Source organism: Chanos chanos, chromosome 15 (assembly GCF_902362185.1).
Source record: "Chanos chanos chromosome 15, fChaCha1.1, whole genome shotgun sequence".
Lineage (NCBI taxonomy): Eukaryota > Metazoa > Chordata > Actinopteri > Gonorynchiformes > Chanidae > Chanos > Chanos chanos.
In genome coordinates this window covers 10,083,975-10,228,153 of record NC_044509.1, presented here as the reverse complement: position 1 = coordinate 10,228,153, position 144,179 = coordinate 10,083,975, and the positions used below count along the sequence as shown (strand labels likewise).

Below are 144,179 nucleotides of genomic sequence, written 5' to 3'. Positions count from 1 at the left end.
TGATGAACTGAACTTTTTTTTTTTTTATTATTTTTATTATTATTTTAAATAGGTGTTCATTTTTTAGAAAAACACACTCATCCCATCCAGGGTTAAGTAAGGCTAATTGCGCGAAGCTTTACGCTGGTTGTGGGTCACAGACACAGGGCTAGTGCTGTGTTTGGGCTGGATTTCCAGAGCCATAAGCTCAAAATGCCTTCCACATGTTGGAGTAATGATGAATTCTATGTAGAGTAGACATATTGTGGGCCTACCTTCTACTGCTTTCCTAAGATAATCATTGTGTGTTTTTTCTCAAAATGATTTAGTAAAATGGTTGATTTTTCATAATCATTGTAAGAGAGATTGTGAAATGATAAGGATAGTTGATCCTGTTGCTGTGATTTAGATCAGAATGTAATAGGAGCTGTCTGTTCAACAATCGGTACCAACAGAACCGAGCGAACAGTATCCTGTGAGAAAAAGAACAGAACCTCAAGTGGTTATGGGCAACGGTTATGGAGTCCCGCAGGACCGCTGGCCGAATACAAACCCCCTGTACATACCCCAATTTGGGGAAAAAACCCGACCCAGCAAGGGACTGGCCGCAGTTACCTGCCAAAAACAGTTAACACTCATTGCAGGTTTGGAGACAGAAAACCCATGAAAGACTTCTAATGTATGACAGGTGCAAAGCCTGACATGCTGTGCCAGTCAGTTTTGCATCTTTTTTCCTCTGGACAATTAATGACCAAATTAATGACATGCAGCAAGAGAAAACACACTCTGGAAAATAAGTGATTGGTCACTAGTCACGAATGCACACTTTGCCACATTTAAGTAAACTACTTAGGGCTTCATTTAAATGACCCTAAATGACCATTTTGAAAACAAACCTAGGCTGCTACTAAGGCTCCACAAACATGCAATGGAAGACCTGATTCCAGAGCCAGTGGAAGAAAATTCACACTCCATTAGAGACTCATTAGAATTAACAGATGGCTAAATGTGTGTGATTAAGTAGTGATTAGCTTAACCACTTTGCCGAGTTATGTTAGGTTTATTTTATACCCTGCACACCACAGATACGGTCCAGAGATTTAACAAAGCCAGTAAAAAATCTCACTAGAAGAAAGTATAGCATCCTGCTTAACAAAATAAGACATTTAGTAGTCCTTAAACTGACAAATACAAACTAGGTTACGGTTGTCTTTAACAAACTCTGATTTTAAAAAGTAGAGTCACAGCAAAAGTCCATGTCTCCAGTGTAATATGAAAATGCTACTGAGACAGGAGGCTTAGTTTAGGCCTTTATTTAAACACCAAAATGGAGCGGCAAGGAAAAAGGATGAGTTCTGTCTGATGTGGGTCAGCTGACTATCTCATCACTAGGGGGCGCACTTGTGTGGAGGAAGAAAATAACTGAAGCGGTAAAAAACGAGAGAGTCAAAGAATATTTGTAAGATTGTGTTGAAATGTAGTCATCGATTTAAATGCATTTGTAGATAGCTATTCTTTGTGATAGAATGTAATAATTTGATTCTCAGTTTTATTTCACTTTATTTCATTTTATTCATTCCCTATTAAATGATGTCTTCATTAGACTGGGGAATAAGCAGCAGCTGTGGCTCGTTTGCTCAACAAATCTGAGAGCAGAGGACATTTGACAGCTGACAAATCTCCGATTTTTTTTTCAGATATCAAAAGTAGCTGCAGGACACTCACCCTGAACAAGTTCATCCTCCGAATCGTTCATCCTCCGAATCTTTTGAAAGAGATGCATAGGTGAGTGTATACTTCAGAGAGTGAGTGAGTAGTTCTGCACAATAACCAGAAATTACTTTAATTAAATACAGCATCATCATCATCATCATCATTATCAGTAAGTTAAATTATTATTATTATTATTATTATTATTATTATTATTATTATTATTATTATGCTGAATAAGGGAGATGAATAAAGTTTTATGGTATATTACTTTACAATATCTGATGAACTCGACAGTATGCTAGACAATAATCTATGCCGTAAAGATGCCTTAACACTGAGGAGAAAACTGTAGGCAAATTTAGTCGAACGTTTCTCGTTTTAGGTTTAGGCAAAGCTATCGGCAGAAAGAAGCAGTGACGCTTTTAACAAATTGTCGCGTGTTGCACTGTTTTTTCAACGACAGTTCACGTAGGGTTACTGTTAGTGCTTGCACTGGTATTTATACTAGAATGCGCATGACTTGGGACTGCGGTTCGAGTCTACTTCACAAAGGGTGGGGGGACATGACAAACTTTTCCCATTCCAGTTCTGCAGTAGACCTTGATAGTTGTGCTGCGAAAATACACCTTCATGACCAGACTACATTGCATGTTCGTGGCGCAAATTAGACAGGGGCAAACGCTGTGTGAACATTTATTAATACATGTAAGCGCTAATCATCCCTTTTAATATTTCGGTTCACAGAAACGCGGAGTGAGCCCTAAAATTGCTGGCAGCTCTCCACTGAAAATTATAGCATATGTTGAGTCAGAGACAAAGCGCAGTCCTTATGGTCTCTTAGCACACTGAAGCAATAACCTGAAACAAGATATGAATTATCATCGTCTAAAACGGAAAATATGCTCTTTAAAGCAAAGTACTGTTTCCCTCACGAGCTGTCATTTGGATCTAAGGTTACAGTTGTGAAGAGTCACTCTTAAATCATTCTTAAGTCACTCTTTAATCCACTCTTTAACGAGTAAATGGTGCCACTTTGCAGAGAGCGACATAGCCACAGACTTGACATAGATGTAATTTAATATGTTTTATTTCATGGATAATAAAATACAATGGCCATCTGCAACAACAACAACAACAGCGACAAATTACCTCAACACAGGGACATAGATAAATTAGACTTTAGCATTAAAATAAATGAGAATCTTTCACAGATGTGGGGCACTAATAAATCAGCTCGCTTCGTCATACACATTACAGAGAGACCACATGTTGAATATTCAGATCTTTATAGGCATCACTGAAGTTTTGACTAAATCACTAGTGTAAAAACTGCAAAACTAAAAGTTTTAAAGTAGAATGGACAATTGAAAATTGAATTTTATAAATAAATCAGACTTTCTCTGCATCTGAGGGTCACAGAGTATATCCCGACAGCGGCGTATGATTTTGTCACACATTATTCAAGCAAACTACTCACAGGCTCATCTACGCATCTGTACACCTCGGCACTACAAGTGTATAACTGTTCTTCACCAGTACATACAGTCAGCTCTGTTGCTAGGCATTTGTACCCACCAGTGAGCTGGCACCTCATTGTGAGAAACAGGCTCTGACAGAGGGTATGCCTTGTGATTTGAACCTCTTTGGATTCTGGTTTTCTCTCTTCCTGCCAGTCTGCTGATTCACAAGCATACTTTAGACTACAGCCTTTATGGTGTGCGTCTTGAAGAATTTTCCACAGCAGCAGCGCTGGGTAAGAGGGATGTGTCGCGTGCAAAGGGAGACAGCCCTGGTTCTTTCGTCATCTGATTGAGCGGTTGAGCTTCCTCTGGGAAGCTTGACACAGACAGGCAGCTATTCAACCCACAGTATAATAATGTGCTGCTGATACATGCCACACACACACACACACACACACACACACACACACAGGGAAGAGTACCAGCCAAACATTAATGCTCTCAGAGAATCTTTGTCAAAAACAAAATCCACGTGAAGCAGAGAGTTCATAATACTTCAATAATGGAGTTAAGATGTTGAATGTAATTTGCCTATATCTTAACCACCGTCGTAAGAAAATGCATTCTCTTCGTCCTAAACTAGTGGACTGGAGCCTATCTGTGTTCCTGTTTCACTCTGACTGTTAAAATACATAAATTAGGTTTTAAATCAAGAAAAGCTACTTTGTTCTGCTCCCTTAATTTTTCTCTTAAAACGTTGATGGCTTTTACAAGGTTAGGTTGCCCTTTTGGAGGAACCATCTACCTCATGTGTCGCCCATCAAACATCGGTGGTTATTCTCAACAGACATTCCCATACTATGGAAAAGAACCATGAGCCAAAATTCAAAGTGTCTATGAAAAATGGAGAAGACAGACCCTCTGTAACCATGGACTCAATACTGCGTAATCGTTTTTATACAAATATAGAAAAAAAAATGACATGACCAGACTCTGTGACATTCCAAGCCATAAACATTTTTCATTAAGCGTAATCAGTGGTATTGGATGGAGCAATTGTTTGAAGTCTTAAAAGTTCATTTCTTCTGCTGATTTCCTTAAAGCTAGCTTTTTTTTTTTTTAATACGCAATAAATAAGTAAGCTTCGAACTTGAAAAGCTCGTGGTGTTTTCTCATTTCGTGAGTTTCTAAAACCAGACAATACGTTGCATTCGAAACAAAACTGAAAACCCAATGTTATACAAATGGCTTCAGCGAGTAGCCAGCCAAGTCATGACAAAACATGCGTGTAGGTCTGCTCACTGGAGCATTCAAAAGAATAAAAACACAGTGCAATGAATCCCCAGACCATCTGTTTTTAAAATCAGATGAGTGTCCAAGCTAAGATGCTGTATTTTATTATTTTGATAGGTAAGGAATTCTTAAAACGCTCTGTAGTTGTACCTTTCTCTGTTTTTTTCTTTTTTTTTTTTTTTTTGGTTTCTATTCAAACGATCCCTAGTCTAATTACAGACAGTAAGCAAATGTTTCCTTGTATTTGTAGACATTCCAGGGATTCATTAATTACTGTTATATTTTGACAAGGGGGGGAAAAACATTCAAAAATGTGTCAAGTGCAAATCCAAAAACCTTGGGTCAGGGTCAAATCGTTATGTAAAAGATTCCTCTGCTTGTCAGCTTGTCCCTCACAAATTAGGCATGTTGTCATGCAAACTTTTTTTGAAATATTATGAGCACAGATTTCGCTAATCTGTACTTTTGTCATAGCGATATGTGGTGGATGGACTAAGAATGTTTGAATATGAATGGTGAGGGAGGTCGGGTTGTTCAACAGCACACAAATACAGTTCCAGCCAAAACTTCAGGATGTCTGGTGAATCTTAATAATGCGCCACTGATTTAAAATTACCTCTCCAAAAAAAACCACAACAGTGCAGAATGTAATTACTTCAGTTTGGTCATGTGGCTCTCCAGATGTTAATTTGGGAATTAAATCCAGTCATGTCCCATTAATCATCTTCCCTGACGTCTTATATGTTTTTCCTTTTTCACAGACACATTTTCTAAGTGCCTTTCGGACTCTCGTTTCGCTGGGCATGTAGATTACCCATTTATCTGCTTTTCTATTGATGCAAACTCTTTTACTGTATTGGGCTTACGGATAAAGATGTATCTATTTCGCCTATGAAAAAGTACATACAAGCAATATTTATACTTATTAATCTGTCATCAGCAGAAGTTTTAGCTTTGGTTTGAGGGGAAAATAGTAGTTATAGGATCTGTAAAGAATTTCCATTAAAATGAAGCTTGTCTGAAACATCTCCCCAGAGACTTGTGATCACGCTTTCCAGAGCTGGATTCCCACTCTTAAGCAAAACACAGTTCTATAGTTCTACTCAGTGCCAGGCCAAGCCATGAGATGGCAGGAAAATGTTCCACACAAATAACATTTACTTTCAGTTTTGACCTCTACTCATATCATTTCTCATCTGTTTGTTCATGCTTTTTGCTGTTTAATCTCAAAATATATTTTTCGTCTCTGGATTAATACCGGGATTATAAGTATGAAAACTATCTGTGAACGCATGGAAATCCTATTCAAAATTTTAAACGACTCTGATGCCAAAATAAATAAGTAAATGCAAAAAAAAAAGAAGAAAAAATTAAAGTTTGATATGTGATCAAAGACAGTTAATGGTGTACAGATGAAATGAAGGAGAATATTACCATTTTATCGAAGGAGCTGAAGATGGGACTGATATGTATCCATGAGATGTTTGTTTGAATATGGACTCTGAAGTTCTTATACAGTGGAATGGTGAGATGTCTTCATCTCTGCTTCAGAAAGCAAAAGAAGCTCTCAGCGGTGTGTAATTGGACAATGTGACCCGGCGACTGGAGGCGCCGTGACCTTGGAGAATGCAGCGCACCTGGTAATATGAAAGTTAAATTAGTTGGATCTGTTAACAGAGGTTAATAAGAGGTTAAGCTATTTCACTGCCTCTGGTCCATTTCACTTATGATCCATCTTTCTCTCTCTCTCTCTCTCTCTCTCTCCCTCTCCCTCTCTCTCTTACTCACAAACATAAATATAAATAGAAACACATACATACTCTGAAATGTTAAGTGTTTGACTTTACAAGAGCCTTTTAGGGTCATGCAGAGAAATAATACCTGGGTACGATGACAGTTTGCAACATGTTTGTATCTTTGTTAAATCTGCAAAGTTGAGAGAAGTGGTCACTGGTGACATGGGAAGATTTATTCAAATGGCGGACAACTGGAAGAAACCATAGACTTTGGCAAGCACAGGAGCAGAACTCTGGTACTGACCTTTTCCATACTGGATTTTTTTACTGAGTTAATCCATCAGCAGTGACACCTGGGGAGAGGGCCGTATTCTGAGTATTTCGGCTCACGCTGGAACATAAATAAATGAACTGATTACGTTCTTAAATGCGGCCCACTCAGACTATGAAGCACTCACAGACTTTAAAAGGAAGAGCAATTATCCATCTCAAATATTTCATGTGTCCTGGGCAATGTAATAGTGTGTAAACCAAATTAAATTTTAAGCAAACTGAAGGCAAAATTTATTCCAGTACTCACACAGGTTTCATTAAACTGCAACCCATTCATTTTATTCTATGGCCCTTCTCTTTGGCCTGATGCTTTGTTGCGTCTCAGTTGTACAGTAACTGTGAAAAATATGAAATACTCCCTTCTTTTAAAACTGAGAACCTTACAAATGGTGAGGTATTACCACACAGGGAAAAAAAAACCACTTATTAATTCATTTAACAGACACCACAGACAATTCCTATTTCTGTATTTCTTTCTTTCTTTCTTTCTTTCTTTCTTTCTTTATTCATTATTTATATATTTATTGGCAGAAAAATAGAATGAAAATGCATGCGCTCTGCACTGTACTGTTTGGACCTCACGGGTGCATTGTACACTGAGGCAGAAATATAACAGTAATCGCCAGCAGCTGATTTTTGCCTGTCTGTGTATTTCCTACATATGAGTTAAATATCAGGAAACCTCCATTTAGCTGGAACAAAAAATACCATCAGTCATACATAATAAACATATGGCAAATATTAAATAAACCTTACGGAAATGTTCCATGAACAAGCGATACCATTTTTCTTAGTCTAAAATTCATTTACTGCACTTACTGTCCATTTTTGCCACTCATGTGACTATCCAAATTAATTATTGGGGTACCCTTTTGGTACTTAATATTCCATTTGCCAAGATATCTGTCTAGTCCTGACCTAATATGTCACAAGCTATCGCAAATATGTACTCATCATAGATGTCACAAGAAATCATGAAGAATTAGATATGAGCTACTTTGTTATTACTAATTCCTGTTGCTGCATACTATTGTCACTGTATACAACCATTGGATCACACCAAACCACTTAACCTGCTCATTTAAATTTGGTAAAACTGAGAAGACCGACAGAAAGAAAGAAAGAAAGAAAGAAAGAAAAGTAGTGATATTACAGCAGGCTTCTGTTATTGTTGTTGTTGTTTTTGTCATTTCTCTTGTTCTGATGGAATCTAAAGTTTAAGAAACGTTTTTTTCCCTTACAGTGGAGGAAAAACCGTGCCCAGCCTAATAGAGAGCCTAAAAGTGAAGCTTACATGATTCTTCACTGAAATGTAATTAATGGCCCGAGTTACAACTGTGACTCTAACAACACATTTATTTTAAGATCAAAATCTGATATGCAAAATAACGATCTGTGTAATATAACAATTTAGCTCTTTTGAGAAAGCTTTATTTTTCTCTTGAACCACATCTACTGCGTAATGCAACGAAAACGATACAAAGACATAAGACAAGATCGCGTTTTTAACTTGCAACTGTGACGGGTAGGACTTCACATGGTTTATGATGTATTTCTGAAAACAGCACCCACCTTACCGATGACCTTCACTTCTATGAATCTTAAAAAATCCCAACAATAAACCTAAGTTCATGAGAAATATTACTGAAATGTAATATTAATTTTGTTATACCGTCTTAACAAGGAAATTAACCATTGCGTAGTATATATTAGAGTAATTGTATGTCTGAGAAATCGAGTGATATTTTTTTTTTCAAAGAATCCCCATGTAAAAGATTTTATATAAATTGAAGATACATTGCCAAACATACATTTTCCTGTCAACATTTGACTAATGCTATTGTTATCTCAAACCGATGACAAACCTATGACAACTTTGGTCGGTTCGCAATTCATTTACACTTTTCCAGCAATTCACACGTCATGCGTGTTTACAAAACAGGTACAGGCCACCCGACTTCACATCTAGATGACATGTATCAACGATAGTACATGCCGTGAATTAATATCAAATAAGCCATAAAAAGTTGTTTGTGAATAAAGCGGCACTATACTGTTTTCGCAGCTTTATAGAACTATAATAGCTTGACATGCTTCGTCTGAGGTAACCGGGTCTTCGTGACGTAAGTGCTATGGATTCTGCCCCTTTATCCATGATCCGCCTTCTTCTCCCTGTGCTCACTTGGCTTTGTAAGAGATATTAGCGGGTGACGCTTTAGCATATCATTCCATCTTTTGGGATTATCGACCTTGGACAATTCAAAGACTACTTACCGCCCTCACAGTGGAAATGAGGGAATGCAATTACTGACACCGAGGGAAATTCATGCCATTTTTAACGATGCGCCAACGGAATGTAGCGGTTTGCCTGAATCTAGACCAGGTATGAGGAAATGGAGGATTGGAATTCAGAGATGTGCGTGAAACATGGTTGACTTTTTTGTTTTGCATAAGAAGAACACATTAGACATGTAATTATCCATTTTTACGTGTCATCATGGATTTGCTGCAAGTAATAACTGATATATCTTGAGTACTAATCAAATCTCAAGTCCAGCGTTCTAACGCTGCGCCAAAACGCATGTCACCAAACTCGGATTTGTCGAACCTACGTTTCTTTAAAAAGTATTTAAGCGAAATTCAGAGTGTCAATAGTGTCAGATGGGCTTAAACTCGAGATTTTTGTATTTTTGAAAGATTTTTCTAAACCTGGGCGGAAGAGATTCCAATTTTACGGTATCTATTGGTACCCTTCGTTTCAGTCCAGTCATCTGAAGGTCTGACTCCTTTGGAAAAGTATGCTTGTACTCAGTGTCACCGGTAAGCTCTGGTAGACACTTCACTATATGTACATCAGTCTAGATAACTTGAAAAAAGTGTTTGCACACAGGTGGATGCACACAAACGTTTCGTCTCTGAATGCCCGCGTGAACTATACCTCGAAAAAAACTGAAAGTTGCCAATGAATAAAGGCTGTGACGCACAACCCATTCTAATACCACAACTTTTTCAACAAGAAGAAATTTATTGTGGGTGATTTAAGAAGGTTAAGACAAGCCAAGGACGCTGTTTCAGCGTTTGCTCTTTAAAAACTCTGTGAATAGTGTAACGGACTACCAGAACAATGACAGTATTTTCAAAACGCAGGAATGTCAAGTCTACACAATTTAGTGACTGCATACGTTTACGTTTTTCCGAAAATGTTTGACCTGTAGTCATACACAAAGAATAAAATGTTTTGCACGTGGAATTTTATATCAGTGTATAACAGGGATAAAGGTGAAGTAGCAACATTTTGAAGCCGAAAGGCACACTGTTACGAAAGTTCTGCTGGTTGATTTTTTACCTGTCAGAAATGAAGGAAAAGTCCAAGAATGCAGCGAAAACTAGACGAGAAAAAGAAAATGGAGAGTTTTATGAACTGGCGAAATTATTGCCTCTGCCTTCGGCCATCACGTCTCAATTGGATAAGGCTTCCATTATTCGACTGACAACAAGTTACCTGAAGATGAGAGCTGTATTTCCAGATGGTGAGTTTGCGTTTTTTTTATTTATCATTAATGACTGTCCACTCAGAGTTTATAAAAGCAGGAACGTAAGATTCAATTCAGGTACATGCAGCCTCTAATATGATGCCACTGGAAAGAGCAAGGCAATCAGGGTTTCACTAACAAAGCTTTTTATGTGAACAGAGTTTTCAGAGAATAGAAGTCTGGAAAACTACAATATTCCACATCCACATCTGAGTGACACAGGGAATTATTGTAAAGGCAGTAGTGCCATGGAATGTCCTCCTGCTTGTTTGTGCTTATTAATTTATTTGTTTTAATGCTATTCAGACAAACTTTTCTCATTCAGTAATCAGCGTATAGTTGTATATTAGTAGCAGTATATTAGTATTGTGGTTCAGTCAACTGAAAGTCATGTATTGACTCCTAGTGAAACGAATCTTCGTATGAGTCAGGGACGTTACAGGAAAACAGACCTCTTCCCACAGCGAAATTGGTCTGTCATCTCCCATAATGTCACACTAACCTTATCCTACCTCAGGCTCAAAGGGTAATATGGGTTGTCCGTGTCAGTCCAGTTACAAACGTGGAGAAGAACAAGTAGCGTTTTTTGTCATTGGCGTTAAGTTAAAAAAAATCTTCATGGTGAAAATGTAATCAAAACAACTATCAAGCCTTTGCTTTTGCATACACTGCAACCCTAGTTGTGAAGGATGCCACCCTTTAAGGGTACCATGCCCGGACTGGCTCGATTAAAATGTTCGCTCGATTAAGATGTTGCGAGAATATCAGGTCAGTATTGGAAGTGAAGGCAATGATTTTCGCACAATAAAAAAGTGTTCTGATGTGATCTTTCAACATACGTTTCAAATAATTAAAGCCGAACAGGACTGAGGACAGTTTTTTATTTAATTAAATATTCGGAGTGTATAGCCGAGGTAGTGAACACAGCACATTTCAGATGGATAGGTTAATCTTCCACTTGGTTTTAGTAGGAAATTTTTCTTGTGCTCCATGGAACAAGGACTTTGGAAGTCCTTTGGGCCTACCTTAAAACACCTGACTACGATTCAGTCTGGTTAATGAGGTTGTACTTTATTTCAAAACAGGTCATAGTTGTAATACAACAGAAAACGCGATCTTTTAACTGTTCGCTTTCAAATGGCCTCATTAAAGAAACACTTAGCAAAATAATTTCAAAAATTAAATGAAATACGGAAAGTTGCGGCACAATTCTGTTAAGAATTCTTTCTTTCTTTCTTTCTTTTTTAGTTTGCATATGTGAACTATTGCTCACCTGTATTCCTTTGATTATTAGAGATTATTTTCGGTTACCGCCTTAACTTTTCCTTTTTGTAGTTGTCCGAATAGGTGACACATAATTTCACTTTGCCTCCAAAAATAAGATGGATTGACTGCTTGATTTTTTTAAATCCAAAATTCAATCAAATAATAGCCAATAGTCAAATATCAACAATACCCTGTTTTCTTTGTGGAGGGTCAAGACGACTGAGGCCAGCAAAGTATATAACTTAGAAATAACCCTTGTTCTCAGTCATATTTGGTATAAAGGAGGCTTTAATAACCAGACAGGCATTTCATTGTCAGATATTATATTTATTATAACCAATCGAAAATGTAATCTATGCTAATGTCCCTCTGGATTTCCTTAACATCCCTGAGATGTCTCAAATACATTTAACCAAAATTGATTACTGATGTCGTATTCGTTCCTCTGACGTATTTTAGTTTATCGGATATGTAGATCTTTACTTTTTAGACAAAGTGACGTAAAATCTGGAATTACTGGAACCGCTGCCAACCATATGGGCACTGAAGTGCCAGGTCATTTTCAGAATGAAGAAGGGATATTAATGAACACATTTGCTTTTACTAAATATGTATTTTTAAATATCAGTGTAGGTTAAATATGGATGTGTGCATTAGGCGAGCAAAGATTATCCTGTATTTTAAAAATTACAAATATATATATATAAAATATATACGCGTGCTGATCCGTGAATGTGTTTATTTCCTTTATTTCCTCTCCATATCACCAAGTCCAAAAAGATACGCATCAAATTGAGGACCCTTAAAGGAGTATTTTATTTTCTGTTTTGACCACTAAGACTGGCAAACGTGGATATCCAAAAGGGAAATTATTTGATAGTGACGATTAATGTGTCGACAACGAATTGAGAGGGGAAAATATTCTCTTATTTTTGTGTCAGTAAAAGTATTAATTAATTAATTTATTAATTTATTTATTTATTTATTTATTCGCTTCTTTGGTTGGTTGTGAATGAATGAATGAATGAATGAATGAATGAAACCTATTTTAATCAACATCCAAGAGAGAACGTTGTTTCACTGTTGCAGAACGGACTGACCTGAGAATTTCTTAATGACTCTACCAAAATCTTAATCTATCATCTTAATCCATAGACTGTATTCACTAGACAGTTGGATAATATAGGCCCAGTGTATAACAAGTTTATTTTCAAAAAGGCTTTGATGTGCAACCCATGAAAGCGTTAATTAAAAAGTCCATTTACGCTGAATTGTGGGCTCATGGAATATTCACTCGTGGATTATTTTTAAGATAAATACTTCTGACTTCTTAGTCTGAATTTGAACTCAGAGGCCTGTGGGACTTGAGCTGAATGTGAATCGAAAATCTATCGGAATTAAAATGACACTCAAATTCCGTCCTCGTGGTAATCGTTTGTTTTATGGTCGCTCATCATCTCACGTTTCCTTCCCAGTATCAAGAAGAATGTGAACTTTTGACATTTGAGCACCGTCGATGTCGTCCACGAACTCGTTTAGGCCTACTTACTTTGGCGCGTGAAATTTTCTTGCAGTTATTTCCTTGGATTTTACAGATTTTGATTAAAATTTAAATGCAAATTGACGGATTTCAGCTATTTTTTTAAAAAAAAAAAAAAATTGTTGTACAAGGTGAAATAACATTGAGAGTCTTTGTTACCATCAGTGGCGTGAAGAAGACAGCGGTCATTCAGAAAACCGCTATAAACAACAGAGGCGTTAAAATTTCTCTCGAGACATACCGGTCAAGGTTCAGCCTGAGCTGAACACAAACTAGAAGCCTGGAATGACACCGCGTTTTTGCAGTACCTCTGATGCATCCGCATGCAGTAGTAACAAAGAGAACAGACTGAAATTTTTGTTAGCAACTACAGTAAAAAGTGAAGGTTTCTGTATAAGCGTGTGGTGTGCGTGTGTGTGGTGTGTGTGTGTGTGTGTGTGTGTGTGTGTATCTTACGTGCTGTGACTGTATGTGCTTTTTTAAAGTTCACAATGATTATGGATTTCTCAAAGTAGCATTTTCATTTAACCTTTGATGAAAAGCAAATTCCTACTTCAACAAAAGGAAATAGTTTGTGTGATTCCATATGTTACATGTTGTCTATCGTTCAGTCCCCACACCCCCCTTTAAATAACATCTTGATCAGATTACAGTATCAGAACAATTTCACTTTGACTGATATAGCTTGGTTGAGATTTAGCAGAGCGTTGATTTGCAAGTAAATGCCAGTAATGTAAACCCAACGTGCAGGTGACTTAAATTTGCTTGTTGTCGAGTCAGGTGAAGCTCTGGTGAAATAGATGTGTGGGTGTGTTGAAATTCATTTCACTCAGTCCTTACAGACCGGCCGGACATTCTTCATGACAATCGTTAATAATATTATTGTATAGCTGACAAAATAAGTGTCGTGGGAGGGAGTTTTTTTTTCCCCCCATGGGGGGGAGTGTAAAGGGCTTTTGTAGTTGTTGTTTTTGTTGTTATTTTTTCACAGGCCTTGGAGAGGCATGGGGACAACCCTCTCGCATCAGCCCTTTAGACAGCATGGCCAAGGAGTTGGGCTCTCATCTACTTCAGGCAAGTACGCTAAAACAACCAGTACATAGAAGCTCCAGTATATGCACCACTGTAAGCACACTGTGGAGTTTAAATGGTGACAGTGCTGCGTAATTGGATTCAATTTAACTAGAAGTGCAATTCGCACATGTTAACTTATCTGAGGGGATGGAAGTTGCTGTTTATTAATGCAATTCCGCCCCCTCCCCTCTCTCTCTCTCTCTCTCTCTCTCTCTCTCTCTCTCTCTCTCTTAGACTCTGGACGGATTTGTGTTTGTTGTTGCTTCCGATGGCAAAATCATGTACATCTCCGAAACTGCCTCAGTTCATTTGGGCTTATCACAGGTAAGTCTGTCAGCTAAATCTGACAGAGTAAGGCAAATGGTTTTTTTGGTTTTTGCTTAATTACAAAAAAAAAGATTTATTTCAATTTGATTAGTAATATTTCCATACAACCAACATTCATGTCTCTGCAATTGTTACATATACTGATTACATATATGTGTAGATTCCATGTATCTGGCCTTCACAGTAATATCAAAAGTGGCAGATGAAATATGATATATTGTAGCTCACAGGGTGAAGTTAAATGTAAAAGGTTTTGAGCTGAGCGTAACGCTGGTTAGAAAAGTAAGTAGACACAAAATCAATTCAGTGCAGTCCAGGGGGACAAATATACCAAGTGCTCCAATAGCAATGATTACACTTGGAATTTTTGATATTTTCTCACCAATAACCAGTAAAACAATGTTATCTGGCATCTGAGGAATGTCATAGCTGAAACTCAGTTAGTTTATCAAATATTAACAAAAGGCAAAAGTGAATCAAATATGAATAATTATATTTCTGATGCTGATAAAAGGTGAACATAGAGATGTAGTAAATTATGGCAACATTCTCATTGACCTCGTAGGCCTACTTACAGTTTTAATCATATCTCAGCAGGCAGCTCACTTACAGGTTGTTTTCTCTCTCTCTCTCTCTCTCTCTCTCTCTCTCTCTCCCCATGTTTCTCATTCTGTGTGTATCAGATCAGCTAAAGATGCTCCACGTTATATGCTGTGTGTGCGCGTGTGTGTTATATGATGATGTTAAAACTAACTCCTTACTATAGAGTGTCTTCCACCTCATGGCTAATAGCCGGCATAAGGCACAGTGACATTTAAAAGCTGTGCTATCTGTCAGTCACCAGAAAAAAGCGGGAAAAGTACATGTGTTTTTATTATATTATGAATACTAAATATTAATTTAAAAAAAACAGTTGTGGGGTAAGGACATTTACTAATGTTGCCTTAAAAACTAATATTGTCACTGAGTCAAACAAACTGACAAGCTGCTCTCAGGAGGCATGGATGATACAGCTGTGGATATGTAAATGGAAATACAGCAGTACTCTGTAGCTTTGACTGTACTTAAGAAAGCACCAGTGTTAGGATTGACTCAAGGTAGTTTTTGCCTCGTCCTCCACTAAAGAACAAATTATTTAAACACTGCACAGACGCTGGCACATCAGAGATACCTTTTTTTTTTTCTTTTTAAATCACTCTTCCTAATCAGATGCATTAAAAGAAACCAGGGTCAGTTTTAGGGCGTTCTGATATGACTTTAAAAACATTTTTTTCCTGTAAAATTAAGCAAACATACAACAGTTCCGTGGTTTTGGTTTCGGAGACAAGCAAAAGGAGTGTGGGTTAGGCAAAGAATATTATCTAATGGTCAGTCTGTCTGCATGTTTGCAGGTCTCTATGTCCGTCCAGCTTTAAGGGCCATCACGCTGCTACAGTCCATTTGGTCTGATGCTGTAGATCCGTATAATGTGTGTGTGTGTGTGTGTGTGTGTGTGCAGTGTTTGCTTTGGGCTCTGGGAGATAGGGGTCATGTAAATGTTGAAGATCAGCTTTATTTTTTGGTCAGTTGGATGTTAGGGGAAAGGGAAAAAGTATCTCGGGAGACAATACGTGGAGATCATCTTAAAGCGCTAGCGGGTCTGTGAAAGAAGGTTAAAGACATTGCAGTTGTGCCTTTGCGTCTTTGAGACATCTGAGTTCAGTAAATTCATTTGAATAACTGCATGAATAAAAGTTCCTTTCTTTCAGGATCTTTAGCTATTATATTGCTTATTGAATGAATTTGGTGGAGTCAGAGAGTCCTTAGAAACAGTCTGTATCTCCTGTTTTTGACAGAGAACAGAATGAGCTGCTGAGTGAACAGAGGGCTCTGAAATGCTACACAAGACATGGAACATGACCTCTTTAATTCCAGACAAAAGACCTTTCAGCTATTCAAATTCACTTATATGACTAGATTATTTTATACTGTGCCAGAAATCAAACCAAAGATTTTTTTTTTAAATTTCTCATTTTTAACAAAAGACCAAAAAGGCATCGATGTCAATTCTGTGTAAATGAATATATCAGAAGAATAGAAAGTACATCGCTATACATTGTCTGTCATTTTTAAAATGGAGGCTAGCCATTCAAAATAACTTAGATAAAAAGACTTTTGTGTTTCAGTTAGATATGAAATTACGCTCTCCACTTTATACTGCAGAGAAAATATTTACCAAGTTCAAATTATCACAAAGGCACCGTCGCTATAATGATAGATTGGGGCTTTATTTAGCTACACAACAGAGGCAAAATCATAACAGCACTAAAGAATATGAGTAAAACAAAACTACATGGTTTTTAACACATGATCTGATCAAACTGCTGAATATTTGTAATAAAAAGTATTTTTTTCCCAGAAGGAGACAGTGAAGGTTCTCGATGAGTGGCTTAAGGGGGGCAGCACTCGTTACACACGGCATAACCAAAATATCATCCCCCAGAAGGAAATGCAAATGCAAATGCTTTTATTGTCGCACACATGGATAGAACACCTGCCTGAGCTTATCATTCAAATCTGCCTCACTCTCTTAGCTTAAATTAAAGTATGAACATGAGTAATTTTCTGTGTGTGCTTGTGTGTGTGTGTGTGTGTGTGTGTGTGTGTGTGTGTGTGTGTGATGTAGCACTGACATAATAGCTCAACCTCATGGGCAGTTAAAACTACCTTAGAAAGTAAAGCATCGGCACAGATTTATACATTCTTGGGGTATCAGACTTTTGACCAAAAAATTAAACCTATGTGCATTTACTACACAATAGCTTTGAGGGTATATGAATAGGTATATGGTATAAATTCCAGAATCGGACTTGTTAGTATGTATGAGTGTGCATACTGTGAATAGGTTGGGGTGTAATCTGTAATTGCATAAACTGAGTGTGTGTATGTGTGTGTGTGTGTGTGTGTGTGTGTGTGTGTGTGTTTGTATGTGTATGTTTAAATGAGCTAAAGGTTAGAGCCATTCTACGATTAACCCCAGGCAAAGACTTCTGTTAACAGAAAAAGTCACTCATTGTCAGGTCTAAGTTCTATAAGAACAGGATGATATCTGACAAGCTGAGGAAATTTCAGATCACAGCGCCGAAAAGTGATTCTGACTCCAGTTCCAGGGCGGGTTAAGCCACATGTTCCTCGGCCACAACTCTGTGTGGGGTTGTCTCCCTAAACCTTTTGCCTGCCCCCAAAGCACTGCAGCTCCCATGGCCACAATGCCGAGTGACTACAAAGCTTAGATTAAGCCACCCGCATAGCATCTGTGAAGAAACCAATTTGTAGTTGAAGTGTCGTGCAGCAAACCACTCAGTGTCTGATTCAAGCCACAAATTTGGGCATGAGAATAGATCAAAGTCCAGCCTGGTGTTTTTGTTTTCACATGCAAATGATTTTTTTTCTCTTCATAAATTAACCCTTCTGTTGGCTGATATCAAGCTCAATTCATCTTGTGACTAAATCTGGCTATTACACTGAAAGAGAAACAGATCGATTTCAGAGACTGGGGAGGCTTTTGCTGTACTCAAAGTGCCATGAACAATAGGCATTTCTGTGAGGTGATGTAATCCCCTCAAATGACCCAGAACATGCAAATCCCACTAAAAACCATGAAAAAACATCAGATACCATTCGTAACTTTTTCACTGGTGCTTATAATTGATTTTACGTCATAAGGAATGTTTCCTCACATGTCTTTTGAGAAACTGCTTCGCTCTGATTTGAATCAGCCCAAACAGGACATAGTTTCAAAGACCCAAAGCAAATTGGCAAGACGTCGTTGTAACTGAATAACTGAAATTTCTGGGTTATAATTTCACGTGGTGTTGTTGCAGGTGGAGCTGACTGGGAATAGTATATTTGAGTACATCCATCCATCCGACCACGACGAGATGACTGCAGTCCTGACTGCTCACCAACCTCTACACCCTCACTTCCTGCAAGGTGGAGCACTTCATACCACCCACATCCCCACAAAGTGGAGATGTGAAAACACACACACACACACACACACACACACAGAGTTGTCTCAACATCTAAATGATTATCCGGATACCTACAGACTTTCTGTTCCACAATAACATTTTCATGCATGCAAGCATTTGCGCAGTGCAGTTCCAAGAGAGGTCGCTAACGCTAGCTGCTAAGTTTCGTCCGCTTCTCCTCATCTCTGAAGTCACATTTTCATTACCTTCCATCTTAAACCTCAAACATTCCACAACAATAACTCTCGACCAGCTGCAGAGTGGCGCACCCTGAGAGAATGCAATAATAGGCAGTCCTGTGGGATTACTGAGGACCTGCTCCTCGCTAAGCCACAGACAACAGCATCGCGCAAACACAATAACACCTGGGAAAAGTGCACCAAGGCACTGAGGCTCATTCCAGGACATGAAACCACCCAGGGTTTTTAGAGAGAAGCCACAAGGACCTATTGAGTGTCACTCTGATCTCTCTCTCTCTCTCTCTCTCTCTCTCTCGTGGGTGTATGTGTGGGTTTCAGAATATGAGATGGAGCGTTCCTTCTTCTTGAGGATGAAGTGTGTGTTGGCCAAACGCAATGCAGGACTAACCTGTGGAGGCTATAAGGTAGGCTGGGAGAGAATAAAACTACTGCATTCTGATAACGAACATGCATCAGTTCAGAAATTGTGCATTGTAAAAATTTGTCCATTTTTAACACACAATAATAAATACCTTTGTCTTGCACTTGATGAAAAATACAAATATGTTGCTTGGGTTTTATTTTCAATTTTACATGTGTGGGGGACAGGCTTACTTGTGTGATAAATATAGTCACATGGATGACAGATGGTAAGTAGTATGATAGCTACCATTGCTCTGTAATTTGACTTGATATTTTAAGAGCATGCTTTGAGCTTGTGCTTTGCATTGCAAATAGCTGGATGAAAAACAGCCATGAGCAGCCTTACTGTAAATGTCAAAGTGCTTAGGTTTAAGTAAGCCTCTTTTCATAGAGACAAATTTGACTTCAAATCAGACAGCATTGTGTACAGTGCTCCAGAATGAGCCCCACACACACACACACACACACACACACACACACACACACACACAGAACACATGGTTTTTCCATTCTATAACTTTGTTACATGTAATAACATGTCACTCAGATTTGTTAAAATATACACACACACACACACACACACACACATATACATATATATATATATATATATATATATATATAAACTTCAGGTTTGGGTCTTTATGTGTCTTATAATGATATAATAAACTGTAAATCCACAGTATTAATATACACTTCCACCTCAGATCGGTTTTCCTGTGGTGTGTCTACCATTTTCCTCCTCAAGGTAGAGCTGCACATGATGGCGTTTAACAAATTTTCACTGTCGTCTCTCAGTCATAAATCACCCCACCAATTGCTTTGGAGATTTGTTTGAAATTTACATTGGAAATAAACAAGCTGCTTATGTTAAGTAGAGAATAAATCACCGTCTGAATCCTGGGGCCCCTATTGCATGTCCAGGCGTGTTGCACAAGTCAACAGGTTAGAAAGATAAATAGTGGTGAGTGGGTTGCCATTAGCACTTGTGTGTGTGTGAGTGTGTGTGTGTGTGTGTGTGTGTGTGTGTGTGCACGTGTGTGAGCATATGTATGTACTCAGGCCTCAAAACAGAGGTAGACTCAGAGAGGAAGGAGAATGCAGAGAGAAAGAGAGAGAGAGAGAGAGGGAGGGAGAGAGAGAGAGAGAGAGAGAAAGAGAGAACTCTTGTTGCCTGCAAAGAGCACACATCAGCAACCGCTGGAGCAGCAGCACTCAAACCACACACACTCTCCAGACCGGTAGAGGTGATTCTGAAGAGAGTGGATGATTAGAAAAAAGAAAGATAGGCTATGTGAAACCACATGTGAGATCTATCTCCACAATTCAAACCAGGTTAACTTCCACTGATTCTCTTTCATCCACATTTCGTCTTTCGTCCTTTTAAAGTCTGACTACCTGAAAACAGCAAACAAACAAATAAAAACAGTTAATTGACTTGAGCATCTCATTATCACGTTATTAATCTATTTATCTGTCATTCTTGCTTCTGTGCGATAGGTAATTCACTGCAGTGGATATCTGAAAATCAGGCAGTATGTAATGGACATGACACTGTACGACTCCTGCTATCAAATTGTGGGTTTGGTGGCGGTGGGTCACTCCCTCCCCCCCAGTGGCATCACCGAGATCAAACTCCACAGCAACATGTTCATGTTCCGAGCCAGCCTGGACCTCAAACTCATCTTTCTGGACAGCAGGTCAACTGCTCACCTTAAACATTCACACAGTTCCACATGCATGCAAATTATAAAGGTTCAGTTGAATTTTTTTTTTACTTATGTGGTGTTTCAAACAGTTCAGCGAAGCTCTTGTTCGTTGTTCTTTGTAGGGTCGCCGAGTTGACTGGTTATGAACCTCAGGATCTGATTGAGAAAACCCTTTACCACCACGTGCACGGTTGCGATGTGTTCCACCTGAGATATTCCCACCACCTCCGTGAGTCCGCTGCCCCCCCCCCCCCCCCCCCCCCCACACACACCCTAATATGACTTAATAACAACAACACGCATATTCCCAACCAAGTGAACTTAACTGGGCTGTTTCTGACTCCAGAGTTATGAGGCTTTGCTTTTACTGTGATGTCAAATACATAAAGCATTTAAATGTGTTTCATGGATGAATCATACCGAGCATCTCCAGCAGTAACTACCCACGACTATGTCTTGCAACAGGTTTCTCTGAAACAGTTTACTAAAAATGAATATGTTTATATTAGAAATGTCCATGCCGTTACCATGGTGACACATTTATTCAACCAGGATGTAAAAACTCAAAGTTGCAGAGGTTTTCCCTCTGAAGTCATCATAACACGGTTGTGTGCTGTGGGCGCTTTCTCTCTTTCTCTCTCTCTTTCTCTCACTCTGTTTCTGTTACCTCTTTCTTTGCAGTACTGGTGAAGGGCCAAGTCACCACGAAATACTACCGAATGCTATCCAAGCATGGAGGTTGGGTGTGGGTCCAGAGCTACGCTACCATAGTTCACAACAGTCGGTCCTCACGGCCTCACTGTATCGTCAGCGTTAACTACGTGCTCACGTGAGTTTTAAGAATTGAACCCAGGCGTCACCGTAATATTCACTGCATGCATGAGTCTAAATTCGGCTGGACCGAACACAGGTAGTCGTCCTGCTCTGGGAGGCTCAGGTGTCTTGCTAGTTTTTCGTCACGGTGATTAATGCTGAAACAGGCCGCTCTTGTCTGTTGGCTGACCGCCGTAGCGGCTGGCTGTGGCCGGTCGCGTGATTTGGTTGCTAACTCAAGTCCTTCCACTATGTGTGTGGGCCCCTGCAGGGAGATTGAGTACAAAGAGCTCCAGCTCTCTCAGGACCAGAACCGAGCCACCAAGCCAAGCCTGGCCTACAAGAACACACTCGCTTCCACTCAGGATTCCCGCAAACAACTCAAAACCAAAGGGACCAAGATCAAAGCCAGGCTCAAAATGTCTCCCTACCCTCAGGTGAGACTGTTAGAACCACAGTCCCCGGACTACCCTTAATTGTCCATTTAGTGGGAAATAAAGAACCACATCCACACAAACACAAATACGGCTCCTTTTCTGGTAAATAAATAGAATATCTTAAAATGGCGCAAACTCGCCGTAACACACAAATAAATACTATTTCCAGAAATCATGATTTTCCACCTGCTGAAGGTATTTATATTTGTAATTTTTTCCTGGTCAGTCTATCACAGACTCTTTTGACACTAGCTTTTACCAAACAGAGTGAGATGTTTTTTTCTTTCTTTTTCTTTCTCAGCCTTCCTTTCATACCGAAAAGCTAGAGTGCTCCGCTCAGACTAGCATGTGGAAAGAAAGTCCTCCATACAGCCTGACGTCCTGCCAGGAACAGAACTCCCTACCAGAGACGGGGGAGGTGCTGTGTACTCCTCCATATGGCTTACCTTTCCCTTATCCCTATGGACATCTCTCCCCCGATGGCCACACGCTGGCTGCGAGGAAGCTGCGACAGACCCAAGGCTCCCCCAGCCAGACCACTCGCCAGCTGCTGAACTCTCTGCAAGTTAGGGGAGAAAGCCACTGGAGCTGCTCCAGCCCCTGTTCAGCGCACCTTCCCAAAAACCCGCCCAACCACCATCCCCTGAGCCCTGCACCCACACCCTCCAACAACACGTACCCAGGTAGGGTATAGAGGAGGGTCAGACTGGATCGTATAGGAGAAAAGAACAATTTTTTTAATCTGTGATGTGTGATGATCTTTAAAAGAGAGAGTTGGACTTGTTTCTTCAAATTTGTCCTATTTGGAGAAACTACAGCTGGAGTCTCTTCTGAGTGGACTGTCTCACATCTCTCCAAGCATTCGAAATATATGAGCTGTCTTTTGGCAGAACTAACATGATTTCTAAGTAATAGATGGGTCTTCTGACAATGAAATGAAACGTTATACTCCTCTGCAACTGTGGCTAAAACCTGAATGATTTAAAGCTTGACTTACTAAATTCTTTATCACGTGAAGTACAAAGTTAAGCTCATGGAAAAGGAGGGACATTATGAATGACTGGTGAATGAATTTGTAATGCTCTAGCTGTTTGTTGGGGTATTGATTCGGCATGTACAAATAATGCTAATGTGTGCAAATGACATAAGTACATCTTGCCAATATGGAACAGTTATTAGCTGTTGGCTGAAGCTCAGTCAAAAACATGAGTGTTAAGCAAAACAAGTATCTGTCTTAGTAGTAAGAAAAAAAACTGAGGCAGGATTTGTCTGTGAGGAAGTGTGTGTTGTAGTGTGTGTCAATGAACCTGTGTATTTCCTGCGCTGGTAAGATCAAAATAGTTGACTATTACGGAGGGAGTGGAGCTTTGAGCAGTAGTGCAGATAGCTACTGTCTGCAGCATCAATCAGTGGATTCTTTCCTGTGATGTCACGAGTTACATCCTCCTTGGATTAATGTACCATTTCATCTCTGGTCTGTAGGTCCCACTGCAAGCAGAAGATACGTCCACGAACCCGTACATGAGGCCTTTTCCAGCTGCTCCACGTCCAGACCCAGCAGTGGGTTTAAAGAGGAGCCGTACGAACACGCCACGCTGGGCCAGGAGAGGACAGAGGGCCGACTGCATACCCCTCAACAGGTCACTAAAGAGGACAGCAAAATGCAGTTTATCCATGAGCACAGGGAAGTTCTGAACTGTGGGGAGAAGGCCGTGGCCCGTCCCGTGTTAAGCGGAGCCGTTCTGAGCAAAGGGAGCTGCGAGCGGCCCGTCCGGCCCTTCCATAACCTGGGCCAGCACTTCCCCATGCAGGTGGTGCTGGAACAAAGGCGGAGGCTGTGCATGATGGAGGCTCACCGGCCGGACCCGTCGGGCCAGGAGCAGACGGACAGCAACGGGGAGCGCGGGAGCCCGAAGCTGATGGAACAGGGAGGGGGTGCGGATGACAGGAGGATGTTTATGGGTATGGGTCTGCCTGGACAGGCCCCATATGTGTCTTTGAACTTCCACCACGTCCTGGCCAAGCACGGTTCCTTCCAGGGCCCGGCATACACGCTGGGTCATTTAACGGACAATTACAGCTACCGGGGGGAGGAAATCAACCCTTACCTCTACAAAAACCAAAGTCCCGCCTCCAGCTCCTCCCCAGAGAGCCACAGAGAGATCCCCCATTACATCGGCACGTCCGTCATTATAACAAACGAGAGATGACACGTCAGGGGTCGAGAGATTAAGGGGACGGTCATTCAGGCAGTCATGCTCTGGCAGATATGCTTGATCAATCCAGTGGTGCCAGAGAAATATGAACAGAGAAAGATGTTTGCACGAGAGACCTGGTTCACACATATTACAAACCTTTATGCATCTCGCAGCTCTGTATACACATATACTTACATCAGACTCCTCAAGGTGAAGTTCAGGTATTGAGTATATTCTATTTTTGCATACAAAATTTAACTGAAGGCATATGCAACGGATTGACATTGTTCAGAAGGTTGTATTTGTTTTTTGTTTTTGTTTTTTTTTTTCTGTAAAACAACGGACCATTATGCTAATGTCAGTGTTAAGGAAATGTCATAGATGGTTTGAAGAACAAATTACCTGCTGAACCTCCACAAATATGATGTCATTCAAAATGGACATGGCCTCTTCTTGCACATTAGATATGCAATATCTCTACAAATGTCAAAACAATGAAGCAACCTTTTGGAGCGAAAACTCTGAAAATTGACTTAATCATTAAACTTTATATTGGCCACAGGAACACATTTGTGACAGTGAACAACCCCTTCAGAGTCAATACAAAACAAAGTCTCTTAATTTCCTCTTAGACGGTGAACCACACAGAACAAATATGTAACTCTAATACCCAAAACTTTTGACAGTGTTTTAAACAGTCCACGGGGGGATAAAAAATAAACAGAGTGAGGAGAAGAAGACCGACGAAGTGACCTGAGATAAATCTTACATATTTGGCTGTGAAAATCAGGCCAGTTTAAAACGCTTAATATGGATGTTTGCTACTGTGATGGAGGTTGCATCAATTTGTAAGGTTCCGCTGCAGCTCTGTCGTTGCCTAACAACGATCCCTGCAACACTTAAACTTAACAGCCCTTCAATTGGTTATCCGGTTGTACCAGTTCATCTACCTTGCTTGACTACAAACGAGTAATGTATGTATTTATTCTTGTGAAACGCTTCGCAGCTTGCTTATTTATGACACGTAAGAAGCGTCTGGCAATGTATAAAAGAGAGAAAATTCAGTTACGATGACATGAGACGGGGACGAAAGAGGGTAGTTTGCTTTGAGTCTGAATAAAACACGTGAAATGACGTTTTAGCCTGAATTCTCTGGAAAGAAATTGTCTGTTTATTTTCCATCTAAGCCTGATTTTTTTTTTTTTTTTAAGATCCTGTGTGAGACATCTCTGCGTTTAGTGCTCAAATGCAGATCTTGTCCTTTGATGAATTGTTAGGTCCTCTTCAGTGCTTTGCCCTTTAATATTATCTCAAGGTTCTTAAAAATTGTCCAGATCTGAGAGTCCATGTGTTTGCAAGATGGGTGAGAAGCATTAGAGGGGTCTCCTTGGATGACATCCGCCCGATCACGTGACTCCTTTCTCCCAAGCGTTGAGCTGTTGACCATCTGTCTCCCACCCAGAGAAACACTGGAAAGCAACTTACCAGTAACATATTCCAGTTCCCCGTCTGCCTGAGGATACAAACACTGGTTAAACAATGCTCAAGCTATGTAAGCTTTGGCTGCTTTTAATTTAATTTTTTTTTTTTTTTAGTAATAAGCACATTCTGTTGGTCTGATATGTGTACAGATAATTGCGGTTTTAAAGCTTGTAAATATAATCAGAAAAAAAAGGTTCATGTGAGGTTTTTCAAGGAGAATGCAATGGATGTCTCCTTATTTTTCATCAGGTCTAAGGCCCTATATGCACGCTCACAAGCATTGCCTGCTTATGCTTGTTGTGCGAGCACTGGGTGCTTTGCTTCATCCTCAATTATCAATGCAGTAAGACCCTTCACTGCAGGATGCCTACACAAAGAAAATCTGTACCTCCCGCATTCTTTAAAATGATTAAATACACTATTTTTTTATGATTCATAATCTTAATATATAGCAAGAACCCTGTAGGGTCACCAGAGAGAGAATTGAAGGGTAGGGAGAGTTCGTCTGTTGTTTGTCTATAAATCCAAGCTTTTTTTTTTTTTTTCTCCCCAAGAAAATATATGATTTTGAAGATGAGCCAAAGAGCGTCTCTGTGCAATCCTGTCGGCCTCAGGGGAAAACAGATTGAGGTGTGGTATTATGCAGCCAATATTAAAGAAGATAGATTCCTTTTGACCTCACAGAGACCTTTCACAGAAATTGTTTAATAGGATATTGAGAAAGTGGCATTTATGGATCTGAGGTAAGCTATTTGCTTAATGAACTTTCCAACTGCTCTAAGGTTGAAGCTGCGCCCATATTGTTGCTTCTCTTATAAATCCCCCCACGATACTGAAATATGCCCGTCCATCAAAAATACCATATGGGCAGTGATTGGGTGTGACGGTAGGGGCCCAAGGCAACAATAATCAAAAATTGCAGAAAATAGCATTAATGGTATTGAAAATGTTATGAACATGGTATTAGCAGATCGTTGAGATACCCATTTTGTAAAAAGACTAACTACTTACAGGTCACAAACAGCGGAGTGTTGTTTGCGTGTCTTTATTGGACAGCGGATTTTGGGTAAATTCAGGTACGAGTCAAAGAGAATAAGCTTGTAATAAGTTAAAGGCCCTCAGATCGTTTGAGGAACTCTCTTGGCATATTTTCACTTCATATAGCCTTAAGATGAGCCAAAAATCTTAAGGCGCGAAAGACAAATGAGGTGTCCTCTTACGGGGCCGTGAGGAGCCCAAAGCAGGGCAGGAAACAGGCTCTGCTCCTGCTTTCTCCTCTTCTCCACTCCACCCAGACCCTCACTCAGCCCGTGTCCACCTGCACCGCAGCAATCTCCCGCACCTCATCACCCCGCAGGGCATAGAGAGAGAGAGAGAGAGAGAGAGAGCCAGTGAATGGGTTCAATACAGAGATGGCCCTTCATGTCGGGCACTCGTACACATAAGAGGCTAAAACAGGAACGTGGATTTTATTTGCAGGGACGTCTGAAGAAGCGCCATCCTCTTCGGAAAGGTAAGGAGACACGGAATGAGCTTTATATAACAAAATTGAAATGGATCTGAAATCCAGTTTTTTTTTTCCAAGAAAGCATCATAAAAACTTAACCTATGAGCTCACACACAAAATTAGATCAACTCATCAGGAAATCCAGGAGAGAATTCAACGATTCATTTTTATTTAAATATTTTATCTTTTTTAGTTGTAATAGTAAAAAATGAACAGAAATAAAGAGAGGCAAGAATGTGAAGAAGGCAAGAGGCAAGAATGTGATTCAGTTAACACATTTCTTTTATTCAATACTAAAAGAGAACTGTATGATATCTTAAACTGGAATGACTTGTTACAGAATATACATCTTATATCTGCATACAAACTGTCGATCATTACAAAACAGGGCGTAACTCCATAGTTAGACTCCAGAGTTCTGCATCATTGAGAGCCAAGTATTTTAAAATAAACCCCGACGTCTAACATCGCGAACAATAAAGATACACCATACAGGAGATTACTGAAAGACGGATAAGCCTACATTGTAACATGCCAGAGTATGGAGCGTAAAAATACCATTTTTCACAAAACATTGTAAATTTTACGGACAAACAATGCGTAAGGCTCGAGCACAAACAGAAAACGGTTTAAACAACTGCATTATCCCCGTATTACACAAGTAAAGTTATTCAAGTGCTGTGTTACAATGGAAAATAGGTGTCCTTGCCACTAATATCAAATACCACTGCATTTGAGAGCAACTTCAAATGCCCACTGCAACAAAACAAAGTTTCAAAGCAAATATGTTTCAGTGATATCATGTGTTCCCTCACATTTTCAGGCTTTCCTATCTACATTAAGAAAAACTACAAGGCGCCTGTTTACCAAAAACTTAGAAGACAGCTGGAGGCATTTAAAGCAATTAGAAGAATCTAACATCAATTTCCAGTCAGTATGGACAGTGGTATCAAGTCTAGCTTTTATAACAAAAAACAAAACATAACATAAATACGGTATTGATGACTATCAAGTCAAGCAATACAGTGCACTCAATGGACTCTCTCTTTGACTTTACCAGTCAAATTTCTGTTCAAATGTCTTCTCGGTGTCTTGTTTGTACTGGCATGGTCATTCTCATGCTCACGTCGCTAATGTGGATACAGTTCACCACAGAAAAGTGCTTAAGTGGAGAGAATTCATCTTATATCAATGTGATTTCAGTCAGTCAGCCAGTCAGTCAGTCAGTCTTCAACTCATTTGTTTTTTGTTTTCATTACAGATTTATTGCAAAATGTGTTTGAGAAACACAAGATCAATAGCTGCCATGATGGTAACGCCACACAGACTGATACGAGAGCATTTAAAAATAAATGCCTGCCTTCTTCTCCCACACCTTTGAATTAAACTGTTGATTTTTTTTTTGTCCTTGGAATCAAAATTAAAACTGAATTATAGTTTATGTTTAATGTGAGGTCTCACTCTTCTCAATATGTATCAAAAATTCCTATGAATTTCTGTCCTAGGTGCCAGTACATAGTTGAGACAAGTGTTGAATTTGATATGGATATAAAGCAAGCGCATACACTGAGTATGAGGGCAGCTGTACTGCTATAGTTCTAGCCAAAGCGCGTTGGGAGCACCGTGTAACAGCAGGGCTGGTTTGGAGAAGGTCTAACTGTGCTTGGTAACGACCAGGTTCCTCAGCATGTCAAAAGAGTTGCCGTCGGGCTGCACAGACACCACGCCTTGGTCCTGGGACTTCACCTGCAGGAAGCCGTTCTCATCTAGTCCCAACACGTCTGCCTCAGGTCCCGTCTTCACTCCACAGCCTCACACGGGTACCACTGAGAACAGGCAGAACACAGGTCAATACGTACGCACAGGGCAGAGGATACACACCTGCACGCGCACACACACACACACACACACACACACACACACACACACCCATACACACCCACACCCACGCGTGCGCACACGCATTTCCTTACATGTGCACAAACACAAAGGCACATAAATACAGTTCACACATACATAGACATAAGCACTCTCTCACAACCACACATACAAATGTACTTATATATTTACATACATACACAAACACAAAATCAAACAAATACAGTTCACATGTATGTAAATACAAGCCCTCTCTCACAACCACAGACACACACACACACACACCCACACACACACAGGGGTATTTACCCGTGGACCCATCTCTTGTAATAGATGGGGAGGACAGCTTGAGGGCCTTTTTGCTGGAAGTCTGAGATGTATTGTTCCAGCAGGGTGACAGCGCGTGCGATGAGCTGAGCCAGGCTCAGCAGCTCCAGACTGCTGCCCTGTTCCCTGTTCTGCTGCATCACCAGATCGTTGATGCAGATAGTGGGGTTACTGTTGCTTACGTTAAATCCGCAGCCTTTCGAAAAAAAACAAACAAAACAAGAAAAAACATTATTCACGCGGTAAAATTCGTACAAGGGTTTCAGTTTTGATGACAGCTACTGTTTTGATTCATTGAAGTGTTAATAAAGAAAACAGGTTGAGTACCGATAACGAGATAGAAGGTCGAGCCCATGACAGTTGAGTTGACGAGGACCCCGCCTAGTTTCATCTTGTCGCCATAGTAGATGTCATTGGGCCATTTCACTCTCAGGTCAATGTCCTAAGAACACACACACACACACACACACAGCATGTGAGAGTAACATCTCTCTATCTTTGAACCTACCTATTTCTCCAGTTTACTGAATAGGCTTCATTACACATGTACATTTCAAAAACATTCATCTAAAAAAAGAAGGAAAAATAACTTAAAAAAAACAAAAAACAAAACAAAACTGACAGTGTTAGTATTGATCTAGCTGACAGAATCAGCTGAACTTCCTGTGCTTTCATAGCACTTTTCTGGCTCATCTACAACATACAGACTGAAACCAAAATACAGCTCTTTTTATCTGTCACTCACGTGGACCTAAATATTCCGTATCTGAGGAACATTTCAATTACTCTTTCCTGGGGAGAACACACACATGCAAACACACACATACACACATAAACAAATTCCATCTCGACTTCTAATCATCTTGCTGAGAGAGCTGTTTATTCAAAGTGTTGCCTGTGATTTTTCTAACACCTTGTAATTCTTCCTGAATCCTACGCTGACACGTTCAGAACAAGCTTCGGTGGAGAGCAGCTATAAACACCAGCCTCTGCGAAAACCAAAATGTTTCTCATCAAAGAGCTCCAGAATGTACACAGACACACACACACACACACACACACACACGCACTTCCTTACAAATGAAGCTGACATACAGCCCTGGGACAGAAGCGGAGTGTGGTTTTAGCTGGTGTCTGGTGGCCACTGTGAGCTCTCATAGGCTTTGATGATGTTAGATTTGACAGGGCCTGATTAAGAAAACAGAGACAGCAGGCCAGTGGGCAGCACCTGCTGTTCAGAACCTCAGAGAGCCTGGAAGAAGTTTGAGAACCTCTTTGGTGAGAGGGAGGATGGAGAATTTTTCCAGGAGGTTTATGAGTGTGTATACGTGTGTGTATGTGTGTGTCCTTACCTCATATCCTGGCAGTGTGCACACAGATTCTACCACGGCGAGAGCGGCGAGATGTTGCAGGAAGGGGATACTCTGGCCCAGGCGAGAGCTGATGGGCACCTGTACGTGAAGACTAAACATAGCACACCCAGGTGGGCTCAGCCAGGCGTTCCCGCCCCGACCTGCAACATAACGCACACATATACCACCCATCAACTGTCATCTGTATCAACTGGTACAGTGCTCAGCACTCAACAGAGCATGAAGGGAAAACTTAAAAACTCTACAGAATCTAAAGGAGAGGAGACAAAACTCCATAAATACTATTCAGATGGACGTAGCATCCAAACATTTCTAACAGTCGGGCAACTGCTCTCCTCTGCCACTTACGTTTGCTGACAGAGTGAAAATTAAACCCATGGTGAGAGAGCGAACGCGCGCAGCAGAGAGTGTGGATGGAAGATCACTGACCTTTGCCCTTGGTTTGACGCGCGGCTATCGCTATTAAGCCCATTTCCTCTGGCAACTGGATCATGAGCCTGTGGGTTGTCCGGGAGGACGAAAAGACAACAGATAAAAATTCATTCCGGACATTTCCTCGACAGCAAATACCCAGGTCTCACAGTTCTCAAAGACTCAAAAGTCTTATTATTCCCCGCGTAGGTTTTCTGTCAAAAGAGAGAACTTTGAAGACACAGGACATCCTGAGATTAAACTGTTTGTCTTACTTTTACTTCATACCGAGTAAAACGAGTCAAAACATTTCAGATTCAATTTTTCAGCGACGCTGGCTACTCCTCCACCACACTGGCCTTTCGCGTCTCGATCGTTTCCCCCCCGGTCTGGTCCGCAGAGACGACTGACATGAAATCACTGGTGGTGCGCTGGACTGTAATTGAACCCTTGACCTCCCCATCACAGCACTTTCAACCCTATGCACCAGTCAAACAACACCCCCACTAAAGAAAACAAGTGTCCACTTGACCCCTGTGTCACCACGCGCACCCACACACACACACACTCACAATCTCTCAAGTCTAACCAGACTCCCTGAGTAAGGGGACACTAATGTTTCAATCACCAACATAACTACTGTACCAAACATGAAACAATTCCGACGGAACATGAGAAATAAAGGGAGCAAATTTTCATCAGCTGTGTTCAAAGATCCTAAGAGAAAGGGAGATTGAGAAAGATTTTTTTTTTTTTTTTTTACTTAAAGCCTATCTAAAAGGAAATTTCTATCAAACGTTTTCAAAATATCACTGGAGAAATCAAAGGAGACATTCAAGAAAGACTCTTTTTTTTTTTTTCTTGAAGCTGATTTAATGATTATAAAACGAGTCACTGGATTATCAGAAAGAGCCCCTCATTCTTCTGTGGAAAATGTGAATGACTACAGCACTGGCTTCAATATTAGAACAGAGCAGGCCACACAACTGAACTTTTTGATTTTGGCAACAATATACTTCATAGTTTGTCCACAAAAAAAGTGTTGACCGTCTAGAAACCACCTCTGACACAGAAAATCATCCATGGCAATGTAGTTAATCCAATTATACAAACTTAATGAAGGAGGGGGGGGGGGGGGCACAGAAGATAGTCAAAGTCACCCCACACTACGGTTAAATATTTTGAGCCTAAGCTTTCAGAAATACAGCCTTTTTTTCTTCAGGCTGATGAATCATTTTCACGTTCTAACTTCATCATTGTGAGAAATGTTCTGCGGTCGTCCTTCCAGTTAATATTTGTTTTGAAAAACCGCCAGGGGCTACATGTCTAAGCCCGGACTGGCAAAGAGTATTAATCAAGCGCAGGGTCGAATTTTAACTACCCATCCAATTGAGGTGTTAATCATAGAAATTCTATCTTGCCCCCAAACACATGCCTCCATAGGATTAGGACTTAGCCTGCCTTAAACGTCAACATTCAGTCATAGATGGAGTTCATTCCACATAGTGACACTGAGCGGAACCTGCTGCAGGAGGTGGTCCAGTCTTACCGATGTGAAAAGAGGCAGACAGTGAGACATTGGTTTATGGTGTTTTCACCAGTGAAAACAGTATTAGGGGAAAACACATGAAGCCAATAACCATTTATTCAAGGTTTATTTATTTGTTTGTAGTTGCATGTTTCTAGATTTTTCTTTTTTTTTTTTTTTTTTACCTTTTATATGTCTGTTTATATTTATATTGAAATTTGTATACTTATACGTGCCTTTTTGCAGTATTAGAAGCTTTCATATTGCATTTTACATACAAAGTAGTAAATGTATAGCTGTCTTGAACGATGCCAAGATATTATGTCTGTCAAAGACACTGTATTTTCAAGTACGCTGAACATTCTGATGATCTACATGGCAGGGAATTCTGGGATTGATCTTTGACCAATCTGTTATTCGGAGGTAAAATAAATTTACACAAAGGCTTACCCCGAAGGAGCTCAATCTATTTGGTGGTTAACAAAGATTTTGGAGGCTGGTAGCACACACAGCCAGAGAATTTTGTCTTTTATGATGCAAAAGGGACAGTGTCATTGAAGGCAGTTTAAATAGCTCATTATTAATCCCCCCCCACCCCCCCCAAAACCTCACTGGCCACACACCATTCTCTAAAACCTTTCACAGCCACTCCATTAAGGCAGGGGGGAAGATTCACCCCTCTATAAAATTCCAATATTACACCAGTGGTTACGGTAGGTTTTCTCATTTGAGTCACAGCGCTGTGATTTAATTATACTAACAAACTCAATGACAGTAAATAGAAAACCTATTAAATATAAGTCAAGCTTTGATTGCGTCTTTATTAAGTTCAATAAAAACATTCCAAAAAAAATAAAAAGAGGAAAAAATGATCTTTTTAAAAGAAAAAAAAAAAGATTTTATCAGCCGTGTACACAGCAGTATCACAGTGACAGATCACTTTATCCTGCTGTACCACGTTGTCAGGCCTTAATTATGATAAATATCAGGACAATGTTTGCTCGAATGTACTGGTGGCTGTAAGTGTAAAATAACCAAAAATAACCAAATGCTAATTTACAGACTGAAGAATTTGCTCTCAAACTGTTTTTAATTGAGTTGGACATACTGTAATGGTCCGACAGCCTAGAAACTTCCATCATGTGGCGAACCAGAGGTAAAAAGCAACAAAAACAGAAAACTTGGGCGGTTGCAGTGTCAAGAGCTTGAGCCATTCCTGGCACCCAGAAGGACAAAGAAATCCTTTAAACGTTTAAGCCATAACAGGACCGTGCACGGAGAGAAAACGCCCTACACCTGAGCTGGTATATAATGAACCAACGCTCATCGAGGACTACAAGAGCCTGCAACTAAATCGAATACTTAAAAATGATTTTAACCGAAAAAATACCCTGCATATTCTCACAAAGACGAATCCATGTGCGTGAAGAGCCCCAGGAAAGTACAAAGACACTTTAAAAATGTAAGACATATACAAACATATGCATGTGTACACACGCGCGTGCAGACACACACATTCTTTCTTATTTTTACACACACACACACACACACACACACACAGAGAAGGAGAAAGAGGGGGCCGTGGCAGGGGTGGCTGTCGGCTGGTTCTTGTCCCTGCCCGCAGGCGCGGTGACGCAGCCCACGGGAACATGACCTCCCCAGCGCTCGGGCAGGTTAAGCAGTCTGACTGAGCGCTGCGCTTAATTGAGAGCTTTTACTGTTTGGCAGGACCACCAGAGAACCCCGTGCACTTGTTCGTGACGACGGCCGCTCCTTTGCAAATCAAGGCCTGACGAGCTCAGACAGGAGGCCCAGCTGGCTCTCTGGAGTCCTTCAGCTAAATAAATGAACTTTTAATAGGACCATCAGCGCCTAACAAGGCAAGGAAAGCCAGTCATGACCTCTTCGTCAAACCGCTAGTGTTCTTGTGCTGTGACTAAATTGAGCACACCTAAGGGAGTGTATGATACAGCTGTGCCTGCCTCCACGTCTCTCTCTCTCTCTCTCTCTCTCTCTCTCTGTCACCATCACTGTTTTGAGTGAGTGGATGGCTGAGTGTATGTGTGTATTCTAATCCTTCACCAAAAAAAAGAAAAAAAAGAAAGAAAAACACAACAACAAGCATTTTCACTGGTTATGTTTATGCTTTGGAACTAACTTCACACCAACTGATGGACTTCCTGGAAAGCTTAATGAGGACATACCTGAGTGATATTGATTTTATAATAAAAATGTATTGAATTTATGAATTTATTCAACGGTTTGACCGTCTTCTCAATATTTCATTTTTTTTAAAAAAAAAATGATTTTCCATTTTATAACACCTTGAATTTTTTTAATATAGCTTTAAAATATAAAATATAAAATAAAAGATAAAAGATAAATGACAAAGGAAAGTACACTAAATGAAAGTATGAGGTATAAACACTCAGTCGTAGTACTGATCTACACGGGCGAGAACAGCTTAGATGAACGGCTCCAAAGTTAGAATTAAAGAAAGAAGTGGGGGGGGGGGGGGTATTGTGAGGGAGCTGAGAGGCAAAATGAGCCATTCTGGGTAAGATGGCTTTCTCCAAGTCTCTCCCTCCATGCCTCCCTCCCTCCCTCCCTTCCATCCCAAACGTCTCTTTTTTCAGTCGCTTTGTCCCACCTGAAACCAATCCTCTGTAGATTAGCATGCGCAGCGACATCAAATTAATTTCTGCAACACAAACATGAGATCAGCCTTGGATCACACTGAACATCTCAATCCTAAACACGGTAATGCTCTTATACGCTCTATAAGAAAGAGCCATCAATAAGAGAGAGAGAGAGAGAGAAAGAGAGAGAGAGGGAGAGGGGAGGGAGGACTGGGGGGGTGCAGGACAGGAGAGGAGAGAGGAGGAAGGGGGTGCGGGGGGGTGGGGGGGCTCCGCACAGCTCAAGTGAGTGATCTATAATAAGGACGGCTAAGCCAGTGCGGGGTTGCAAAGCTGGAGGCTAATGCATTCCTCTAGAAGTTAATCTCATTTTGAAAGCACATCCACTGAGCGGCACAGAGGTCGGCAGCGGCCGAGGAACCAAAAAATGCATTAAAAAAATTCTCAATAAAGATTCACAAAAGAAAAAAGGAGGAGGGAAGAAAAGGCCCACAATTAGCAATTAGACGCTAACAATGGCCGACTTTCACTACAAGTGCGACGAATCAAACATAGCCGTTTCAGCTGGTCAGTGCTCTCTCTCTCTCTGCCCCCCCCCCCCTCCCCCTCTCTGGCACAAAGCAGGGCCTGGACCAAGAGACCAAAAGCAAAGTGTTAATCCTCACTGTTTCAGTATGAGGCTCCCAGGAACCTATTCTGATCTGCCATACTGAAAATGAACTACCACATAACCCAGTGAGACTGAAGGGTGACTTAAAGAGAAAACGGACTGGGCAGGGATTCCAGCCTGCCTTGTCTCAATGGGCCTCTTTTCTCTTTTAAACATTCACAACAGAGATGTGTCTTAAGGACCCCGTCCATGCTGGGGGGTGGGGTAGAGTCAGGTGGGGGAGATTTCATCCAGGCTTTACGAACACGGTTTACAAGTCAGCCTTTAAGATTTGCATCACGGTACAAACTCTCATAGGACGTGATATGACAGAAGCTCTGCTCTCTAAAGAAAACTGTTGTATCTAATTAGGGTTAGACAATGCCATGGGTCCTGTAAAACACGGTGCTTTTGGTGATTTCTAATGTTCTGTGTACGGGAAGCTGATACTGGTCCACTACTGACATCTATGATGCCGACTCTCACCGCTGACGGCGTAGAGGGTTTGGACTGAAGGCTTTTATGAATCTGAAATGAAGAATTCTACTTTGTTACAAAAGTCGAGATTAAAAAACAGAACAAAAATAGGAGTGGTCTCAGTGGTATAGTACAGAGTACTTTTCAGCTCTGCAGGATTTGGAAACATCAGTCAAATATTCAAATACGAAAAATATGAAAGTTAAAAAGGTTTTAGTAAGAAGTAAAGACATAAAATATTTTGATTCAATTGTGACTCTGACGCTAGTTCGTATTTCAATTAAGTAAACAATTCAAATCAAAGTAATTTGTAAGAGCAAGTCTAAAATGCCCTCCCACTGAGTGGCAAATTGGGCGGGTGGGTGGGTAATACGCCCACAACTAATCAACGGCTCAAAAGGATCTAAACGCAAATGTGTAGAGAAAGGATATTCTTGTTCTCAATTATCCAGAGTAACACAAGAGCTGTTGAGTCAAATCACCAAATATTCTTTGGTCCGACTACCACCGAAAGAGCAACAGGCCCATCGGCAACAGCGGTGAGAAGACCACACCGCAATCCTGACCCGACCTTCCATTTCATCTTAACTAAACCAGTCTAGTATCAGGGTCTTGGTGGCAATTACAACAGGTACAGGACAAAGACATACAAAGTAGCACGTCTGTGGATGAAAGAACAGACCACATCACCCACAAGAAAAGCAGAGCTTTTAAGTCAAGAAAGCCCTTTGTTGGGGTTCTGGGAGGAGATACACCCTCAGTCGTGTTTCAATAGCCTTTGTTGGGGGCAGCTGAGCCAAAAAAGGGTCACTTACCCGAGACTAAAGGTCAGAGGATAAATGGACACCAGCCAAGTCATCTGTGTGACAAGTATACAGAAGCTGGTAACTCCTCACACCAAAGACTGGGAATTTTCTTCAGTGTGAGATTACGTCTTACCAGTAACCTTGTTTGGACATTGGCAACGAACAAGTTGACAAAAAGAGGATTTGTTTCCAAAGGTTACCCTTCACTACCACTCCCTCTGAAAGATGTACCCCTTTATTTCGTGTCAGTCAGAACTAAAATGAAGCTGTTTCCCAGCAGCGTCTGACTTGTAAAATGCTCTGAAAGGTAAGTGGCGGGTATCTGGTTACGATTTTCTAGGGCAACGTCAAGGCGATGCTTCTGACAGTAGCCAAACCGAAATACGAGAGTAAAAATTTTATTTTATGACATTCAGCTGTAACTTAAATCACCACAAAATCATCAGTCTGTCGATATGACAATTCAGAAATTGACAGAACCAGAAAAAAAAAAAAAAACCCACCATCAAATCCCACAATATGCCAAATGAAGCACTTTAACCAATGATTGTTGCCATCAATGCACATCTTTAAAACTGGATTTTGTCTTATTAGCATAAGCATATTTGTATTGATCACTCACAAGGCATAAGTGTGATGATCAATAAAGGACAACTAATCTGTAAATGTGATTAATTGAGCTAATCCTGTTTCCCAGAGAGCTCCGCAAATTATCATTTTCAAATAGCACCCTTGGCGGTGATCAATGAGAGCCATTCTCCATTACCCAAACAGCCAGGACGCGACCGCTCTCTCCACTGACACGGCCGGACCCGAGCTGCACTTGGCCTTTTATCTGTTTAGAGCCTCCGGTGAAAAAAAAACGGCTTGTCATCACAAACAGGACAGTCTGAGCAACCGACGCGTCTCATTCGAATCTGAGAGTTTTTCGGTCGCGCTTTTACTCTTTCACTCAGAAGTGAAACTAAACTTCGCACTTCATTTTTGAGTTTCGCTCTCTCTCTCTCTCTCTTTCCTCCATGCTGTAATTTTCTCCAGTTGTCTAGCTTGGGTCTGTGTGTGTGTGTGTGTGTGTGTGCGTGCGTGTCTGCTTTCCCGCCTCACTCAGTCTAAGGCGAACAGACTGGGCCTTCTCTGTGGCTACAGCCCTCACATTAACACTTTACATCAGACTGCCCTGCAGCAACCTGTCTTCCCAGCCTGACCCTGCCTTTAGCTTGTTAGCATGCAGCTCACTGGATATGTAAACTTTTATTTAAGCATGCTGGACCAGATGTTCCCAGAATATGAAATGAGGACCTGAGGCATCTGCTTACAATTTAAGATAATTGGCAGTAGAGCATGCAAGGTCAATTGGACCAATTTTCTTTTATGTACAAACCTGCAGCTTCAGTTATTAGAGCCCTTTTCCTTTCTTTTGTTTTTTTTTTTTCACTCCTCCCATACAAGGTTCATATTTTTCACAGGAAATAAGGCCTGGTTCTATACAGTGTCAGTTTTGATACCGGACTCTGTGTCAAAACAAACACCGATTGCGGAGTCTTTGGACCAACAACTGACACATTTTGAACAAGTGAAGCCCCCTTGTCTTGAGTGTTTGTCTTAATCATATTTCCCAAAAAAAGAAAGGTGTTATCCTTCCTTTAATAAAAAAACGGTCTTCAATATTGCTCTGCTTGTCTGAAAGTCTTGTTTAAAAGAATGTGTCAGGTATGTCCACCATGTATTCTCGCTCATACGAATGAAAGTGAGTACTGAGTTATGCTTCATTGTAAAGCCAAATATCTGAGAGAGATGACAATAAAATGTATTTTGAGGTGATTTGAATTGGAAATGACAAAGCGATTTTTGATGCATTAGCTCTGTGCATTTCTATAACCTTTAGACAAGTCAAGTGGCAGAAAAATAGCGGGTGGGAGTAAGTGAAAAGCAAGGAAAGAGAAATAGAGAGGGGGGGGGGTGTGAAAGAGAGAGAGAGAGGGGGGGGGGGGTGAGAGAGAGAGAGAGAGGCAAAGAGAGAGTTAGAGAGACTGACAAAAGGGAAGCAAAGCACTGCAGGCAGAGGGATCAGATTTACCAGAACAGGAAAAGCATCATTAAACTACTCTGGCTGCGGTATCGACCAAAAACACCACACTCTCATGCCGTCTGCTCCCATGTGCTTAGCAAATAAACACTTCCATGCAGTTAACAACAGCGCTGGCAGCCAACTGTCCTTAACAAAACACTCAACATTCAACCCTTTGTCTGATCAGCACTTGCCAAGCAGCCCCACAGAAGTCATCTATCCTGACCATTTGTTATCAATCAGTCTGGACGCTCAAAACACTCACAGGTTCTGACATCTCCCACAATCGCGCCTTATAAGTTACCAGTTATAATGTAAACACAAATATATAAAGAAAGGTGTTGACTGGAGCATCCATACAAAAGAGGCCAACAGTAGCTTTGTATAGGGACGGACAGCCGTTAGGCTTGAGAAGCAGGTACAAGAGAGGAATCTACTGAGCTCTACTGAGGTTTTTTTTTGGGGGGGGGGGGGGGGGGGGGTTGGACTGCCCAGTGGCCTTGTGGGGGCATTGGGATTCTAGAATGCTTGTGACCTTGTAAGAACACTATCCTCTGTCTCTGGCTGCCTATTATTAGTTGCTGCTGGTCAAACAAAGCGCTAATACTCTGGCCAAACAGACTGCCACCCCCCCCCCCCCCCCCAATCCTTCCAAGCTCAGCCCAGCCGTCAATATAACCTGGCCTCATTGGGTCCATAGCACATCGCTTACCAAAGCACTTTACACCCCAATTCAATGCTGCTTTTATTAATCTAAGCCACAAAAGCCAGCTTTTATCCTCAATAAGAGAAAAGCTTGCCATTGTCCACAGAAAATTGGCCTAGTAATTAATCAAACTATAACCGATGGCAATCTCAATGTGAATTGAACTGAAGATTTCATTTGGGGGAAAAAAAAATGATGATTTTTTATTTATTTTTTTTTACAAATAATCCTGATAAAGTGAACTGCGGGTGTAAAAAATGTGTACACAATAAACAACTATAAAATGCTATTCAAAAATGGAAGACACGGACATTTGAATTGGTTCTAAGGATCTGAATTATAACTAAATCGTAATGTTCTAATAAAACAACCTTTCCTGTGTTACACTGAAATGGTGTAAGCGGCTGATCTGAATCGAAATTTTGACTGAAAATCTGAAATTTGATCTTCAACTTAATACTCTCAGTTTGTAGAGGTATAATAATGGGCATTCATCGTTTAAGACATTCCATTTCAGAGAGCCTCTTTCAGGATATTTATCTAGAAAAGCAATTTCTCCAAGAAAATAAAAAGTGGAGACTGACTGCCTCTATAATTCTTTAAAAAGGAAAAATGTATTATGTGATGTAAAAATTGACCACAAATATTTATGGTCAATTATGTCTGTAATTTGCTAAGTATATATTCAGTATTGAATGCGTCTACTAAAGGAAAGGATCATTATTTTTCTTCATTCTCTCTGCCAGTGACTCCTCCCTCTGTTCCTGAACAGGAAATATTCCCTCTTGAATTAAATGAACATTTAATAATCAAGGAAATAGTTATTAAACTAGGTTTGCTGGTAAGTCTCCAAAGACAACTGAAAGCTATAACATGACATTCCTTAAACAGTATAGTCAGGTTCTCCCCTAGACTGACCAGCATCCACACCACGCCTTGTTCTTAAAGCACTGTATTTCTTCATAAATTTGTGTGTGTGTGTGTGTGTGTGTGTGTGTGTGTGTGTGTGTGTGTGTGTGTAGGGGGGTGGTGGAAAATCAGCTTAAGAGAAAATCTCTTACTAAGACTCATGCTGGGTTTGAGGCTCATTATCATCAATAAGGGGTCAAGAGGGAAAAACAGAGGTGTGAAGTGGATAAAACATATCTAGACAACACATTCTGCTAGAGAAAACTGGAGTGAGAGAGCTGTGAGCCTTCTTAGCAACCATGATTGTCTATTATTTACAGTCATTTATAGAGGCTAGAGCTTCATGTATAGAGTCAGTACTGGTGTAAAAATGAAGCAAGGGGAAAAAAAAAGGAAAGAAAAAATAGCTTCTTAATACAAGAATAATATCACTTAACCAGATTGTAACATTGGGACATCTGGAAATTAGACTCATCAGCAAGGGAGGGGAAATCAAACTCTCGACTTTTTTTTTCTTTTTTTAATTTTCTCTCCCTCAGTCCAGTCGTTCTCCCCTTTTTCAATACCTTACAACCTTAATGACAACACTGTCACTTCCAATCACTTCAGCGCAGGTCCAGAATCCATTTTTCAAACTTTATGACAGCTCTAATAGTTCCCACCTGTTTCTAGGATCCTGCCTGTTGACTGGCAAGTTCCCAGTGAGATGTGGAGATGTAGACAAAGGCCTCTATTAGGTGCAGCCTGCCTCTACCGCTGTGAGGTCATTCATGCATTAAATTAGTTCCAGCTCAGTGCTTGGTCGGTCACCCCCCCCCCCACCCCCCCCCCCCCCCCCCTTTACCCTCCCAGCACTGAGAACAGCTCTGTGCCCTATGCCTGAAACAGACTGCAATCAGCACGCTGATGGCTAACCCTACCGTCCATTTCAGGATGGCTTTTTTTGAGATAACTCTATAAGTTATATTCGGGGTGACTGAAAGAACAAGCTGCCACAAGACTCAGTCAGATAGAGGCAGGAAAAAAAAAAACCCATACAAATCTTTCCTTCCACTCTTTCAATAAGCAGCCCCTCTGAGACATGGTACGTTACCCTTCGAGCAGGTCCATTGTGGTGGGGATGACCTCAGTGTAGAGCACCGTGCGGCCCAGGCTTCGGCTCTGCAGGTGGAGGTTGTACGCCTGCAGGCTGAACTGCTCCAAGAGGTGCTGTGGAGGAGAGGAGGTGAGAAGGGCCAGAGCTCCCTGGGGCAGGTCTGTCTGGTGCTCACCAGATGGGAGCACTTTCAGATGGGCTTTGCCCGACTTCAGCGTACCCTCACCGTCCACCTGCGTTTCCAGCCACTTCAAGAAGCGTCCTCTCTGCTCCTGGTGGAACAAGACACGCTGGCATCAGCCTAATGCTCCAGCCAACTTCAACTTCAACCAGGTCTCCACGGCTCATTCAACACATTTATCAAAGTAATGGCACAGAGGCAGATATAACTCACGATGACCTGTAAAAATTCAGGTTAACTAATTCAAACATGATTCAGTCCACTGTCTTCGACAGGGTAACACAGATGATGTTTTTTTCTCAATCATGTAAGGTGATCAGGAACCACAAATAATCGATTACTGTAGATTTTGGCTTTGGTGCAAGTTTTTTCTCCCCTTGTGCAGCTGAATTTACGCATACCTCTGCCCTCTCGTCATATTCAATTAATCAAAGAGGTCACATGCTTAATTCAATGTATTATTCAATCAAGTTTGTCACATTTTTTTTTAAGCGCATGAACTAAATGCAATACTCAACCCTTAAAGAGGAACATCACATAATTTACTTTTTTTTTTTTTTTTTTTTATACATACGTTCAAACCGACCCGAAGAAACGGCCCATGAACTTTGGCAACAGACACGAAGTGTGGGTGGTAGTTTAATAAAAACAGCATAACAGAAATGAATACGCTCCAGCTTTTCATTTGCTTTTGTTTAACCAAACGCCGTTTAAAAATACACGCCAGAAAAACTTGATTATCCATGAGCGCCTCACATATCACTTGACAGGGAAATCAGATTATCTCATCTAATCAGAAAGAAAAATCATGTAGATGCAAAACATGACAAAATGATTATGATTTTCAATGAAGTGTAGAGACGCGAGCCGCATTCTCGCGGCGTTACACATGTGACATGGCACTGGACCAAATCTGAAACGACATAAATTATGGTCGTCATGGTGACACAGATGATTGTTCTCAGTTATTAAAAACTCCCATCTTTTACACAATAAACTGACATTGTGCAACTTGACAATTTTGACATTTTAACAAATTTAGTTTTAACATATGTTCTATTAAGCATTACAGTGGTAATTGAAATAATTGAAATAACAACATATTTTTAAAAAATATCATTTTTGACATGATCGTTTGTACGCAGTTCTTTTTTTTTTTTCTTTCGGCAGACGACTGGAGTAATGTGCGTTTGATTAATGGTTTTCAGATAGCTTGTAATTAATAGTACCTCAATGGCTCAATGCAAAGCCCTTTGTTTAGCTTTAGCACTAAAGCAAAGGCACCCAGTGGGATATATCAGGACAATTAACCCTATCAGATCACTGGAAGTCTATCACTGCCCCCCCCACCTATCCCTATACAAGAACATGTGCCAGTAAGCCAAGCACCTTACCTTCCTATTGTTTGAGGTAAAGTTTTTCTCCTTCACAGGAGTATTTAAGTATAAATGGGGACTGAGAAATGCCACAGCACTTTTTTCTTTTCTTTTTTTTTTAATATTCTCACAAAAAAACAAAACAAATAACTTAAATGGGAATTAACATTACTGGTGAGAAACATTCAGAATAAAACATTTCCTTTTCAGTTTTTTTTATATGAACTATTACGTGGTACGACTAATTTTTTTTAGAAATGGTATTATCTGGTGTGAGATCTGTAAATAAATTGTGTTTATGTCTTCCCGTTAAAGAAACAAAATGGGATAATCTTTAACAAGTTGGCATCTGGTGAAAAAAAAAAAAAAAAATCATGTGATTAGCACAAAAGAACTGACAGCTGACAGGGATGATGACCTAATTAGCTAAAATCCATATTTAGTGAATACAGTGATGTTTAATCAATTAGAATTGCTTATCAGCATGCCTCAAATCCGTGCTTTGTGCAAACTGAGGGGAGATGGTAATGGTTTGAGGAGGGGTGGTCCCCAGAGACCTGCTTGGCCATGGTTAACAAGCCTGGTCTTCACAGGATTTCCATCATCGAGACGGGGAGCAGTAAATAAGTCGCTTACCTCAGAGAATCAAATAGGAACAATAGGGACAATGCAGAGCAAAGCTGCAACCAAACACCAAATCAGAACCAATGGTTTACAACCAATGACCTTGAGTTGAATCTAATTTTTAAGATACTAAAAATGAAGAGGAAAAAAGTAGAGAGAATAAGAGATTTTTTTTTGTCTTCTCTCCGATATAATACAGTGAAGGAATTCACAATATCGAGCATTTCAGTATATACAATATGCAAAAAAAAAACAAAAAAGCGCGAGAGGAGGTTACGTTGACAATTTCGCTCAGTAAATGTCGCTCTTCATGGCATCCTAAGGCTTCTCTGTGATGCCTGTAGCCGTCGTGAGACAGGCGACTGACAGAGGCCGCGCGGAAAGCCGAGGAGATAAAGGCACGCTGTTAGCCCCAACGGCCCGGGCAGAGTCAAGAGCGGAGGATAAACAGGGCCTTGATGAATTAGCGGCACTGAGGAGTTTCCCTGAGTAAGTCCAGCCAGGGTGATGGGCCCTAAAAAGCACCAGGCCAACAGGCCCTCCACTCTTCAGTCCAGGCAAGGTGCACAGAGCACGCTCTATCCCTCTTCCCTCGGCAATTTCCAACACAATCTGGAAGCAATCCCGAAAGGCAGCTGCTTTCATCATCGCAGTGTTTGTTGTAACAAAGTGGCTGGGGCAGGGGTCAGATGTCACCCTCAAGTCCAAACAAACTCATAATAATAATACTACAGTTTGGTTTGCGGAAACACTATTCTGTGCGTCAGGCGGAGGGGCCAAATAGGGGTAAGTGGGTGCATAAATGACTAACTTAACTTGTCAAAGTCATTCAGACGGCACATCGTAAATGATCTCCTGGAAGGCATCGGGCCAGTGTAGTTAAGACTACCGGTGTCCAAGGTTCATTCACAAGAAAATGAATATAGCTTTCAGGTTGAACGAAAATCAGTTACCTATGTTACTCAGATGAAAGCTACTATTTACGAAAGATTAAACTTCTAAATCGTCTGTCAAATATCAACACTGCATCAAAAAGAGGGCTTTCGTGAACTGCTTAAAATCGCTGATACTCTCTCGAAACCATATGAGAGACTCAAATTGTCCACTTATACGCAGAGTGGAGATTGACTGCCACCTAGTGGAAGCTTGAGTAAATGCAACAAACAATCATTAGCTTGTCGTTGAAATTTCCAACAGTCCCAAAAGGTGGGGGTAGACTATAATGAATCTTGCCAGGACTTTCTGGAAGCAACAGGTGGAGAATGTAATCCTGAGGTCAGGCACTAAAAAAACCAGTCTGCTCTCATATCTCTGTCAAATTCGTTCACCTACAGGGCAGGCTTGAGACTTATCGGCCCAACATTCTGATCTTAATCATTTCCATGAAGAAACAATTCACAAGAAAGATGACTGATGCCTGGAGCATTCAATCAAACCTACAAAACTGACAAAACAGCTCAGTCATATGATTCTCTGAATTGCACGCTATCATTTACAAATATCGTGCCGTGTACTGATCAGGTATCAGTGATAAAAAACAATAATCATAAAGAAAAGCAAACATGCACTTCATTAGTTTCCCCTGTGCATTTTCACAATTGCACTGTTGTTTGACAGCAAAGTCAATGCTTAGGACAACACATTCTCACAAAAAAAAACAAAAAAACAAAAAAACAAAAACAAACATTAACTTGTGTGATCTGTCACAATTCTGATTAACTCAGAGATTGCATTGCCTACATACCACGGGCCTGAGCACGAGTTCAGAGATTACATTTGAATATCAATGACTGCCCCCCACACGCATAATACTGGAATCAAACACTGCACGCCCCCCCGGGGTCCTGGCCCCATTCACAGCTCTGCGTTTTAGCCTGCGCCAACGCTATGACAAGAATTCTAACCTTTAACCATTCCCCAAATTCTCTCTTTCTCGATCCGCTTCAAAATTATCCATGTAAATGCTTATTACGGAGCCTCAAAGGAGAACCAATATGGACAGTTTGTACATGTGGGAAACATTTGGGCTTTTTATGCATGTAAATGGAAAGCGGTTAAGCCCGGGGAGACCGTCGAATGCAGATTGAGCATGGACCGAGTAAAAAGACTTAACAGCGCAGCTGAAGAGACTTTTTTTTTTTTTTCCCAGATCATTCAAGTTTAACGGGACGGTGCAGATTGAAAGGAACTGTTAGGCTGCCGTGCGACATTCTGTTACGTCAATGGATTGAAAATCCTTCGATGAGGAAAAAACCCAAATGAAAAACTGGAGCACAGACAGTGATCTCATCGCCTGAATTCCGATCTAAAGGCATTTCCATAAAAAGCAGACACCTCAAGCAGGATGTCAGAAATATAACTAACTATGCCATTAATCTAAATCAAATGTTACATTTATCCTTTATTTCGACTCATAGATTATGCATGAAGGCAATCGCTACGTCTCGAAAAGAGAACAGGAGCTGGGTTCTGCTAGAGTGAGCTGGTGTGACTATTTGAATTTTCAAGCATTACAACAATGGAATTTTCCAGATTGGTTGAGGAAGACATGCTTTACGAAAATACTGAGGTGATGCCAGTAAGCCATGTGGAGCGGTACAGCACAGAACGCGTAACAACGGTTAAATACCACCAGGTATGGAAACCAGGGGTTGGTTCCTCAGATCGGGTTTGAGCCCAGTCCAGGACTGCTCTGTATTTTAAATGGAGACACTCCACTCAGTCCTTTTGTAGGGAACCAGCACTAAAAATGTCATATCACAGAACAGTATTATAACATTTCCTTTCATTCTCGGGACTTCTCACATCAGACATGCGACACGGTTTGAGGGGGCGTGTTTGGACGGTGAGATGAACACACCTGAGAGGTGGAGAGGACGTAGATGGGGCTGGGTGGAGGCACCTGGCTCAGCTCACAGCTCAGTCCCAGAGAGGTGAGTATCTCGGTCAGAACTTCATAGCGCCGAGCGTTGCTCATCTTCAGCTCGTCAAAATCCCCTGGCCTCCGCACATGTTGGGAGTCGGGCGCTGTTTCCAGACGCACCTACAGTGAGATAGAGACAGGTCTTAAAAACCTCCACAAAAAACAGGTTTTACATGAAACCTCTGCTAAGAAAGAGACCGTTGTGATGAATGGAAAACTAAACAGATTTGGTATTTAAATTTCTGAGGAATGAATGTAACAACTTGAAGTTCTCAAAAAGAATTCAAGCAGACCCAGTGATGTCACTCACAGAACATGTGCTTTACTCTGTACTACCTGACACAGGATGGCCTCCCCACTGTCTTCTCCATGCGTCACTCTAACAATGACCATGTCTTTATTATCTCCACACAGCTCCCCCCATAGCTCCACCTCTCCGGAGCCACTGTCCCTCACAAACGCGCTCCCGCTGGTCAGCACACTGAGCTCCAGCTCTGTGGAGTCTGACTTGGTGAAGCTCAGTCTGCAGATCTGGTTCTTTTGGGAATCCCTGGCTTCCAGTCTCAATCCCGCGGGACAGAGGGTGGAAGACAGCCCCAGGACTTTACCTCCCTGGCCCAGGTAAGTCAGGAAGCGTAGCTGGAGCTGCGGAGTGAGAGCCTCTTCCGTCGCCAGCACCAACAGCATGGCGCTCTCCAACCAGGGTTCGCTGAGAACCTGCTGGGGACGCAAAGAGTAGATGGTGTAGCTGTCCGTGTCGATGCACTCCGCTAGCACCGAGCGCACCTGCTCAAACTTCTCCTCACACCCCCCGGTGTACACCAGTATGTTGGGAGGTTTGCCGTTGATGTTGACCCTTTTGCTCTGGCCCGAGAAAGTTTCGTCTTCTTCCTCGCCCTCCTCACTGTCCACATAGGCATAGTCATCGGGGAGGTCGGGAATGTTCTCCACCGAGGCGTACTTCACCGAAAGGATGGTGCTGTTCTCCAGCTCCAGGCACTCGTGGCAGCTGGATAAATGCAGGTGGTGTCCCTCCATGTGATGGTGGTTTGCCACTGGATCGATCTCCTCGTCCTGATCGCGGGAGTTCCTGCGCTCCCCGGTGCCGCTCTCGGGCTCGAGAGGAGCCGACAGGAGCACGCTGCTTTTCCGGCGTGACCGGGGCACGTCTCCCTTTACCTGCTCGCAAGGCGAAGGCTCCGAGAGAACGATCTCCGTCGGAGCGCTCAGGGGTATGGACTCAAGCTGTTTCCCGCTGTCCGACTTTTGTTTTTCAAGAAGCTCTTTCAATGCGGATTCCTTTAGAGAGACAGCTGGAAGGAAAATGGAAGCGGTTAACACCTACTTGAACGAAACAGCTACGTAAACCCTCTCAGATCCTGTACCGACGCGCGACAGCTGAATAACGAATCAATAATGTAATCTGAAGGTCTTTTAAAATACAGATTGTACCGTGTTTCGTGTTTTCATTTAAAAAATGAGTGGTTGTGAACTCACAAACAATTTTTTCAGGGACGAGGCCATTTTCCATCTGCAGACGATCTTCCATGAAAGCCACGCCAAGCTGGCTGAAGTTATCAACACTGGCCTCAGCCACAGCTCTGTATGGCTGTCCAGGGCTATAGGCCAGAGGTAAACAGTAGTCTGACCACCTCAACACCTGGTCACCAAAGTGAAATACACATTCACAAACAATGGACAAAAAAAATAATGGTGTGTATACTTATGTGTGTATGTACATATATGCACAGACACTGGGTTGTGTTGGTTGTGTTAAAGCCATTTTGGCCAATCCTTTTAACTACTTCACGTAGTTAAAAACAACTGTATGGCCTACACAATGCATGCCAATTACAGCAGATTAACATGTATCTCAATGACATTTTTACAAGTACAGTAAAATTACTTTATTAAAACTTATGTTAATGTTAATGCTGCTCTCATAGTGAGGCAAAAAGATTAATGTTAATGTCATGCCTTTTAAAGTGAGTAAAATTGGTCTCCTGTCATCTAATCCAACACACAAATATTTATAAATAATGGACTGCTTAAATTGTCAACATAGTCTTCTTAGTTGTAAAACAAAACAACAACAACAAAAAACCCCCAGAAGTAATGGAAAACATCTGCAGATCATACTTTCTTATTCGAAGTGAGAGGGGTTTGTCCCACTCTTTGTCTTGACGTAGCTTCTATGATAAAAGCAACGTTTTCTATTCTTCGACCATAAGCCAGAGAAGACCCCAACAACAGAGTCCACTTGCTGAGGTCATCACAAGCCTACGAATAAAAACAAAGCATGTGTGGGCAGCTACCTATATGTTATAGACACGCAAATCACAGCCTTTACAACATGCAGTCAATACAGTTAGCGACTTCCACAAATGAATTACATAGAGCACTCCTAGCAGCATGACAGTCCTTGAACTTAGTCATTCATTCAGCATTCCGCGTGCACAGAAAAGGCCAAGGCCTAAAACTTTATGCGAAAAAGCACCGTTTTATCACCTGAGGCTCAGTTATGTAGATTGCTTTGTTGCCCAACTTGAGAAAAACTCTCTCTTCAAGCAAGGCAGGGCCACGCTGGTTGTTAAAAGTTTGCTCCCGAGTTTGGTGCCCTTTCTGAGGCGTCCCCTCCGGGTTAAGAGCACAGAAAGTGAAGCTACTCCTGGTGCCGCACAGTCTATGCAATGTGCTGCGTATAACCAGTGTGTAGCACTTTTGAAAGCGCACCCAGAGGTAGATGTAGCACAAGGTTATTAGCATTTTTATTACATCTGGCAAGCCGTTTCGGAGCCAGTTTGGCTTCACAGATGGTCGAAAAATCCACTATCGTATTTGCTTCCTTGTTGTTGACCTTACATCCCCGTCATCGGGCTGAGTGGTCACGTGACCAACACGCAGGCTCACTTTGTTGCACTCATACAGCGATTTGGTCAAGACCCCTAACTCACCACAGGGAGGCAGCAAAGTTACGCTTAAATGTAGTTTGAAACGGGTCCGAATGGATTTTCAGCTTTTATTTTCTTATTTCACTATGCCACATTTACCTGTAAACTGAAGTAACATCATTATTAGTTGAACGCCAGTTATCAACTTTACAGCCTAAGCATATTACATCACATTTATCTAGCCGCTCTTATCCAAAGAAGAGGAGAAACAATTTAAGCTACAGTACAGTGAGAGACCAATGAGTAGTACTACATGTATTCAATAGGGCAAAGTGCAAGCAATAGTGCCAGTTTTCTTTCAAGACAAAGGGCAGGAGATTAGGTAGAAAAAAATCACAGTAGGTGCGGGTTAGGCATGTAAGGTTGTTCGAGGTGTTAGATGTTGGGAGAGGAGGTGCTCTCGGAAGAGATGAGTCTTCAAAAGATTTTTGAAGATAGAGAGGGATGCGCCTGCTCTGATGGCAGTTGGTAGCTTGTTCCACAATCGGGAAACCATAAGCGAAAACAGTCTGGACTGAGATTGCCTTGTATGTAGGGATGGCAATGCCAGACGATGTTCCTTGGAGGAACGCAGAGGGTGAGAAGGGGCAAGAACCCGTATTAGCGAGTTCAGGTAGATAGGTAGTAGTAGTAATAGTATTAGTAGCAGTAGTAGTAGAAATAATAATAATAATAAAATATATAATAATAATAATAATTTAACAGGAGCTCGTCGTTCGTTTTTCAGTCACATTTTCTGTTGATCAAATTTTCAAAACTACTCTGCATAACCTAGTTATCTAACCTGGTCACTCCCCCTTTCTCTCAGTTTCGAGGACCCTTGTGGACAGCGCTGAAAGGATAAATACCTTGACGTACCTTTGCCCTCTCACTTCAGGAATTTGCGTTTGGGAGGGTCAGTCGCGGTTAGGATGCTACCGCTCTGCACTGATGTGCAGGCTGGACCTCACACGAGCAAGACTCAAGTACTGCGCCCGAATCATCACGCGGCAGGAGGACAGCCCACGGGCCAATTGATGGGGTAGGTTCTTCACGTAGAGCGTAGAAGTAATGATTCTTGTTTGACGTTTCACAACAAGTGATCTTATGTTTTTGTTTGTTTGTTTGTTTGTGTGTTTGTTTGTTTGTTTGTTTGTTTGCAGTTATTCGGATATATGGAGACCTTGGATTCTAACTATCAAAGACACTGGCTTGAAAAAAGTAAATAGTGCAGCTCTCCACACAAACTAAATACATGACACCACAGAACATGAATGTAATACATTATGTGCCATTTCCAGTGGTATTAAAGTGATTCTGATGCATTAAAGACTGTTTTAATATTTTATATATATATATGTGAATTTGGTCAAGGAACCTTAAAATTTTGTTTCCCTAAATAAGCCTGAAACTGGAGCTATGACATCTGTAAGCAGACAATCAAAAGATGCCCTTGGATTTCAGCATCCAGTGAGGTTAGTCTTGCCTACATGACACATTATTTTACAAAAATGGTTTTCTGAACAGAATAAGGGGTTACTTCTGCAAACATTTGTATATTAGATTCATAATTACACCAAAGCTTTTTTTTTTTTTTCTTTTTTCACATGCATATTTTTCAGAAAAATATTTTTTTCAGTGTTTTTCATTGCATGTTTGATCTAAACATCTGACCTTCTTTGCACAAAATGACCTTTTTGCCACTTAAAACTCATTGAACCCATAGGCTGTTCCTGCCTAAATCAAGGATTCAGGAGTATCTGTCTCATCTGGGAAAGAAAGTTCTGGCAAGCTTCCCTGTCCAAGCTACCCTTCACTTCTACAATGACGACTCCAGCTCTGAGGACAGTGAGGATGCAGAGGAGACAACTGGGAGAGAGAGAGCCGAACCGCTTTCTCGGGTTCCACGCGGCCTTGGATCAGGAAGCTAGATGCTATTTTGGAAACAAGCTAACTGAATGGACACAGGAGATGGAGCAACAGGTTTCAGGAAGCTTTGTTCATCCGTGTCCAAGATTCAGAGGACTATGGATTATCACCTTAAAGGAGAACCGGAAACTGAGAGGAGTCTGGGCAGATCCTGTATGCACTATGCAGAAGTGATACTGTTTACACAATCGGAGTGTAAACAGACCTTTAACCCAGAGATGACTAGTGCTGCACTGCAATATCCTGTTCTTTTAAAGCTTTATGGATATGTTATTTCAGTGTCTAAATGTAGATCTTATAGTAGCCACAAGAGAACTGAGTGGTTCTTTGTAGTTTTTATGGATATTATTTTAACAAGTACAGTAGTATAATGATTTATAATGATCTCTTATCTAGATTCATTAAAACGGTAGCCAACTCTTTGGTCCTAAGTTCATTTTAATGTAACACTGAAAAGACATGTTTACACTAAGCACTGAGTTATGTCTGATGCTGAATAAACCTTCAATTCATGTTTTGTTTTTTGAAAATGAAAAATAAAAGTTTGAGAAAATACATTTAAGTGTTTTATTTTCCTATTTTACTTTTTTTATTGACAGATGACTCATATCTGCTATCTTCCCCATAAAATATTTCTGTTCAAAGGATCTTTTTGTTAAAAGAGGAACATGCAGATAAGACTGAATGGATGAAGCAAAGGTCAAAGTAGCATCTCATTTTAAATCTTATTAAATTAAAATGTTTTTAAATGAGCTCAAATATTTATTTATTTATTTGCAAGGGATCATGTGCAGTTTCTAAAATTGCCATTAGGCTCATGATTCTGTGAATTGTTTTGGATTAAATAAAATGCTATACCATAATGGACAATTCCAGTTTACTTTAGAGGGAGCATGGAGGAAATTCCAGTTTTTAAAACAGCCCAGTTTTTGAATTGCGCACTTTGAATCCGTTATTTGCTAGGTTAAGCAGTCAAGGACCCTGTGTCACATCACATTTGGTGCGTCCTGTCATCTCATTTAAGACAGCCTCAGCAGGTCTCTGTACCAAGATTCTAAGAAGATTCAGTGATGACGTCACTGATTATGATACATATTTGTAATAAATTATCCAGAATGTCTCTTTCCAAAACAGCCCAGTGTGAAAGCAAGCTCCTTTCTAATAATAACTGCCTAATGAAGAGTAGATGCAGCATTGAAGGGGAACAGCATTGTGTCCAGAATTCATAGTAGTTACAATTTAGGCTGTGATCAAGGACCTGGTTAGAGGTGAGGCAGAGTGCAAGTTTAGTTCCTAGCCACAGGTGAGTCCACCTTTACTCTGTGTGAAACAGTAATGAGCTTTCCGTCATCAGACAGAGCTTGACTTACACAGAGGGCAGCGGGGTTAAGGTGGCACTCAGGAGGTCAAACACTGGCGAGCCATCTCAAATGACCTCTGTTTGTTTTTGATGGGTTATCTGCTGTTCTGGCTGCTGCGGACCCCTTACCTGTCTGGAAGAAAGGCGGTGACGAGACACAAGTCGGGGGAGGTGAGAGCTCTTCCAGGGGTGGTCAGACAGATTGAAGGGGTCCGGTGAAATCAGAAGATGAGGAGATAGCCGGTTGACCATTTCACTTCTGGTTTAATAAGTTCATAAGGTCATGCACACACTGAACCCATAAAGACACAGCAATTCCTCACTACAATCACACACTACAAATAAGTCAAGAGGCAGCTACACGGTAATACAGGAGAGAATGCTAAAAAATTTTCTGTAGTTGCGAAGACAGCTAAAACATTTTCTTTACAACCGCCCATAGAATATCATTTTTGCCATGTTCTCAAACATGTCTATATGAAATGTTTTACGCTCATAACACTCTACACTTTTTTTATTTGATATCCAACTCTCTGCTCAGTAGAGACAATGGTACTCTCCTTGCGGGGTCTTGTGCTTATGATAAGTGATGCTAGGGTTCATCTGAAAGTCAAATCTTTGCCTGTCAAAGAAGTGATGGAGAAGGTGCATCTAAAACCTCAGTAAACCCTCACAGCATGGAGTGATGACAACCATTTCTGCATTCCCTCCACACTGGTCCAAGGCATGTCCTAGCGGTTCCACATTCGTAGATTACACGTGAATTGAGGCTATCGCAGATTAAGTGAAGCAAATCTCTAAAACATATGCATTCACCTAAAAGCATTATGTTTGACTTCTGGACTGGATGGTCAATTGTCACCATAGACTGTAGTTTGGAATTTTTAGGCCCATTGAAAAAGGTTCTGAGGATCTTTAACATCTATTGAGGTTACACAAGAATGGAGAGGAGTTCATCAAAAGACCTTACTTTATTGTGCTTCATTCATTCATTCATTCATTCATTCATTCATATAATGTAACAATGAAGCCCATAATACTGACTTAGCTTTCACCAGTCTGTGACAACTGAAAATGTCTTACTTGAAGGCTTCGGCTCACTTCAAATTACAATTTAGACGTAACAAATGAATATGATAAAAGGTAGCATCGTTAACAAGGTTCACAATGTAATGAAATAAAAAGGCCACGGTCTTCTGTGCGTCAGTTACTTTACTGCGGATTCATCATGTGACAGGAAGAAATAGTGGTTCACTTCGCTTATAGACATGTCCTTTAATCTTGGAATTGCCCCATTTTGGTGGTCATCTGTTCGTTGGTTTTTAGCATAGTTATCTAATTAAAGGAGAAAATGTTATAGATGTTAGTAAAACGGTGTCATAACATCACTGAGTTGGTAATTAAATGTAGGAAAAGTACCATACATATCTGTATTCTCAAGCACACTTAATACAGAAAATCATAAACTTCACTGACTCATTATTACAGAACTGTAAAACAACAATGTCAATTCAATTTCACCTTGTGTAACAATATCAAAACATGCAAACCTGTCTGAGCAAATGCAACAATTAAATATGATTAAATTTTAATTTTAATTTGTGACTAGTGAAACCTCACCTGTAATGTTGTCTACCGAATTGAGCGGTGCTGTATTCATCATGTTCACTCCAAACAGTACAACAAGTGAAGTTGTTAATGCAACCAGAAGATAGATTGGCACAGCAAGTGCCCAGTACCTAGAACAAAGAGAAATTTTCCAAGACTGCAGGTTGGCACAAACAACACTCAAAACCATTTCATCATTACACTATACATACATAGTTTCCTGCTGCCTTCTTCCCACAAGGAAATTTATGGTACTTACTTTTGAGGCCAATAGGTTAATCCAACTGAATGGAGCCAAGATTCTGGGACATACGCCCACACCAAATACAAGACTGAGAAGGAGAGGAAAATAAGCATTCATTTCACACTGGACTGTACTTTTAGTTGATGTAAAATAGCCTTACTTTAATAATTTCTTCAGCATTCAAATGAAGATCACAGCAGGAGGAATTAGATGACATAAAAAGGTATTCTTTAGCATCCAGTGCAATATTCAGTTTAAAACAAACAAACAAACAAATAAATAAAAAATAAATAGGTCTAGACGCAAGTACATGTCACAAATGTTATATCCCTAATGCACGCCTCTCATACAATCCAAAAAAGGCAGAAAGAAATACTTCCAACCTCAAATACTATTGAATTCACTGGACACTTGCTAAAGTAGACCAACTCATAATGAGTGGTCTGAGATAGCCTATCTAACAGGGAGAAATAAGTTAGAAGTAAGATGTTGGTAGAAATGACCTTTAATCATTTTTATTCTCAGGCAAAAAAAAATTAAACTTACAAAAGCCAAACTGAGAGCCTAGGAAGAGAACAAATCCATAGATGGCCCTTTCTGGCACAGGTGATGGGGAGTTTTCAACCATGATCCTAAGAGGATACAAAAGAAAGTAGGTTCTCGTGTAAACATAAAAATGACACACGCGCTGATTTATAGAATCATTCTTACTTTGTGGGAACTATGGGTAAGGCGTGAAGTTCATACTGATTAACCTATGAATCCTCGTTCGTAACTGTTTTTGACTGATGCCCACAGCAAATGATGTAGCTCAGACATAAACTATTTAAAGATACGTGGCTGTGCTTCTCCATTTGTCGGTCTTTTATATCCAAATACCTTAAAACTGACTTCATTACACATTCAACCGATCAACGGTTAAAAGAACTCGATACTATTTTCTTTCATCTTGGCATAAGCTACAGCAGTAACTCCTCGCTTCAGCCACCTGCTCTGCTCCTGTTACAGGAGTTATCAAAAACACACGCTTACCAGTTACTGCTGCATCAGAGTGTATATTCTTTTTGTGCTTGATTTAAACCCGAAAGAGGTGCAATGAAAGGTACTAATGAAAACACATTACTCATATGTGAGTAGTCATGTTGGTTCTGAGGGGTTTGGTCCTAGCTTCTGTCTTTGAAGTATTTTGGATTTCGGCTAGTTCATAGTTTGATTCTGCGGCGTTAACTGGCAGGTTATCAACGTTGAAAGTTTGCTGCTGCCGTCTAATGGTCTGGAGTGTGTCACACAGGTTGCTGGGGACGAAAACCGATGAAGAACTGCTTTGATTTGTGGTCTGGTACTGTTTACTATACATTAATCAAATACAACAAGGAACTCAGAGACGTAAATTAATCATATTATTACTGATATCCCTGTTTACATTGGGAGTTTATACAAATTTACCTAAAGATAAACATATCGAAACAGAATTAACACTGCACTAGCAATTAATAAATTACAGTTAAATGAGCAAAACCCCCACTTCGATTTAACTGTGAAAAGACAATGAGTAATGCACATCAGAATGACATATCTTTCATTTCTGGATTTTAGTACTGATGACATGAGCAGGAGTTACTTCAGAATATGGATGACTGATATTCAAGTATGAATATTTTGGTGGAAAAAATCTTTGAGACATCAAAATCATGTAGTTGTATTGCTCATACTATGAAAAGTATTTAATAGTGATTTTTTTTCTATTTAACACAATTTTTTTTTTTTAATGATTTTAGGTTAAACCTAAATCTGTCATATAGTGTGAAGGATCATATATTCCATAAAAAATACAGAGGACATATTTTTCTAAAGAAAACACGGTCAGTTTCCAATGATTAATCTACTGAGATCAAGCCTTTGATCAAATGTATTTATTTCTGTATGTGCTGATTTTTTTCAGTTAGCCAACATGGAACGCATCAGCATCTTCCCTATCTGTCACAGTATTTTGGTTTGATTTTGACAGCCCAAATTATAAATAAAAGAACATTCTTACGACTCATCGTGACATCACTTCCAAGATATCCCATTAAAATTTTCATCATTTTCACTGTCAGAACATTTTGAATAGTACACCAAAAGATTTTGCACCAGAGTAAATTATAGCGACAAGACAGTTTACAGTAACAAAAGCGTCTAAATCCTTACATACATAAGCTTATACCTTCTAATGTCAAGCAGAAATAAAACATCTGAGATGTAAGCAAAGATGCTAATAATAACTAACATTCTGGAGTCTGAAAACAGCAAATAGGGAATAGGAAAAAATAAGCACAAAAGTAAAACACAAATACATAAAGAAATGGGGGGGGGGGGGGGGGGTGGCATATGGATAAGCACAAGAGTTATGTATAATCATAAGCGTTGACAAACTGTACAGAGAATATTAGACTGATAAAATTACTTAAATTACGCGAGGGTAAATTTTATGAGTGATTCCACCAAGTTCCTCTTTGCCACTAGGACGCGCTATTCTGCAAATACCACAGACTCCCGTTTAGTGCCGTTTTTCTCTCAAACCACAAAACTTAACAGCATTTCCTGTAACGTTCTTGTCGGGCCTCGGACTATGCGTGAGAACATAATACAAAACCTCGACGAAAATTAGAGAACCGAAGCGGGTTTGTAACGTAATAATTACACTTCTTACTGAACAACAAAATTGTGTATAAAATGTTTTTGAGGGTGCACGTGAGCATCGAGGAGAGAGAGCTAGTGGAATGTGCGCAAGTTTGCTAACTTAGCCATAGCTGTCAGTATGGCGGCTCACATTACACATGATACACAAACGATTTTACAGCATGCAAAACTGTGAGTAGCTACACAGATGCATTTTAAACCAAATACGATTAACTGCATTTTGTAAGCAGTATGGCGTGTAGTTAAAACAAAGAAAGGTTATCAGACTGTTAATTAGAGCCTGTCAACATTAAACTTCCTCTTAAAGGACAATGTTGAGACACGTAGCGTTAGCCAGATCATATTAATCTGGGGCGTGTGTCCAGATAGTACAGGACATTGGGTAAGTAACTTAGCTTTCTGATTAGTGATGTTTTGTTGTTATGAGTCTGTGACTTGTATCTCTCCTTGTTCGTGTATGCAGATGGATTTCTTGAAATATATTTGGAGATTAGATCGATCGATTGTGAGTCGAAAAGGTGATTTTGTAACTTACAAGTATTGCGAAAATACGCCAGTGCTGTTCGGTTTTTCCCCCTCAAACTTTATGAAATGAACTCAAGGAACGAAGGTTGTCACCCTTTTAACGCATTTTCTTGGTCGTGAAGTGTTCACTGCACAAGAGGAATGTTTTTATAGACGCACCTCTACTGTCTGATTTACAGATCTGTAAAATGTCAGACTCTGAAGATTCGGACCTCGATGAGGGTCCCAACGTTACTCGCTACCGCACTAAAATTGTGAGTATACTGGCTATCTCGGATTATCTACAGTGTAAACCATACTCAGTTGCCTAGCATTGTGTCTCTGTATGCCCCTAAATGTTAGTTACTGCTGAATATAAGCTTGTGTCATCTCGTCACATAAAGCTTCTCTTCTTGTATCACACATCTCTCCTGCAGGTTTATGAAAGTACATACCCATACGTACACCTGGAACCTCCTGGTAAGTTAAGTACTAATACTGTACCTATGTTTACATTGGGGTTTAGATGCAGGATACATCTCAGTAATCGCTCATGATGTACATTTTGTATAATTCTGGTAGCGGTTTCTCAGTAGTTTATGACAGTAGCCCCACCGAATGGTCTTTTAAAGCACTTCACCCAAGATAACTGAAGACTATGAATTTTCTTTAATTATATTTGACATTCAGAGTGTTTGAAAACATCAGAATGCTTCAAAATAATGTATGATTCAAATCATTGTCAGTACCTGGTTAGCAAGGCAAACCTATACCTTCCCAACGGTGTTGGTGTGAAGACTTACAATATGCATACATAAGATAATTTTGTCCAGATTAGACCATGGGTGACTATGATGTCCCTTGTAACCAGGGTTTGTGCTCCCAGGTTTTCAGCCATGTCTGTCTGTCTGTCTTTGTGATAAAGGAAATATTTGGGACAGCTTAACTTTCCCAGAGGGCAGTGTTGAGAGCACGTATGTGTAGGAACTGCTGACTAAAGCTTGCATGTACATTTTCCTTTGATGCTGTGATGAGTCATGCCGATGTAATTGAGTGGAAGGAAATGTAATACATTTTTGTGTGTGTGTGTCATCACTGATTAGACGTGATTTATGAACGCTGGGACAAAATTTCCGTCGAGGAGAAAAAGAAGATGGGTCACCTGTTGCATGTCGCTGTGTTTTGGTGGCATATTCTCATTCGACAACAGGACAATCACACGACCACCACTTGGGCCGTACAAATGGGATTCCTCGACTCAAAGTAAGCGGACTCCCATGATACGGCTGTGTGTAAGCTGATGTCTGTAACTTGAGTTGTTTTCAACCAAGACCAGATCTCTCCCTGTGGCGAAGAGTCTCTACCGAGGGGTTGAAGAGTGAAGATTACTGCCGGGATGGACTACGCGTCTGAGGATGCGGACTGAAACATTTCACCTTTAACTTTTTATGTCTGAAATAGACCTGTGTGAATACAGTATACTTTTATGAATTCGGAGAACATTTTATTATGTCTATCTAGACAAATCCCCACGGCGCCACCCTCCGCCTCTCAGTCGCTATCTTAATTACATTCACGACATATTCATAGCACACGGTTTCTCACACCCATCCATGACTCATCCCTGTCCTGTGAGCTGGCCACAGGTCAACGTGTCTCATAGTCCAGAGTTGGGTCATGTAGCACTAAATAGTTAATGTTAACCAGCACTCTGTATGCAGAAATTGTGTGAGGTCACTGGCAAGTTTCAAGTAGTTAACTTTGATTCAGACTTTATGACTGAGTAACTGAGTAATTCACACATTCAAATGAATTTCTGGGTTTTCTGATGAATTTTGGAATACGGCTGTTAAGGTGTGTGTATTAACAACTGTCTTTCCTTAGCTCAAGTGATGTTCAAAGCCTGTTCTTTATCGGCCATTCACAATCTAATGCACTTCCACTGCCTGACCTGGAGCTTTGCTTATGTTATTTCATGTATTTTCTTATACACGATAATGTCTCTGCTGTTATATCCACTTCATACCATACAGAATGGACAGGAACTGCTGAAATGACCTTAAGACTGAGGTGAAGGTGGTTTGTGACATCTGAGCTGGAAAGTTTGAAATGTCGGTCATGAGAGTGCATGTACATTATCCTACTGAACTATTTCATTATGGTTCTCTCTCTTTAGTTCCCAGTATGTTGAACTGAACGAGTTTTCGTTTTTAGGTTTGAGGAAATAAATGTGACCTTGGGGTCGCCTGCAGTTCATGTGATTTCTCCATTTGCATACGGCTTGATTTAGACTTCAGTATCCAGCACAAGGCCTTTAACAGTAGGACCAAGTGGCGGTATTTTGTTGATGCACAGCATCAGATATTCTTACTTCCATTTCCTCAAACTTGCTAATGGAAATGTACTTAAGTAACTTATGTTAAAGAGTGAGTTTGTTCTGCGCTGTAAAAAGGATTGGGTGTTGTCTGCTTTTGAAATACTGAACTTCATCCAGGCGGTCATTCCATTTGCCCTGTGTGTTGCTATAAAGGGTTTTTAACAATAACCATGACAATGTAAATGCTAAAGTTGTTTTCACTCGTTTTACACAAGTGAAATGTCATCTATTCTGCAGGAATAGAAATATTTGTAGTTGATACAAGAGAGTTTGGACACGCATGCTGTTTGTCCGCCTGCTACCACGATGGATATGAAACAAGCCCTAACAGTAACATGACAGCAAACTGTCTCGCTTTGCAAAAACAGAGTGTTTTTTTCAGTTTTATCCTGATTTACAGCTTTTATGGCTGTGATTGAGAAATACGGTTGGTGTTTTTTCGGTTGATGTTTTTCCTGTTATGACTCTTCTCAGTGTTTCCAATGACTTGAGCCTGAGGAGGTTGGATAAGATCGAAATCTTGGAGTCCATTCTCAGAGCCATGGAGAAAGGCATTGTATGTATAATATGCTCTGTTATTGTTAGTGCATCAAAACATAAATTGAATCACAAAACATTAAAAGTGTTCGTGTTTTTTAATTATGTCTTTTTTTTTTTTGCCCCTTTTTTTTTTTTTCCAATTCCCATCCAGTTACGACCAGACCTAACAAGACAATTGATATCAATAAGCACTTCTTTCAGTATGGTAATGTATTTTTACTTTACATTTACGCTGTGATTGATCTCAGATCAAGGTGCACTGCATTAAAAGTGGATGAAGCTGGGGAATCGTTTGTCTAAATGTTTTGTGTTGAATTTAATGTAAGTGAAATTATTTTTGGTTGTTGGTGCACTTAAGCATGCACACCAGCAAGCATTTATTGAACAAGTACAATGTGGTATTTATGTTGACACCGTTCTGTGACCAGCATGGTCCAGCACGTACATTTTGTAGGGGCCTTTTAAAGGTTGTATGATAGTTGACAATGCTTTTGTAAATGCACATTCACAGAATCGCGATTGTTTAGCTGATGCTATGCGTTGGCTGGAACAGGCAGAAGGACCGTATATTACTAGTCGTGTTCAAGAGCTTGGCCCGAGGGCGGTGTGTGTTGGCACCCTGGAGTTCATCTTCAATGAATGTAAGAACAGCACCCCCCCCCCCATGCTGTTAAACTGCTCATTACTTTGTTATTGCAAAAACAGAACAAAGCATTTTTTTTTCTCTCAACAGATTCCCATTATGTTAAAGTTATGGGGTGTAGTAGGAAGAGAATGAGGAAAGATCTTTGTGTTACACCAGAAAAGTGGCACATAGATGTAAGTATTATGTAATGTTTTATCATTTGGCTAGTGTGGCATATTTGCGTCTCTTAACTGAAAATGCCCCAAGCTATTTTTCGGCGAGTGTCATGATGGGCTGATACTGTTGTATTACATGTTGCGGGTAAAGGTGCAGTGCTCCACCCTGTTCATGGCTTGGTTTGTACCTTGGTTTCTGGACCACAGTTCAGTTTTTGTGATGTTATCGCTCGAAAGAGAACTGAACTAACTCAGAACTCTTATTTTTCATTCTTTTTTAATTTAAACGTATAAAAATTCAGCTCCGGAAGAACAGATTTAATACAAACACCAGCAATGTTCACTGGTGCTCTTCAGAGCAGTTTTCGGGTTTTGGTACAAAGCCATTACGCCTCTCATTAGGAGTAATAGGAGAATATTTCGTTAACCGAATGAACCGAATACCCATTTCTTTCTTTCCCTTTGAATAATGCATGAATGATTGGTCTGTTTGATTAGAAAAGTGAAGAGATGAAGAATAAGGGGAATGAGCTGTTCCAAAAGAAGAAATATGATGTTGCTGTAAAGTGGTACAGTAAAGCCATCAAATTTCAGTAAGTAACGTACAAAGACACAACAACCAGACCGCTGCAAGGCACTCCGCTCTGTATGTATGGTGACTGTGAAAATCAGTGATACAGAAGATCTCTTTTCAGTATAGTGGCTTCAGAAAGTACTCAGATCCCCTCAGTTTTTCCACACCTTTTTCTGTTACAGCTTTAATATACAATGGGTTAAATTGATCTGTGCGTCGATCGACGTATTATACCCCATAATGACAAAGTGACAACACATTTTTTAGAAAACATTTTAGAAATGTATTGAAAAATACAAAACTGAAATCTCGCATTTGCATAGGTATTCAGATCCTTTACTATGACGCTCCGACTTAAGTTTAAATGCGTCCTGTTTCTTTTGGTCATCCATGAGACGTCTCTAGAACATGACTGCAGTCAGCCTGGATCAGACTCACTGGACTGGACATGAGTTAGTAAGGCACACACCTGTATAACACTCTATAACACACCACAGTTCACAGCGTGTGGCAGAGCAAAAAAGCAAGCAGTGAGGTCTAAGGGATTCCTCTCAGAGCTCTGAGACAGGATTGGATCATTGCACAGATTTGAAATAGGGTAAAAAAAAAAAATAGTTTATGTGTTGAACTCCAGGAGCACAGTCCATCATTGTCAAAAGGAAGAAGTTTAGAACCATTAAGACTCTTAGAACAGCTAGCTGTTTGGCCAAATCTGGTATTTGGGCAAGAAGGGCCTTGGTCAGGGAGGTGACAAAGTGCCCAATGACCACTTTAAGAGAGCTTCAGTTCATGTGTAGAGAACCTGCCAGAAGGACAGCCGTCGCTGATGCACTCTGTCAGGTAGGTTTAGATAGAAGCCACTCCAGAGTGACAGGTATGTGACTGCCCACCTAGAGTTTGACAGATGGCACTTATAGGACTCCGAGAACACGGGGAGAAAAAAAAAAAAAAAAGATTCCCTAGTCTGATCAGACAGAAATTCAATTATTTGGCCTGAATCCCGAGTGCCATGTCTGGCAAAAACTGGTACAGCTCATCAGATCGACCTCGTGATGTGGTGGTGCTTCTCAGAGGCAGGGACTGGAAGACTGACCAGAATTTAGAGCAAGATGAACGGAGCCACATATTTTGAGGTTCTTGGAAAAAAAAAAAATAGACAAGAAAGAAGAACGTTTAGAGCGCACACAACCTTGGACGAGGGCGAAGATTCACCTTTCAGCAGGACAGTGGCCTGAAGTACACAGCTAAGAGACTGCCAGAGTGATGTCTCTGAATGTCCTTAAGCGCCCCTGCCAATGTCCAGTCTTGTGGGGCAGACCTGTGGTAGACCTGAAGGCTGCAGTTCATCGACGCTCCTCATTCAGTCTGACAGAATTAAGAGGATCTGCAAGAAACAATGGGAAATCCGCCCAAATCCAGGTATGCACAGCTGGTAGAGGCATACCCAGGAAGACTTGCAGCTGTGAACACTGCCAAAGGTGGTCCTCCAAAGTACCGAATAAGAGGTCTGAATACCTATGTAAATGAGTGACGTCAGTTTTTATATTTTGATTTTTTTTTTTTTTATATTTTGAAAAATGTCTTTTCACTTTCGTCGTTATGGTACACTTTGATGGCACAAAAATCATTTTAGTCCATTTTGAGTTAAGTCTATAATGCAAAAAAGAGTTGAAAAATGAGGGGATCTTAATGCTCTCTGAAGCTGCTGTGTCACTTACTGCATAGCATTTGTGTCTCAAGCCTGTGCGGCGTGAGTAATGATACTCTTACCAACATCTCGATCCTCTTTTAGGTACACAGTTTATTTATGTTGTTAGCAATGTGCTCTTTCATTGACATGGGCTTTTCGCCTTTAAAATTGAATGCATGTTTTAAATATAATGTGAGTGTGAGTATCTCACAAAACATATAATCCTGTAATCATTTTGCGTTTCAGTTCAGAAAATCACATACTCTATGGGAACAGAGCGCTTTGCTACCTTCGTTCTGAAAAATATTTGTAAGTTGATTTTTTTTTTTTCTTGTTCGTTTGACATGTATTTAACATATTTATTTGTTGTTGAGAAGATTACTACTGATGATTAGATACACTTTTTAAATGGTCTGAAATGGATTAATTTTTCAGGAAAGCTGTTGGTGATGGGAAGCGAGCCACTTTATTACAACCTCACTGGGCTAAGGTAAACTCTTCCCCTACTTTTCTTTTATCCAAAACTACAGCGTCAGACATATCTCATTCAAATTTGTAACGTGTGTTTCACGGAAGGACTCTCTTAAAAATAGTTCTGCACTGTCTCGCGATTTGTTTTTTCCACACAGATGACATTAGACCTACATAGATTAAACAACGCTACAAGGAGTAGCTGAGATGAAGAGAGCAAAATTCAATTTTAGTGGCATTTATGAATAAATCTGGCTCATGACAGCCATAATTCAGTTTGCGCTTAGAATGAATTCACAGCCTTTTCGCTGAACCGTTTCATTGGGCTTGTATGTGAAGATATGGACATATGTGCATGACACTTAAGTGTAAGACTCCAGTATGGGAATGTGACCCCTGATGAAGAAAAATCACTGTTGCTCTTAAAAAGCTTCGGATAAATGAATAGTTATAAATAGAAACAACCAAGAAAGGGTTGAATTAAGGGCAACCGGACTTGGTTGCAGATACTTCTAGATGTTTCACCCAGTGCCTGTCTTAGTGTGTTTCTGGGTTTGAAAAACACAGGGATGCGATGCTTGTTGAGGATCCTCCTGAGTTTCTCAGGTACTCCAGACTCGTACGGGATGACGATGTTGTTGCGGTTGTCCTTCCTTTTCCTCACCACCCGCAGTGTTGGTGTTCTTCCTGGATCTGGTGGCTGTTTTCACAAAGGTCCAGTTCGGGTATCCACACGCTCTGACTGCATCATTCAGGTGTTTGTGCTCCTTCTCTTGGGCCTGGGCATTTTCCGGCAAGTTATTAGCTCGGTGGCGCAAGGGCTCTGTTAACTCCTAGCTTATGTTCCGGTGGGTGGTGAGAGTCAAAGAGTAAGTGTTGGTCTGTGTATGTGCGGGTTTCCTGTATATTCTGATGTGGAGGCTCCTGTTGTCCTCAATGTGTATGGCACAGTCCAAGAAAGCCAAGCAACAGAGGAGGAGGTCTACCACACCACTTATCCCCCACCTACAATGTGGTCCTTTCATCCCTTCCCAGGAGAATTAACAACCATTCACACTTGGCCTCACGTAACTCTAACGACTGTCATTACAACAGCCAGGAGCACTAAAAAAAAATCAAGTGACATCAATGGTCTTCATAACGACCCCACAGAGGTTAAATACCTCAGAGTCTCCACCAGTCAGTCAGAACTGAAGAAGCCTCTTGGATGAGAGTTGAAACATCTTCAAGTATACCACAACCAAGTCCGGTTGCCCTTAATTCATCCATTCTCGGATAACCTGGATTATGACCTGGATGACTGAAAATCTTCACAGACAATAGCAACAACCCTTCCATCCTTCAAATGAACGAAACACCTACTTTCTGCCTCTTTCTGACAGGGTCACTATCGTTTCTGTGATGGCCTTTTTTATCTGGGAGAACATTCAAGAGCGCTGGAGGCGAATAGGATAGCCCAGGAGCTGTGCAGTGCGGATCCAGACGGGCTCAGAGACCTGCAGCAACAACATGGCAGATTCCTCTCAGAGATGAAGGAAATGAAGGGTAACACTTTTACCTTCAATCTCGCTCACTTCCTCTGTCATCGACCGTACGTTTTCCTGTTAATGGTGACTGAATATCGTGGCATTCTGAAAGAATGTTTTTGCTTTGAATACTACTGTTATTTTTTTGTAATTTCTGGAAATCTCACCGCTTCCTTTTTTTTTTTTTTAAATACGTTTAGCTGAAGTGAAGTTAAAGAAAAGTGAAGCAAAGAGGGTCCCAACCAAAAGGTATTTGAACTCTTCTGCTTATGATGATTTACCATTAAAAAAAAAAGAAAAGAAAAGAAAACTATTAATAATAACGCATCTGCCTCATAAAATGAATACAACAGTTTTGATTTCTGTTTCTGTGTAGACCAGAGAGTGTGAGTAGAGCAGAAGGATTGCAGCACTGTTCCGATTGCCCTGATAAAGGAACAGAGCAAAAAACCAACACCGGTGTCACAAAGAAGGTGAGAGGATGTGCTCTATACATAAATCAAAAGTCTATCAAAAACGCAAGAGCAAAAGTGTATGATTGGCATGTGATCATTCAAAGGCGTCTTATTTTACTTATGTTTAAGTTCATTTTAAATTAAAAAAAAAAAAAAAAATTGCAGTGGCTTGTGTAGACTGAGTAAAAGCGATCAGCGCCACACAGAGTTTCTTAGTTTGTCCTTTCATGATCCTGTAGCACCAGAACACCCGATTCGTTTCAACGCGGGTGCCTCGAGTGATTGATTGAGATGAGTTTTAGAACACGGGAGGTCCCTACCCCTCAGTTAATCAAAACAGATGTAAACTATGCAAGGAGAGGACTGCCTGAGATAATGTTAGTTACATGTTTGCATGTCCAAATGCAGGAAGCAGAGGAGAGGACAGAGGAGGGGGATGCTACAGGTGAGATGCGTTTGTTCTTGTCTGCGGTTGTGCTGTATGATCACGTGACACTGTGACAAAACTGACCAGACTGGAAAGGTTTTACTTGTTTTCTAAGGCTAATACATATGCCTGCTAGCAATGTCTTATACTCCAGCCTGAAGGTGTAATGTGAGCTCTGTGGGTATTTTCATTGTTTCATACGCAGTTCAATACACTTCATTTGCTGTGTTTTATTGTCTTGTTGAAGAATTAACTATCAGTTCTAAGGTGGACAAGCTTTAAAATCAGAATCTTATCATGATAGTTAATGCCTGTCACATGCTTTCTGTTCTAGAAATGTCTGTGCATGCACTGATGAGCAATCTGTAATAAATGTTGTCAGCCAAGTTCGGTTGCTTTGCATAGTGATATAATTTACCATACGAGGGGTGTGGCATTTCACTTGGTAGCATTGCTAGAATATTCTCTGTTCTTGGAGTATTCAAAACCTTTTCTACTCAGGAGAGGATTCAAAAACTGAGGAGGGCTCCAGAACCACCAAGGAGATGGTGAAAAGGTAAGTGTCCAGATTTACACAGTGTGAGTGAAAGAATAATTTAGCCTAATGTGTATCATTTTTTAAAAAAAAAAAACGATAAAACCTTTCAAAACAGGGATACATAAAATCAGGTGATCACATATGTACTGAGTGGACGCAGGAGGAGTAAACACTTTGTCATTTTAATATGTACAGGTCCAGCTTCATAATATAGTTAATGTTTTGTTTTGTTTTGTCTCCATTGCATTTCTGTGTGGTGACGTCGTAGTCTGCGTACGGAAACAACACAGTAGCTTTAGCTTCCTTTGAAATGTTGTTTTTGTTTGAGAAACAGGTTATTTATGTATTCAGTTAATCTTGTACTAAAGGATGTGACTTAAAGACAGTGCGTCAAATAGCAATAACCCTTTGGTATACACTTGAAAGTTAAGCTAGCCAAGTAACAAGAAGTCGGGATTTTGAGTTGTCATTTCCCGCCAGGTACTTTCCCTTCAGTTTTGTTTTCTCATGTTTATGAAAGTAAAAGCCGTACAAGTCGTATTGCTTTTGGAGCTAGTCCTTACAGAGCAGTTGCCAATACATTATGAAGAGCACTGGTGAAATACTGAGTTAATCGTTTAATGATTAAAGTCTTGTTTTCGTTCAAGCTGTTATGTCAAACCACTGTTTGCACAATTGAATAATCTAGACTGAAGGTTAAGCAGTTTCCTGTTTTGGATTTTTGTGCTGAACTGCTGAAGGTTTTTTGTTTTTTTTTTCCTCTCCTTCTTTTTTTTATTTTTTTTTTATTTTTCAATCTACGGAAGGTTTGTTCAGTGTTCGTGGCTCGTTCTCTACTTGAAGGCACAATATCGTTTAACTGAGTGACGTTGTAATCTTTGTTTTCTCGTTTGTAATGATATTTACAGCGAAATGGCAGATCGAAAGGCAAGGAGAGCGGAGCCTCACGCTTCAGAAAAACACGCGGTCAGAAACAAACACTCAGCACTCCCTGAAAAGGTACAAAGTCTGATTTTATGATTGGGTGAAGATATCAGTTTTGCTTGGTTAACATATGTTGGTGAATCAGTGGATTGACTTGCTGATATACTTCACTTAAAAAGACTCAAAACTGATTTGACTTAAAAACTGAAAAAAGGTTTACTGAAAACTGCATATAAATATTTTTGTGTGATCCTGAGTGCTGTTAAATAGACGTCTGTAACTTAGTTTACATTACATATTTGTCTTATGTCCAAAATGATTTTGTGTATCCTGCTTTTGGTCAGTTTTGTGATTTTTACTTATGTCTATGTTAAAAACAATCCAATCAGCAGCCTTAAGTTAAGACTCAGTCAGATTAAGTTGCACTAATTGTGAAACCACCATTGGATTGCCATCCCCAGTGCAGTGACTGACTAGTGAGCAATCGTTAAACCCTCCGGCGGAGCATTTGAGAGCATACTCTCTTAAACTGGGAGAACAGACGGTATCACAGAGATTTAAAGAAAAAAAAAAGAAAAAAAAGACATTGCCTTTGTTTGACATTACACCTCAGAGATGTGCTCTGTATAGCTTATAGTTTTTGAAGTGTATTTCAATCTGCTTGTTGTCACAGACAGCACCCCCCTGTGGAAAAGAACAGTTCATCTCCATAGTGCAGGATGCCCACACTGCACTGGCCGACCAGCGGTACAGGAACGCGGAGCAGGCCTTCGCTCAGGCTCTGACAGCAGTGACCTCCAGTGAGATTAAGGTACACAGCTTGTTTTCTCCTCTTTCATTAAGTTTACATTCCCGGTTTTTGGAGTGTTTGTAGTCTTGACACTACTTGTATCACACAATGAATTCCACTTGATATTTTTAAAGATGTTTAAAGATGTTCTGCATAGAGTGTTATAAAGTGAAAATGAAATGAATACATGGCAAGCTAGTTCGCACTAGTAGTTTGGGTAAAACACACAGAAGGCACTCATTATACATTGCAGCGATAGTTTTGAGGAATCAGTACATAGTTCAGCTTGTTTCTACCCCTTGCTTCTTCCTAAAGCTCAACACGAGTTGATATATCAGTTTAAAATCTAAATTTAAATTTGATAGATCAGTTTAAAAAGTTGTTGGGTAACATACTGTAAAAATGATCTTATTCGAAAGTATCATACAGTAATGTTTGGAGTACTTTGTATTTATGTGTGTGTGTGTGTGTGTGTGTGTGTGTGTGTGTGTGTACATGTGTCTATACGTACAAACACAATTTTGCGTGTGTGTGTATGTATGTATATATATGTGTGTGTGTGTGTGTGTGTGTGTATGTGTGTATACATATATATATAAGTACATACATACATATATATGCACATATATTGTGTATATTGGCTCAAACGCACGCATTAAGCTTACTAAATTGCCTGGTTTGACGACATTAGGTTATATTACAAGCACAGGTATTCAGGTGTTCCTCGGCTCACCTACTTGAAGACAATGCATGGTTGCTAACAACTTTCTTGTTTTGCAAGTTTAGCCATTGTTGTAAACAAAAAGGCTGAGAGTCAATCGACACGTGAAAGCAGTATCTCTCATTTTTCACTGGGGAGCTGAAGGCAGGTAACACAAATAACACACGCTTTTTGAAATAATTGATGCGTAACTGTGTTCTTACAGGAACTTGGCCTATCTGAACTGGACAGAATGTTGTTGATGTACGGGTATGCCATGGCTCTTCTGGAAACTGGACAGCCAGAGGTAAGCAATGTTAAGCTCATTCCAACCTGCATGTTTTGGTTTTGTGTTTTTGAACTTCTGGGACACAGTCAAACTTTTTGTACACACTAATGTGTTACTCGAGTAAGAGTATCTGTTGTCTCAATAGGAACTGGCAAAAGCAGAGGAGAAGCTTAACGAAATTAGTTCCAAAGGCGAGAGAACGTTTCAGTCTCTGGTCCTTTATGCAATGGGAAAGGTCCTTCTGAAGGAGAACAGGTATGACGTCTGTGTTACTGTACGCCGGCCATGAGATGCGCGTCGACCACGCCTAGTTCTCTAAATGTGTTTTATCGTTAAATTTTTTTGAAGATTCGGCAAAGCTCTGCAGCAGTTTTCTGATGCTCTGCTAATGGTGAGCAGACAGATAACACCTGGAAAACTGACTTGGCCAACTACAAAAGTTACAGTCAAGGAAACATGTCTGGAATATTTGAAGGTGAAAGACCTCACTCTTCATCAATTTTTTTTTTTTTTGTCTTCTGTTTCAAAAATATAATTTTTTTCTAAAAGTTCACCTGAATGAAATTTTAAAGTCAGTGCCTGTGTCAACAAAATGATTTCCCTAAATATGGGTTGGGTGAATTTGTCTTACGTGACAGTTACTCGTGAATTTCAAACTGATCACTTCCCCACAGGACTGCCTGGAGAACTCTATTGAAATCTGCAAATTTCCACCTAAACCAGATGCAGTTTGTCGGCATCAAAATTGTTTGGGTCATTCAAAAACTGAAATCTACTTTACAGACCCAGACTTTAAGGTATACAATCACGAATTCATGTCAACTTCTTTGTGTGGCTACTTGTCTGAAATGAATGGTTTAATATTTTGATTTGTCTACATTATGGTTACTTTGTTGTGTTGCTGCAAGTTAAACACATATTTCTATTTATGACTGATTTACTAGGTAACTCACTGATCCATTGGAGTGTTTTTTGCATTTTAATAATATATACAATGTAAACATTTCTTATCTAAGGGTTTTATTCGATTGACCTGCTGCTATAGCTGCAATGTGGAGTTTCATATCAGCTGCTGGAAGAAACTGAAAAATGTTTCATTCACTAATAAGAATGATAAGGTATAAAGTAACCAAATATACCTACATATCATATATTACATTATTGTGTGTGTGTGTGTGTGTGTGTGTATATATAATATGTTCTCTAATATTCTGATTTAATAAATTCAGCCATCTCACCCCATTCGCTTTGTTATTTCAGGATTTACTTAAAGAAGTTTGCTTAACTCCAGATTGTGGTGGTAAAATCTGTCATGTTGCGATTTTTGACTCAACTGGACTTATAAAGTGTGAGGTAATGTCGTTCTCTTGAAAAATTTTGTTTTTTATTTTAGAATACTCATTCGCTAAATATATTTGTATTGTAACAATCTCACCCTCTTTGTCCTCCAGTTTGAGTCATCTATTCCAAAAAACACAACTCCCTTTAAACAGAAAGTCAAACAGAAATGTACAAGGTGAGATATATACATGCTGTTTGCTTTGGTAAATTTATGTAATGTAAAACTCAGTAGTAACCTCTCTGCTTTGTGAGTTGGATATTAAAATATACATCTTTTGGTACCACTGACATTAAAGCATTTCCACCGCTTCATTTTCCATAATGTTTGAATGTTTCATTTGTAACAGCCTCAAAAAGCTAAAATCTAAAGAAGATCGAAAGTTAAGGCGGAAACAGTTCAAACAATCAGCCATTAAAAAGAAGACAGAGAAGACACCAGTGGAAAAGCCTGCAGACGGTGGAACTGGGCTTAGTGATATTGGTACTGTCAATTTTTTACCTACACCATTTGAATTCAGAGTTCCAAATACAAATTGAATACTTGCCAGTAGGTTTGTAGGTGGGGACTTAGGCGCAGAATCATTTAGGATAACCGTGTTACTTTATTTCTACACTTTGACAAAGTGAATTTCTGAATTCCAGCTTCACCCGAAGTCTGGATTGAATGTGAGGATCGAGTTTTACACCAAATTAGAGAACGCCAAGCACTATTCAAAGATGAAATGGTCAGTGTTACCTCCTTGATGAATTCTCTCAAGCCTTGGATGGATCTTGGCAAAACAAAAGGACATTCAGATATAACGAGTGATGAAACACAACCACAGATGCTTGGAGATTTAGTAGATCTATTACTTGTAAGGAAGAACAGAGTATGGGCACGAGTATTTGTTCAAGCTCTCAGCCTCTGTCAAGATATCAAACCAAATCTGCTCGACTGGTCCCGGCGACTGGACAGTTATGGTAAGTACAGTGTAATGTTGAATTGCTCTGTGTTTATGATATGAATTCACGTGTCAATTTATTTCCGTGTTATCGCGCCGTGATGCGATTCTTAGTGTTGATCACGCCGATGAAAGCTGCCTATCTCTCCTCGTTCGTGTCCACCAGGTCTTAAAGCAGCAGAGACATTCATTGATCGCTATGCAGAACCTTTGGAAGAGCAGGACCTTTCTTCACTACTCACATTCCCACTGTTACAAGATGTATTAATTGAGAGATTTGGCGATATGCCGGAGTTCTTCAGCACCAATGGGTTCACTATTACAGACTACTTAAAACAGGCACCGCAGCAGGAGAAACGTCTTTTCATCTGGACCCTAGAGGAGAATAGAGACCAGTACTCTGCTTTTCACAGTATTCTTGATGATTATTTTCAGTTGGGTGAGTATAGTGAAGAAACGGCGACTATAAAACTTTGTTGTTATCCCATAGTTATTTTGAATTCTTGACTTTAGTCTGTGGGTGTGATCATAATTTTTGCATAATGACTACTGATGGATGAGTACTAATTCACTCTGAAGCTTATCATCACGGGTAAAGCATAGCAAGCAATCTGAGAAGTCAAAGACGGTTTTGTTAAAAGCAGCTAGGTAGTGGTTAGAACGTGGTTGATACAGTTTTGAGACTGGAATAATTTTTTGCGGGGAAGCAAGAACGTTTCCACAGATCACTTAATTTAAACACTTTTCCTGGCACTGAAAGATTTATTTGCCAAATGATCATGGAGGAAACAGAATAATGTACAGTGTGTGCATTGCTATTGCTAAATAAATTGCAACTAGGTGGCTAAGACCCTTCTTTGACTTAACGAAATGATTAGCTCAGTGAGTATATTCGTTTGTAACTTGAACCTCATTTCCTCTTACAGATGGCATTTGTTTAGTGATTAAAAAGACAGAGACTGATAACCAGACTGTAAGTATTGCTTCATAAAGAAAACAGAACCGAAAAGCTCATTTTTTTGGTGATAAAAATAACTAAGCTTGTCACAAAATCCTTGTCATCTAAAGTTGTAAAATACCTTTCTTTCAGAATTCCCTTAAGAATAAGAGCAAAAATCGAAAAAAGAAACACAAAGAGCCAAAGGTGAGGCCTGATGACCAAAGCTACTAAAGTCAGTTATGACCAAACCTTAAACGAGAACCGTTTGGGATGTCTGATGGTAATGTCTGTTTTCTGTTTTTGCAGCCTGTTATTGTCTTGTCTGGAATGAGAACTGGGGCCTTAAGAGAGGAGGAGGAAGAAGATTATTTGTTTTCTGATGAAGATTCATTGTAAGATTATTTCAGTGACGTAATAATACCATAAGTAGGCTCGTTGGGTTATAAGAAATCCTCAAGGGCTTTTTTTTTCTCTCTTTAGTTTCCCTGACAGAATGTTTCACCACGGCTACCACAGCAGTGATCCTTTTAGTGTGCCGGATCACCTTCGTGACCAGGTTGCAGAATTTGATGGGCAGTATACTGCCGCTGGTCACTTAATTCCTTACAAGAGGATTTTGGACAACAACCCAGATCCAGCTAAGGAAAGTTTATACGAGTAAGTACTCGCAGATGTGTTGTAGCGTGTGCAGGTGACGTGCGTCTTATTTTATGCATTCACGGGTTTGTGACCCAGTGGAATTCATCGTCTCTTTCGGTTTACAGTTACTTTGCTCAGATTCTGGAGGAGCACGGTCCACTGGAGGCTGACGACCAGCTGCTTGTGGGAGAGCTCGAAAACTTTCCCCCGGAGGCACAACAAAAGATTCAGGATGCTGGGGGACTAAAACCTTTCCTCTTGGAGTCCTTAAGGTTTGTGATGGTGGACAGTCTGGTCGGACTGATGAAGCACTCGATGACGCTGCAGACGCTGACGGGGGAGGAAATGGCTGAACCGCTAAATCAGACATTCACCTCTGACGTAGACAGAGTGACCTCGGGCACATCCTCCCATCTTAACCCCTCTGCCAAAGAGTTCCGTCCTCAGTTTGCTAAGTGGAGTTTATGCGAGGATGATGATACATCATTTGCTGATTCAGTTATGATGGACAACCAAGGAACTCAACAGGATGCTTTTAACGTTTTACCAGTGCTTCCTGGACCATGTCCAGCAGTTCCCACTCCATACATTTTGGACCCAGTATCATCTCATCTCATCAATCCATATCCTTTTGGAGTTACTAATATTGGTATTCCTGGAACTGTTGGTCCTGAGGGAGCCCCGTTTTATGACCTAGCTGAAACAGAGGGTTCAGTTTCTTCTCTCTGCTCTCTGGGTAACACGGAGCCTATATATGATGGTATTAATGTATTTCAAGAAACGGGTGGAGGGGAGCCCCTTCCAGTGGTTTCTACAGAAGAGAATGAAGGGTCTACCAAGAAGGCAGTGGCTGTACAGGTAAAACTCTCAAGGGCTTCAGAATTGGTCACGGGTAAATTTAAGGATGTTTTGAACTATAGAGTCTCTCCTTACTCTACTTTTAGGCTTTCTGGGAAATCAAGAGTGATGTGGCTATAAATACAGAACCGTATCCAACCTTTGAAAAGAATTTGGTGAGTAAAAGGATGTTTGCTTCGGTGCTTTAAAAGAAGTGTACAAGATTTATTTATGGAATAAAGCGTGTATTCCTCATGTACTTTGTTGTTATTGTTTCAGGGGGACATGACAGCCAAAGAAAAAAGCAACCTAGAATTTGAGCAACAATTACAGCAGATTAGAGATGATCATGTGACCCTTCAGCAGACAAGAAAGGAGGAAGTATCCAAACTTGAGAGTGAACTAGAGGACATTCATCAGAAAATAGAGGTAGACCACTGACTGACACACTGATCATCTTATCGCGGTTTTGTCATTGACTCTGGTCATCAGTCGGGTAATTATTGTTTCTCTTTGCCCAGATTACCAACAAAGAGCTGAGTTTATTTCAACATAAATTGGAAGAGGAGGTGCGTAAGGATCAGCAGGAGAAGAAGGAGAATCAAGAAACTCTGAAGACCTTGAAGGGAGAAATCAAGGAGTTAGGGGAATTGCAGGAGAGGTAAGCCAAATGTACAAGCTACATTTAAAAAAAAAAAAAAAAAATTATAAAACTTAAATGTTTTTACGATGGAAATTTAATGTTCAAGGCGTATCGTTAAAAATGTCTCGGTTGTAATAATCACACCGTGCTGTGAGGCAGAAGTGTGTTTCTACTAGTTGATGTTTTCATGAACTGAGTAGGACCTGTGTGGCTTTTTGCTCATTACGCTCGGTGATAATTCTGTCTGCGTTGTCAGCTATTCCAGGGACATCCGGGAGAAGAAAAAGGAGTATGAAGCAGCATTGGATCAGTTCCTGGAGATAAGGCAAGAATGCTCTCACACTCTCTACAGATGTCCCTTTTTTAAGCATGGATATCATCTAATTTCCCAAAGCGTTGAGTTCCAAGGACTTTTGTATGTTGTGTCAGATGTTATTATTTGCTCTAATTCTACAGCAACCAATCCGCCGCCGAGAAGATGAGCCTTGAGGATGAGATAAAGAGATGCAGAGACTTGTGTGCCAGGGCAGCTGAACGATCTCAGGCAGCCGAGGTAATGTCCGTCTGCAGTCTCTCTCAGCCTTTGCATCCACTCTGCTTTCCACCTCACTTCTCCAATTCAGTGTTTGTGAAATACCTGCATAAAGTTCATAACCCGGGCATGACGCACAGATACGATGAAAAGCCAGGTTAAAGCAGAAATAAGGAGTGGAACTTAATCAAATAAATTGCGTGGCAGTGAAAGAGTGAGTCAGGCGGGGGGTGGGGGGGGTGGAAAAGTGAAGCCTGGTCTGTGGAAATAACGACTCGGATGACTCAGCAAGGCCTTGAACTTTTCTCCGTCTCCTTTCCCTGGTCTGATCTTTTTTTGGGTTTTTGGGGAGTTTTTTCTCGCCCGCCACGAGGATTAAGTCAGGGGGGTGCCGTCCTGTTTTGATTTTGACTGTTGTGGCCTGTAAAGCCCTTTGAGACTGTAAACAGTGATATTGGGCTCGAAATAAACTTGAAACTTGATCTTTTCAGTGCTCAGAAGTCTGTCTTCTTTCCCTGGTCTGATCTTTTCAGTGTTCAGAGTGCATTATATAGTAGGTGTTATACCAGTATTATATAGTGATAACATGCGACACATGGGAATACGTGTATGTGAGCCAACTTGTACCATACATGATTCATACTCTTGACAGGTCATGTATGTCAAAGTGCCATGTCACATGTCTCTGCCTATTTCAACAAAGGCAGTCTACATAAATTCTCGTGCTGTATTTAGCAGTGTCTGAATCCATCGTCAGAAATTAGGATTGTTGAATAGAAACACACTTAATGTGTTCCCCGAGGCAAAGAGCATTTTCATGAGACAGTCATAACTTCCTGACATATTTACAGAAGGTTTTGCATTTCTAAATGCCCCTTAGACATGTAGCGTGATCCAAACTCAACCATTGAAATGAATGAAAATCGTTTAATAATCGTCCGCGATTTCTTTTTGATGTGTTTGCGTCTAGCTGTCTATCCTGCAGAACCGGAGGATGCGAGGTCTTCGCGGGCTGAACAAGTGTGTGTCAGATGGCAAAGCGATACTGAAGAGAATGGTTGAAGTCTCAGCCAGGTAAAGTCAGACTCAGTACCGGGGCATGATAAGTGATGGACTTGTTTTTAGGAGTTGCTCAGTCACGATCTTTATTTAATCAAAGGCATCCATCTGCTGGGCTCCTCTCAGCCATAGAGGCCTGGAGGGCATGTGTGCAGGAGGCTGAAGAAAAAATCGCAAGGACTGAGGTTGGTTTCACATATTTAGTGAAATGTGTCACGAGATTTGAAGGTTATTGGAAATACTCGTATTCTGTAAACCCCTTAAAAATTGATACATGATCTAATTTCCCGATTGTCCCGAGTGATTTGATTTTCTTTCTTAAAAGTGTGTCATATCCATGGCATATGACTTTGGTTATGGCAAAAGTTGTAGTTCAGATCACGCTAGAAACAGTTACCTTGACAATTCCCTTGAGATGCAAACAGAAGCTCAGATCGTGAACATTTTCGAATGAAAAGTTCAAGTGTAGTCAAAACAAACATACCAGGATTTGTTAAACCCCTTTTATTAGCCACAGCGTGTTGACGGGTCTCTGAATACGCCTCACGTGCTTGCGTTGTGCTTGCTTCACTTCCAGGCGCAGTATGAAGAGCAGATGGAACTGATAAAGAGAGGAAACAGACTGTGCACCCTCCCGTCTGTATCCGTTCCCTGTGCTCCAGCGCCACCGTTTGTGCCAGTAGGTCTGAGGTCTTCTCTCACAGAAAAGGCCTCATTTACATTTAGTTCACAAGAGATACTGCTTTAAGCCTGTAGGTGTAAAAGCATGACACAAAAAAACCCCAAAAAAAACCCCAAAAGATTCCAGTTCGTTCATTTGACTGCTCTTCTGTGAACCTGTTGGTTTTGAATACTCGGAACGCGTCTGTCAGACTTCACAAATCGTACTTCCTCGCTTTTGTCTTTCTTTGGATATATCTGAACAGAGAGAGATTATCACGTGAATAGATAACCGTAAGGTGGGGTAGAGTGTCAGTGGCTTGGTCGCAGAGAAAACCGCGTTTGATGCAGAGAAGTAACGGTCAACTCGGTCCGTTGGTCCATGTAAGCTTTTGTTAGGATCAACCATAAAAACAAAACTCTTCAGTTAACGCCACGGTGGCTCTCTTAGTTCTTCTGCCTGCTCTCCATCGCTCACATCCTTTCTTTCTCTCTGTCCTTTTTTTTTTAAACCAATAACGATATCAAAATTAAAGTCTTATAGTAACGTTACAGTAGATTGCTGTGTGAACAGCAATACTTTCAGTACTTACAATTAAAATCCATTCTAAAATCCAAAATTAATAAAACTAACAACAACCTACATCCACCCCCACTAGTGGAAGAAATGGAAAAAATAAATAATACTAAGAAAACTATCTCCAAATTATACAAACTAATATCATCCTCTGACCAAACAATATCCCTCCCCATCCAAGACTGGGAAAAAGACCTATCACTCTCTACCAATGCAGACTTCTGGACTCTAATCTGTAGAAACACTTTCACAATGACAAACAATACTAATCTTCAACTAATACAATATAAAGTAATCCACAGAACACATATCACCCAGCACAAGATGTATAAGATGGGATTCCTAGATTCAGACATATGCTCACATTGCACAATGAACACCCCAGACAATTATTTCCACTCTACCTGGTTGTGCCCACCAACTTACAACTTTTGGAAACAAGTTACTGACAGAATATCACTTTTTATGAGCTGTAACATCCCGCTCTCTCCATCCCTCTGTCTGCTCGGGGATACCTCTGTGATCAGCCCACCAATCCAAAACCCCCAACCCATACTCATTGCCCTAGCAATTGCTAAGAAAACTATCCTCTTAAACTGGAAAACAAGAAACACAATAAATATCACACAATGGTTAAACCTTCTCATAGACCACATATCCATGGAAAGAATTTCATTCCAACACAAAAACTTATACTTTCAAAAAATCTGGGCCCCTTTCATAGATTCACTGAATTTGCCTGCTAGCTAACCCCCCCCCCCCCCCCCCCCCCCCCCACACACACACACACACACACGCATACTTCAAAGAAACTATCACTATTATTGTTATTAGCAGTAGTAGTAACTGTAGTACTAGTATTATGATGGTATTATTGTCAGTATTGTTGTTATCCTTATTAGTATTATGGTCATCAATGTTGTTACTATTATTATTACTGTTTCCATATTATAATTATTGGCGTTGCTTCCCCCATCACAGCTTCAGTCCTTTGTCTTGTCCCACATATAGGTGTTTTTTTTTTTTTTTTGTTTGTTTGTTTGTTTGTTTTACTTTTCTTCTTTTTCCCTCACTCCCTTATTACCTTTCATTGATTTTGTCCTTCTGTCTGTCTCCTTGTCTACCTGTTCACCAGTCTGTCTGTCATTCTACAGTATGTCACCTGTCTGTCTGCATGTTTGTTCGTTTGCCTGTCCACCTGTCTCCTCTGTACACAATAAAATTTATAAGAAGAAACAAGAAGGAAAAAAAAAAAAAAGAGAGAGAGAGAAAAGTATGATGTGACTCCCATGTTGGAGGGGTGGTGGCGGGCCTAAAAAAAAAAAAAAGATTGCTGTGTGAAATCACCTCGTTAGGTTATATAATCACCTCTCTGAGGTTCATGAGTTCATTCTCAGTATGTCCTGATAACTAACAGCTTCAGCATTGTGTGTCAGAGGAATTTTTCATTCTCAGATTACGTTTAGTGAGATTGGCTTCCTGCATTCTCTGTTGGTAGTAGATAAATCTTTGGATCTTAGGGAGCCTTCCACCTGGGTTTTGTCCCTTCTAGTTCCCTCACAGTTCATTCAGAGCTCAGGCAGACAGACAGGACTAGTGGTGAGGCTTCCAGCAAATTACCGCTCGTCAGGGACCAGGTAGGGAGTGTGAGGTATTTGTAGATATTTGTCTGACGAGGCAACTGTGTATGCACTATCCTCTACGGCAATCTTTGCTTGGAACTTTGACACCAAGTCACATTTTTTTCCGTCGATCATGCTCCGAGCTCTTTCTAGACGTAACATTACACCTCATCTTCATCCGTCAGGTCTTGTACACACCAGAAATGGCTTCAATGCCTGAACCTGTCCACCCTCATGTGCCCTTTGGTGCTCAGGCTCCTGACAGAACTGCGCAGAGCCAAACTGCAGCCGACGCGACTCCCGCTCCACGCGACCTCCTGCAGAGGCACCCTGCACCCCAGCCAGCCAAGGGCCACAAGGGCCCAGCGCAGCAGCACCTCAGTGTGTTTGAGAGGATCGTCGACCGACTGAGTCACATGTTCCCTCACTACACAAGGTAGGTATGAGTACTGATAGAACAAAGCCGCCCTTCGAAACGCGAAGGGGGAAGTAATCCGACGGAGTAAGTTTATGAAATGAGAATGTGACATTCATTGTTTTCCAGGCCAGTCCTGTCCAGGTTCATCCAAGAAGTGCGCACTGCAAACGGAGGCTGTCTGAACACGTTGACGTACGAGGAAATCATTAACAGAGTTGCCCAGCTCATCCTAGACCACCAGGAGGAAGTCAGGGTGAGAAATGACAGAATTGACATCCTGTGACACTACTCATTAAGGACCATGAGAATATTTACACTGTTCATCTTTTATACGGGAACAGCATTAAGTAACCCACAGATGTTAAACAACGATGTGTCGTTTTATTTAAACGCAGCGATTGTTAGCTTCTCGTATGTGTTCATTTGCTCAGGAGAGAATGCACATCAACAAAAGGAATCCGAACAGTTTTGGAATCCAGAGTCAGATGCGTCAGACGCCCCCCCCACGGGCCGACTCCCCTGCTTCTGTAAGGTCTACCGGGACCCCTCCTCCCCCTCCCCAAACTCACGCGTGGAAAAGTGTTTCTAACCAATACCGTAAAACGTCAAAAGCGGTAAGGCCTCGGAGGAGAAATTCCTTTTTTTTTTTTTTTTTTAGAGCTGAAAACTAATATTTAAATTGCTGGGTCACTTCCAACTGACATTATTTAAAAAAAAAAAAGTTTCTTAGCTGAGCTTGGATTCTTTTTCTGCCCTTTTCACAGCTAAACATGGAAGATCCTTGTATCATCTGCCACGAGGACATGGCCGAGGAGGACCTCTGCGTGCTTGAATGTCGACATACCTTCCACCGGGAGGTGAGAACCAGAACAATAAACGCCCTCCTTGAGTTACACTGCAGTGCTGAGAGTGCTCTTCCCAGCAGACGTTAGATGTCAGTTGTCACTGTGTCTTATTGTATCTAAAATACTCTTGTTACTGTGTCTGCAGTGCATTAAGTCATGGCTGAAGGAGCAGAGCACCTGTCCCACGTGCAGAGAGCACGCTCTCCTTCCTGAAGACTTTCCCATGTTGCCTGGCAGGATCCGTAAGAAACACACACCTGCAGCATCCTCTTCCTGAACCCAGCGGTCGCGTCTGTGCCTCTCCCTTTTTTTTTTTTTTAAATTAATGTTGAATGTTGCTCATTACATAGAACCGGACCAAACATGCAAGTAAGGGGAAAAAAAATCCTGTTTTTTCTAGTGCCTGCTGTGTGTTAAGAATTGAATCATGATAAATTTCCTCTGGTAAAGCACTGGTACATTTATGACAAACTGTTGCACATTACTGGTTGTTGTCTGTCACTTTGTCCCGTGTTCTTTGGTATTTAAATCTCCTTTGACTGTCTTAATTTAACAGTTGTCTGTAATAAAGTTGACATTCGCCTTTAAACATCATTCTGCTCAGGTATGGAGGTTATCAGCCACTCGGATTGTGACTTTTTACGGTTGTAGTTTCATTTGTTTCATGCTTCATTTTAATATTTTGTTTCATTAAAAATTATTCAAAACATTTAAACATGTGAATTTTGCAAGCTCGTATATGAAATAATCAAATCTGGAAACAGATGTGTGTTGCATTCAGGGAGATTTCAGTATGTAAAGCGGCTTTTTATTGACACATTCCTCTATTCCAATGAGTGCATTAGACGACAGCTGTAAGGACTGACTATACAGGTAAACTGACACTTTTAGAATAGTACAAATGAGTGCAAAACACACAGAAATGCTGCAGCACAGTTAAAATTAATACAAAACAGTGTACATGTTCCCAGACTTACATTTTAAGACTTTGAACAGTAAAACAGTGCGTCATCTATGAATGACATGGTGTGACAAAAGCGTGTTCCATGTGTAAGATTTTGCAGTTCCCACTCCTTATCACGCTCACTTAGGATTGCAACAGAATGCTCTTACATAAGTTCAGTGAAAATGCAATGGTAGGGATTGGACACTTTGAAAAGAACAGAGATGAGATTCGTTCTCAGTTCTGTAGGATTTTTTTTTTTGTTTTAAATTGCCACCACACTAGGTATGAAAGCAAAAGCAAACAGGTCCCAAATCTTAAACTCTGCACAGTTTCAAGGGGAAATTTTCTGTTATCAAGTGGTCGTCATGAAGAACTATCACCACGTTTACTTCAAATTCTACAAAAGAAGAGAACAAGACCATCAGCACAATTTTCTAACATTCACAAAGACCTGAACACCATGTTGCTCTTACTGAATATACTTAGTACTTTACCAAACCAGAATTGAAATGAATATTGGAGTACAAAACTAGAAAGACATAGCTCGACAACATTTATAACGAGCTTTACTGAACAAGCTTAATCACATCACCATATAAGCAATAAATGATCTCACAGTGCAGTGTAAAAACAGTTGTAAAAACCAAAACTTAAAAACTTACCGACTTTAAAGTTAGTGGTCTCAAGGGTGGGACAAGTGAAAAGTCTTGGGAAGACCATGTAGATGGGAATGGGAAGTCCGTGGCAGACATCTCCCTCTGCGATCTGAATATTCTGTATTTCTGTTGCATCTCTGGCGTAACCCTCAGCACAGCCTAACATGCAAAAATAAACAACGCTTACATAAGTCACATGGGTTAACTTACACTTAACTCAACTAAACAACGCTTACATAAGTCACATGGGTTAACTTACATTTAACTCAACTAAACAACGCTTACATAAATCACATGGGTTAACTTACATTTAACTCAACTAAACAACGCTTACATAAGTCACATGGGTTAACTTACATTTAACTCAACTAAACAACGCTTACATAAGTCACATGGGTTAACTTACTTTTAACTCAACAGTTCACTAGGTCTTCATTTTCTTATGAACCCCTTTATTTAAAATGTTATTGAAATTAGTGTATTTTACTTATGTTTTCTCTTTCTAAGTATTTATATAAATATATATATATAGAGAGAGAGAGAGAGAGAGAGAGAGAGAGATAAACTCCTCTCAAATAAACTACATTTCATGATGTTATGAGCCGGTGGGGATGGTCACTCACCGCATGTCTCCACTCGTACAAGCTGCAGCTCTATACTCTTGATGGGCACCTCCGAACTCTCCACGACCAGCTCTCCAGTCAAAGGCTGTGTGATGACACAGTTTGTGGCATCTAAATGCCCTCTTATTAGGAATTTTGGTAACGAACCCCTCTAGAAATAGACAAATTTTAGTTTTTGAGAGCAACTCTTCCACTTAAGAGTGGTCCATTCCAGTCAACAATCTGCGGGATTTCTCATTATTAAAAAGAATATGGGTCAAAGCTAGTGAGCAATTCATTCTAGAGGATGTGTTAAAATGAATCGCGTGTGTGAAAATGGCCAGACCTCACGAACATTTTGTAGAGTCTCAGGGGTGATGGTAAAATCCACTGGACTTGGCTGAAGTTTTGCTTTCTGCGGCTGAAAATACATTTGAGGTCTTAAGGATCATTGAATGATAGTTATTAAACTGCAAGCAAATATATTGCAACAGGCATGTGTTTAGCAGCATAATCAAAACACTAGACTTACCTGACAGTGAACAATGAATTCACAGGTCTTGCTCAAGTCTTTGGCCAGCAAGGATCGCTTCATGTCACAACGCAGGGTGTACTGAAATATATACATATATGTATATAATACATATATATAAATAAATAAAATCATTGTTATTAAAAACAAACTTTCAAAGAACAATTTCTGTGCTGAAATGGATCACACGGAGGAAAATAGTAGCAATTAAATACAGCATGTACTTCTTTAGGTAAAATCCATCATGTTCAAAGCCCCTTTAACATCTTGTCAAAATCTGCATGACCTTACTGGCAAAATGCAACATTAACAACAGAGGGTGTAAAAAGGGAAAGTACACAAAAGTATTTTGTAGGAACACGGAAAATGTTACAGAAGTGGGAAATTCTGAAAGATCTCAGTTATTTTTAAAAAGAGAAGACCGATTACCACATTTGACACTTTATTTCAACTGGTTCTTTCAGCAAAATGTCAAACCAAAAGCTTCCACTGTCTTACTTTGAAACATCAGCAGAAATGACACAGAATGAACAGAACATTAAATAGAGTAGCCTACTTCTTTGGAGAAATCATATCAAAGTCATATCAGATTGTAACTACAATAATGTAATTACCTGAATGTTGACAAAAACACCATGGTAGGTCTCATAAAGCACTTTGTTACTCTTCACTTGCAATGGAAATTCAAAAGGAATTTCAGTCTTGCCACCTGGGACCTTCCCTGGTTTAACCACCTCAATGTTGCTGGTGATTAGCTGTATAGGCTACAACAAGGGAAAAACAAAAATATCCATGTGGAAAAGACACGCGGCTGAAACAGTTTGCTTGGCAAGTAAAACAAAATTCAGCAAAAGAGTGTGAGCTCTCCCGTGGTACAGACACACTCTGGCTGCATGCTGTTGCATGTTGCTTACCTTGACCGAATTGTAGAAAGCTTCAAAGACTCCCACACTTTTCGAACTGAGCTGCAGATTGACAACCCCTTCCATAGTGAGAGTGATGCCTTGATGTTGCACTGCTTCTTTACTTAGGATCACAACAACACCCGCTACTACCTCCTGTGCAGAGGAAATACGTCTTGTATAATACGTCTTGTATAAATGTATAATGAGCTGTGTTGGAATTGTTTTTATTTACCTATTTTCTCTTTTTGTCCACTGAGGACAATAGTTACTAGTAGTTGCCTGTGGCTTGATCTTGAAGGCCTGAGGTTGTTACCACATATATGACCAACGTTCAGAATGACAGCTAAGCGTTTTTGTTTTGTTTTTTAATCAATACTTATATAACTTTGGGCCAAACGCTTATTATCATCCCGGTACGTAAATAAAACAGTTTTTTTTTTTTTTTTTTGTGGTCCCACTGCTCTTTTAGGTGGCTCTGATGAGACCAACAGTGGCGACCCTGACAGTGCTGCTTTGCCATTAGCTCTGATTTTCCCCTCTAGAGCCTGAAACAAGCTGAAACAACGGAACCAGGCAGACTGACGGCCTAGTCCCCAGTTTATTCTGACTGAAAGCAACGTCGCAGTAAAGAACTTTTCAATACAGACCTCTACATTCGGGACACTCAGTAAAGCATCACTTAATTTAATAGCAGTCAGACAAAGCAACTCCTGACGTGTGTTAATACTTGTAAAACTGACAGCTTACCGCCTCATGGTACACCTTATTTGCACGCTTAAGTCTTATATCCAGAGTAGCACTCATTTTCCTGTTTATTTTCTCTTCTTTGCAATAACTCTACCTATGTGCACTTCTCTTCCTTCATGTTGCCACGTGATATCCTTACAGGTATCATGTGACAAGAAAGGCGGCGTTCCCGTTCCATAGAGGCTGCGCACTGTACACTGTTACACTGTAGAGACTGGATAGGTTTCAGGCAAAGCATAATCAGACTGTATAGCCAAAGTCTAAATGATATCAGTCTATAAAAATAAGTTCCAGTGTAATGTATATCTCCAAATGAAATACATATATTTCAACAAAACTTCTGAAATGCTACTCAGATCAGATGATGAGATGGGAAAGGATAGCTAAAAATCTGATGTACTATTTGTTCATTGTGTGGTTTGTACAAGGTCTCTAAATACATGCTAAATACATAGGCATAGAATGTGACTGTATTTAAAACAAGTATATCTCTGTGTTATGTACAGTTATGCAAATCATATAAACCTTCTAGGACAACAACAGATTCTGCATAAAATCAGCAGATCACCCTTACAGAGGCAAATACCCTAAAAATTCTCAGCATAACACTTTAAATATCACATGATCTGTTCATATGATCTAAACTGTAGATCCTGCTTGTGTCTCAAATGCTAAGGTATACACTGACTTATGCCACATGGCTACATGTTGAAGATGAGCATTATTCTGCAGCTGCTGACTCTGAAGAAATTATTATATGACTTTTTTTCATTAAAATACCTAGTACCCCTGGGTTTAGATTTGACTTGACTGAAGAAAGGTTTTGAAACATATCTTTCAGCAGATGGCATCACAAGTTGTAATGATTTACATGTAACAAGTCTGATCTTGGATATTATGCATAGTTATATAAGTATCGCGTGATTTAAGCACGTCTGTGATTCAGTCGAAGTGCACTTCATGCAAACAAAGCCTATGATTTCTTGTTCAATAAACTAAACTTTACAGTAACACGCTCCTCCATGTAAATCTGAATCGCATTGTCTACTTCTCGTTCGTTTTAGAGTGTGCTTATTCAAGGCAGTTTTGCTACAGCATCGGCGCACGCAGACAACACACCTCACTTGACGTTCTGAAAAATGTATCATGAAAACAATTATCTGCGCAGTGTAGATATACAGTGACATGAACACATCCTCTGTATTGCACTACCCCTCGACCCCCCCGCCCCCCCGTAAACCTCGAAAAAGTAAAATTGATTGGCAGTTTCTATGACAACTCCGCGATCCACTTCTACGTCATTGAGTCATCCGGGAACTTTCCTGTTTGATTGACAGTCGTCATGGTAACCCTCTTACTCAGCCTCCATTTTGTTCCTTACTTTTTCTTTTTTTTCCTTCCTTCAAATATTTGATGTGACCAGTTTGATGACTGATACAAGCCCTTGGACTTATGAATACTGTAAAGAAGCAATTTTTGGATGTAGACACAGTGCGACCTCACACAAACTTTCACTCTGAGTGAAGTGGAGGCACTTCGACTGATTACAACGAAGTATTCGATCATGATGCCTGTGGTCCACCGCCGGGCCGGTCCGCTGCGCAGGTTTGGAACGCGCGCCATTTTGTGAAATTTGCAAAAAAAAAAAAAAGAAAGAGAAAAAAAAAAGAAAAGAAACACCTTCCTCAATAAATATATGTATCTAGTATAACAGTATATTTGGGGAGTTATGTGTTCAAATTTTAGATTTAGAGGAAATGTGCATAACTGACTTTTTGTGTTTTTCAGTAAGGTTTAAAATGTAGCTGTGTTTATGTTAAAATCGAACAAGTTTGCTGTCGGTGGTTGCGAGTTGACGGAGTGGCGCTGTTGATTTGGAAACAGAGTTGACAGCGAGTCTGGAGGATCCAGGATTGTTGCTAGCTAAATCGGAAATTTAACGTGAAGCAGCTTGGGCGAGGAGACTGGATACAATATTTTATCTCGAGGATTGGGTTTTTACAAGAATATATTTTTCTCACATCGGAAGGCGGACACGTAGAAACAAGGTGAGTACTGTAATATTGCGCGGCGAGTGATAAGTAAAAGCTGCTAGCTTCAGCAGCTAAGTTAGCTAGCTAGTCCTATCCTGATACCTACACACGGTAAAATTACAAGCTTAGCGTGAACGTTAGCAAAGCTTTGACAACCAAACCCATTAGGGTTTTGCCTTGGATCTATTTGATGTCACCATGTCGTACATGAACTTTAGTATACATTGTATGGTAATTAGCTCGGCGAACTTTAAACGAAAACTCAATTTACTAAAATTATATACCTTCAAGTCACACATGTGTTTGTTAATACAACTGACTGAGGTGTCACTGCCTCAAGGCCCCCAAGATGTGTATGATAGCTAATGTTAGCTAACTAGCTCCCGTAACTATTTATCCTTGCTAGCTAGTTCATTTTAGCACCACAATTGAACCAGCGAACTGTGTCTAATTTACCATACACCCGGTATTTCTAAGTGATGAGCTAGTTGTAAATACAGAGTTGTTTGTAGATTACTCAGGATTTGTGTGTTTTTGGGGGAGGGGGTTTGAGCAAGTTTGATACTAGCTCGTGGTTTTCCTTTTGTAGCAAGTTAGCTAACTTAATGCTAGCTTGCTGCTAACCACAGCTGCCTCTTCTTCGTACAGGACGCACTGGGTCGCCAGTTGTCGTAATTGATTCGTACAACTGTTAGCAGTAACTATTAGACACCTAGGATGACAGATGGATTGATCGCGTCGAGTCTTAACTACGTCGAGTTCCATTTGATTTACACTGATCAGTAAATGTAGCTAGCACGTGTATAAAGTTAACTTTAGCTCACTGGTTAACCGAGTATGAAATTGTCATTGTTGTGGTAATTATCTGTCTTGTAGTGCTATGAAAATTTTTATTATTATTTGTCAACCAGATAGGTATGTCACACATACTCCTTTAACATAAACGACAGCACTAGCAGGAGTGTGCTGTTATTTTCGTCTCGTTTTAGGTGATGGTTAGCTTGCTTCCCGTTAGCTGGCTAGGGAGCAAAGGTATAGCTTGCATTGCTATCTAGTTTAGTTATGCTGTCCTGTTTACTAAGGAAGCTTGTTGCCAACTTACATTTTCATGTATTCACTTAACCATCTTGGCAAACTAATCAACATTCAAGTCTTGACATCTTCAAACTTCCACATGTTTAAAGGTTAACACCAAGGCAGTGTCAACATGGTTGTTAATCTCGGTTATTACTGATATTTAGCGAGATGGTAGGATGGGTGATGTCTTTCACCTAACCTAGTTCCCTCTCAGAAAGCGGTTATACATAACAAATGATTTCATGTTAAGATAGAATTCATTTCCATGTTTAAGGAACCCCCACGTTACTTGCATGTCATCTACAGCGTTGACGTTTATCAGCACCTAGGTCGAGATGTGAAGTGGGGCTATAGTCATTTCTCGTGATTTCGTCTGGTTGTTGACTGTCTAGCCATTGAACTCAGCATTAGAATCTGTTGGAAAAATTGTGGACTCTTTTTGGTGGCTACTGAACTACCGTTACCGTTGTAATGTTTTTATTTTGTCCTGTCGGAACTAGTTCGGTTGTGCACATATTGTAAGCTTCAGCTGTGTTTTACCTAATCGTTACCGTTGCTCTATGACCGATGTTGGAGAACTTTTGTCAGCTGTTTGAACTTTCCAACCGTCGTGAGCTGACCCAAAGTAAGGTCATTGTTTTAGAAGCAATAATAACTGGTGTTCTGTCCCTGAAACTGAATGTGTTTGTTCACTCTTGCACAATGGTTGTCATATGTTGTGTCTGTAGTGTACTACTTTAAATGTCTTCTGGTTACACACCACAGGTATGCTGCAGACATGACTCTGATTTTGGCATGCAAGTATCCACTTTACCCTTCTTATGTAAATGCTTTATTTTGTTATGCCCACTTTTACTGTTTCTCATTTTCCCAGCTTTTACTTTGGGAATACGCTAATACAGCAGTTAGGCTAAATTGTAGAGCAGATATAGTTTTACACAGGACAAAGTTTTGCAGAATTTTGACAATGCTCAATCATGTTTATAGATGTCGGATATTAAAATGGTCAATACTGATGGCAAATGTTGTTTAGCAGTATTATTGTACTTTTTTGGTTTTGGAATATTAGGCTACAATAAACTAACTGTACTTAAGACGTAATGACAACTGTCACTGTGCTGATCTTGCAAGAGTATGAAATAGCTGTCAGTTTTGGAAATCAGTTATGTAGACTTTGTTTTGTAATCAATGGCGATAAGATGTGTATCTTAGGAGGTGTCTTCCAATACTCATTTGGTCTTATCTAATAGGGCCCGACCGATAAATCCGCGTGCCGATATTATCGGCACTATGAGCTAATGGCAGATAAATCGGTATCGGCGTTTACAACATTTAAATGACAGTTAAAAAAGAAACGGAAGATGGATCCCTCAACCGTGTTATTACTTTTTTGTCTGCCATGCCTGGCTTTGCTGCAGTATCGTGAAAGCCAGTACTGTGAGTCCAACATCAAAATTACGTGTAACGTTACGGTAGTTGAGTTTTGTAGGCTAACCTGTTGACAAACTTGATTGTAGGTTAGTTTATGAAACTGTGTAGCAGTTCTAATGAGTAAACAGGCAACGGCCCTATCATTTGTCCCTCATCACTTCTAAAAATTCTCTGTCAACATCACTTACAGGAGCTTTTAATGCTGTCCTTTGCTAAATTAGGTTACCCACAAAGCTAGCTAATGCCATATTCATCAGTGGAAGACCGCTAAAGTCTGCCTAAGTGAAGCGATGGTAACTGTATCTGCGACTCGCATGTCTGTAGTTACAGTCGGTGCATTGGAAATTATTAAACCAGAGTGGACACACAGGCTGAATAAACGTGAACCGAACAAGTATCTAACATGGTTTGGTAGCCAAACAAAGTTATCTAGCTTCTCTTTTAAACGTGTAGTGTGAAATCCCAAAGTCGCAAGTCCTCGTTGCAGACGGTCATGTATTAGCCTAGATGTATTCAACAGCAGGGTTTATTCTAGGTCACTGTATCAGTTTACTGCATTACTTATCAAAACTTTAGAATATTTTGTTGACCTTGTGTTCAAAGTACTGTTTATGACAATAAAACAAGTTTATTTTTAAACTGCATTATGTCATGTTATCGTGGTGAGGACTCTCAAATGACGACACATAACAAATATTAGGGAAAATCTTTGTTTATGTCATGTGTTTCTGACAAAAAAAAAAAAGAATATCGGCCCATATATTATGGTAGGATTTTTAAGTCCTCAAATATCAAAAATTGGTATCGGCCTTAAAAATCCTGTATCAGTCACGCTTTATTACCCACCCTTCAAAGATAAACCTGAGTAGACAACAACAGCCAGATTGATCAAGAGGTCAGTTTTGTATCACATGGACCCAGCTTTATGTTCAACAGCTAGCTAACTAACGGTTAGCCTCTATTAAAATGTTGTGCATCTGTGCATGGTGGCATCTTTTAAGTGGTTAGTTGCCTCTGTTAAATTATACCATATTCAGTAGCGAAGTGGTAATACTTTGCTCGTGAAATGCAGTCTCACTAATAATATCATTAATCGCCTATGTTTTGTCCATTTTGAAACAGACTAATGTTTCGGCCACCATTTACAGCCCGTGCTTTTAGTTTGAACAGCCAGCTTTATTTTGGCTGATATCCTTTGGTAGAGCAGTGCACAAATGTCTTTTTTTTTTCCCTTTGATATTGTGTACATGAAAAAGACTTTTTCTGTTGTTCTTACAAATGTCTTGTGTCTGTTGAACCCACAAAGCTCTGCTATAATTCTCATATCTAATATTGAAACAAACTAGCACTGGTTGCTGAGTCCTTTTGACTGACCTGCTCTGAGTTAATCTTTCAGAAGCCTGGGCATCTGACATTAGACTGTGGGATGAGATGTATGTGAGAGGCTAGCCCATGTAATGTTGTTTCTATAGACCTGCATGTCGGTTACACCGGATCTAAGCTGTTGATTGTGTATCTTAAACACCTGATCATGTTTATTGCTGAAAAATCTATTTATGCGCTAGTAATTTACTGATACTTTCCTTTTTTTTTGCAGATCTACACCAATGATTGTGCTAGTTGAAGAAAGGCTAGAGCACCCAACAGTGAGAGACCCTGTTGGAACACCAGGGGTGTTTTCACCTGGAAACCACTTACGAGCTGGTTTAGGTATGTTTTTAATTCAACTTCATTAAATAACTTTACATATTGTTACATTTTCCCTTAACTGAAAAAGTTTGCAGATTGTATTTAGGTTGTTCCCATTGAAGGAGATATTAAAAATCAAAAATGTGCAACTGTGTTTTGTTGCACAGTAGCAAAAAGTATGCTTGAACTTTGAAATTGGTAGCACAGTCATGACTTTGACATGGACAGGTTAGTATAGGTGGCCGGTCAAACCCCTGGTTTATTAAAATATCAAAATAGGATTAGTTGAGTTTGCTGACTGCACACAAGGCAAGTAGAGGGAGATTTGCTATCAGTTCTGCTCTCTTGACTGAATGTAGGCTTGCTTTTGTAAGTTTGTTTAAAATGAAGTGATCAATAGATTGCTTCCTCCTGGACAGGGAGAGGAGTTAGAATGGTTTTATTTGTCTCTGTACTTATTTCAAGCTAGTTTCCTGCTCTTTCCCCATTCCTCTGTGTTAAATTAGACCTGCACCCTAATATGGATTCATAATTGTAATGAGCATTACTACAATTCAAAGGATAACTTGTCTGTGTAACCGTACTATTTATAACATAGCTGTAAGAATAAATATACAATGAAATATCATTTGTGATATTGTAGTTTGTAGCTCCTGTAAAGATTCTGACCATTTGTAACTTCCTTTGGGCTGCCTTAAAAAAAGAGAGAGAGAATTTTGACTAGAGTACCCAGACCGGTACATATGTTTTGGTTTAGCAAGGATAAAGTAGTCGGCAATTTCCTGGCTGTAAACTATAGAGAGAAAGGTATTAAAAAGATGAGTTTCTTATTTTCTGATCCTGAAACCGTCGCGTCCTAATTCTGTGACCATTTCTGTTATAGTGGGCTGTGGTTTGCAGCTGGACTCCCCTCCCAGGATGATATGAGATTTATCAGGAGACGATGCATACAGGTTTGCTCCTTTTGCTAATACCCTTATTGCATGCCAAATCTTCAGAATTAGTAGCTGTGTTTTTAACTGAAATCAGTTTGACCAACTTCTCATCCTAGGACTTAGGAGTTAAGTAAACTTTTTGCATGTGCCGTGGGAGCCCTTAATGAAAGCCAACATGAGCATTTTCTGATATATTTTAAACCAGCCAATGTATTCTGCTGCTTGCACAACAGGGGAGACAGAGAAATAAAGAAATTAAGAGGTGTTGGATATCCCTTGAGCACAGTTTAACAGCTTAGATATATGCTAAACTGGTGAACTGATTAAGAAGTGGGCAGATCAGAGCAGGAACCAGGAACACTTTATGGTTGTTGAGAATGTGAACTGTCCACCTAACAGTCTTTACTAAATGTCTTAGTCTTGTATTTCAAATGAATTCCATTACAGTTTCTCACATTTTGTGGCACAGTGGCATGTAATTAAAATGTGGTACATTAATTTCACATATTTTAGCCCACTGCTTAAAGAGACATGTCATAGAGTCTTTCTTGGAAATGTAGTAAATAGATAAAAAAAAATAAAGTAGCTGTTAAAAAATAAAAGTAGCTTAAAAAAACAAGTAACCTTTAAACTTGGAAATACACAAAAAGTCTGGTTTAGGTCCATGAGAATTTGAATTTTCCCTAAGTCTGATTGAATTAGTCTTTGCCCTGTGTTTCCAACCTCACTGCTAGTTTTTCCATCCAGAAGACATGTTCTGACAGCATTTTAGCATTAATTACATTCAAATCCTATTAGGTTTTCCTTACAAGACTGATGATAATAAAGTCAAAACTGCATCATTTTTTTGTGTAGATTCTGAACTTAGAAAGTGATGCGTTCTGACTATCCCAGAAATATGAAAACATTTGTTTCTTATGTGTATAAAATCAGTCATTCACAGTTTTAGGAAATATAATGTAGTAATATGAAGAGCTGTACGTACAAAGAAATACATATTTCCCCATTTTGGCAATCAGCTCATCCTCTCCTTTCTCTCTGACAAGATTTCATTCACTGATTAATGAAGAGATGACAGTGACATTCTCAGCAAAACTCAAATTATTGACTGTAGCCAGTGTGGTCACAAACAGCATAGTGCCAAACTTCATGTTATTACCTCGACTTGCACCAACTCCCATAGGACGCAACAGATTATGTCTGGGGAGGAGTTGGTAGTCAACATGTTTCTTTTTTTCCCTTCTCACAAATCATATCATTGTGAAGCGACCTGAGTTTTTTGCAGAGGGATTCAAATGGGAGTGTTTGATGAGAAGTAAAGTTCAGTGCCTCACAGGGCTTACTCTCTCTCTCGTTCACAATTTGGTATTTCGCAGACGCTTTAAACCGAACCGTTCAGATATCCCCGATACATCCTAAACCTCATTGACTCAGCACTCGCACAACAAATGGCCTAAGGCATTTGTCTTATCCTCCTAGATTTTTCTTTGCTCGTTGGTCTGCTGTAGGTCTAAAGTCCACTAAATCTACCTATTAAACTTAACAGTTTCCTTGCCACTGTCGCCCTGGCTGTGATCACCTGGGGGCTCTCAGGCCCAGGATACTGTAAAGCTGCTATGTGACACTATCTTTTGTAAAAAAGTGTTACACGAATAAAACCGAACAGAGGTATGATTTAGTAGTGTCACTCAACCATGCTTGAACGGGAGCAGACTCCAGAGCCAATAATTCATCTTGCTTTTGAAGGCGTCTTTTTAACTTCTAAGCATCCAGATCCCAGGCTGGAATTATGAGGCTGTGATCAGAGTAAACATGACTACATCCCATGTGCTCTGCCAAACTCAGTTTTTTTGTTTCGCTGTCTGCCGTTTGTCTTTACAGTTCGAAGCGTATCTTGACAGTTCATTATAAGGGGAGAAAATATGTCAGTATCACTTTTTTAGCTACTCAGAGTTTTCGGAAATTGCGCGCTGCTTCATAACAAGTTGTAAATGCCTTAGTCATGGTAGATTTCCCATCAGTGAACTTCTGCTGTCTCCTAGATTCAGCCAAGTACGTTTGAAATTTTTTTGTGTGACTTGGCTGAAGTTACACTGACTGACTTCTGAAGGGTCTGCACTCAGTAAGAAAACTTTGCATAGCATAAATTACTGGTGTAAAAATTTGTTGAACATTTATTATTGCAAAATGGTCATAATTTGATTTGCCTTCATCCTAATCTTATATATATTGTTTAATATATTTTATAGATTTTTTTTTTTTACATGCAAGAATACTTCAAATAAGCTTCTTTAAAATTGGATTAATCCTAGTTTTAAAAACTGTTGTTGTGGTATGTATGGATTATTTTCCCTTTAAACACTCAGCATTTGGGTCAAGCATACTCCAGTGGTACAAACACTGAAAAATATAGACCATTCTTTTCCTTTGCAGCCTCTGTACAAGCTGCTGTTGCTTAGGTTGGTTGTTGAGGGTCCTCTGTTTGAAAAATTGTTTCCGGGTTCTTAACCCATGCTCTTTCTTTCTTTCTGCCTTACCAAATAACATGTTAAATGGAACAATGGAACTTGGAAATATGACGAAATGCAATTTAATTTATTGTTTATTACATGTTTTCCTATTGGACAATAGGCAGGAGCTTTGCCCTGGCAACAAAAGTGGGTTATTTGCATACCTTCTTCTGATTGGCTCGTGCTTTACTTGCTCAACGAATCATACAGCAGCTTCCTGGTGGTAGGCTATGCTAATTAGGTACTGTTGCTGGGGTTCAGAGGGGTGGTTACTCAGTGCGATTGTGGTGCATTGTGTTGCCTGGTGAGAGACATTGATAAATGAGTACTTAATGATCTGCAGAATTCCCACTCACTGCAGACAGCCTCAGATTTCAAAGCAATACTGAAAAGATACAAAAACAGAGTTTCCAAAGGCTTGATTTTTATTAAACGGATTTTGAAATTGCTTGGATAAAATACAAACTTGCTTTTATTCTGAGTTTCTTTCTGTATACAGAAAAAAATACTTTGATCTATATGTTTATGTATTTTAAAGGTGATTTTATTGTTTTTACAGGCTGCTTTTAGCACCTGATATCTGCTTTAAAAAAATCTATCATTTTAAACCTCTTATTACATGGGAAGATATTATAGTTTTTATATATGTCAGATGTATTGATTTATCGTTCTCACTTCAAAGTACAGTGTCAGAATGTTTATAGTATTTGTATCTCTGTCTGTATTTTGGAGGGAACTGAAAATTGTTTGCTTGTGTTACAAATCTGCTACAGGCCTGCTACTTTTAAAGAGCTCATTTATAACTAGTCAAATGTTTACTTAATATTTAGATTTCTGAATGTGAGCCTGGACAGTTCCTGTGTATATTGAAAGTTGTGTAACAAAATATTTGTGACAAGGGCTTTTCTGTGACACAATTTGTAGTGTCTTAGATAATATTGGAGCCCTAGAGTATGGGACATAGTGTTTCTTTTGAAACTTAGTCAAAATGTGACAGTGTGCAAGCAAAAACAGGGAAGAAAGTTTTTTTTTTTAGTTGTTTTCCCCTTTGCCTTCAGCTGCAGACAAAGCTTCAGCTTAAAATGGACTGTTTAAAATAACTACAGTGGGACATTTTACAGTGGTTTCACGGCTGTTGCATCTCATCACGTCACTCCATTTATGCTTTTTCTTTAAATTAGCTGTGACGTTTTTGTGTTTCTGCACGAGGTCGTGTTTGGAAAAGAAAGGAAATACTTAGGTGCTGCCTGCGAAATCAGCAGTTGTCTGTCCTCTAGCTCGCAGCTTTTGGGACAGATTCTGTGCAGTGATGCAGCAGTTTCTCAGTCCTCAGTGCAGGGGTGTGGAAGGAAGAGCACTGTAGGTAAGGCAGTTGTCCAGTGTTGAGCCTCTCAGTCTGGAGGCTCACTTCTCTGGCCCAGTCCTCATCAAGCAACTCCTCCTTTTTATCCCATTGTGTGACCAAAATGATCCACATGCTTTGTTTCGTGTGTGTGTGTGTGTCTGTGGGTGTGTGTCTCTGTGTGTGAGTGTTTGTGTGAGAAAGAGAGAGAGTTAGGGAGAGAGACTGTGTGTTTTTTTTTTTTGTTGTTTTTTTTTTTAATTATTACTATTTACTTACTTCCTTGCGTCTAAAGTTATGCCTTCCTCCGTTTGATAGACTGTAACAAGTGTTGACCACAGTCTTGTGACAAAAGCATGACCGTACCATGCCATTTTGGTCCCTACCGTTTTGGATACACTGTAACCTGATCTAAAGAGCACAGAATGCATCTGCCTTCTCCTCTCCTATAGGGAGCATTACATCAGGGTTAGTGAAGAGAGAAAAGGATGAATTCAAGTTTGAAAAATTGTCATATTTTACCACGTTCTCAGATAAGGCATGCCTCCTAATAAACCTTAAAGTTTATCTGCCTGAAAAAGAGTGAAGAATATGGTGAAAATTGTCACATAACAAACAGACACAAGGCTCCACGACATGTGTTGGACAGAGGGGCCATTGATTCAAGAAGAGGTTGAATGCCTCTGATTTTGTTTTGTAGTTAGCTCTCTTGTGAAGAGTTTCAGTATTGTGAATTCCTATCACATTCTATAGAGCTGCATTAATTTGATATTTCCGTTCCTCTAGGATTCTATGAGTTTGACTCCTCTTTTTGCCAAGAGGAGTTTGTAATCTTGTGCACAATTAATTATTTAACTTAAATCTGATTAACATTGCTTGTTGCAGCTCACGGCATCATGTAGGAGTGATGTCATTTCCTTTGTCATATCCTCCCTCTCAGTTCCAGCTCTCATATTAAAAGATTTAATTATTTAACTCTTGGTTATAAGGCAGTATGTGATGTTTGGCTGGTTTCATCATATACTCTCACTCATATTTGTGTTGATGCTTATGATATTAATTTTTCTTTGAGATGATTTCACACAGGAAAAATGTTCATATTGTCATCATATTAAAGATCATTTACGGTGGCTTCAGGGTTTATTTTCCTCTCTCTGAAATGGAGGTAACCTGTATTGAATCACAGTTAGTGGTCCAAGTGACAGCCCTAGCTTGTTGTCGGAGCTTGTAATGGTAATTTCTGATCATGTTCCTCAAAAACATATACGCCTGTCTGTGTGTTTTCTAGGAGGAGAGACCTCAGCATGCACACCTTCGTCTGTTCGGCTTGCTCCCTCGTTCTCTTTCCATGCCGCTGGACTTCAGATGGCTGCTCCGATGCCTCATTCGCACCAGCAGTACAGTGACCGTCACCAGCAGACCACTGACCCATCTGTCACCGCGCTGCCGTACAGCAAGCAGGCTCAGCAGTGTGTCGCCAGTCAGGTATGGAGGCTTCCCCGCTGTGCCATAACCCCCACATATCTTAGGGAGACCGTCGACTCGGACCGTGTTTTTACGGCCATTCCTCAGACTGTTTGTTTACCACTTGTTATGCGGGGGGAAAAAAGAGCGTTTCTCTGTTTCTGCATTTGTCCTGCTTAGTCTGTTTCCCAGCTTGAGCAGCTTAGGAAGAAAGTAATGATTTCACTTAACTTTAAGTGTGGCATTTGTAATGTTTTGATACTGTCAGACTTAAGTTTACCACAAGTTGGACGTAACCTGCAGTGTGAATGAACATTTTTCTAGTTTAAGTTGACCAGAGAGGTCTGAACAGTAATAAAGGAAATATTGATTATCGTTTTCTCTCTCTCTCCCTCCCTCTCTCTTTCTCTCTTTTTCCACCTTTCTCTCTGTTGAAGGTGACCCCTGATGTTGTCATGTTACAGAGGCGAATGCCACAGTGCTTTCGTGACCCATCCTCAGCCCCCTTGAGGAAGCTTTCTATTGACTTAATCAAAACCTACAAACACATTAATGAGGTAAAGACACTCTGAACACAATGTTGGACGTTGAAACACTGTGTGTACGTATGGACATGCATGTGTGTACTCAAACTATACCTTGTATAGCCTTAATACGCCTCTAAATAATATTTTTGGTGAGCACACATTGATGTAATTGAGGCAAAACTGAGCTGACACAAGTTTGGTTGTACTGCATGGTGTGCTCTCCCACCCTCTAGTGGAACAAGGGAGCATTGCTAACATGAACAGAAAGGTGTTTGAGTTCTTTATTGTTCAATTAAGGAGTGATACACATATTTAAAGATATAAAAGCTGAGTTGGTTTTGAATCAGTGGGCCACTGTGCTACATATTTACCATAAAAAAAGCTTAGTCTGTACTATCATGTTAAGATTGTAGAGATGCTCAAGCAATTGTTGCACCTTTTTCCTGTTTGCCTTCAGGTATACTATGCAAAAAAGAAGAGGCGTCACCAACAGGGCCAGGGGGATGACTCTAGTAATAAGAAAGAGAGAAAGGTCTACAATGACGGTTATGATGATGACAATTACGACTACATTGTGAAAAATGGGGAGAAATGGATGGATCGATATGAAATTGATTCATTAATAGGCAAAGGGTCATTTGGACAGGTAGGCTAAGCATTAGTTCATCTGTGAACTACACCACTAATAAAACCACATTAGGCTCTTGTGTGGATCAAAATAATAAGTTCAAACACCACAAATCAAATGATATGTTGCTCTGCATGTTCTTCAAATAGATGCTGCCTTTTTCTGAATGGGCTTTAATTATTGTGTTCCATTGGATGTTCATTTTATAGATAAGTGTCACTTATTGTGGTTGCTGTTTTTTTTTTTAATTATTATCTGTTAATGTGCCCATTTCATTTCTTGACAGGTTGTAAAAGCATATGATCGTGTTGAGCAGGAATGGGTAGCAATTAAGATCATCAAGAATAAGAAGGCTTTTCTAAATCAAGCACAGATTGAAGTGCGTCTCCTTGAGCTCATGAACAAACATGACACGGAGATGAAGTATTACATAGGTAATGACTCATAATGACCCGTCCTTCTCTAACGGTTCTCACCTTTACTCCCAGAATGCACCTTTTTACCACAACCTTTATTTCTAGTGAATGAAAATGGCTTTTTTAAAAAAAAAAAAAAAAAACAACTTTGTGCAGTAGCTATAGTGACATCGCAGCTGTTTGGATGAAGTCAAATAAGGAAGTGAATATGGATCAATGCCGGCTTTTTGTAATGTAACGCGTGAAGCTTTCAGTATAGAAATATGCACCAGGTGATCTGTTGTGGCATCCAGCCTTTCTGTAGAAATCAGATGTCTAGGAACAAGCAGTCTGTGTAGTGCTATCTGATTGGTCTAAAGTCATGTTGTATGAGAGTGAATTCATTGTGCATTATTTTCAAAATCATTGTATGATCGAAAATCATTGTTAAAGGGTTTCAGAAAATGTGTTTGGCTTTTTAAAGTAAGTGTTATTATTTAGTCTCACCTGAGGTTCATGTCTTTCTTTTCTTCACGCCAGTTCATCTAAAGCGTCACTTCATGTTTCGGAACCACCTTTGCCTAGTATTTGAAATGCTGTCATACAACCTGTACGACCTGCTGCGGAACACGAATTTCCGAGGAGTCTCGTTGAACCTGACCCGCAAATTTGCCCAGCAGATGTGCACCGCACTGCTGTTCCTAGCCACCCCAGAACTGAGCATCATCCACTGTGACCTGAAGCCTGAAAACATACTCTTGTGTAATCCCAAGAGGAGCGCCATTAAGATAGTGGACTTTGGGAGCTCTTGCCAACTGGGACAAAGGGTGTGTGAGGAGACCTGTTTAACTCTCGATCATTTCACTTAGCCTCCTCGTTGTCATGCCGTAATTTTAATGGGTTATTTTCAAAAATAATGTGTTATGTTCTTCCCCAGATTTACCAGTACATCCAGAGTCGATTCTACCGCTCTCCAGAGGTTTTGCTGGGAATGCCTTATGACTTGGCCATAGACATGTGGTCTCTGGGCTGTATTCTGGTGGAGATGCACACTGGAGAGCCTCTTTTTAGTGGGGCTAATGAGGTGGGTTTTATGTGTCAACAACATTCAAATACTGTCATTGCTCACAAACACACGCCTTAAAGATTGCCCTGTTGTCTGCCATCCTAGCTATCTGTTGCGGATGGTTTGGAGAACATTTGCCCAGTGTTGTATGAATTGCAGGCCTGTTCTGGAAATAGAGGAGCAGTCACTCAGTAAAAAGCAGAAGGTTACATAAGGAGCGTTGACGGTATTTTGGTTTGTCTTTCTGACAGGTTGACCAAATGAACAAGATAGTCGAGGTCCTGGGTGTCCCTCCCAATCACATATTGGATCAAGCGCCAAAAGCAAGAAAGTTTTTTGAAAAGATGTCTGATGGCACATGGTGTGTGAAGAAGACCAAAGATGGCAAAAGGGTCTGTTGAAGTTATTCATTGTCATTTGAGAAACATTATATGCTCTCTTTCCCTGTTTGATGTGGAATTGATCTAACATTGTTGATTGACTGAAACGTTCAGATATATTTTATTCTGGGGGTAAAACCTACTTGTTGTTTGGCCCTGCAGTCGTGTAAATTGACAAAACGAGCGATACAGGAGATTGAAGTGTTATGATTATTGTTGAGCGCAGAGGACCTACTGTTAAACCTCTTTATTCACAGCAGTCAGTTTGGAGAATTTGTGAAATGGACATTTATGTTTTATTGATAACAGTATTGTTTATAAGTCGTATATTTGAGTCAGCTGGTGTCCTAGTGTCTATGAAATTCAGCCTCAAATCAAACAGCTGTTTTTGCTTCACTTATTTTAAGACCTTTGTCAAGCCTGATAGTGTCCTTACTTGGTCTCGTCTGCCCTGACCAGTATAAACCGCCCGGTTCCCGGAAGCTCCACAGTATTCTCGGTGTGGAAGCTGGAGGTCCCGGAGGGCGCCGGTCTGGAGAGTCTGGCCACGCGGTCGCCGACTACTTGAAGTTCAAGGACCTCATTCTAAGAATGCTGGACTATGACCCCAAGGGCCGCATTCAGCCCTACTACGCCCTGCAGCACAGCTTCTTTAAGAAGACCGCCGACGAAGGGACGAACACGAGTAGCAGTGTGTCTACAAGCCCGGCACTGGAGCAGTCTCAGTCTTCTGGGACTACGTCTAGCACGTCCTCCAGCTCAGGTACGAGTCTGGACACTGTGCCCGGACCAGTGTTTTGACCGGTGTTTCCCGGGGTTAGCCTCTAATGCTTGTGTTCCTGACTGCTCTTCCACAGGAGGGTCTTCTGGAACGAGCACCAGTGGACGTGCGAGGTCTGATCCAACCCATCAGCACCGGCACAGCGGAGGACACTTCAGTGCTGCAGTGCAGGTCATGGACTGTGACAGCCTTTGCCCACAAGTAGGTCCCAAAGCATAGCATGTTTTTTTTGTTTGTTTTTTTTTGTACCGTTCTCAAAGACAATTCATTTACTTGTTACACTTAATTTTGCTGCCTATGACAGTCACTTTTATGTTACGAAAGTGTTACTTCTTGGCATACTCATCACATGGTGCCTGAATCCTCAAATCGTTATCTCTTTGTGGATGTTGCAGGTAAGGCAGCCGTTCCCTCCACCCGTGGGCTGGGCGGGTGGTGAGGGGTCCCAGCAGGTGACCGTAGAGACTCACCCTGTACAGGAGACGACCTTCCACGTGCCTCCCCAGCAGCCGAAGGCATTACACCCCCTTGCTGGCGGCAACAGCTCCCAGCACCACCACCACCATCACCACCACCACCATCACCATCACCACCATGGACAGGGTCTACCCGCACGGCCCCGCCCGCGGCTTTACAACTCACCCACCAACAGCGCTTCTACGCAGGACTCCATGGAGGTGGTGCACAGCCACCTGTCCATGACCTCCCTGTCTTCCTCTGCCTCCTCTTCCTCCACATCTTCCTCCTCAACTGGGAACCAGGGCCACCAGGCCTACCAGAACCGCCCACTTGCTGCCAACGCCTTGGACTTTGGCCAGAATGGCAGTATGAACATGGGAATGGGTGCCTTTTCTAATCCCCGCCAAGAAACTGGCATGGCAGGGCATCCCACGTACCCTATTGCCACGAACCCAGGGCCTGGTCACTATATAATGGAGGGTCACATTGGCATGAGACAAGGCATTGATAGGGAGGAGTCTCCAATGGCAGGAGTCTGTGTTCAACAGGGTTCTGTCGCTAGTTCGTGACTTAAATAAGAGAATGGGTTTTTTTTCCCCCTGTGTGTGCGTGTGTGTGTGCGTGTGCGTGTGCGTGTGTGTGTGTGTATTTTACAAGGTGGCGTTTTCAAAACAAGTGCATAGAGATCAAAAGCTGCTTAAATTAGAAGGGATATTATCACTGAACCGCTGCCACAATACAGAGCCCATAATTTATTAAACACTTCACCACACCACCACCCATCTGTTTAGGGTTTATTTTTTTTCTTTCCACCTCTCTCTCTCTCTCTCTCCACATCTCTCTTTCTCTCTCTCTCTCTCTCTCTCTCTCTCTTTCTCTCTCCACCTCTCTCTCTCTTGATTAGATATTTGTTTGCCATTTTGAACTCTGAGAGAGTTGAATTGTATAATATAAAGGTGTCATACATGTTTCTCAATGCCATCCTTTTGATTGTATCATATGCACCTTCTAGTCAGCCATGAGATTATGATTTTGATTTCATAAGTCTGTGAAAGTCAAGTAGACATTTCTGCCAACAGGCATTGGTGATGCAAAGCTCCCCTAAAGCTTCGAACAGTTGTACCTTTTTGAGCCCACTCCATACATATATATGTATATGTATGTTGGCAATTTTGTTTTCGCAATCCTTTTTCTCCCCATGCTGTGCAGTTCTACAAAAACAACAACAACAACAACAAAAAAAAGCTGTGAGCTTAAAGGATATTTTTTTTTTTTGGGTGTCAGTAGAGAAGGTTGAGATTCCAACAGTGTGGTCTGTTTGTCTCTCTCTCTCGCTCTCTCTCGCTCTGTCTCGCTCTCTCTTTACTGTCTCTCTCTCTCGCTCTCTCTTTTACCCTCTCTCTCTCTCTTGGCCTCTCTCTCTCTCTCTCTCTTTCTGGCGGTATGTGCAGCATGTTCATGGGGTGGGCAACGGGATACAATGTCAGGGGCTTAGCACAGGCCCGAGTCTCCACGGCAACCAGGAGATGCTCAGAGGAGCAGCCACCCGTCTGGGGCTGGCCCAGCTAAGCTACGTCAGGCAGTCACAGTCTTTTTGAAATATGGCCTTAAATTACTTTGGAAACTGAACGCGGACAAAAAGCCGGACACACAAAAAAAGAACAAATAGCTTTCCTGTATTTTTGAAGATAACCCTTAATTCTTTACGAAGAAAATAATAGAAAATTGTGTTTTAGAAACGGGAATTCGAGGCCTTTCTTAACTCAAAATTTGCAATTTTTTGCGAGACCCTTTGTTTTCCAGGCCTTGTAAGTTCACAGGAGTAGTGTTTGCGAAATGAACGAAATCAACAACAACTGTGTCCCTTTCAGCTTTTTACTGACGTTTCGTTTTCTCTTTTGCTTTGTTTCTCTTTTAGCATGTGATTTCTCAGTCTGAGCTTCTGCACAAATGTCTCCTGTTCATCCTGAAAATGAGAACATGCAGAAATTTTAAGTGACCGCTTTTATTTTGTTTGTTTTTTGTTTTGTTTTTTTTGCCTCACAATTATGCTGTGAATTTTACAAGAATTTATTTTCCCTTTTGATAATTTATTGTACCAAAGCTGTTTTTTTATAGCACATAGATGTCTGTAACCAATAATGTAGCAGTTCTGCACTTTGACACAAGGCGAACCAAGACCTTTTTTAAATGTCAGTAAAATGGCTGTATCTATTGCTTTAGCAAAACTGGAACTGTTGTTTAACTCAGTACATTTACTGTTAGATGTATCCTGGACAGATTGGTTGTAAGTCTTTTTTCCAGAAAACAACAAAAACTAAAACAAAAACTCACAATAGTAGATTTTTTTTTTCTGGGTTCCTTTTTTTTTTTCCTTTTTTCTTTTTTCTAATTGAGATCTCGAGGGACAGTAAGTGCAGATACTGTTTGCTACTCTGCGGGTTCCGGAGTATCAGGATGGTAACTGATTTTTTTTTCAAGGCAAGACCTTGACTTCCTAATTCAAATGTGAGAGGAACAGCAGTGAACAGCAGTGCATTAATCTTTCAATTTGTCATCTCAGATGAAATAGGCTGTTTTTTTTAATGAGCCTAGTTGTCTGGGTTATACTGCCTTAAAAATACTGACTGCAGTTATCTCAGCAGTGGCTAAAAATGGTATCCTTCTCTTCAATTTTGAAGCAATCCAGATGAAGCCAGCAGAAAACAAGAGGTACAGTATTAATTTGGTTGATTGGTTCCTATCACAACATCTTCAAAATTGATCATGTCTGAGGTCATCAGCATGGGTCATAAAATCCTAAAGGAGAAAAAAAAAAAAGAAAAAGAAATTTAGTCTGTAAAAATTTGGCCCTGCCAGCTGGAGCTCCACTCTCCAGTCCAATTGCAAGATGCCTAAGAGTACTCAGTATACGGTTCCATTGGGTTTGTTTTGGCTAGTGGCAAAATCAAACAGAAACAGTAATAGCTAAAGGAAGGTGTCCATAAACACGGGCTTCAGGTGTTTACTTTTTGACCCCATTTTAATAGCTGAAATAGAATTTATGTACATATTTATATTTTTTTAAATAAAGGAAGTTTAGAACTCACTACTTTTTTCCTAATGGTATTTTGAGTACATTTAAGTCAACGTGGAGACCATACAGTGGAAGCTCGTCTGTGATAGTCAATGGGTATCAGTGCTTCCAGGCCAAAGTAGTTGACATTTTCCAGTACCAATGCAAAACTGTAGGGTTTCAATTTAATTGGAGAAAATAGATATTCATACCTTAAATATTATAGACAGGGTATTGTGTGTGGATGTATGTCTACAATTTGAATGACAGCAGTGTTTTAATATATACATATGCATAAGAAATTATGTATACATACTACAGGAAATATTTTTGTTGTGTTCAGGAGGTACAAGCTTCAAACAAAGTCGGTCCATTTGAAATCAGGTTATTGATAAGACAAGCGTGTGAAGGCAACCCGGGGTGTATACCCAACCATCTGTGCATCGTCAATAAGCTCAATGTGAATCCCAGGATGAACTTAAACCTCAATTTTAAAATCTCTCCACGGACCCCCCCCCCCCCCCCCCCCTTGTCTTTCTCTCTCTCCCCCTCCTTCTCTCTCTCGCTCTCTCTTCCTCTCTCCCCCTCCACCCCACTGCCCTCTCATACACCTTAGTCCAGTTTTATTTTTATTTTTTTTAGTAATTGAATACACGGTTTTGGTTACAGAACGTCTGACGTGCACTGTAAAGATGAACAGCATGGCGAAAGTACCTGTGTCCACAGATTGTAAGATCTAAAAAGAAAAAAAAGAAAAAAAAAAGACTTGCTGTGTATATGGTAATGTTACAAAAAGGTGAAAAATGGGCAAGCCCTTTGTATTATATTCAAGCGGTCTTATGTATGATATAAAAAAAGAAAAACTTCATTCACTTGTACTCGGTCTTCTTCTCTTCTATTTGTTTTTGTTTTGTTTTGGTTTTTTTTAGTAAGAACTTTTTCCTGTTTGTAAAGCAGGCCTTAAAACCCAATTGGAATGTAATGGTAAGAAATAACCAATGGTTCCTTCCTTCATTGGCCATTTCACAAAATAACGCACATAGAGTACAGGAGGTGTGTGGAGGTATGTAACTTCTTTCATATGCCAGATAATTTTCTTAGTTTGAAAGTTTCATAGCGACCAAGACACAGAGAGCATAATTTTTAGTTTGTAATGCCTATGAGGAAGCAGTGGTGTTTCTTTTAGGACACTGTGAAATAGTGTAATTTGCACAAGTCGACCACGAGTGCTCCATTAACTGCTCCAAGCTGATCCTGGATCATATGCTTTCTCCACTTAATGCTGACTGCTTGTGTTCACTTATTGTCTGTCACTGACTGACGGAAGGAAGTGATGTCTGGGTGTTATCCTTTAAATATGCTGATTAGCACTTTGCAACATTCAGTCTTTATTGGCAAGAGGAGGAGGGAGCAGGCAACACGGCCTCAAGTTTTACATGCCATTTTAACCAGATTTCAGCAGAACCATACTGTTTCTGTTCAGCTCAGAGCTGGAAACCTCACAAAAATACTTACAGCTTGGAGCTCTTTTCTGGATAAACTTCTCTGTCACGGTTATACCTCCGCAATTCAGACGCACTGAGCTTTCTGACACAAAACAGAAAATAAAAGGGAGCATGGTTTAAGGGAACAAAGTGGTAATTACCTCTGGCTGCTCAGTACTAGGGACCCATATGTAATTTATTGGCTCTTGTATTGCATAAATGTTAAAGGTGAGAATATATATTTACCTCAGTGTCCTAGCTTACGCTACTCGGCCTGGGCTGGTGCCTAAACGTAGTAAGGGATCCCGAAAGCGAAGGGTAATTAAACACATAATGAATGAAAAGTAGGCTTGAATAACTCTGTCATTGTTTCCCTTTTGTACCTGGAGCTGAATAGCAGTGAAAAAGAAAACACTTTCAATTTCATAAGCACAGTATAATGAGAATGGAATCTGCCCTTTTTTCTTTTTTTTTTTTATAAAGTGGATCACAGTGGTAATGGTGTTTAATACATAGTTAAGAGAGAGACAATGAACGTCCCTGTTCTGCAACCATAAAAGCACAGCTGGAGCTCTAGCCTGATCCCTCGCCGTGTCTCCCAAAGATTTGTGGGAGCAGCTCTGTTTCAGCACCGCGGAGAGCTCCTCGAAAACGGCTCCAGTGTTAAGGCAGAGCCGAGAGTCAACAGGGCACAGCGTGCTCGCCCAGTAACTCGCTGGCGCTGACCCGTTTCGCCCGGCTCCTCGGGAGAGACGGCCCAGCGCGGGGCCCAGTGCAGAGCCCCACGGGGCGGGAGACTGTCTTCTGCTGTGTCTTGTCTTCTCTCTCTCTCTCTCCTCTCCAGTAAGCCTCAGCTTAAAATTATTCATAGGGACACCCAACACTTCTACAAAACTTTCAAAAACAAACCATCCATGCTTCTTGAGAGGAGATGAAGCCCTTTAACTGAACAAGCTGACTTCATAAAAAATGCATTTCCCCCCAAAATTCCTTAAGCCTTTGAGAGGATGCAGTGAAAATCTCGGCCTTCGCCGCATCCTTCCTGTACAGGTCTCTGCCTTCGTCTGCTTCGTCTTAGATGTTTTGTTCCTTGGTTTAAGTGCACCTCCACTCTGGTATAAATTATGACCTAGCAGCTTGTGAGCACATGCTGTTGATTGGTCAACCTGTTGTCAGGAATTCATTCGCTGAATATTAATGAGACTAATGACAGGAAGCTTCCCCAAGACGGGGTGCTAGAGATTATGTTCTGTCAGCTCAGTCTCTTTCAGTGGCCAATATCTAATATTTAATGTCTAAAAGATGTTATCCAATAACTTAAATCATCTACACTCAAGGATAGAACCCTATTTGACCTCAGAGTCAGCTTGTTGAAGCAGCGTCATGTATTATGTTAAGATTGTCATGAGATGGTAGTGTACATGTTTGCTCTCACCAGCAAATTACGATAAGTATTTGGGTTGAATCCGTTGGTCCTGAACAAAAACACATTATACTTTACATTCAGCCTTCAATGACTCTGTGTGGGTAACAAAGTCTTAATATTAAGTATTCTCATAAAAGAAGTATGATATGATAAGCATATTTGATGTATTTTCATACGGCAAATATTAATGTTATTAAGGTTAGCTGCCATCATATACAAAATAATGAAGCCCACAAACAGAAAAAAAAAACCCAGTGACTTAGATTGCTTTAACAAAGAGAAAAAAAACCCTCATTGGGCGTCACTGCTGCAGTCTGTCTATCACCATCTGTTCACTGTTTTCACAGTTTTTGGTCTAAAAGACAGGATTAGGCTCCTGTAGTTACGCCCACATACCATCAGAAATGCTCCCTTTGACTGGAATCATTAGCAATGCACAGGTCAGCTAAACATACCTTTCAGTAAAACAAACGAAACTATATGGGGATAATGTGACCTCCAGTGGCCAGTTTAACAATGGGGTGGGGGGGGGTGGGGGGAGGAGGGTGTTTAATTTTTTTTTAAATTGACCACTGGGTGGCAGCCTGGCCCAACTATTGAATAATCATAACTCGCATTACCGTGGATGTGGAGAAATTTTGTTAATTGGCATTTAAATGTCTGCAAAAAAATAAATAAATAAATAAATAACTTGAACATTCTGTTTTGTAACAGAGAATCAATAACATAGACATGGAAGAAAAAATTCAAACATAGTGTATCAATTTATTTTTAAAAATTTGGCACTATAATCATTGAAGTTTCTGTACAATTATTGTGCTTTCATACAAAGCATGCTTTCATGCCATTGCCCGTGCAACAGTCAATGACAGAGACACCAACTCCAATGCTCCTACATTTCTCAGGGTCCCCATGTTGTTCAATCCTGTTTGTTACAAAACTACTGAAGAGGTGGATAAGACACAAGAAAAGGTATGTGCTGACAGTTAATTACTGATAACATATGTTCAATTTTCCAGCATTAAATGTACACCGATGTACAATCCGGAGAAGTTATATATATCATAAAGTAATGGTGTAAACTATGTAATCTCAGAGAAAAGAGTGAACATTTGAGAGTGAAAAGAGTAGAATTTGGTTTATGTGGACGTAGATAACGCCCCCTGACACATGACTGCAGTAGGATGAGGTCTTCCTGGGTGACATCATCATAATCACTAACACATCTTGAGATAATACAGAATTATTATGGGATTGTAGAATATTCTGGTACCAAATTGGATATTTTTTTTTTTTTTTTAATTTGAGGCACTGACCTTGTATGACAGTGAGATGAAGTGTATCTACTCATAACTGAAAGATCTTTCACAAAATCCAACTGTAATATGGAGAAACAGTTTGTTTTAAACAGTTTTAAACGGAATGCTGTCATTTTATACTGTGTGTGTGTGTGACAGTGTTCGAGCTGAAGCATTCGTCCTCTCTCTGAGAATACATGTACATAAAACCGTCCTCATACACGCTCTTGCCGAAGGACAAAGTGCTAAAATTTTATTGCTCAACTGAAAACCTAGCGTAGGCTTTCTAATGTAATTGTGAAAAAAAAAAAAAAAGTTCTCTTCCAAAATTACGTTTTATTCATTTCAAATCATACAGTTATGACTGATGTGATTCTGGAAAAATCTTTTTAATAGTTGAGCTTGGTTTATTATCTGTGGAAGATAATATAATAATAATAATAATATAAAAAAAAAGTGATTGCTTTTATTGGAGAGTTTGTTAATAATGTGTAAAATACGCCATTTTCCAATTTTGCTGTGACACAGAAAAATGTCATAGACATGGCTTGAATCAAACCACTTTAATGATTTTTTTTTTTTTGTCTATATCAGCACGTAACTGTACGAGGTAAGTGGAGACCAGGAGGAATGGCTTATCAGGTGACACAGCTAAGTGTGATTTTGAATTGAAGGGTTGGTCAATGCCACGGTATTAAGCTTTATAGGCACCACACATTAGTTGTGCATTTGCATAATTAAGTAGTTCATTCTAATTGCAACGCTAAAATATTTCAAGTCTATGTCCAGTCCTAAGTAAAGGGGAAGTTCACTCTTTCTGACATATGGACCCATTTTAACAATGAATTCTTTATCATCAAAACTTCAGTGTGACTTTTCATGGTTTTCTGTCTAAACATCTACCAGTGTTACTGTCTATGTCACTCTGGGTGGATTTTAAATGAAATCTAAGCCATCTGAGAGAAGGACAAATGGGCAGGTTAGTGATATAATGAGGAAATCTGTCAAAAGCGGTGAACTTCGCCTTAATTACCTAGTCTCCGTTCAAGTAGTAGAAAGCTAATTAGGGGGCTCATTAAAAGAAATATTCCATGTAGTTATTTTCCAAGCAGGTAGCCTTGGTGGGGAGAGATTCTCATCAAAATACTGAGAGACTGAGGTGAAACATGACTCAGCTAATAAACAGAAGAAACTCCAGATTTTAACAACAGATGAATTCTGGGGGTTAAGCAAACCTCAGTAAGTGAACGGAAAATACATTGGAAAATTCTAGTTCTGTTCAGTTCATACAAAAGTCAGATAATTCTCTGAAAATATGCCCACCCCCTTCCTTTTGAGACAGACACACTCTATCACAACCCATAATGTAGGATTCTTATCCTGTTTGCAAAAAAACAATTCATAAGCACAAATTGCAACAGAAGTTGAACACAAATAAGTGAGTATATTTTCCCACGTTGTTAAAACACACTAAAAAAAAAAAATAAATAAAGCAAGTTTTTTTTTTTTAATTCAAGAAAAGGTCTGCAAAGATTGTGCCGCGTTTGTGATCTGCCCTTTCATTTTTTAAGATAGCATGAAAAAAATGGAATAAGAATACAAGCAAACATTTTCAGGTAGTAGGTTTATATGAATTCATAAATACAATGTAAGATAAAAGAACAGACACCAGCGTTAAGGGCAAACATACCTCATTTGTTCCTCCTCTGTTCCTGCACTGTCTCTGTGTCTGACTCCATCTCAAAATATTCAAAATAATCATCATACCATTAAACCATTTAAAATATATATATATATATATATATATATATATATATATATATGGTGTATTTCTCATCACTTAACATTCCTCCCCTACTCCAAAGATTTTATCTGAATCATTACCTCAGATATGCTGGGTAAAGTTGCAGGTTCTGTTGAATCAAAATGAACACCATATGTTGAAGGTAAGGACAAGAGTCTAACAGAAGATATTGAAGCTTGATTCAATCCAGCAGTATCAGCATCTGACCTGCTTGAATGTTCTGTTAAGAACAAGACTATGAATAATAAAGGAATTCTTCCCTACTTTATGATATTATGTGTTTTAATCTCACCTAAACCGTGTATGAGAAATATTCTGTCCAACTTAAGCAAGTGCATGCATTTGGATCAGGTGGCCAGATTCCTTAATTTGAAAACAAAACAAATTCCGAATTTGTTGGGAGTAAGCACTTAACGCTTTTTTTTCCTCTCCTTTTTCAGTGACCTCTCTAACTCACCTTCTTTATCATATAGGATGGAGGAAAAGGACACTTGTCCAAAGTGCTGCACAGATGTGAAAACATGGTCATTTTTGTTGTTAAAAAACACAAAAGACAGAAACCACCACCACCCCCACCCCACCATTTCTTATGTTTGTCTTTTGGGAACCAAAGACTAAACTTGCTAAGATAAACAACTGCTAAGATAAAATAGAGAAGACAAATGCACCTCCATCTCCCACTCACTCTCAGTGACTTGAATGTTTCCCATTGTGCAAGGTAAAAATTTGAATTTTTCAAAAAATCTTGAAGCACGAGGTCAATTCAATCGTAATAATTTTTTTTTTGTCCTTCTGTCTGCAACGCTGAAGCTAAACCGCAGTCATCCAGGGCCGCAATATAACTTTATCTTTCCACGGCTTATGCGGCTATGACTCTGCCATGTTAAAATATTGTAGGCCCATTGGAGTATTGTTTTAATTATAAGGACTAGAAATATAGCGAATACAACATTTTTCACACTGACAGAATGAAACAGGGGGAGGGTAGCCTTTGCCACTGCACGCGTGCACTGGAAGCAGGGTTGTTTTAATATCACCTAAGCCTAAGGCACGCAATTTTCAAACAGGTGAAAGTCAGTGTGTGACAGAGTAAAAGTTTTGTGATGACAGTTATCATCAAATATTCTTTTAATTTGAATCGTTTGCTTCACCAGACTTTTTTTTCTTTGCTACTTTTCCCCCCTCGCAGGTCCCCTGTTACCTCATACGTTGCCGCAGCTCCGGAATATTTGTCATTCTGATAAGCACACGCGTTTAGGCTGATTTTTAAAACCCATGGTTACGCCGCGTGAGGACCGTTAAAAGCCATCTTGCGAAGGTCACGTCACATCTTTCACTCTATGGCTTTTTTGGATGGAGGATGATAAAATAACAAATTAGATAGAGAGAGAGAGAGAGAGAGAGAGAGAGAGAGAGAGAAGAAAGTGATTTTTAATCAGTCCTTTTCATCCTGTAGGGAGAACATTGGTTGTAACAACAAGAGGTAAGTCATCTGGGAGATAACACATCCACGCAGCACCTGAGGCCAACGTCAGAAACAAACCAGCTTATTCTCCTCAGGCGTCCAACTGAATCTTAAAGGGCATTGCACAAAGCCTACACAATCAGAGTCAGGTCATCTGGAGCGGGGCCGATCTGGGATCATGAAGTCAAATAACACTTGAGAGATTGTAAGGTAAGCCACTGGTCACTAAACGTCGTTGGGGTAATATTTCAGCAGACATGCACAGCCAAAGTCAGAGACAGCTCCGCCAGACAAGGGGGAGATCCCATTAGTCTAATCTAGAGGTTTTGCATCCAGTATAAAGATCGCTTGTGTCTCACCTACAACTACCTACGTTATTTTATGTACAGAGTGAAATCGACTACAGTCAGTTTTTTTTTTTTTTCCTTTTTTTTTTCTTTTTATACATGCTTAGATATACTTCTGAAAACCCAAATGTAAAGTAACTCTCTCACATAAGGCATACTGTATGTACAAACCTGGTCCAAATGAATTTGTATCAAACAACCCTCATCAAATATTCACACGTCTGCAACAAAACAAATATTGAAATATATATACAAAAAATACAAATGTAAATGCCCTAGAATATATATATATATATATATAATATGTATAATTTATATTTATATTTATATGTATATTCATATTTATATAGGTTTTAATCTTTGATTAAAAATCTGAAAATAATATCATTTTTTAACATTAAGAAAAAAATTTACATCTGAAACCATGCAACTGCCCGAGAGCTGTACCCAGTTTATCTGTCTTCGTGTCAGTAATCTTTGGGGCAATGAGTGTCGAGGGCAGAAACTGGTACTCGCTTCAGGGCACTATGTACTTAGGCCCGTTTCTTTCCTGAGCTGGTCCCCGGATCTGCTGTGCCTCCGCACAGACACCACGAGGAGCGCAAACCCTCTGCTCTACACTTTGGACTCGTTCTCCATGTTGGCAATGTCACCGTTTCTCTCCGCCTGGTCCTTGTTTTTCTCCTGCGCCTCGTCCTCCGCGTCCAGGATACCCTGCTGGCTCAGTTTGCTGGCCACCGACCACGTGAGGGGAAGCCGGGATCGGGAGGTCATTTCGGCGAGTTCCTTCGCGCTGCAGCTGGGCGTGTTGGTCTCGTAGATCTCGTGGAAGCTGTTGTAGTCCACCTCGTAAAAACCGTCCTCCAGAGTCAGTACGGGCGTGAAGCGGTAGCCCCACTTGATCTCGCTTGTCACGTACGAACTCCTGGCCTGGCACGTCATCCCTGCGGAAACGAGAAGCAAGTGGAAAAATTCCGATTTCCGAACAAGGGAATATTGCAAGGGAATATTGCAATTATCATTCTCAGTCAAAGCATCCTTACAAATCATGTGTACTACTAAACAAGGGCCAGATTTAAGTCGCATTCATTTAGTGTGTAATGAAATTCAACATTAATGACTCACGAAGATAAAAACAAAATACTGGCAGGTGGATGTCTACCATAACATACATCAGTGGCATCGTAGACTGAATAACTGATACCAGATGAGATTGTGGGGCTGCCAAAAAGGCTACAGCTGATTCCGTGTTTTGGATATTTGATGCTCATAAAGTAGGTGTGGCATACTTCCAAATGCTTATTAACACACTGCATTGGAAAGCACTAGCTGAAGAAATTGTGATTTCATTAGAGAAAGCTTTTAGCACAGACCCCAAGTAATGAGGCAAACTGCAAACATGCAGGGAGAAAAAAAAGATTGTAACTTAATGACAAACATTTAATTTCCCATGCAGGCTGAATGGAATGTCCATTTAGAAATCTGTTTTAATGCTATCTTATTATCAAACTACATAACAGTTACATTGATTTAGCCTTTCAAAGAGATGATTTGGAGCTGGATCAAAATGGGATAATACAAACACTATCAAGATTCATTTAACGCTGGAAAATCTGCTGACTACTTCTGCATTATTTTCTGATTGCTGATTTTACATTTTTCCCCACACAGCAAGCTACCAGCTAAAAGCTGAAGTGTTCAGATCAAAAGTGACATATTAGTCACCTTCTTGACCTCAAATGCTAATTAAGCCGCTATAATTCCTTTTGAGGAGAGTTAAGTGTCAGGGATTCAGGCAATATTGTGAACATTTAAAACCGAGAGTGAGATTAAAATTGAGGTGAAGAAGGGCCAAATTAGAGTCAAGTGATGTACACCATTAATAATAAACAGTTTTTTTTAAATGACTCCATTCATTACAGCTGCAGAAGAACATGCTTTTTTTTTTTTCTTCTTCTTTTTTTTAAGCATTTCAGAATTTGTAGCTGTTAACCAACAGACCTCTGATTTGAGTAAGATACCATGTCTGACCTCCATGTTAAGTTTCTGCATATCTGCCAAATCTCACAAGGATTTTACTGAGTGGGTATTGTTGAAAGCTTTATGTGATGAATGATGTTTTGACCCCTTTTAGCCATAGATGTCTGGCCAATGTGAGCCTGCTTCTCTGGGTCATACTTTTAGCACATGAACTTAACGTTTTCTTGCATCTTTATCTCTGAATCTGGAATGTTCTATTACCCACAGTCTCACAAGTCTCCCACAGCAGATGAGGCAAGTTGAGTAGAGTGTGGTTAGCACATACGTCCCCTGACAAAGTGCAAAGTCTCTCACAACTTTTTTTTTCTTCTCACACTACAAGTTCTATACTTTTGTCAAGCAATGCAATGCTTATCTCTAGGCTACGCAAAATGTCAATGGCTCCTGACTGGGACACAGTTCTAGCATGAAGACCAACATGTGAGCGCAGCTAGTGTGTTACACAAACCACTTCACACTTACACAGAGCTACTGAGCAAATATTCAAAACAGGTCTATGAGCTTAATGCTCCACGTAAGGCTGGTCCCAACCCACAATATAGCTGCGCTTCCCCACAAAATATCTGCACTCCATAGAATGCTATCCATATTTTTGGCAAAGCAAAGGGCACAGCTCAATCGATGACTCGGGTCTGTTACAAAACAATCCCTTTTCTAGAGTCAGCTCAACAGCACGAGTGGAAAGACTCCGTCGAACCAGCGTTTGAACCAAAATCTCAAACGACACTGATTACAAGATGGTATTGAGAGAGAGGCCGAGAGAAAAAGAAAATAAAAATCAAAGATTCTGATCACAGCACAAAGCCTCTGAGAAATGGACTACAACTCACTGCAATCTACTGTGTGTCCATCTCGCCACCTCCTGCATGTTCACTGTTCTTCTCAAGTCGAGGTAGGTGATAGCAGTAGCACAGATATAAAAACAGTGGAAATGGTCATGTGTTCAGCTTCATGTTCTGAGACAATCATTATCAAATATGCATGAAGAAGGTAGAAGAAGTTGCTAGCCGATACAGAGGCTAACAACCTCGAGGCCAATTCGTCTCAGCTTTACACTGTGTCTCCCTAGGTATTCAGCTTCAGATAGGACCTGTCAAAAAAAAAGCTCAAATCTAAATCTCTGAGCGTACATCATCAGTGCTCAAGGACCAGGTAGTGACAGGTTTATTGAGGATCAAATTTCTGAGGAGTTGAGTTGCAGACATCATTAAAGGCTCAGTGTCCAGTCGATAGCGCCGTGGCTGATTACGCTCTCACATAGAGGCCTGTGTTTTGAGTTGGTAGGCTGAGAGATACTCCAACACGTACCAGTGCAGGGAATGTGAACAAACAGCAACAGCCCAGAGGTAAACTGAGAAGGCAGACACCCACACAGTCCAACCCCAGCACATTTATATAACCCACGTTTTTTTTTTTTTTCTTTTTTTCTATTTTTTTTTTTCTTTTCTTTTTTGGAGCCCGGGCCAGGTTGAACGCGCTAGGCAGTGTCTGCTGAATCTGTAACTCATTAGGATGATATCATCACACCACACAAAGATGATGAACTGCAGGATTTCAAGTTGGCCTCAAGGGAACACACACGCACACACACACACCCCACACACACACACACACACACACACACACACACACACACTTTAGCTTCTTCCCAACTCTACGCTGTATAAAAATACTATAATATTTTCCTGATATCTATAATAATATATATATACAGCTACCCGCAGCTCTTGCAGGACAAAGAAGTAGTTCTCAATTCCAGTGGCAATATTGTACGTGAGCCCAGAATAAGAGACAGGAGGCAGAAGTTCAAACTTTTATCTGTGATACTGAATGGTGAGTTTTTAAAGCACACATTCATTTTGTTGATGGGACCATGTGAAAGTAAAATTCAGGGACAGAGCTTCTTTTGAGCTGAACCTTTCATATTGCATCTCTTATCAGCCTAGAACAGACCTTGGTCAGCTGAATATCCCTTTAGCTTGATAGTGTCAGAAAATAAATACAACAGAAAGGTTTCCTATCGTAAAGGACTCACTTTGAGAAACTCCCTTAAAGAATCTCCATTGAAATAAAATATAATATATATATATATATATATACATTTCCTCCTCTGGCTTACATTGGAGGAGTACATTGGCTAAATCAAATTTAACATTACAAAGGAAAGTTTCACATACGCACTCAGTGCACAACAATCTAAATGTCATATTGAAGCCACACGTAATCTTCCGACGATGCATCCAATATACTGTATGTGCTAGCATCTGCTGTTCTGTTGAGGGAAGCCCCTCCAGCGGAGGCAGGTCGGCCATAGAAAACAAACAAACAAACAATCAAACAAACAAAAAAAAACCCAAACAAATAAATAAATAAAGCATGCAAGCCAAGCCACAAGCTCCTCTGCATTCCCCCACATGCCCTGTCTACCATGCTAACCTCTTCTGCACTCCCTGAGTGTTCTCTTTCACACCACTGCCTGAGAGTGCCTGAGGGCTACAAGAGGATGCAACACGTACATGCTCTTTGGTCTAGAACAGATGTGCTTCAGAAAGGGATATTTACCCAGGCAGCGGGAGTCTCGGTATATGCACGGAAAACCGACTTTAGCTTCGGTCGTTTGCGTTCGTCGCCAGTCTCGCCTCACGCGAGAGACCAGAGACCCTGGTTTTGAACGACTGCATTGTGCTCTCACTCTCGAGGAAAAAAAAAAAAAGAATAAAAGAAAAAAAAAAAAAGTGTCTCTGCTGGTTTTCATAAGACTGATGCAATTGGTCACAGTTCAGGAGTCTGTGATAATACTGCTATGTCTTTTCTTTACTTCTCTTTTCTTTTTTTTTTAAATTCAGTCAGCATAAATTCAGCTGCTGCTAAGGCTTGATTTCACTCTCCCAGTGATCACTGCACTGGGCTGTTTTTATGTGGAAAAGATCTGTCATCAGGATTTAACTTGGTTGCTACAATATGAGGATTGTCAGCCAATCAGTGAGCCATAAAATGCAACAAAGTTGCAGTTACTGAAGAGACTATAAGGACAGTGCATTTTACTGCACAAAACTGGCCATCAGTGTTCTGATGTCTATGTTAATAAAATGCAGAATGTGAAAAAAAAAAAAGGAATGAAAAAGAAACATTTTCATGACTTACGTCAACACACACATTGTTCCCTTCCAAATATGTGCAGTGCAATGCCTTGGTCTTTATGGACAGGTTTACCAATTATTTAAAGGCATTTTTCACGGCTGTCTTCTCACTTTAAAAAACAAGCCAGTGATAGGGATTTGATGCATTTTACTGCATTCCATCAGCTGTAATAGCAGAATTTTAAAAATTTTAACAACTGCTATGCTTAGCAGGAAACAATGGACATGCATAAAATCACTCTTTAGCCTGTTAAAATCTCAGCTTCACATTATCCTGCTGTGTACAGGAGTAAAGGCACTCATGTTGGCAGTCTGAAATACAGTTATCACAGGCAAGGGAATGGTTCAAATTCCCACTGAAAGGTCCCCCCACCCCCCCCCCCACCCCCTTTCTTTCTCTCTTTCTTTTTTTTTTTTTTTTTAGGTTAGAGCACATTGGTGAAAAATTAGAATCTCGTGAAGCTGTCCTGAAAACCATCACGATCACACGGAAATACATTATTATCGCTGAACACCTAAAACAAGGCCTCTTTACGCACAAATGTATACGTTAGCGGCTGAGTTTTCTTCCTGCATGCAGCCCAGGGGCTGGCTGAATCTCTGCTGTTGTAATCCATGCACCTTCTGCACTGCAGTGCGTATACTGTGTTGGAAAATGTCCCACAGCTGCTTAATCTTTAACAGGAAAAAAAAAAATACACACAGAACTATCTGCCAGGAAAAGCAGGATTTTCCACCGTTTTTTTCTTTTCTTTTTTAAAGATAAACTTATGCAGGGATGAAACAGAGACCCCGGTTTGAGAATAAAAAAGGAAAAAAGCCTCCACCTACTTCCAGAGTAGATGGTAGGGAATTGCTAATAATAATATTATACTCATTGGCTGATGTGTCCCGCTGTTTAGATAACAGTTGTTATATAATGTCAGTGGGCTTTCCTGCCTGCTCACTTTGGCTCTAACAAAGATGAAGCGTGGCTTACACTTATGCTGTCAGTACAGTTGCTATGGCAACCCCACAAACTACAGCAAATAACATTATAGTCGCTTTAAGAAAGGTATTTTTTCCTAATTGCACCGACGACACAAGAAAATCTTCTTGTTTATATCTGTATTTCCACTCCTCAGAGAATCTCACTCCTGAGAACAGGTGGCAAAGGACATGTTCTGTCCTTTTGTCATGATTGATTTCAGGTGAAAAGGTTGAACCTGTTCGCTCGAATCATAACGCTCATCTAAATAATTTCCAGACCAGTGACGACGACCTCTGTTTCACACTCTTGCTGGACCTGTTGACCAATATGTTGACCAAACACACTTGCATGTTTACCAAGCAAGCAGCGAAGATTGTAGAGTGAGAATTATCATTTTCCTTTCAAGAACTATATTTAGCGCTCTGAAACCAAGTGCCCATCTCTTGTTGATATTTTACGTGGGAGAGACAGAGAGTGAGGTTTTTGCTAGAGGATGGAAATATAGCACTCAGACAAAGTCAACAGCAATAAGGAACACAGGAATTCATCATCCCAGCCATTTTCTCAATTCTTAACTCCAATTTGGTTTTTCCTGGACAAACATCTCAGGTCTGGGGTAAACAATTTGTGATCTTCCTCCTCTGTATCTGATATGCGGAGGTCTCTCAGGACTTGGCAGAGCAGGTGTGTTTGTGTACAGCTGAGGTAAAAACCCTCCGAATCCCTGCCATGTTCCAAGAGGATACCTGTCTCCTCTTGCCTTGAGTCAAATTCTTCAAATATCATTAGCAGCCAGCCAAATCGTTTATTAGGTCTGGACCGCTATTCCAAGAGAGAGGCACCCACAGTAATAGTCTCAAGCTTGTGAATGAACTATTAAAACTGTAATGCTTAAAAAAAAAGAAAGAAAAAGAAACAGTAAAATTGAGATGTGTAGCCAATCATTATCAACCTATGAGAGTTCAAATCCCCTCCGGCCCTTATTAGTTCTGCTTGGCATTGTAAAGATACTGTCTGAAAGGTGACTCATCCTTTCTCACAAGATTGCCCAGTCACTCATCACGTCACAGTTTCCCTTCTTGCATAAGGGCTCTGATTTACCCTGTCTGTAAGTATAAGTACCTTTTTCAGCTTCCGAACTCACAGAAGGCTTTCTCCTAACAATATATCTACAGACATCATTATATAATCCCTAGAACCGAAAATAAGCTCATAACAGCAAGTTTTGCGAGAGCCCGTTTTCATTGGGACTGCGTAAAACCGATCACTTAAAAAAAACCCCCACACACACAGAGTTTCACACAATGACGAAAAGCCAAAAGATTTTGGTGCAACAAATAGGGAATGTTTCCTACAATCTGAATCATACCATGTGAAGCACATTCTCTCTCAGTCATCAAAAACTAAGACAAACAAATGAACCCCGTCAAGTTCTATTGCCTTCTCTCCTTAAGGGTTCATTGTGTTGCATGATCGAGGTCTCTGGATTTATTTATTTTTTTCATAGAAGTTTAATTAATAAAAATCATTCATATAAACACTGAAGTACATTTAACGCCACATACAATTGCATTACTGTTTTACTGTCATTTTATCATCAAAGAACCCATAGTCTTCAAGCCAGGCCTTGCTGAATCCAACTGAAAATTTACAAATGAAAAGGATTGGAACTATAGATGTGCAGGCTTCTGGTTTCAAAACGGCAGGCTTCTCTCATTCTGGCTCATTTGACTCATTCAAAGAGTCAGCTGATATAACACACAAAAAGGGGAAGAAAAGGGGAGAATTTAAAAAGCCTGGAAAGCAATTGATTTGTTGGTCTATGATCTGGATCATGTCTAAAATATTACATGAAGAATAACATAAAAGTTGAGTACCCTTACACAGAGCTGTCCAAAAAAAAAAAAAAAATAGCTGCTACACCATTATGTGAATCGCGTTGTTCTTATCCCCCTACTGAAAAACAGATACACTCTCGCTGCACCTAGATGGCAAAAAAGAGTCGAGACTTAACTGGAAATATGTGGGGAAAATAAAATGAAACGGACAGATTTTCTTGCTTTTCATCGCAATGCCTGCACGGCACACCCCAGGAATAAATTAGATAAAAAAAATAAAATAAACAGATCATACATCCTTACAGTTTAATTAATTTCCGTTCTTACACTTTAAATAACGACAGATTGTTTTATGATGATGAAAAATGAAAAAGAAAAAAAAAAAAAAGTAAAAGGATTTTACACATTGTGCGGATCAAACAAAAAGAGCTGGGTGTTTTGACCCGTTCAACCGTTTCATGCCTCACCACTGGCAGGGTAAAACATGGGTGTGTGTTTTCTCCGCAGGGTGTTCCACAGCGTTATCTGTGCTTGGTATAAAGTGACTCACACACATTACAGTTGCTTCACTAACTCCACACAAAAAATTCGCTGCCCACACCAGGCGCAGAGACCTGCTTTTCACCCTACTGTTGCGTTCTTCCACTGTCAGAAATCAGTTATTTATTTATTTCTCTATTGTTCTTTTCGCGCAGCCAATTATTCAGCCTTGCCTCTGAAGTATATTCAGATGGATGCTTTTGGTAACCCCCCTTTTCACATCTCACTGGTCTTTGGTTATTCCTTAGCTCCAAGTCCAGTCCACGCTCTTCTAATTCCTCTGGGAAACTATCATGATACTCCTGCACAGACCAGACCTGTACAGGAGGCCAGATCATCTATATTCCACACATCTTCACAGTGTAACTGTCTAATGGGATCCTCATAAAAAAGTCATCTGGAGCATGAAAGCGATTACCCTGGAAATGTGAAGTGGGCAACGCATTCGATTTCAATTACTGTACCCACTGACATGCAGAAGGGCAAAAAAAAAAAAAAAAAAATCCACAAAACTGGAGGGTCTTCAGAGACCATTAAAGCACTTTGAGATTTAACTATAGGGTAAAGTAGACGTGGAAGACTCGAAAAGAGCACCCCTAAGTACATGGAGGTCATCTTACATGATCGACGTGTACATACAGTATACATGTGTGTTAGTATCCCTTTCATGAATGTAAATGGTCGCTGCATCGACTCAGCATGCAACCTGAGAAGCTTCCTGGCTGATCTCAGTTTCTCCCTTTTGTACCCCCACTAAATACACTGGGTTTTTACTGTTGCCATAATCAGGCTATTATTTCTGTAGGGAACGGTTACAATAGCACATGCGGTTATAAAACCAGGCTCACATACATCTCTTCAAACGGGTAATGAAATTTGATCCGATGCCTGGAACACACTTATTGATGGTGCACCTGCCTTCCAGTCTATGGTATTTCTTTGCCTTTTTAAGTCTTGGGTTGAACAACGATTTGTACTAAGTTTCTTTATTATTGTAAAGTCATACAGCTTCAAAAAAAAAAAAAAAAAAAGACAGAAAATGTTCCAGTGTTTCTTGGGTGCTTACCTGTGGCTTCTACCATGCCTTCCAGAATGACCACGATCTCCAGCTCCTCCTTGGCCAGGCTGGCTTTGGAGATCTCCCAGAATGGGCTGTGCTGGTTGATCTCATGGCAGATGATGAGTGGCGACACCAGGAAGAGCCTGTCATCTCCAGTGTCGTAACCCACATTAATGTCTGTTTGATTTAAAGGGATGAATTCCCCTTCCTTGGTCTGCTTGGACTTGATCAGCTTGGCTCGGATGGACGCCTCCACAATGTGCGAGTTACGGAGGTCCCCGACACGGAACATCAGGCACAGCCGGCCGTCTCTCATAGATATGACAGCGTTGGTGGAGAACACCAGCGTCTCTGCCCTCTTCTTGGGCTGTGAGATCTTCACAAACATACATCCTACCATGAAGGCATTGACAATGGATCCCAAAACGGACTGCACTAAGAGCAGGACAATACCCTCTGGACATTTGTCTGTGATGACCCTGTAGCCGTACCCAATGGTTGTTTCTGTCTCTATCGAGAACAAGAAAGCGGAGACAAATCCGTTGAGGTTGTTGACGCACGGAGTCCATTTGTCGTCCCCTATATGGTCCAGGTCGCCTCTTATGTAGGCTATTAGCCACCACATGAATCCAAAGAAGAGCCACGTTACAGTATAAACCAAGACAAAGATGAAGAGGTTAAACCTCCATTTCAGGTCGACCAGCGTAGTGAAAATGTCTGTTAGGTAACGGTAGGTCTCGCGTACATTCCCGTGGTGCACGTTGCACTTTCCGTCCTTGCGAACGTACCTCTGTATCTTTCTCTTAGATGTCTCTTTGTCCACCAGCTGTTTGGGAATGTCCTCACGAGCTTGCTTAGGCAGCTTCGGCTGTCTGATAGTGATGGGGCTCTCCACATCCTGCTCCATTGGGGCTTCTAGAAGGATCAGAGCGCCTAGATTGGATGAAAAAGGGAAAGAAGTGGATGAAAACCAAAATATTGTATCGCTTCGCTTTATTTTTTTGCATTGTACTTACTGTTTACCTAAATGTACTTAAATATTTAAATGCACCATCTATTTCATATATAACAAAACAGTAGAGTTCTATGAGGAAATTCATGAAATCACTTGAGTTGTTTGTATGTATGTACTATACACACACACACACACACACACACACACACACACAAGAACATATAAAATTGTTCTTGCTACAACTTGTGTCCATATCCATGAGGATAATGTAGCTAAGAACTGTGATATAAAAGACCCACTCTGAAGGCCCTTGAAGGGTTTCTCGTTTGTTGCTAATTCATTTTGATTCCTCTCATTCATTTTAAATGAACTGGTCTCTCCTGAGACCAAAACATCATGGTTTCTTTTGTTTCAGATAGGAAAAAAAGACGTATTTGATGAACAGTTATCTTTTCATGCTGGTATGGGGTTTTTTTTGCTGGATTGTGTGCAGTCTGTCCCCTTTTGCACCCTTGGCTTTGTCACTTTCTACACGTGCTGGGTTGATGCGAATGATGAGTCAGTACGTGAGGTCCTATTAGGTCTTCAGCTAACATCAGTCCATTTGAACCATGACTATTTTTTTCCCCACATGATGAAGGTCTGCATGCCACCAGATTAGAGGGCTGTCAGACCACATTCTGTCCAACTGGACAAACTGCCATGAAGCAAAGTAATGTTCGCTCTTTTGCAATTAAAGCAGGGCTGTTCCACTTGGCTGGCTCAGTCAGGAGTTCAAAGAGGACATATTTTAGTCACCATTTTGGAAGATTAAATATTGTAGCTATCGGGGAATGATGCCAGAACTCAGTACAGTCTGATTTCAACAAACACACGGGGACAGAGGATAGCCCTCTCCTTGTACCCAACATTTTCATATTTCCATGCCTGGGGTCACAGGCCTGGATATCTAACTGCTTCTGTCAGCAACAGCATGGCAAGAGATTTCGTGAAACTAACATCATCACTCCAACATCAGTCTAGATTCACGCGCTTTCAACTCACAGTAACTGCTGAGATATCAGTATAAACACTGGGGAAGAGTACTCAGGAGGAAAATTATGAGGGACTTCCGACTTCTGAAGTACCACACTGGTGTTTTGGTTTTTTTTTTCAATTTGTGAATTAAAAAGTGGTCTTTGCTTAACATGTTAGCTATTGGGCTTGTTTAGAGCTGTTTTGTTGTACAGAACCTGTTAAAGACATTTGAAATGCACATTTAATTGAACACGCACTTACAGTCCAGCACTGACGAAAGCAATGCACATTACAATAAATTAGCCAGATCTGCCAATCTGGATGATAATGAAGTTAGCATGCAGTCAGATAAGGCAAATCAGAGTGCGGTTAGTGAGGCTGGTAGCAGTTCCAGTGGATAAAAAAAAAAAAAAAAAAAAAGTAAAATGACACTTTATTGCAGTATTTCCTCACAGCCAACCAGATGAAAGCAGAGATAGGTGAGGTAAACATATATACCCCTTAGCACAATATCTTAGCCTTCTCTTTCTGTCTTATCAGAGGAAGTGGTGCTCCCTCACTGAGAGTGCACCAGAGCGCCTCTTATGACTAATCCCTGTGTCACAGGATGCCAGGAGCAATACGGACAAGAGGCAGGTAATTCAATTACCACAGCTTCACTTGGCCCTCTCCACATCCCCCAGATTCATCATGTTCACCACAGCCTCTCCTCATTCAAAATGTAAATGAATTTGTGCCGTAGTCCGTCACGTACGTTAACGCGGACTGAGCAAACAATATGCTTATTGGTGTTCACTGATCAAGAAAATAATAGGGGGGAAAAAAGCTTTGCAGACTTGCAAATAGAATGATGTTTAGCATATGTTTTGCAAGTGATGCTGGGAAATGTGCGCGTATATCAATTATCGTCAATTATCGTCTGTTTGCGTTGACATTTTCACACAGTTTTGCCTTTCTCAGAGCTTTATTGAATCTCCTTGTGGAAACCTCCTTTCATCTTAACCATATTATCTGTATTTCTCATTAGCGGCTGCAGAAATTGTCATTTTTTTCAAATCGTACATTTTTATCAGTATAGATCTGTCAGATCTGTCTGTCTAATCTGCCTCATTCAGTGACATTAGAACGGTGCAGATAAGACGGAGAAATCTCTGGCATCGCCATTTGGGTACAAATAGTAATGTGTGATGTTCTTTTCCAGAGGCATTCACAGCATGGCACATTTTCATGGGAAGATAATAGTCTCACCCTATAGTATATTTAACTATTATTTATCATAAGTCTACTCTGTCAAAACTGGGAACATTTATTACTCATGAGGACAGACACAATGGTGAATCTCCACCGTTTTATGGAACAAGGATGAGAAATTCTAAGCTTTGCCTTAGGCAGAGTACAGGACACAAACATTTTACTTTAGGTCATCCGATGTGGAAGAGGAGTTGAGTCTTTACTTTAGCAGCTGCCTAAGTCAGGGTTAATGTCTGTTCTTAACATCTTAAAATAAACAGATAAATTTAAAAAAGCCTCAGTTCGTGTCCGCAGAGAGTTCTTTAATAGCATCCTTCATTTCTTCCCGTTGCTCTATGATATTACCAGCTCTAACAATGTTGTGCTGGTTATGTTACAAGAACATATATAATGAAGCACTCATCAGACACTGTAGTTACTGAAAATCTCCTACAGTTTCTCATCATTTAGTCTGTGTTATGTATGTAACATAAAGTAATGTGTGTATGTATCCTGGTCAAATACCCACTCTTGCTCCCTCATAATTCTCTATTAATACATTGCCTCTGACACTCTTTTTCTTCCCTCTCTGTATAGTGGGTGGCACATGCCAATCTTCACTGCTGTGAGATTCCAAAGAGCTAGAATTAAATACAATAATAATAATAATAATAATAATAATAATAATAATAATATATATATATATATATATAATAAAAAAAAGCTAGGTCTAAGTCTCCCGGGTTTTTGCACCCCAGCATCACTGGAGTTACATAAATATTTTACACTCGCACATTCCGAGTCGAACATCTACTCGACAGAACTGGTTTCCAAGACCATTACATATTGCATCATCCGGAGAGCGTGATGACTGAGGGGGTCGGATCACTGTTTTATGTAACGCTACGTGGGCGACAAATTATTGTTATTGCTATCGATATTGAAATCCAATAAGGAGAACAGGTATCGCCAGTAGTATATGGCAATAAAAAAGGTCAGTGTTAATATTCTGGTCATAATGAGGCAGAAGGCTCATTTGACCTTTAAATGAATCAGGCAGTGGAGACATAGGAAAGGGTATCCTAGAGAGAGGGAATTGGAATGAGGATCTCTCTCTCTCTCTTTCTCTCTCTCTCTCTCTCTGTCTCTCTATAGGTACTAGTCCATAGCAATTCAAAATAAAGCCATTTCCGATGCAAAACTCTAATAAATGTGTGCTTCCCCACCTCCAGCACACAGTACATCTTCACTTTCAATGACATCCATAACCTTAATGCGACCTCTACTTCTGCTTGTCCAGCGCTTGGTTCCCATGGAGACGGGCTGCATAAGAATAATGGTTATGAATGGTTTTGTCCAAATTTATGGGAGAGCCTTTTTGAATAGGTCAATGTTAAAAAAAATGGTACAAGACAGCACTGTGTGTGTGTGTGTGTGTGTGTGTGAGCAGAGTGTGTTCACTCCCAATTAAGAGAGTGATGAAAGAAAGTGAACTGCCTTGGGTTTTTAACAGGACTGATATATTATTCATAAAAAAAAGACAATAACATAATAACGGTTATATTCAGAGATGGAATCTTAAAAAGTTACACAACAGTTTTCTGTTCTGATCTAGCGCGTTGCCTCCGATAACTGCATTGTTCATGAAAGGTTTTAAAAGGAATACTATTCTTTTGCAATCCTTAAGGACAGACATGTCAGAGCAGCCTCTTTTCACCCCTTTTTACTGAAATCCCTAATCCCGAGTAGATTCCGAAACTGTAAAGTATTCATTTCATGCCGCTGTGCTAAATCAAAAACAGGGCAGAGGGACTTTTAAACATCCCTAATCTTACAAATACCGTCCCTTATGTTTCCAAGCTGAAATTAAGCACTAATGATGATACATAAAAGAAAACTACTCAGTCTGATTATGTAGAAATATGTCTGAACCACAGTCCACAATCTGCAAATTAATTAGCATTTTGGAGAATACGCGTGATATGACTCCCAGGTCACAGAGAAATCCCCCGAATGTTCACTTTATATGAACGTCAGGGCGACAAGAGAAACTGAATTGCAGGACGTCGCACTCCCGCCTGTAGCCAAAAGCTGATAACATGCTAAAATAATAATCCAATTTAGTTTAGCCATCGTTCAGATAAATCCCAATAAGCACAGACATTATAAATAACTGTGACACAGTCACACACACATGAAAATAACCTTTTTTTTTTTTCTTCTACGGAGCACTGGTATCTACGATGCTCTGCACCATTTGAATAGTATATGCGGGACCTAAATCTTCCAGGATCTTCTTATCATATAATGAAAAAGGCACCCCTCCCACACAAAGGTTGGGGTTGTGCAGAAGATAAATCATGCTAGCCACCCCCAGGGTCCCATAACGAAGGATTTCAGTGTAGCTGTTGAAAAGAGCAACAGGAGCAAAGTGTTTTCTTTCGGCTTGAACGGGATGGATGGGAACTAACAGGGGCAACCTCCGAAAACAATTGTTCTTGTAAAGGTCACGCCATTTCGCGTGGTGATCAAATCATATTAGCAGTACATGGCTTCCTGCTTTGGGACATTATGATCCCGTGCGCTACGTCGCCCAGGCCCCGTGAGCCGAGAGCCCGAGAGCCCGAGAGCCGAAGACCAGTCTGAGCTTCATCTTAGTGCGTCTGTGCTGTCAGGCAGAACATCACCTGATCGCTGTCCGACCGTACCGCGCGCACATCCAATCAGCATCTCCCTTGTTTTCCGCCACGCGCCGTGGTTTGAGACATTTAAGGGTTAGGCCTACATTAGTGCTTCCCAGGCTGAGCATGCTGTGCAAACTGTGTCTCTCAATAAAGCCTGGTCTCTCTGATTGAGATAGATGGACTGCAATGCCTTCCTAATCAGCGCTGTCATGTGGGCCACCTTTTCTTCCTGCCTTCACAAACCCTTCTGTAACCTTACTGAGACCATGTCGATCAACATCTTAGTTTCAAAACTGGAAGAAACAGCCGAAAAGAAGAAAGAGAGGACTTGGAAACTGTTGGTGGTTTTTTTTTTTCTTCTTCTGAATATTAAGCATAAATATAAAACCCTTGCGTGTTGCTTTGACAGCTCAGAGATGCAGGCAGTATCGCTGCCTCACAGAGAATCTCTCACAGTTGTTCTCTTCCTATTCAAGAAGAGTGTGAGAGAATGGAATAAAAGATACCTGACCTAGACCAACCAGGACTTCCATGTCAGGGCTTTAGAGTCAAGAGGTGGTGCAGATTACAGTTTAGATTTTGATGTTGGTACATAATCCAATCTAGTCAATCAGCAGAGTAACCTGACACAGGGTTTTTTTTTTCTTTCCATATCACTCTTCTGTCAGGCTCTGAACAGATGCGATTAGGATCTGGATTGGTGGTATCTGCCTTGAGCATGTGTGCAAAGAAGAATACAGAGTGTAGGGAGGTAATGGCAAAAAAAAAAGCGCAAATCTTGTTTTCATATGCAGACAATGCTGTTCGTTTGCAGCTGGGGTTGTGTCGGGAAGGGGTGGGGGGATGGGAGGGGGGGGGGGGTGGTTGGTGAATGTAAACATAGACTTAGATGGTGGAAGCTCATAAACATCTCTTGAGTGTTTTACGACCTGTGTTGTTTTTCTCTCTCGTTTCATTGAGATCTCCTGGGACCTTCGTCCTCTTGGGTAGTTTTAACACTTCTCCCACTTAACCAGATATCGGGAATCCCCATTAGTGTGAGGAAAGAGCACAGCTCTAGATGTTGCTGAAGCTGTCACCAAGAGATGTGTCACAAACCCATCTCCTCAGTTAAAGGGTCAGGTCTTGGGTCAGTGTGTGATGCTAATTTGTATTGGGGATTACGGGCATTGCATGCTCAAGATTAAAGATCAAATTATCAGCATCACTGATCACTGCTGCATTGATTCATTGACTCATCTCTCTACTAACTCTCTAGACAAGACTCTAAGAAATCTTTTCAGTTTAAGAAGATAACACAGGAAGGGTGTGTGTTAATTTCTGCATGTGTTTCAATATAAATACGTCTTAATCAAAGCAACTTGAATTCAGTTAATACAAATGCCTCAACTAAAATGGGAGAATGCAGGTAAGCTTGAGGCGACTCCATTAGCCGCGACACTGGCTAATATAATAAGGTTTTATTTTGGCACGACCAACAATCTCAGAGTTACATAGGCTTTCATACAACATCCTACATGTGAATATAAAACGTGTTGAGTGGATCACAGCTGTTAAACTTGACAATTTTGACCTCAGTCGTAAGATCAGACGTACGATCATTTCCGAGTATCAGTCTGAGATTTGATGTGTTGTTTGTCTTCAGTCGTCAGAGAAGAAAATGTAGGCCTATGTGTAAGGTATGATATTTTTTTAAGACGTCATTTGGCTTGTGCTCCCATTTGTCAGAATAATGATCCCTCACAGAGCGGCAGAGAATTTTGTTTTGATGTACTTTATATTCAGGTGGATGGAAGACACAGGTGAGAAGGCTTATAAGGGACAGTTACGTAAACAAATCTATCACTTTGCGATATTTCCAACAGCAAAACTGTGAAAAAAAAACCAAAAAACAAAAAACGGTACGCCTTGATTACTGCAAAATACAAATCAAATACAAAAGACAGAAGACTGGGGGAAAAAAAAAATCCAGGAATCAGATCTTGTTTCAGTGAACAAAAATGATTCATTTTCATGCTCTCTCTCTCTTTTTTTTTTCTAAATCCATTTTTATGATTCCGTTAAGGTAGAATAAACTTCACTGAGAATTCCCAGGCCATTAGCAATATACTCTCACGTCATTCAGTCCCAAACAGCTTCCAAAACACCTTTTTTTTTTTTCCGGCTAGGCGATGATGCCAGATCTGTTCTGTACCTCTGATACACTGCTGCATCCAATCCCTTAACCAGTGAACGCAGAAAGGCCCATTGTGACATTTCAATGGAGAGGAACCATCTGCCACTTTTTAATGAACAACGGAATAAGAAGGTCTCCCTTAGCATTATCATTGATTCTTGACAAGTAGAATCATTGATTTTTGGTTTTGTCAGCAGCAAGCCAAGTATTCTGATTGAGCCTCTGTCCGGGCATTGTGGAGCAGATCTGTAAAGGCCTTTGACAATCCATTAACGAGAGAGAGGAAAAATGTGTCTTAAAGGGACACTGTCAGTTCTAATGTCACGACGTGTCACCTGCTTTTCCATAAGCAAAGCTGAAAAACTCTTGTCTCCCCTGATTACTGTCTCTGCGCAGAACTTGAAAGACAGATCAAAGAAGGATAACTTTTGACAGCACTGATAGGGCCGACATGGTGAGTAATGTAACACTGTAAAGGGCAACTGATTTTTTTTTCTTTTCTTTTCTTTTTGGTTTCTCTTTTTGACTGATAGTAAAAAAAACAAAACAAAAAAAAACATTTCTCGTGACGTTCTCGGGATAATTCCCGAAAACTCGATCTTCGCGTTCAAGCGTCTCAGCTAAAAACCAAACGAAAATACAACCAACATTGAAAGGCGATGTGGTGAGAATCTACATCCTTACGCATCTGTATCAATTTTAAAGCGCGTGCTATCATTACGCTTTACCGTCGCTACACTGCAGCTTGTTAAAAAATGAACGCTCTTTAGAAGAGTAATGATATCTCTGCACCATTTTACCATCCCATTATTTTCACTTCACGACCTGTCAAAATGTTCAACGACATTAACAAATCAAAGCGAGAGACCGTGTGATCGATATAACGTATACATGTCTTCACCTTTTTTCCTTTTTTCAGCTGCTTTTGCTGATGCAATTAGAAAAAACACAAAGAGTGGTCCCAAAAAAAAGGGGTGGGGGTGGGGGGGTGGGGGGGGGGGGGTAATACACATGCCAGCACCAAAATTAGCTTTTGTGACTTTTTTTGCACAGGCGTACCTAATGGCTTTTTTGTAAAGCATGTACTGAATTTATAATTGCATGGTATGTGTGGGTAGTGATTGCATTATTAGCGACAAAATAGCTTTCAGCTAATTAAATTGCACGGTGGCTAGATTCATTGGATAAGTTTGTTAAAACACTTCCTTTATGTGGGGGGGGGGGGGCACATAAATGAACCCACAGACATGCACACGCATACACACACATGTACGCACGCAGCCACAAGTCACAAACACGCTCACGTGACGTGTATTCCATGTAGCTCATTGTTGGGCAGTTCTGTTTTCCTCAGATTAAGGCTCTAGACATTTCCCTGTAACCCTTCTGCCAAGCACTTTCTTGACCCCACTCTGAAGAACCTTAGTAATGAGTCCAGTTCAGCACACCCAAATAAGCCCCCCCGTGACATTAAAGCAAAGCGACAGCGAGGGGGACCACACAGCGGTGTCTGGTTGCTGTAGGGCAAGGAGCACACCTCAGTGTGACTGCACAAGGAGTGAAGAAAAGAGCAAGTTCACACAGTTGATTGCTCCACCTGGAATAAGGACTGACTGCTCTTAGTGATACTGTGTCAGTCTACAGGAGCTCATCTGCACTGATGCACCCAAACAGAGAGAGAGAGAGAGAGAGAATGTGGAAGGGAAAGAAAAAAAAAGAAAGAAAGAGAGTGAGTGAGAGAGAGAAAGAAACAGAAAAGGAGAAAAAGAAACAGAAAAAGAGAGACAAAAGAGAGAGGGAGAGAGAGAGTGTGTGTGTGTGTGAGAAAGAGAGAGAGAGAGAGAGAGAGAGAGGGGGAGAGAGAGAGAGAGGGGGAGAGAGAGAGAGAGAGAGAGAGAGAGAGAGAAAGAGAGTTGCTGAGAAAGAACTAATAAAGCGTAGAGAAACTGCTTGATTTGTGACTCCCACCTAAAAAGAGAATATTACCCAAATGCTCACAAAACAAGTACAGTCACAGAACCCCCCCCCCCCCCCCCCCCCCCGCTCGCCCGCCCAAAAAATACACTTATGTAAGACAACAAGAACCACAGAAGTCTGAATCACCTCGGCCCTCTCTGGGCTCTCTCAAACGGAGGAGTGACCCACGTCACCCTATGTGGAGCTCTGAGATATGTCAGCAGAAAACAAACAGACTGGGTTAGGCCAGCTAAGAGAGTCTTGTTTAAGTGGTCTGGTCTTTGTCAAGCTCTAACATGATCTCACGTTTCACCCTCATATTTCAATTACTCAAATCATTTTATTTCTCCATCGCATTGTCGGCGAAGCAGTCGGCCTAATTTATATGAGACGATCCTGATTCGGAGCACACACTTGTCCGAAAGCAGTCTGTACCTTGTGCTCCTCTGACAACAGGGCACGGTGTTAATTACAGAGAAAAGTCTGTGTAAAGTAAACAGTAGGTTTTGTACCGACGTTCTTTCTCACCCCGTCCCTCTCATGACTGTAATGATGACTCAAGGTTACTAATAAACTGCTGTTCAAATCACCCTTATGTGATAGCGCCAATAAACCTTGAGATTTGTTTGTGTTTGTGATGTTAGCTATTTAGAGGGACTGACTGATAGCTTAAGCAAAAGTGATACAGTTTTTTTTTTTTTTTCTCCCTTATGGTTTCTGCTCTGCAGACAGAGGAGGCGCGTCTCTCCTGGCGTGGGACATGACGGTCACATTGCAGAAACAGATGTGTAAACATTTGTTGATGTGAGTAATTAACTCTCTCTCTCTCTCTCTCTCTCTCATGCTGTCTGGCGGGCCATCACCTGAGTCCAGCATTAGTGTCATCGTCATCTATCTTTTTCGTTCTCTCTCTGAAAATCGCAATTGAATGCTGACTCATTTCCTGCTTCTTTTCTCCCCCCCCCCTTCCTGATCTGAAGCAGACATAGACTGCTTCCTCTATTCACATTCTACCCTGTTCTACTCCCTGCTTCTCAACTCTTGTCAGTCCTGCTTAAGCCCTCTTATGTAAGGCATTTTGAACTAGTTTACAGCCTTATAAAGAGGGGCTAGGAACTTCACATTCAATATGCCTCAAATGTTTGTCCATTGTGGAAATGTCAGAGAGAATAAAAATAGGTTGCTTGTCTTTTTGTTTAGGCAGGTAAGGCAAGTGTGATTTTGTGGGTGTGTTAGGATAAAGGTACACGTGGTGTATGTATGTACATGTAAATAAAGTGTAACATGTGACATGTGAATGTCTGCATATATGTGTGCGCGCATGTGTGTGTGCATGTGTGTGTGCATGTGTGCGTGCGTGTGTGTGTGTGTGTGTGTGCGTGTGCGTGTTGCGTGTGCACGTGACACCGAAAGGACAGCAGTCCTTATCTCATTCATCTCAGTCTAGAAGAACATCCTTCTCCCTAGAGCAATGCTTAAGCAATTACTGCCCTTACTCTCTCTGGACCAAGCTCTCTCTCTCTCTCACACGCGCACGCACACACACATACACACACACACACACACACACACACACATACATACACGCAAATGCTGCTCTTTCAAAGCTTGTTATTACCATCTCATTTCAAATCATGATCATACTTATTCAAACATTCGAGAGCATTGTCCTTGGTGCATGGCTACGACACTGAGTTCGTCAACCACGTAATTGAAAAAAAGAGAGAGGGAGAAAAAAAAAGGGAAAATTGCAAATATTCATGAAGCCAGTGAAAAGCTACAACCAGATGCTGTGTATAAATTTAAATGACCGCATTTCCATAGCTGTTGTGTGTGCTTAGGGAGCGACTTTATTGTTTACAGTTTCAAGCGGCACAGATGTCTAGCCGATGCCCGTCCGGGCTAAATGGACCAAACCGAGCAGAGGGGGATCGGCCACCATCCTGGTCTGAAGCGTCGGGGTCTGAACCTGTGACGCTCTTCGGGCACGCGTCGGACAGAACGGGCGCAGACGGGCACCCTCAGGAGCCTCGCCCCGTTGCGCTAGCGGCCTCGCTAGAGAGATGTCAAGAAAAGCACTTAATCATGTCAGCCAGCAAAAACAGCAATAATTATGCACAGTGAGAGAGATAATGTGTAATTCTCACTTCGCAATGCCCTCTGGTTATGTCTGTAATCTCTCTCTCAGAGAAGCACCAGAGACAGAGGAGTATGCTTAGAGATGTTGCCTTTTCAGCGGTGAGAGCTGTATTTAGACTTGTGGTTTAAGCTTGGGGCCTATTGCCTGTCAGAGAGAGCCTACAGTGACTGTGGGCTGCCCTAGCCCGGCTTGTATTATTACATACACGCAACATCACTTCATTATTCTCCATGTCTCTGGTGCAGTGCAATTATATGCTAAGTTCCCGATCTATAAATATTATAAACAGACCAGGTAAGAGATAAGAGCTTAGCGACTCTCTTCCTGTTAGATCATCATCTTATCATTATCATTTGACTGTGGGTGTGTTACTGAAAAAAAAAGAAAAAGAAAAATGGAAGAGAAGACATGAAAATAAGAATGATCCTACATGTTTTGGGATGGGGTAAAGGGATTTAAGAGACAAAAAAAAAAAAAAAAAAAGCAGTCACTGTAGCAAACCTTGGATTGTTCCGCGTGCAGTTCTGGGGAATTGACACGAATTTCGGCAGAGGACATTGATTTTCCCTAAAAGTAGTGCCAGGATAGTCTCGTATGTAACATTTCAATTCTTTGCCTCCTCCGCCAGCTCAGACTCCGTGACTATGGCTGCTTTCTCTTTGAATTAAAGCTGGGCACAATGGCAAAAAAAAAAAAAAAAAAAAAAAAGCAACTGTGATCTAAGCAGAAGAAATGCTGCCTTTTTTTTCCCCACACACAGGAAAAGTATAACACTCAAATGCTCTCGCATATTCTCATTCTATTTCAAATTAGTACAAGAAATAAGGAATGATTTGAGACACAGAAACTGTGAGAGAGGCAAAGGGCCAAAACATGTAGGCAGATAGATAAGAACACATCATAACCATTTATTATGGGAACCTGTGAGCAGCTTAATCTAACCAGCCTTCCACAGACGTGTAATAACTGAAAATTTATCCACTCTTAATAACGGTTGTACCGCATGTCTAATATTCTGAGGAAGAGAAAATTATCTTTCTTGCCAAGAGGTAAGAACAAAAAAAAAAAGGGTGGGAAGTTTTTTTTGTTTGTTTTTTTTAAATTGCATGTTTCATTCTCTCGGTTTCTGTGAATGTATCATGACTCTCTCTGACCCCAGGTCTGCTTTCTCTAATTCACTGAACTTCTCCTTCTGTGACTGATGCTCATCTTTCAACGCCACTGAGGATATTAGGCTAACTACATCGGACGGCTCTCTTTTGTGCGGCCTATTCTTTGTGTCAGCCTTTATTCCATGTCTTTACCTTCATCCCATTTGGACCGAGACGGCAAAAAAAAAAAAAAATATATATATATATATAAAATTACACATTTAATTACTGCATTAAATCATAAAGGCGGTTATAGCTATTCAATGATCTGTCTTCGTCTCTGACCTCACCTTTCTTTTTTACCTCTGTCTCTTTCTCTGTTCTTACATAAAGTTTATTTCCACAGCCAGATGCTAAATCAATATTGCGCCGTGCTGTCGTTAATCAACACAAGGCCACCAGGCCCATGGCCAAGCCTTAGACAAGGGCATGTCTCTCCCACCTTGTAAATCCACACTCTGAATGCGCAACTGCTCTGGATAGAAGTTGTTTTGTCACAGCACACAGTCTCTACAGCAAATAGCAAGTTCGTACCCAGGAGTTGCAGAGAGAGCTTTAATCACTAGCTGGCCTTTGCATTTTTGTCAGTCAACTATAAAGATGGTCATGACCATTAAATATATATATATATATATACACACACACACACACATTTTTTTTTTCCTTTTTCATTTTATGCTGACTCTGTTTTGATCTGCTTGAGTGATCAGTCCAAGAGAGACTAAAGGGTCATTTTACACCCTACAAACCACATCACACAAGATGCCACGAGACACATTTCCATGTGCTTCCTGTAAAATGTCACTGTTGTTTCGTCACTACACGCATTTCAGAGGAAGGGCCGTCGGGTAAATCTCAGGGGAAAGTAAACTGAGACTCTTTAAAATTTTAATCATGTTCTAAATGATACTATCCTCACAACTGACATCAGTAAGCTTACATAACCTCCTAATGATGTATAAAGTTAACAGGATGTGTGAGATGTCTGTAACTTGGGAGTTTAATATGGACTGATAACATCAGTCTGTTGGCATGGAATATAGAGGAGCCATCCTAGATTTCAAATCTTACCCCTTAACCGGAGATGAAGTTACACTGGGGTTGTGCTTTTCTTTGAGAAAGCATTCATAAACACATCAGGAGAAAATCACACCCAGAAGAATTTAAGGGATGGCATTTCAACATGTTCAAACAGACAGACAGATAGATAGATAAATAGATAAATGAATAAATAAATAATCAAAAAACAACAAAAAACAAAACCAAGCAGCAGTTTTTTGTTTTTTTTTTGGCTTTTAATCAAAAAGGCAACAGTGCTGTGAGCCGATATTTGGGCTAAAAATAGACAGTCTAACAGCTATCTCTCTCCTCTTGAGCTTTGACTTGCAGCAGCACTCTGTGCTATGATGAGATCCATCACCAGAACATGAGGCCTGGTGTGGAAAACTCATAGAGGCCTGTCTCTAATTGCTGTGTAAACAGAGATGTTCCTCCCAACACAGACCTCCTTTGACAGCTACTCGTAATAGCATCAGGACCCACAGCTAACGTGCAACTGAACCTTGACCCTCTGCAGGTACAGGCTCTATACTTATCACAGAGATGAGACAGTATAGGAGCCTAAGCGGCTGAAACGCGCTGATAACGCATGGGTTTTTCTTAAAGCCATTTCTTATGTTTTCATCGCGACCGGAAACCTCGTCGAGTGGCCCGAGTTGTCGTTTTGATGTAGACGTCACCAGATCTCAACAGACCTCGTCCATCAGAGCGCAGATAATAACTATGTGAAACGGTGTAATTCAAAAAAAAAAAAAAAAAAAAAAATAGTCCTGCGTGCTCGGCTACAAAAGTGCTTGACTCAGCAGAAAGAAATTGAAAATGTCAAGTGAAAAAAAAAAAAAACCCAGTCAGTCTTGAAATACAGTCAACAAATGCTCTGTAAATCGCAGCCCCTGGTTCCCTTTCTTTGGGTTCCCCCTGGCTCCACGCATGCAAACATGATTAGCTTTGGTGGAATATCTGATGTTTGACATAGTGCTACCTACTTTAAAATCTTTATCAGTTCAAACAGAGCGCTTACACCCACAAGTAATACATAATGTCTGCGTTTATCTGCAAAATGATAATGTACAGTACTTTCCACAAGCATTGAAAGAACAGGAACACAAAATGAAATTAAAATTCCCTGTATAATAATCTATCTCTCTCTCTCTCTCTCTCTCTCTCTCTTTTTCAGTTTTTATACAATAACTGGCTATCAGAATGTATGCTGATGGTACTTTTTCCAATGCAGATTTTGCACCTTTCACACAGAGACTGTCTCTAGAACGGATCAACAACTTTCTCAGCTCTTAGCTTCACGGTGGGTCACTCAGTCTCTGAGCAGTGACTTCATCAAATATTAAACAGTTTCTCTAAGAGTGGATGCTGGAGACCAGTAATTAAATGCAATCCCAGAGTGCAAGGTTTGTGGTGGGCTGGTGCATGAGGAGCCTGCTTGGTTTATGTGGTTCCACAATCCTCCAGAGTCACGGCACGCTAACACTACAGCTTGACAGAACAGGACCCATACAGTACTGACATATCTCAAACTTCTCTCGGCACGCACGCACAATAGGTTTTCCTTGGCATTTCTCTTTCTTAATCATAATGTTCCAGCATCACATCTGTTAAGATTTTGTTCGGTAGGCTATAGCATGTCTCATAAGAAACCGTTTAAATTAATGCTGTATTTTTTTTTTTTAAACGAAAAGCTTTCTACCCACACAGCCATTAGCCTGTTTAAATATCAATGAGAGACAAAATATGCTTTCCCAGAAAGCCTGAGTGCACTGCCACTGTCTGGATCATCCCATGTGACTGGAGTGTTTTGCTGTTGCATTTCAACCGATGCAGCCGAGCCTTACCGGTGCTCACCACGGCACATAAACATCACAAATCACCTTTTGTGACCTTAGCAATTTTAATATTCGAACATGTCTCAGAGTGTTCAGGCAGTTTGTCTGAGAGGGAGAAAAAAAAAATCAGTGGTTTCATTGGGGAATATGAGCCAGGCAGTAATGATCTCCATGGCAACACACAGCTCAATCCGTCAAGCGCTCACAATGGCAGATGCACAAAGTGCGGGGCTGAAGTAGCGCCGTTCTACGGGGTCTTTGCTGATCGATACATTTTCATGTATGTTTTAAGGTCTTACATTTTGGCACGTGATTATTTGTGTTTTTACACAGTAACTACCTCGCTGTGTTTTCGTCACGAATTTTCTACATATTTCTGAGAAGGGAAAATGCTGTATTGTCCTTTCTACCCTAGTCTTTTCCCTGTGTTCTTTGGGCCTATTAAACACACTATTGTCTCAGCAGACAGGACATCTCCATTCTATACAGAGGTAGTGACCTTACAAACCTACATAATTATACCCCTGTCATTAGATAAAGCTATCAGGTAAAGGCTGACTATTTTACAGTTATAATACCACGACTAGTTCGCTCTAAGCATATGTCAATAGCACGCAATAATAGAGAGATCCACGATTATTCGGTGTTAAATTACATGTTATATGATTAAGAGGCTGTTTTAAAGGTGTCTTCTGAAAGGTTTGTACAAATGCTAGTATGCTCTAATTTGCATTTATTCCTTAAAACATATATGCAGAATTCCCCCAGTATCGCTTGTATTTGAGTTATAAGTTCGTACTGAGATCAAAATACGAGTTCAAAATGAAGCCCTATTGGAAACACCATTGCCTGTTTCACAAACATGAAAAAAAAAGACCTCGAGAACTCTCGTATCAGTTTCTCCACTGAACATTTCAACTGGGGAACAAATTTGTCAGACTTGCCTCACAACCACGACTGTTCACTGTCCAGGGTGCTGAAAATACATTTGCGTTGTTAGAAGAACTTTCCATGATATAATTGTGCGAGTCGTGCTGGTAAAATTACAACAATAATGACAATAAGTCACACAAAATATCTACACGTAAGTAACTAAAAACCTTAAAACTACTAAAAGTAAACAGCACACCGAGGACCTTATTATTCACATGCATTGGTAAACTAGATTTCACGAAGACGGAGACAAAAAAATTAAATAGTTGTTACGTAATAAAAACCCTGTAACTTAAAAGTTCAGCATGCTGTATTGGTGCCCAGAATCTTCCTTCACGCAATACATTGATTAGGTAGGCTTTAACAGCACAGTCTTCTTCTCATTCAAATCTATACATTCCTCACTGTGGTGCAAAGCTCCACGACTCAGCTCCACATAAAGATAAGAGTGTACAAATGCAACAAGCTGGCCTAGCAGCCAATATGCTTTATAATGTTGTGGATGAGTAACTTATTGGGCCTGATCACAAACAGTATAAACCTAAAAGGCATGTCCTGTTATCCATTTCACATTTCACTAATAACTAGCCTATTTTGCAGTCTCCAGATTCACTGTTTCCGAAACAACTGCAGTTGTTCCTGCAAATCAGTTGGTCACAGTACCATGCTGTCTGACATCTTGGCTCGGGAAAGCAGTGGAGAATTGTAAAATTCATCGTATTCCACAGAAGTTGTGCTGACCCAGAGATGTAATGATTTTGCTCGATTTTAACCGTTTCGTACTACGCAGTGGATAATACATTTCACTGATTCACTGATTTGTTAAGAGCACCTGCCTCTGCCTAAGACACGTCAAAAATCGTACCCCCTGTTCTGGGCTGCATTAATTGATGTTCTCAGTAAACTCACCCCTCTTTGTCCCTGTAGAGAGATCACTTTGCCTTCAGATTTTTCCCTCTTCGTCTCTAGGCAATAGTTTTCAGGGTTCACCGTGCGCGTCACTCTAACGCTCGCTTTGTCCCGACATCGAACCGACTCCCCTCCACCAAGCGAGCTGCGCGCACACTCCATGGTTTTGAATGAGAGATCTCCGGGTCGCCATGGAGATGGAGGGAGCTCTTATCCAGAATAGAATAGGTAGGCTATCAATTCAGCTATACCTTACCAAACCGGTATCCATTTAATTGTTTTGCCTCACTGGGTAAACATGGTTTAATGCAAAAACGGAGAGGAACAAGTAGAGTGGGCTCAACTTGACACTTGGTGACAGCTGTATTTACTCATAATCCCGTTGATGTAATGAGCTATTTCAACACATAAAGTGACAGGCCTTTGATAGAAGACTGTACTAAAACAGATAGCCTCTGTGCCACGAAGACCAAGGTAACTTTTTAAAAGAAACTATAGCCAGCGAAAGTATTTGGATCAAATAAGTCCCACCAACAATTTAGAAAAAAGATACATGTTTTAAAGGTTGTTGTCCGCAAGGCCGTTATTAGATCATTCTTTTGAATGGTCGGAAGAAAAGCAGTATATGAAATACAGATGCTGTGCTAGTTAAGAAAAAAATGTAAACCTGAACAATGTTGGGTTTGTTTCCACATGCAAGATTCCGGACTGCTGCTTCCTCAAAAATAGTAGAGATAATGACATAAATTCCTAGATTACCAGGCACCATAACGCATTCTTAAGACTTAAGATAATTAACCGGTATATTGTCATGCCAGCGTTATATAACACACTCGCCCACTTCGTACATAGTCATTCTCAGCAATGCTCAGACAACATGTAGAATCTTGAAACCAAATTCAGTAGAGCGGAGGTGTGAGCGACGGAAAAGCAGTTTTACGTACCTCTTTAACAGACAGCGCACTCATTCATTCATCATCCTCTGTGTGGTCATTTACTCAGGGTTTCCTTAATGTTCGGGATTCGCTTACAAGGACGAGTTACTAATTTCACCTTTCCCCCCCACATCTCGCGGAAAAATCCATCTCTTGTCAGCCTGTCATGTCCTCTTCTGTTGAGCTCGACCAGAGAGAGGGGGGTGGAATGGGCGAGAGAGAAGATATGAGAGAGAGAGAGAGAGAGAGAGAGAGAGAGAGGTGTGTTATGGTATTGTTAGGAAATGTCATGAAAAATTGATCACAAACTCGTAAAAGCAAGTAAAAGATCACGCATACGAAAGTCCTCAGGCTGGAGAAACGTAGTATTTAAAGGAGTGAAGTTTTCTAAGGTTCTTTCACGCACACGCACTTACGTGCCGTTTTCCCCTCCCCCACCGCTCTGTCTCGTCCATCAATTGACCTTAATTGCTGTACATTAAAACTCCATAAAACCGCTACAAAAAGACATCAAGTCAACAATTTCAGCTAAACGCACCAGTTTATTGGGTGACTAGAATAACAGAATACATTTTATGATGTCAACATATAATACGATTTTCCCTCCAGAAATTAGCAAGCAGAATCACTGCTTTGGACAGCGTCAAAAAGTCGAAGAATGAAACCAATGACCGTGCAATACATATACAAACACTGCGAAATCTAAAGCAGAGTACTTTATTCTTTTGAATCTGGAGGAGAGCAGGACTATATAAAGGTCCTCATGCCCCCAGGACAGTATCTTTATCAAGGTAAAGAACGGTTGAGAGAAAATGCAGCCTTAGTTGTGGAGGACTCAGCAGAGAATCACCAGTGTAAAGTGGGTTTTTGTCTCTATTTTTATTTATTTATTCATTTTGCATATTTTGTCCAGGGCTCTAGAATACTCAGAGGCTGTGCAGGATTTGAAAATAGTAGGTCTCTGGATGATGTCATAATGACACGGAGCAAATGGTGAAATGAGCTGAAACCATAGGATGATTAGAGAGACATTTATTGAATGTGAATGGCTGCTCTCACATTGTTGTCATGGATTGACCTGGATAATTTTGAGGCAAGGCTGCTTCACCTGCCAGCTTTGCAGTTTCTTCAATACATTTTCAGAGGCTAAACAATGTCAACAAGACCATTTTTACTCGACTTTCAGGACAGAACAGAGCTTTGTATTCCTATGCAAAAAAACAAATATGTAACAAGGTTAATGTACTATAATATGAAAAAGGTTGAAGTACGTGAATTTGGTTAATTATTAAAGCACTTATTTAGTTCAGGTTTGTATAAACTTTAACCTTGTTGTCAATCTTCTACCATTTCCATCCATCAATCCATCCATCCATCCATCCATCCATCCATCCATCCTTCTGTCTACTTTCATCAACACTCATTTCTTTGAGTATTTGAAGAGGTCAGAGGGTGACATTCATTACTGGAGTGAAGACAATTCTGAGGTCGTATTTACATATCCAAACCATGTTTTTCCTCTCTGCTTATTCGGTCTCTAACCATTATCTATTCTTGGGCATTTACAGATTGGAAAACTGTCACTTCAAATAGAGCATGCAAATTCAGTGTCTCTCTGTGACCATTTGAAAGGAGAATCACAGGAGGACAGGGAAAAAAAAAAAAAAAAAAAAGGAGGCGAACAGAACTGAGGTTATGAGGAGGTGCAGTACCCATGAGGCAGTGTCTGGGGACTCATGCATGGCTTTTATCTGAACGAGATCAGCATCTGTCACTCAGCCATCCTTGTGAAAATAAACCATCTGACTGCTAAAACCGTTCATGTCAGACGGACCGTAACAATGTCAATTAGCATTTTAAAAAATCTCGTCCGCAGAATTTCCTTCTGTCATTCAATCACGTATGGAAATGTGGAAATAAACGTACGCACACACGCATCCAAGGCGGATGGCTTTGATGCTACCCGCAGTGCCATTGTGACAATGCCTCTCAGAGTTTTGCTGTCACAGCGATTATTGTGAAATATTTCAAAATTATTCTGCCGTAATACTGACATTCCTTCTCCTATGTAAGAGAGAAGAATGATAAGGTTAAGCATAGCATAGGTTATTTCATGAAAAAATTGCTATGATGAGAATCAGTGGTCAACTATATTGAAGAATATTTATGTCAGCATTTTGTGCTAGTCATGGTTGTTCCTCAGAGATATAAAAAAAAGGATGTTT

The 144,179-nt window shown here is 40.4% G+C and overlaps 7 protein-coding genes across 13 annotated transcripts; 3 read left to right on the top strand and 4 right to left on the bottom strand.

The window, feature by feature from the left end:
* The first annotated feature begins 9,869 nt into the window (after positions 1-9,869).
* Positions 9,870-24,038, top strand: sim2 (SIM bHLH transcription factor 2). Its single transcript, XM_030792206.1, has 11 exons — positions 9,870-10,044; positions 13,845-13,927; positions 14,162-14,251; positions 18,118-18,226; positions 18,786-18,871; positions 20,370-20,569; positions 20,701-20,807; positions 21,260-21,407; positions 21,663-21,828; positions 22,130-22,511; positions 23,311-24,038. The coding sequence occupies exons 1-11, from the start codon at positions 9,870-9,872 to the stop codon at positions 24,036-24,038; spliced, it is 2,274 nt and encodes a 757-aa protein (XP_030648066.1).
* A 3,321-nt stretch (positions 24,039-27,359) lies between these two features.
* Positions 27,360-49,801, bottom strand: hlcs (holocarboxylase synthetase (biotin-(proprionyl-CoA-carboxylase (ATP-hydrolysing)) ligase)). The gene is given in 12 exon segments (XM_030793070.1): positions 27,360-28,809; positions 28,811-28,841; positions 29,203-29,416; positions 29,548-29,662; positions 30,573-30,733; positions 31,023-31,090; positions 41,880-42,154; positions 46,924-47,106; positions 47,323-48,299; positions 48,484-48,646; positions 49,126-49,266; positions 49,495-49,801. Coding segments are annotated over 12 exon segments (2,727 nt in total). The 5' UTR covers positions 49,753-49,801; the 3' UTR covers positions 27,360-28,668.
* Positions 49,802-54,253: 4,452 nt separating this feature from the next.
* Positions 54,254-56,153, bottom strand: pigp (phosphatidylinositol glycan anchor biosynthesis, class P). The gene is made up of 5 exons (XM_030792088.1): positions 56,090-56,153; positions 55,604-55,689; positions 55,073-55,145; positions 54,826-54,944; positions 54,254-54,540 (listed from the first exon to the last, which is right to left on the bottom strand). The coding sequence occupies exons 2-5, from the start codon at positions 55,683-55,685 to the stop codon at positions 54,413-54,415; spliced, it is 402 nt and encodes a 133-aa protein (XP_030647948.1). The 5' UTR covers positions 55,686-55,689; positions 56,090-56,153; the 3' UTR covers positions 54,254-54,412.
* A 1,486-nt stretch (positions 56,154-57,639) lies between these two features.
* Positions 57,640-82,078, top strand: ttc3 (tetratricopeptide repeat domain 3). 3 transcript variants are annotated; one of them, XM_030792087.1, is made up of 46 exons: positions 57,640-57,720; positions 58,444-58,518; positions 58,681-58,723; positions 59,347-59,506; positions 61,095-61,176; positions 61,312-61,365; positions 61,672-61,801; positions 61,894-61,979; positions 62,460-62,554; positions 64,472-64,534; positions 64,661-64,715; positions 66,079-66,241; positions 66,423-66,471; positions 66,599-66,695; positions 67,086-67,122; positions 67,606-67,660; positions 68,551-68,641; positions 69,240-69,377; positions 70,283-70,363; positions 70,491-70,600; positions 70,694-70,820; positions 71,020-71,142; positions 71,362-71,463; positions 71,606-71,698; positions 71,797-71,861; positions 72,034-72,167; positions 72,329-72,646; positions 72,794-73,066; positions 73,554-73,600; positions 73,718-73,771; positions 73,874-73,959; positions 74,048-74,224; positions 74,332-75,064; positions 75,151-75,219; positions 75,323-75,472; positions 75,565-75,704; positions 75,943-76,011; positions 76,143-76,239; positions 77,189-77,292; positions 77,378-77,462; positions 77,855-77,956; positions 80,391-80,572; positions 80,681-80,807; positions 80,986-81,168; positions 81,319-81,411; positions 81,545-82,078. In XM_030792087.1, exons 2-46 carry the CDS (start codon positions 58,453-58,455, stop codon positions 81,674-81,676), a joined length of 5,520 nt encoding a protein of 1,839 aa, XP_030647947.1. In that variant the 5' UTR covers positions 57,640-57,720; positions 58,444-58,452; the 3' UTR covers positions 81,677-82,078. The 3 variants fall into 3 exon arrangements, with proteins under 3 accessions (XP_030647947.1, XP_030647945.1, XP_030647946.1); XM_030792085.1 differs by having other exon boundaries at positions 80,322-80,572; XM_030792086.1 differs by lacking the exon at positions 57,640-57,720 and adding an exon at positions 58,036-58,121 and having other exon boundaries at positions 80,322-80,572.
* Positions 82,079-82,212: 134 nt separating this feature from the next.
* Positions 82,213-85,865, bottom strand: vps26c (VPS26 endosomal protein sorting factor C). 5 transcript variants are annotated; one of them, XM_030792791.1, is made up of 8 exons: positions 85,788-85,865; positions 85,050-85,193; positions 84,750-84,899; positions 84,136-84,216; positions 83,950-84,024; positions 83,625-83,775; positions 83,008-83,160; positions 82,213-82,742 (listed from the first exon to the last, which is right to left on the bottom strand). In XM_030792791.1, exons 1-8 carry the CDS (start codon positions 85,842-85,844, stop codon positions 82,660-82,662), a joined length of 894 nt encoding a protein of 297 aa, XP_030648651.1. In that variant the 5' UTR covers positions 85,845-85,865; the 3' UTR covers positions 82,213-82,659. The 5 variants fall into 5 exon arrangements, with proteins under 5 accessions (XP_030648651.1, XP_030648653.1, XP_030648652.1 ...); XM_030792793.1 differs by lacking the exon at positions 85,788-85,865 and adding an exon at positions 85,273-85,349; XM_030792792.1 differs by lacking the exon at positions 84,136-84,216.
* A 1,485-nt stretch (positions 85,866-87,350) lies between these two features.
* Positions 87,351-103,272, top strand: dyrk1aa (dual-specificity tyrosine-(Y)-phosphorylation regulated kinase 1A, a). Its single transcript, XM_030792399.1, has 14 exons — positions 87,351-87,392; positions 87,672-87,835; positions 91,926-92,038; positions 92,901-92,970; positions 98,093-98,289; positions 98,706-98,825; positions 99,253-99,441; positions 99,710-99,857; positions 100,359-100,645; positions 100,756-100,902; positions 101,136-101,276; positions 101,724-102,027; positions 102,122-102,246; positions 102,441-103,272. The coding sequence occupies exons 4-14, from the start codon at positions 92,961-92,963 to the stop codon at positions 103,071-103,073; spliced, it is 2,301 nt and encodes a 766-aa protein (XP_030648259.1). The 5' UTR covers positions 87,351-87,392; positions 87,672-87,835; positions 91,926-92,038; positions 92,901-92,960; the 3' UTR covers positions 103,074-103,272.
* Positions 103,273-113,998: 10,726 nt separating this feature from the next.
* On the bottom strand, positions 113,999-123,878 carry kcnj6 (potassium inwardly rectifying channel subfamily J member 6). The gene is made up of 2 exons (XM_030792398.1): positions 122,978-123,878; positions 113,999-114,327 (listed from the first exon to the last, which is right to left on the bottom strand). The coding sequence occupies exons 1-2, from the start codon at positions 123,876-123,878 to the stop codon at positions 113,999-114,001; spliced, it is 1,230 nt and encodes a 409-aa protein (XP_030648258.1).
* Positions 123,879-144,179: the final 20,301 nt, after the last annotated feature.

Coding starts and splice junctions, on each gene's coding strand:
- pigp (XM_030792088.1), bottom strand. CDS start 55,685: ATGGTTGAAAACTCCCCATCACCTGTGCCAGAAAGGGCCATCTATGGA. Junction 55,146..55,603: donor AGGCTCTCAGTTTGGCTTTT/GTAAGTTTAATT, acceptor TCTCCTTCTCAG/TCTTGTATTTGGTGTGGGCG. Junction 54,945..55,072: donor TTAACCTATTGGCCTCAAAA/GTAAGTACCATA, acceptor TCTTTGTTCTAG/GTACTGGGCACTTGCTGTGC.
- ttc3 (XM_030792085.1), top strand. CDS start 58,453: ATGTCAGACTCTGAAGATTCGGACCTCGATGAGGGTCCCAACGTTACT. Junction 61,177..61,311: donor GAGCCATGGAGAAAGGCATT/GTATGTATAATA, acceptor ATTCCCATCCAG/TTACGACCAGACCTAACAAG. Junction 61,980..62,459: donor CAGAAAAGTGGCACATAGAT/GTAAGTATTATG, acceptor CTGTTTGATTAG/AAAAGTGAAGAGATGAAGAA.
- sim2 (XM_030792206.1), top strand. CDS start 9,870: ATGAAGGAAAAGTCCAAGAATGCAGCGAAAACTAGACGAGAAAAAGAA. Junction 18,227..18,785: donor ACACCCTCACTTCCTGCAAG/GTGGAGCACTTC, acceptor TGTGGGTTTCAG/AATATGAGATGGAGCGTTCC. Junction 18,872..20,369: donor TAACCTGTGGAGGCTATAAG/GTAGGCTGGGAG, acceptor TCTGTGCGATAG/GTAATTCACTGCAGTGGATA.
- kcnj6 (XM_030792398.1), bottom strand. CDS start 123,878: ATGGAGCAGGATGTGGAGAGCCCCATCACTATCAGACAGCCGAAGCTG. Junction 114,328..122,977: donor AGGCATGGTAGAAGCCACAG/GTAAGCACCCAA, acceptor TCGTTTCCGCAG/GGATGACGTGCCAGGCCAGG.
- dyrk1aa (XM_030792399.1), top strand. Junction 101,277..101,723: donor AGACCAAAGATGGCAAAAGG/GTCTGTTGAAGT, acceptor TGCCCTGACCAG/TATAAACCGCCCGGTTCCCG. Junction 102,247..102,440: donor GTGACAGCCTTTGCCCACAA/GTAGGTCCCAAA, acceptor TGGATGTTGCAG/GTAAGGCAGCCGTTCCCTCC.
- vps26c (XM_030792791.1), bottom strand. CDS start 85,844: ATGAGTGCTACTCTGGATATAAGACTTAAGCGTGCAAATAAGGTGTAC. Junction 84,217..84,749: donor GTGTTTTTGTCAACATTCAG/GTAATTACATTA, acceptor TATATATTTCAG/TACACCCTGCGTTGTGACAT. Junction 82,743..83,007: donor GACCACTAACTTTAAAGTCG/GTAAGTTTTTAA, acceptor CTTCTTTTGTAG/AATTTGAAGTAAACGTGGTG.